The 125698-nt window shown below is 44.5% G+C and overlaps 3 protein-coding genes across 16 annotated transcripts; 1 reads left to right on the forward strand and 2 right to left on the reverse strand.

Moving 5' to 3' along the window:
- Positions 1 to 15697: 15697 nt before the first annotated feature.
- On the reverse strand, positions 15698 to 25200 carry PGLS (6-phosphogluconolactonase). The gene is made up of 5 exons (XM_053368949.1): positions 24864 to 25200; positions 24401 to 24508; positions 22967 to 23068; positions 17663 to 17803; positions 15698 to 16211 (listed from the first exon to the last, which is right to left on the reverse strand). Exons 1-5 carry the CDS (start codon positions 25155 to 25157, stop codon positions 16074 to 16076), a joined length of 783 nt encoding a protein of 260 aa, XP_053224924.1. The 5' UTR covers positions 25158 to 25200; the 3' UTR covers positions 15698 to 16073.
- A 1803-nt stretch (positions 25201 to 27003) lies between these two features.
- On the reverse strand, positions 27004 to 78475 carry SLC27A1 (solute carrier family 27 member 1). Of its 10 annotated transcripts, none has more exons than XM_053368809.1 (14): positions 78349 to 78475; positions 70811 to 70978; positions 59113 to 59507; positions 57582 to 57743; positions 57253 to 57285; positions 55543 to 55612; positions 54617 to 54708; positions 54364 to 54473; positions 51781 to 51990; positions 49134 to 49260; positions 42388 to 42525; positions 40045 to 40209; positions 36384 to 36530; positions 27004 to 28856 (listed from the first exon to the last, which is right to left on the reverse strand). In XM_053368809.1, exons 2-14 carry the CDS (start codon positions 70975 to 70977, stop codon positions 28699 to 28701), a joined length of 1974 nt encoding a protein of 657 aa, XP_053224784.1. In that variant the 5' UTR covers position 70978; positions 78349 to 78475; the 3' UTR covers positions 27004 to 28698. The 10 variants fall into 10 exon arrangements, with proteins under 10 accessions (XP_053224784.1, XP_053224793.1, XP_053224770.1 ...); XM_053368818.1 differs by having other exon boundaries at positions 78337 to 78471; XM_053368795.1 differs by lacking the exon at positions 78349 to 78475 and adding an exon at positions 77752 to 78038.
- NXNL1 (nucleoredoxin like 1) lies at positions 76725 to 95794 on the forward strand. 5 transcript variants are annotated; one of them, XM_053368986.1, is made up of 6 exons: positions 76725 to 76967; positions 90340 to 90668; positions 90947 to 91096; positions 91202 to 91428; positions 91828 to 92202; positions 93048 to 95794. In XM_053368986.1, the coding sequence occupies exons 5-6, from the start codon at positions 91877 to 91879 to the stop codon at positions 93343 to 93345; spliced, it is 624 nt and encodes a 207-aa protein (XP_053224961.1). In that variant the 5' UTR covers positions 76725 to 76967; positions 90340 to 90668; positions 90947 to 91096; positions 91202 to 91428; positions 91828 to 91876; the 3' UTR covers positions 93346 to 95794. The 5 variants fall into 5 exon arrangements, with proteins under 5 accessions (XP_053224961.1, XP_053224993.1, XP_053224976.1 ...); XM_053369018.1 differs by having other exon boundaries at positions 91202 to 91372; XM_053369001.1 differs by having other exon boundaries at positions 90340 to 90440.
- The last annotated feature ends 29904 nt before the right edge of the window (positions 95795 to 125698 follow it).

A 125698-nucleotide genomic window follows, 5' to 3' on the forward strand; every position in this document is an offset into this window, starting at 1 on the left:
TCCCGGGGGGATGTTTGAACACAACAGTCTCTTTGCTTAACCCAACTGAAAGCCTGCTTTATTCAGTCCCCATAGTGGTGATCCAGGTGTGTTTAAACACACACAACTACCAACAGCTGGAAAGTTTGCTACTGTTTGTCCCAGCAAATAGTGGGTGCTGTTTGTCCCTCTAAATAGTGTGGAAAGGCAGGGGGCTTGCCTTTGTGTGTTTACTTAGAAGTGCTACTCAGTTTTAAGTAGCTTTTGAGTGTGATGTCACTGTTCTATCACTAGTGATAGTTTAAACATTATTGCCATTGTTGGTTTGATGGTATAGTTTGTGTGGTTTGATTTCAGATGATGTTTGTACATTGCCTTGAAAGGTGATCACTGGATTTAATATTAAACCCATTAAGAATAAGAATTCAGTGGGGCTTACTCCCAAGTAAGTCTGCATAGGAGTGCTGCTGTGCAGCCCAATCCTATGCAAACCCATTCAGCAGTCCCACAGACTGCTCCAAGATAAGTGCACAGCGTTGCCTCTTCTTTAAGCCAACCTCCTTGGCTCTTGGTTCTGCTCTTTCTCAACAGCACTGGCAGCAAAGGTAGGTCTCTTGTTCAGAGTTCTCTCCCCAGTCCAACAGGTGACTCCCATGGTGCCACGGCTGCAGCCAGGTGGAAGGTCTGCTGGTGTAGATCAGGGATGCAGCACCTGTGGCCCTTCGGATCTGCTGGACTTCAAATCCTGCAGTGTGACAGCTTGGGGAGATAGAGAAGGTGAGTAGATTGACCAAAAAACCATCCCAGAACTGGGTTCCGGTGCATTCCACCAGGAAAAAAGCACGGACTATTTTTATGTTAAGACTTTAATAGTACAAGAAGCAATGTTGTTTGTTCGCATGGCAGCATCAACAGATAAAGGTTCTCCAGTGCATCAACACCTCCCTGAGGGCTTTGGCTCAGCTGGGTCAGGCCTCCGCCTTGCCTGGATGGAGGACAGTGGAGAAGTTTGCCCCCTGGACAAAGATAAGACTTCAGTGAGGGGCAGGAGGCAAGGGGAGGGCGCTGCCTCAGGGGCCAGGATCCACCGGGGAAGCAGATCCTGACAAGTCTTTCCTTCCCGCTTGTTCCTGATGCAGATCTTCCCTCAGCCCTTCTCCCCAGGCAGGGAGAGGGTGCCATCTTGGGGTCTGCCTCAGGTGCCCAGAGGTCTTGGGCTGCCCTCTTCTTCCCCTACATTTGCCTCTCGCTCAGTTCAGAAGGTGGTCTAGAAGGAAAGGGAAAAGGCTTTCCCCCTCTTCACTTGTGTTGCTGAAAGGAAAGGAGGAGGGCAGAAAAAGGGCCAGGAAAAGAAATTCTGTGACCTGTTTGCCCATCCTAAGACGGAGAAGCTTTGTACCTCAAAACAAATCACATTCCGGTATTGTGGAATATTGTGCCAAGAGAGATTCAGCAGCTGCTGCCCTCTGCTTCCATGCTGAAATGTTTTCTGTGCCGCCAGGTTTATGCAGGTGATTAGGAAGACATTTTTTTAAAAATGCTTTTTATTAATTTTATTACTTACTACAAACATACACAATAAAATCACCAAAATAATGACTACAAACAAAAGAAGATATAGAAATAAAAAAGCAAAAAGAGAGAAAAGAAAATAAGAAAAAAACATACCAAATACATACATGCAACCATAAATCTATCAGTCTTGCATATTGACTTATGTCACCATATTCTTTAATCTTCATTCCTTTTCTTCTCAAATAGACTTCCATCTTCCTCTAAACAGGTCTATTTTATCTATTTGTTAAACTGCTCCTATTATGCTTTCTTCATTTCTACTGTTTTCCACATACTATACTAATAATTCATACTGTGGTTTGCAAAAGTTAATCAAAGCAAATCCAAGTTTTTACTTGGGGACACTGGTTTTTCACATAATCTCTATATATTCCCCATTCCTTTTGGAATTTTTGGTTAGGTTGTCTCCTAATCGCATCTGTCATTGTTGCCAACTTGAGATACTCAAATAGCTTATCCTGCCATTCCTTTTTTGTTGGTACTTTTTCACTTTTCCAATGCCTAGCTATTAATATTCTACCTGCCGTTGTGGCATATAATAATATTCTCTTTTTTTCGTTTGGTATATCCGAGTCCAAAATACTCAACAAGAAAGCTTCTGGGTTTTTTTATATATATAAAGGTTTGCTTAAACATATTCTTCACAGTTCTTCAGAGGTCTAGAATATGGGAAGTCCGTTTGAAATTTAATAATTCGGATTGTAATTTGGTTTTTTTAATTTTTATTTAATTTGTTATTATTTTGAATTGGATTATGATTTGATTTGTTATAAATTGGAAGTTTAATGAAAAATTATTAAAACAAAACAAAACAATTTCTTCAGCTCCTCTTATATAATATCCCAAAAATCCCTTTTTTCCCTCTTTCAATCCCACCACACCTCCAGCAAGTGTTACGATCTCATTTTATACTTTTTGGAGTTTGCTGGGAGTTATATACCACCTGTAGAACATCTTCAAAAGATTTTCCTTTAGTGTACAACAGGCCGTGTATTTCCATGTTTTGTTCCACAATCTTTCCCATGCTGATAATTGGATGTTCCTACCAATATCTTTCGCCCACTTAATCATTATCTCTTTTACCTCCTCATCTTTCACCTCCCATTCTAAAAGGAGTCTATACATACTGGAAATTATTCTTTTCTTGTTTGGTATTAGATCGTTATCTATTTTTGATTCTTCCACTGCAAAACCTTTTTTGTTATCTATCCTAAATACCTCTACTGATTGATAATATTGTAGCCAACCCATCAGGTGATGTTTTATTTCCTCGTATTTTTTCACTTTCGGTTTGTAATCTTCTTCTTCCAAGAGGTCTTTATATGTAGCCCAATTAGGAACACGTCTTTCCAGACTCACCTTGAGCAGCTCAAAGAGGCTGGGACATTGCTGGAACAACTCTTGGGTTGGGGCAAATGGCTAAAATGTTTTACAAAGCTTTAAATGGTTCTAATTTGGGTTCTTCTGTTTTGTTTTTGACAGGTTGAGGTTGATTAAATGTTTTGTTGGGGTTGGCAGTTATTTTAAGTTGGGTATAATAAACTGCTTATTGTTGTTGTTGTTGTTATTGGTTTCTATTGATATATTGGTTTGTTTGTTGCCTGTACAGGATATTCTGTTTTTTAATGTTTGATGTTTTGTTGTATTTTTATATATGCTGTAAGCCGCCCAGAGTGGCTGGGGAAACTTCTTGTTGGTCTCTGATTTTAACATTTTATATAGTTTTTATTGTGTGATTTTACATGTAATTGTTGTACACTGCTGTCAGAGCCGCCCTAGGTCCCAGCTCACAAAGGACCAACGCTGCTTCGTTGTTAAATACAAAAGTCTTTATTGAAGTTCAGTTTCACTTCCACAGCCGCAGCGCGCAGCCCTACGTCTCAGGCTTTAGACCGCTGATGCTCCGTCTGAATCTCCTCCCCCTATACACCAGTTTAAGACCCTCGCCTTACTCCACCTTTTCCTCTGCTCTTTCCTCCTCTGGGTCCGCCTGCCCGCCGGGGTCTCGCCCTTTCTAGACTCATAGAATCATAGAATCATAGAGTTGGAAGAGACCACAAGGGCCATCGAGTCCAACCCCCTGCCAAGCAGGAAACACCATCAGAGCACTCCTGACATATGGTTGTCAAGCCTCTGCTTAAAGACCTCCAAAGAAGGAGACTCCACCACACTCCTTGGCAGCAAATTCCACTGTCGAACAGCTCTTACTGTCAGGAAGTTCTTCCTAATGTTTAGGTGGAATCTTCTTTCTTGTAGTTTGGATCCATTGCTCCGTGTCCGCTTCTCTGGAGCAGCAGAAAACAACCTTTCTCCCTCCTCTATGTGACATCCTTTTATATATTTGAACATGGCTATCATATCACCCCTTAACCTCCTCTTCTCCAGGCTAAACATGCCCAGCTCCCTTAGCCGTTCCTCATAAGGCATCGTTTCCAGGCCTTTGACCATTTTGGTTGCCCTCCTCTGGACACGTTCCAGTTTGTCAATGTCCTTCTTGAACTGTGGTGCCCAGAACTGGACACAGTACTCCAGGTGAGGTCTGACCAGAGCAGAATACAGTGGCACTATTACTTCCCTTGATCTAGATGCTATACTCCTATTGATGCAGCCCAGAATTGCATTGGCTTTTTTAGCTGCCGCGTCACACTGTTGGCTCATGTCAAGTTTGTGGTCAACCAAGACTCCTAGATCCTTTTCACATGTAGTGCTCTCAAGCCAGGTGTCACCCATCTTGTATTTGTGCCTCTCATTTTTTTTGCCCAAGTGCAATACTTTACATTTCTCCCTGTTAAAATTCATCTTGTTTGTTTTGGCCCAGTTCTCTAATCTGTCAAGGTCGTTTTGAAGTGTGTTCCTGTCCTCTGGGGTGTTAGCCACCCCTCCCAGTTTGGTGTCATCTGCAAATTTGATCAGGATGCCCTTGAGTCCATCATCCAAGTCGTTGATAAAGATGTTGAATAAGACCGGGCCCAAGACAGAACCCTGTGGCACCCCACTAGTCACTCTTCTCCAGGATGAAGAGGAACCATTGATGAGCACCCTTTGGGTTCGGTCAGTCAGCCAGTTACAAATCCACTGAGTGGTAGCATAGTCAAGACCGCATTTTACCAGCTTCTTTACAAGAATATCATGGGGCACCTTGTCAAATGCCTTGCTGAAATCAAGGTAGGCTACATCCACTGCGTTCCCTTCATCTACCAGGCTTGTAATTCTGTCAAAAAACGAGATCAGGTTAGTCTGACATGACTTATTTTTCAGAAATCCATGCTGACTATTGGTGATCACAGCATTCCTTTCCAGGTGCTCACAGACTGTTTGCTTAATGATCTGCTCCAGAATCTTCCCTGGTATTGATGTCAGACTGACTGGGCGGTAATTATTTGGGTCCTCTCTTTTCCCCTTTTTGAAAATAGGGACAACATTTGCCCTCCTCCAGTCTGCCGGGACTTCGCCTGTTCTCCAGGAATTCTCAAAGATGACTGCCAGTGGTTCTGAAATCACATCTGCCAGTTCTTTTAATACTCTTGGATGCAGTTCATCTGGCCCTGGAGACTTGAATACATCTAGACTAGCCAAGTATTCTTGTACTATCTCCTTAGTTATTCTGGGCTGTGTTTCCTCTGCTGAATCATTTGCTCCAAATTCTTCAGGTCGGGCATTGTTTTCTTTATCGGAGAAGACTGAGGCAAAGAAGGCATTGAGGAGTTCAGCCCTTTCTGTGTCCCCTGTTTGCATTTCACCATCTTCTCCTCTGAGTGACCCCACTGTTTCTTTGTTCTTCCTTTTGCTACGAACATACCCATAAAAGCCTTTTTTGTTGCTTTTAACCTCTCTAGCAAGCCTGAGTTCATTCTGTGCTTTAGCTTTTCTGACTTTGTGTCTACACGTGCTGGCTATTTGTTTGAATTCCTCTTTGGTGGTTTCCCCCCTTTTCCATTTTTTGTACACATCCTTTTTTAATCTTAACTCAGTTAAAAGTTCTTTAGATAGCCACCCTGGCTTCTTTAGGCACCTTCCATGTTTCCGTCTCATTGGTATTGCCTGAAGTTGTGCTTTTACTATCTCCCTCTTAACAAACTCCCAGCCATCATGAACTCCCTTTCCTTTTAGTATTACTGTCCATGGGATCTCACCCAGCACTTCCCTAAGTTTTATGAAGTCGGCTTTCTTAAAGTCGAGAAATTGAGTCCTAGTATGCTTGGCTGCTCCTTTCCGCTGTATAGTAAACTTCAGAAGAGCATGATCACTCGCGCCTAATGATCCTTCCACTTCTACCCCACTAACCAGGTCATCAACATTGGTTAGGACCAGATCTAAAATGGCTGTTCCTCTTGTAGCTTCTCCCACTTTCTGGACAATGAAGTTGTCTGCAAGGCCAGTGAGGAATCTGTTTGACCTTATGCTCTTGGCTGAGTTTGACATCCAACAAATATCCGGGTAATTGAAGTCCCCCATTACTACTATCTCCCTTCCTTTTGCATGCTTGGCCATCTGTTCCAGGAAGGCATCATCTATGTCCTCCGTTTGGCTTGGGGATCTATAGTAAACTCCCACAATGAGGTCCCTGTTATTCTTCTCTCCCTTAATTTTGACCCAAATGCTCTCACTTTGGCTTTGAGGTTCTAAATCTTGGATCTCTTCACAGGTATACACATCCCTGACATATAACGCCACTCCTCCTCCTTTCTTGTCTGGTCTGTTTCTCTGAAATAGATTGTATCCCTCCATTATTACATTCCAATCGTGGGACTTATCCCACCAGGTTTCAGTGATGCCTATTATGTCATATTTAGTTTGCTGTACCAAGAGCTCAAGCTCATCTTGTTTATTTCCCATACTTTGCGCATTAGTGTACAGACATTGAAGTCCATTAATCATTCCCCCGTGTCTCTTATTTAAGGATTTTTTCCTCCCACCACTAGGTCTGCGTGCTGTTTGCTCCATTCGGTCTATGACATTTGGATGATCATCTTCATCAATTGATAGACTCCTACCTTCAGGAGCACTGTCTCCCTCCCCCACATTAGTCAGTTTAAAGCCCTCCTGATGAGGTTTCTGAGATTTTTTGCAAAAACATTCCTACCAACCGTTGTGAGGTGCAGCCCATCGCTTGCCAGAAGTCCATCTTCAAGAAACTGCATTCCGTGATCTAAGAATCCAAACCGTTCCTGTTTACACCATTTGCGAAGCCAGTTGTTCACTTCCACTATTTTTCCCTCTCTCCCTGGGCCACGTCGTTCAACTGGGAGGACAGATGAGATGACAATTTGTGCATTTAATTGCTTCAATTTCCTGCCCAGAGCCTCGTAATCTCTTTTGATCTTCTGGAGGCTATTGCTTGCAGTGTCATTGGTTCCCACATGAACCAAGAGGAAGGGGTATTTGTCAGTGGGTTTTATGATTCCTTGCAGTCGTTCAGTTACATCTTGGATCTTAGCCCCGGGGAGACAACACACTTCCCGAGACATCTTGTCAGGCCCACAGATCACTGCTTCTGTTCCCCTCAGTAGGGAATCCCCTATCACCACTACACGCCTCCTCTTAGGTCTGGTCGGGGTTCTTCCGTGAGCTGTCCGTTCCAAGGTCGCCTGCACATTCCCTGAAGACTGCCTTTGCTGCTCGTCTTCATATACCTGATCGACTGTAATGAGGGAGAGATCCTCAAATGGAGTCTGCTCTTCGTCTTCCATGCTAGGGGAAAGGACCTCAAAGCGATTGCGTATTTCTAAACAATCAGAGCGAACCCTGGGCCTCCTACTTCTTTGAGTCACGTTTCTCCATATATCTGGCTCCTGTGTTGGTGAACTAGCCTCCTTCTCAGGGGAGTCCCCTGTCTCCTCCTTGGTGGAGACGGTGTGCTCTGTTGCTTCCAAGAAGAGCTCCAGCTCTCTAATTCTTTGGAGCGTAGCTACACGTTCCTCCAGTTGCTGGACTTTGTCTTTTACTCTTTGACTCTTCTGACGCTGATTCCCCTGAGCCTTCTCCCTCCCTCCAGCGGGCTTTAGGAGCTGGTTCCCCATCCGGGTCTCCTGCTGTCCCCTGCGCCTGCACATTTGAACTTGGCGCGCGCGCCCAGCCAGCAACTTTCCTCCTGACCATTTCACTGCTGCTGTCACTGCTTCCCCCTTCGGGGGGGGGCTAGCTGCAACTGACCTCCCCTCCATTCCCCCACTCTCCGATGGAGGCATGGTCAGCCCTGACTCATCTCCTCTCCCCGCTGGAGGAGACGCTGGTCCTGACACATGTGACTCTTCCCCCCCACTACGCTCTGGTGGGGAAACTGGTCCTGATCCCCCGCTGCTGCTTTGGGGTTCCCCGCTGGCTCCTTGTTTCTGGTGCGTCCCCCCTGGGACCCCCCTTGCCCTGACCATCGGCGCCCCCTTCTGGGAATCTTCTGATTCGCTGGAGAAGCTCATGGAATCTCTCGGGTCACTGTCATACTCCCCTACGCTGCCTTCGGATTCCTCCCCCTCGCTCTCCATTTCCTCTCTCCCCTGTGCTCCTGCTCCCGAACCCCTGACAACTGCTCTAATATTTTTTATGAATAGGTTAGCAGGAAACAAGCAACGGGCGCTCACCCCATCGCGGGGATTCGAACCACGACCTTCTGATCGGCAAGCCCTAGGCTCTGTGGTTTAACCCACAGTGCCACCTGCGTCCCTTTTTTATGAATAGCAGCATATAATTTTTTTTAAAATAAATGAGTAATATATACTAGGAGGGACGCGGATGGCACTGTGGGTTAAACCACAGAGCCTAGCGCTTGCCGATCAGAAGGTCGGTGGTTCGAATCCCCGCAACGGGGTAAGCTCCCATTGCTCCTGCCAACCTAGCAGTTTGAAAGCACGTCAAACTGCAAGTAGATAAATACTCCGGCGGGAAGGTAAACGGCGTTTCTGTGCACTGCTCTGGTTTGCCAGAAGCTGCTTAGTCATGCTGGCCACATGACCCAGAAGCTGTACGCTGGCTCCCTTGGCCAATAAAGCGAGATGAGCGCCACAACCCCAGAGTCAGCCACGACTGGACCTAATGGTCAGGGGTCCCTTTACCTAATATATACTAGAATGTCCTACAAGAGCTGCCTTCTCTCTCTCTTTTTGCTGTCGATATGCCTGTGCATTCAGCAGCAGCTGAGCTGGTCAACAATGAAGCAGCTGAAGCTAAATGTGGCAAAACTACAAGAAAGAAGATTCCACCTAAACATTAGGAAGAACTTCCTGACAGTAAGAGCTGTTCGACAGTGGAATTTGCTGCCAAGGAGTGTGGTGGAGTCTCCTTCTTTGGAGGTCTTTAAGCAGAGGCTTGACAACCATATGTCAGGAGTGCTCTGATGGTGTTTCCTGCTTGGCAGGGGGTTGGACTCGATGGCCCTTGTGGTCTCTTCCAACTCTATGATTCTATGATTCTATGAAAACAATGGAGAAAAGCTTTGCCAGAGCAGGAAGAGTAGGATAAAGGTAAAGGGGGCAAAGCAGGGGGAAAGTCTTGCACACTGTATCTCAGTTAACTGCATAACTCCGGGATTCATAGGATCATAGACTCACGGAATGGTAGAGTTGGAAGAGACCCTGAGGGTCATGTGGTCCAACCCCTGCAATGCAGGAATCTCAACTGAAGCAACCATGGCAAACGGCCATCTAGAACTTGTGTGATGCATGGAACTTGCACTTTCCTTTTGGCAGTAGCACCCTCCCTGTGGAACACCATCCCATCAGATGTCAAGGAGATACACTTTTAGAAGACATCTGAAGGCAGCCCTGTAGAGGGAAGCCTTTTAATGTGTAATGTTTATTATGCTTTTATATATGCTGTAACCCGCCCATAGTGGCTTGGGAAACCCAGTCAGATGGGCAGGGAATAATAATAATAATGAAAGCCACATTCAACAGTGGATTTCCCTACCCCCTTCTGAGTAAATAAGGGGAGAATTGCATTGTTGCACACATTGCATCCGTACTCTATGAAAAAATCCAAGAGCACCCCACACCTATCAACCTCTGCTTAAAAACCTCCAAGAAAGGAGAGTCCACAACCTCCCAAGGGAGACCGTTCCTCTGTCAAACAGCTCTTACTGTCAGAAAGTTAGCTGGAATCTCTTTTCTGGCAATTTGAAGCCATGGGTTCGAGTCCTACCCTCCAGCAGGAGCAAACAAGCTTGCTGCCTCTTCTATGGGACAGATTTCCCTGAAAAAAATTGAAGATGGCTCTCATATCTCCTCTCAGCCTCCTCTTTTCCAGACTAAACACACCAGCTTCTTCAACTATTTCTCATAAGGCTTGGATTGCAGATGCCTGATAATCTTGGTCACCCTTCTCTGCACAAATCTTAAATTGTGGGGTCCAGAACTGGACCCAGGTCTCCAGGTGTGGTCTGACCAGTTAGAATAGAGTGGGACCAGGACTTCCCTTTAACTGTGAAGTGGGCCTTTTTCTTTTGTATAAAAGTCTGGATTCTTAGGATTCTCTCTCTCACTTTACAATACTTTACATTTCTCCCTGTTAAAATTCATCTTGTTTGTTTTGGCCCAGTTCTCTAATCTGTCAAGGTCGTTTTGAAGTGTGATCCTGTCCTCTGGGGTGTTAGCCACCCCTCCCAGTTTGGTGTCATCTGCAAATTTGATCAGGATGCCCTTGAGTCCATCATCCAAGTCGTTGATAAAGATGTTGAATAAGACCGGGCCCAAGACAGAACCCTGTGGCACCCCACTAGTCACTCTTCTTGTCATCATTTTCTTTTTTGTTTCAAACACAAACTGGGTCATGTCTAGAAAGTGATGTTGGGGGATGAGTGTTCAGACCCCTGGGCTCTCACTTGTGGGGTGCCTCAGGGCTCCGTCCTCTCCCCCATGCTTTTCAACATTTATATGAAGATGCTGAGAGAGATCACCAGGGGGTTTGGCCTGGGTGTTCACCAGTATGCAGATGATACCCAGCTCTACCTCTCTTTTAAATCAGAACCAATGAAGGCAATGAATGTCCTGTGTCTGGAGGTGATTGAAGGATGGATGATGACTAATGGATTGAGGTTGAATCCTGACAAGACAGAAGTACTGTTTTTGGGGTTTCCGGTTACATCAATGAGTCAACGGTGGTTGTTCTTTGTAGCCCTCTGTGGGTTGTGAAGAAGTTCAGGCAGAGGAAGGAGAGAAATGAGGCATAAATCCTCTCAATGCTCCTCTGTGGGGTATGGGGAGTTCACTGCATCCTGCAGTGTCACACAATCTCGAAAGGCAGAGTGGGAGTGACCTGGGAGTGTGCCCCTGCCTATGGGCGAGCCTCCATTATCAACATGATTTGTGGATACCGTATTTTTCGCTCCATAAGACACACTTTTTTACTCTTAAAAAGTAAGGGGAAATGTCTGTGCGTCTTATGGAGCGAATGTGTGGTCCCTGGAGCCAAATTGCCGGAGTGTGGCACGCTCTTGGGCTGCTCTTTGGTGGTGGGGGGGCGCTCCTCTGCTGGCAGCCTCAGCTTCCCCCTGCAGCCCTGGGAAGCTTTGAAGCTTTGAAGCAGCGGGAGGGCTGTGCGCCCATGCCCCGCGCTCCTGGGCTGCTGAATGGGGGCGGTGGGGAGAGTTGTGCTTCTCTGCCGGCAGGCTCGGCTTCCCCCTGCAGCCCCAGGAATCTTTGAAGCAGCGGGAGGGCTGTGCGTCCATGCTGCTGAATGGGGGTGGGGGATGCTGCTCTGCCAGCAGCCTGCCGTTTCCCCTCAAGGTTTGTAGCAGCGGGAGTTCTTGGGGTTCACAGAAGACTAAAAGAGTATTCAAACCTTAAAGTCTCTCTTCATTTGTTAATGACAGTGATGATGGTTCTTAATGCCATTCTTAATGCCAATGCTTTTCCAACTGGCCCAGGCCCTCACTCTCCCAGCTACAAAAGGACTCCTGTGGCAGTGAGACCTTGGACCATCGGCTGTGGTGAGGACTGCAGGGCCTGCTCCCTTTCAAGGCCTTTCCAACTGGCCCAGGGGGCATGGCCCAGGCCCTCATTTGGAACAACCTTTTTGGGAAGTGTGGGAAGTTGTTCTGCTATTGTTCCCTGTTCCAAGTGGTTAATGTGTTTTAAAATGGCCTTAAGCAGTCGGTGGCATTTTAAATTTTTCTTTCTTTTTCTCCTCTTTTGCTTTGTTGGGGGTGGGTGGGTGGGATGGATATCTGGTTGGAGATTAATTTTAGTATAACTGTTCTGTTTTTGTTTTTTGATGGAACTCATTGTCTGGTAAAAGGAGAAATTGGACTTGGGTTGTGGATGCGGAGAAAGCCTTTGACAATATTTCTTGGAGCTTCATGAAGAAGAATCTTCAAGGGATGGGGGTAGGCCAAGGTTTTGAGAATGGTATAGGTGCAATTTATTCTGAACAAAAAGCAAAATTGATTGTAAATAATGTGGTTACTGAAGAATTTGCTATTGAAAAAGGGACACGACAGGGGTGCCTAATATCCCCATTACTTTTTATATCTGCCTAATATCCCCATTACTTTTTATATCTGTCTTGGAGGTTTTATTAAACATGATCAGAGGGGACCAGCTGGTTAAAGGGATTCAGGTCGGAGCTAAACAATATAAATTGAGAGCGTTTGCAGATGATCTAGTACTAACTTTACAAGAGCCAGACACTAGTACGAAAAGAGTTAATACAAGTATTTATAAGTATTTATACTTGTATTAGCTCTTGTATTTATATAATACAAGAGCTAATACAAGTATTTGGTCAAGTGGCAGGTTTTAAGTTGAACAAACAGAAAACGAAAGTATTGGATAAAAATCTAACAGTTGCTGAAAGAGAGAAGTTCCAGAGTGAAACTGGTTTAATGGTAGCAAAGAAGGTGAAATACCTGGGGATTAACTTGACATCTAAGAATATGAACTTATTTAAAGACAATTATGAGAAATGTTGGACAGAAGTTAAGAAAGATTTAGAAATATGGACAAATTTGAGACTTTCCTTGTTAGGCCGAATTGCTGTTATCAAAATGAATGTTTTGCCAAGAATGCTGTTTTTGTTTCAAGCTTTGCAGATTGTGGACAAAATGGATTGTTTTAAGAGGTGGCAGAAAGACATATCTAGATTTGTCTGGCAGGGCAAAAAGCCCAGAATAAAATTCAAGATACTAACTGACGCAAAAGAAAGAGGGGGGTTTGCCCTGCCGGACTTAAAATTGTATTATGAATCAGCGGCTTTTTGCTGGCTGAAAAACTGGCTGCTTCTTGAAAACACAGACATTTTGGATTTGGAAGGGTTCAATAATAGATTTGGCTGGCATGCATATATATGGTATGACAAGGTTAAAATCCATCAAGGCTTCAAAAACCATATTGTTAGGAAAGCATTATATAATGTTTGGATTCGGTATAAAGATTTGTTGGAAAACAAAACCCCTAGGTGGTTGTCACCAATGGAAGCTAAGGAAGTGAAAAAACTTAATATGGAATCAAAATGGCCAAAATACTGGGAAATTTTAGAACAAGAGGAGGGAAAAGTGAAACTACAGAGTTATGAGAAATTGAAGTCCAAAGTAAGAGACTGGCTTCATTATTACCAGATAAATGAAGTATTCAAACAGGACAGGAAAATTGGCTTTCAGGTGGAGAGGTCAAAATTAGAAACAGAATTGTTAGAACCCAATACTAAGAATTTGTCAAGAATGTACAACTTGCTGTTGAAATGGAATACACAGGATGAGATGGTTAAATCTGCTATGATTAAATGGGCACAAGATATTGGTCACAATATTATGTTTGCGGACTGGGAACAATTGTGGACCACCGGTATGAAATTTACGGCATGTAATGCCCTAAAAGAGAACATTATGAAAATGATCTATAGGTGGTACATGACCCCAGTCAAGCTTGCAAAAATTTATCACACGCCCAATAATAAATGTTGGAAATGTAAGGAAACTGAAGGTACTTTTTACCACCTTTGGTGGACATGCCCAAGGATCAAGGCTTTCTGGGAAATGATCTATAATGAAATTAAGAAGGTACTTAAGTGTACTTTTCAGAAGAAACCAGAGGCCTTCCTCCTGGGCATGGTAGGCCAATTGGTGTCAAGGAAAGATAGGACGTTCTTTATGTATGCTACAACAGCAGCAAGAGTTCTTTTAGCAAAGTATTGGAAGACACAAGAACTACCCACGCTGGAAGAGTGGCAGACGAAGGTGATTGACTATATGGGACTGGCTGAGATGACTGGCAGAATCCGCGACCAAGGGAGAGAGACGGTGGAAGAAGACTGGAAAAAATTTAAAGTTTATCTTAAGAACTGTTGTAAAATTAATGAGTGCTAAAATGTCATGGGTATTGTAAAACAGAATTGCAGCGACAAATAATTGGGTAAGAGAAAAAGGATCAATGAAATTGAATTATAAGTAATTGAAATTAGGGGTTGCTGAAAAAGCTTAAAACAGGGATGCAGAAAAGGGAGGTATGGGGAAGTCGTTGGAATAAGGTTTAAGGGAAAAAAAGGTTAAGAAATTATACGTGTTTTTACGTTTGTCTGTTAGTGTGTTATGTTGTGAATTGTTAGTTTTTGTGTGTTAATATATGTTGTAAAACCAACAAAAATTTATTAAAAAAAAAAAGAGAGAAATTGGACTTGGGGGGGCATGTTGGCTTCCCATGTGCACCAAGGGCCCTGGGAGGGAGCTCCCTTAGCCGTTCCTCATAAGGCATCGTTTCCAGGCCTTTGACCATTTTGGTTGCCCTCCTCTGGACACGTTCCAGTTTGTCAGTGTCCTTCTTGAACTGTGGTGCCCAGAACTGGACACAGTACTCCAGGTGAGGTCTGACCAGAGCAGAATACAGTGGCACTATTACTTCCCTTGATCTAGATGCTATACTCCTATTGATGCAGCCCAGAATTGCATTGGCTTTTTTAGCTGCCGCGTCACACTGTTGGCTCATGTCAAGTTTGTGGTCAACCAAGACTCCTAGATCCTTTTCACATGTACTGCTCTCAAGCCAGGTGTCACCCATCTTGTATTTGTGCCTCTCATTTTTTTTGCCCAAGTGCAATACTTTACATTTCTCCCTGTTAAAATTCATCTTGTTTGTTTTGGCCCAGTTCTCTAATCTGTCAAGGTCGTTTTGAAGTGTGATCCTGTCCTCTGGGGTGTTAGCCACCCCTCCCAGTTTGGTGTCATCTGCAAATTTGATCAGGATGCCCTTGAGTCCATCATCCAAGTCGTTGATAAAGATGTTGAATAAGACCGGGCCCAAGACAGAACCCTGTGGCACCCCACTAGTCACTCTTCTCCAGGATGAAGAGGAACCATTGATGAGCACCCTTTGGGTTCGGTCAGTCAGCCAGTTACAAATCCACTGAGTGGTAGCATAGTCAAAACCGCATTTTACCAGCTTCTTTACAAGAATATCATGGGGCACCTTGTCAAATGTTCAAACAGTGACTGGCCCAGAGGAACTTCATGGCTGATCAGGGATGTGAACCCAGGACTTCCAAGCAATGTACTTACCTGCTATTCCACCTGCTTCACTATTCTATGACTGACACTACAAAGACTGCTGTTCTCTGGGAGATGTAAATAATGGAGCAACAAAGCTGCCTGCCTTTTTTTGCTTTTTCTTTCCCTGGGGGTGTCACTGGGAGGCTAACATGATGAGCTCCTGTGCTTCAGAATTTACCTCCTTCCCCTCTTGTGCAGGCCATTGGGTTGCTCAGCCTCCTCCCACAGGGAAGGGCTATGGAACATCTTTTCCTTTGATAGCTGTAAGCAGCAGTGCCAGCCAAACGTGGACATGGCTTGCAGTCATCTGGCTGTGCTTTTCTGTTAACCTCTCAAGATGCTCCTGTACATTCTTTATCTCCGTTTAGAAGCTTGTAGACTTTAGATGTCACTGCAAAGCTTTGGTGAGTTGGCTCCGTTGCATTTCACGTCCTATCTACCTCTCCCTTCTACATCTTTTCAACTGAGTCTTGCCAGCCAAAGTTGACCCCAACTGCCCTGCAAATACACTGCGACCAAGGGCCATATAAATTCTGCTAGTACCCTGTATGTTAAATGTGCACTGACCCAACATCCATATATAATGAGTGCCAATGCAGAAGAGACTTCACTCTTGTCCCCATATTAAAGAAGAATCTCACAAGGAAGAAAGGAACACACAGTGCCAACATGGAGTGGCTGTACTTTACATCTTTAATTGTGCACTCACTTTACACCACATTAGACTGTTCACATGATAAAAGACTGTAACGCTGTTCCCTGCAACTCTGTTTACAACTAGTAGCTGGACCCAAGCGTCCCCCCACCCCCATTTCACACTTTGTCCTGGCTAAAGAAATAATTATATTGGTTACAGAGTGCTCCACAAATGTATCACTTCATTAATTTTTTTAAGAGGAGGAAAGAAGGGGGGGGGGGAAACAGTGTTAGTTTAGTGCCACTCCTGAGCGCTACGACCAGATGTGGAGACCGTGACCTGGAATGTTGGCAGGCTGGGCTCTACCCCACAACCTGCATTTGATTGGCTCTCCCCAACCTGAAACATGAGCTTCTACAAGATGGAGTGCTTCTCAAAGGGAATTGTCAACTCCTTTGCAGCTGGCTCATCCAGAAACCAATACAGCTTCCCAGTGTGGGGTTGGACCAGGGCAGCCGGCAGTGGGTTCTCTTCATCACCTTCCAAAATACGCTGTCCCAAAAAACAGGATGTTAGAAGCTAATCACTTGGAACTTAATGATTTGCACTGTACTCAAAATGTAGACGTTACAGAGATTTCCCTCACCACATCTCCAACAAAAGATAAGAATCGGAATTCAAACCCAAAACTGCATGATTAGCAGCCTTGATATCTACTGAATCAGACAAGCCTTTGGAAACCAGGTAGGTTGGTAGGGTGTAGCAGAGGCAGCAGTTTGAACAAAAGGGGTGTTTTTAAACGCTAAATGCTTCTGGAAAGATAGACACCCAGTGGCGAGGGCTGGACCTCCGGTTCTCTCCATAAGCTCCCTCGGCCCCAAAACTAACAGAAACAGAATTACACAAAATGAATCCAGCCTGCAGAAGTTGATGAATTTGAATAATCAGAGTGGGGAGAGAGAACATGAAATTGCGGGGCGAAGTATTATTTATTATTTTGTGAATCATTTCCCATGAAAACATCTTAAAGAGATTTACTTTTTTAAAAAAACCATTATAAAATAGAGAGCCATAGCTCAATAATGAAGCACGTGCTTTACATGCAGAAAAGCCCCTCCTTCCATTCCTGGCATCTCCTCGTCCAAATCCCTGGAGAGCTGCTGCAGCCGCTGTATGCTAAGGGTGGGAATCCTGCACCCATCCAGATGTTACTGGCCTCTCAAGTGCCACCAGTCCCAGGCAGCCTGGCTAAGGGTCAGGGATGGTGGGAGACAGTCCAGCAATGCCGGGAGGGCCGCCAGTTCCCTGCTGCAGGTGTGGACAATACTAACTTGATTACTCCTGTCAGGCCACATGCCAAGCTGGCTTAGAACACCTCTTTCAAGCATTTAATGAGGTTGAAGCTGTTCTCCTCTCCCAGACAAAAGCAGCTAACGCTGGAAGAAACAAGCCAGTGTTGCTTTAAGAAGAGGCTGCTGCCATGTGGCTCCACTGCTGCTTCTCTAGGAACCCAGAAAAAGCCGAGAGGTGTGTTCCCAACAGCCTCACCATCCTCATGCAATTGCTCTGTCAAGGATGATGTGTATTCTTTTCCTGGGGAATTCTAAGACAAGTAAATTCTAAAACACTCAACATGTTACATCTTTAGGAGGTTAATGTTTGATTCAGTCAAAAATCTGATTTAACTCTGAAACACTTCTGTTTAACTCCTCCACAGATAAACCAGGGCAGGAGAAGCTGAAGCTCTCCAGACCTTGTTGGGACTCCAAATCCCATCAACCCCAGCTGGAATGGCCAATGTCCAGGGATGCTAGAAGCTGTGATCCAAAAATGGACTCAGGACCACAGGTACCCCACCCCAGGTAAAAACCTACCAGTACTAAGTTTCCTAGCTCTTGGTATTCCTGACCCACCCCCCACAACAAATCCATTCTCTTCTTTCCCAGGGTGGAATCCAGCGCACCTCCAAACCTGTGAGAAAGAAGCCACAGGATGCATGTTACCTTAATCACGGCAGCCTTGCTGTCCCCAGTGGCCACAAACACCACGCTGCGAGCCGCGTTCAACACTGGGAGTGTCAGCGTAATGCGCTCCGGAGGTGGCTTTGGAGAATCGCTAATGGCAGCCACTATTTTCTCCCGCTCCTGCCACAGGAAAGAGGGAGGGAGGGGAGATTAGGGGTGTTCTGTCACAGCCCTGCCTACACCATATTGTGCCAAGCCCATAATTGAAAAGGATCTCCACAAAGCTATTCTCAGGCACATTACTGGCAATCTGTGGCATCAGCCAAGCACCTGTTCTGAAGAGCAAGCCTAGATATTTTAACTGGGCAGACACTGGTATTCAAGCCTCCATAGCATCCATGCAGAGCAACCAGTCTTGAGAGCCAGCCGGCCAGTCATCTTTAAAGAATGTGAAGAATGCATGCAAATTCATATCTTCACCCAGAAATGAAGCAAGGTGGCCGGGTACACAGAAAGGTTGAGTGAGATTTAAACACAAGTGCAAAAGAGGAAATTTGACATGACTATATATGTAGCCATAAGCACTTAACAGCAAATGGAAGTCCTGGGAGCACTCCAGACTTGAGAATGCCCTGGAATCTGGTTGCCCATGCACTTAGATGGAGCAACAATTGCAGCTAGGAATTGGGAATATTTGTCAACTTGGGAAAGGGGGGCTGGCACCTAAAAGATTGATACTGATTCCAGCTACGTTTGATACTTTCTTGCTTCTCCAAATACATGCTGTCTGAACAGACAGAAATGGGCACAGGAACAAAGGGAGAGGACAGCCAAAGGAGGGGAAGTGCTGCAACAACACTGGGTGGGTGGGTGTGTGGCACATCTGCAGAACAGGCTTAGATGGGGAGTGGCTTGCAGGCTTGATAAACTAAATGAGTGCATCCATAATCCCCCCCCCAAGAAATCTGCAAGGAAGTGCCCTGGGATGAGCAAGATGGTTTAAACAGCTAGGGGTTTGTTTAATATTGAATTTGGTGAAATGTTTCTGCATATTTTTGAGTCGTTCTTGTTGCAGAAGCTTCTGAAATACAGTGGTACCTCGCAAGACGAATGCCTCGCAAGACGAAAAACGCGCAAGACGAAAGAGTTTTCCGTTTTTTGAGTCATTCCGCAAGACGAATTTCCCCATGGGCTTGCTTCACGAGTTTGTTTCCTTTTTCTTAAAGCCGCTAATAGCCGCTAATAGCCGTGCTTCACAAGACGAAAAAACCGCAAGACGAAGAGACTTGCGGAACAGATTAATTTCGTCTTGCGAGGCACCACTGTACTCCAATTGGAAAAGGAGTTACTCAAGCATTTAACTGTTACATACAAGCAATCCTGTTTGACTCCTAAGCCTCTCAGGGATAGGGAACAGTATAAAACCCAATTAGAGATAAGAGATTTCTCACCCTTTACTCACATCAGCTTTACTTGCCTGAAGCAGCAGTGCTGTAAGCAGTAATATCAACATGCCCTAAATGGGGGAGACGCAAGCCCGGCCCCTGGAAGTGTAATGCTGACACCTCGTCAGACATTATTTCAGGGACATGCAAGGCTGGAACCTAACAGCTCTGGTACTTCTATCTCTGCTAGGCAAGTGATGCCATTTCCTTTTTTAAAACAGGGGTTTCAACAGAAGCAAAAGCAAAACACAGGAAGTGTTTAGAAACCATTTCATTCCATTTTGGAATGTTTCAACTGCCTATGGCTGCCGAAACATATTTTTGAGTTGACTATTTAATGTACTTCAACATTTACAAGGTACATTTAAAACCATATCCAAACTTGCTATTTTCTTACTTTCCCAAACTTCAAAAGGTCGGAAAACAAATGCATCTTTGATGAGATTTCTTTTTTAAAAAATAGATCAAGATTTTCACTGATACACACACTAGTACACAAACACTAGAACAGCAAGTTTGAACTAGACATTTAAGCAATTAAAACTTAAGCTGATTCAATGTTGGGGGCAATTTTAATCTGAGAGAGGCTGTGAGTTTGCACTGTTTAATTTCTAAAGTTATTTGGGTTCTTGTGTGTTATTGCAATAAGGAATGAAAATGAAAATATTATAGCTTTCCCTTCTAATAGCCGACAGGTAGCTCCATTTATTAAACTGAAAAGTCCCCTTGTGGTTTCTCCAACATCTCCAACAGCAACCTCTATTGACGTTTTGGTACAATACAAATGTATTTAAATTTAATTTAATATATTGATCAGTTAGGAGGCAGATGGTTAAATAACTCATCTTTAAATTGATTGATAGTCCCTAAAGATAAGTTTCAAAAAACTTCAAATATCCTAAGGGAATTGTTTGAGTAAAGGTAGTTGAATAAGAGGAAAAGGGGTGGAGTCAAGAGTCATCATCCGATGAAAGCAGATGATGCAAGGCAAAGAGAAAGGGGAGGAGAGCAAACACCTGGTCAAAATCTGAGATAACATAACAAGAAAGTGTCCAGAATATTCAGTTTAACCACCTGCCAGATCTGTTCCCCTGGCAATCAGTTTGTCATGCCTTGCAGCCACCTACAGTGGTGGTGGTGGGGAACCTACAGGGGTTGCGGGACCACCTCTCTCAGCTCCCATCTCCACTGGCCACAACCGCTGGAGCTGATGGGAGCTGGAGTCCTCCAACAACATCTGGAGGTTAACACAGAGCAGGAATGGGGAACCGAGGGACTAGGTGTCAAGTCACACCCCTCACCAGCCCAGCTCTGCACCCTCTTTGGGTGCTTTTGCCTGGCTAGAATGCCTACTTGAACCCTCATCATGTGTCTTGTGTTCCTGGATGGAGGACACAGAAAGAGGACTTCAACTCTATGAGAGCAAGCCTTTCTGCTTGTCTGATGGAACTATCTCCCCTCTCCTCCCCTTGTGTGCTGTTCTGGAGGTTCTCCTGCCTACCCCCCTTAACCAACTGGGGAGTGGGAGAGGAGAAGTGGGGAAAGTCCTTGTGCAGACTTCTGCTAGCGAGATTGGTTAACTAAATTTGGCCCAAAGTGCTTACTGCACAAAAGTAGCATGCACATTTATTACTCAGCCCCCTTTTGCTTCTGGCCCTGCCAAGCACTGTAAAGTTTCTCAGAAGGGAATGTAGTCCTTGGGCTCAAAAAGTATCCCCACACCTGACCTAGAAGCTCAGTGGTTAGCTAGCTCCTAGTGTGGGAGAGCATCACTCTCAAAGTTCCAGCTGCCCAGTGAATTCCCACTTGGCACTGCCAGAACAAAATCCAATTTAAATGTGTCAGGCAGACTGCCTTCAGGACAAAGCAAGACACCAGTAAGCCTTAATCCGATTCCCCTCAGCAGTTTAAAATAGCCAGCTAGATAGACAGCAGACCCTTCTACTTCCTCCTCCTTATTCAGACGCCGTGAGGCATGACCTCTGAAAGGAACATGGATCACACAGGGGTGGAGAACCCTTTTCAGGCTGAGTGTGACTCAACAAATGTGAATGCTGCTTTGGAAGAGGAGTCTAGCTTCTGCACTACTCACTCAGTCATGCACACCCCTCTATCCTGCACCCAGGCAAGCAAGAGGCAGGATCCTGTTCAAGGACACAAACATAAACTCAAGGAGGGGGCAAAGCAGGGCCAGTGAGGGGAGCAGCCTGGAGAGAGTTCCAAGGGCAGACAGAGAGACCTGGGGGGCTGCATTGGGTCCTGAGCCTGAGGCTCCCCAGACAAGAGAGGAGCAGTGCAGCAATAAACCTGCAGGCACATTCGGTTTCAAACTGGGTGAGGGACCACGTGTTGAGATTCTTGCATTGCAGGACCCTTGGGGTCCCCCCCCCCAATTCTGTGATTCTATGACAGGGGTCAGCAAACCTTTTCAACAGGGGGCCGGTCCACTGTCCCTCAGGCCTTGTGGGGGCCGGACTATATTTTGAGGGGGGGGGAACAATTTCCTATGCACGCTGCACATATTGTATTTGTAGTGCACAAAAAATAGGAAAAACAATACAATATTTAAAATGAAGAACGATTTTAATCCCGCTCTCCGTCCGTTTTCCATGGGGGGGTGTATATGTGTTTTGTGTGTTACAGAAACTTAGCCACCAGCTATTCACCCTCAACCACCTACCCCCCCAAAAAAAGTGGCACAAGCCAGCTCCCAAACAGGGAAGGGTACCCCTGCCCACAGAAAGAGTGCCTCCACACCACAAACAGTTTCCCTTCCATGGGGTTTTCCTACCACAGCTCATCATTCTTGGCACAGAGTGTGCCTCCTGACCATGGGAAGAGTGCCCTGCTGTGTGTGTGTGTGACAGAAACTTCCACCTACCCCCCTCCCCAAGAATATGGGTGCCACCTTGAATAAAATATTGGGAGAGGCAAGTAAGCCCCACCCTGTATAATTGATCGCATTGTGCTTTACACGTGCACACCAAAAGGCAACGTCCATCAACTTTTTTGGGGGGGTGGCTCCCTCAAAAAATTTTGGGGGCGGCTTGGTGGCGATAAAGGAACCTATGCCAAGAACAGAGACAGGCCAATCCACGGAATGGCAACAGTGCCCCTGTGCATGGCGAGAGCACCTCTGCAGCACTTGAGGCTACTACAAAGTGGGGTGGGGGTGGGGAACGATACCACTTGCCTCCTGATTCTGGCCAGCCAATCCCGGGCTCGAGGTGAGCCTATACCCACCCTCTCACGAAACTGGCAAGAGTGCCCCTGCCCATTGCAAGCGCGCCCAGTGCGCAACACCCACGCCTCCTGCTCTGCTCCGTCTCTGCTGTTGGAGATGAGGAAGCCGAACTTGTCAACACAGCGCTCGCCATTGGAGCTGCCGCGACGGCTGCCCAATGAGCTCTGTGAGTCCATCTCGCTCGTCACAGCCACCGCTGCTTCGTCTTTGGCAGCGTCGCTGTTTCGTCCTCTGCCTCAGCCAGGGGTGCAGAGCCCATGCCACTGGCCTGGGTGGCGGAGGCAGCCTCCCTGCCGCTGCCGCTTCCTTCCGCTCGGCTCTTGGCCATACGCGGCTGCCTCAGCGGGAAAGAATGGGCATTGCGCAGAGGTGTCCGTGGCTTCGGATTGGCTGCAGGAGCTTCCTGCAGCCAATCCAAAGCCATGCCAGCATCGCAGAAGTCAGTCCCCGCGCGGCGAGGCATCCATGGCTTCTTCTGAAGGAAATGCTGCACCGCACTGGCTTAGATCAGCACACGGAGACTGACTGAGCGGGCAGCAGAGTCCGCAGGCCAGATTTATGAGCCTGGTGGGCTTGATCCGGCCCCCGGGCCTTAGTTTGCCAACCCATGTTCTACATGATCAAAGTTCACTGCAGCTCCACACCCTGGCTCACCTGCAAGAGAGAATGATCCGGAAAGAGTGAGCAAGTGTGCCCATCTGGTCCCACTCCCAAGATCAAGAGGTCAAACACAGGCATATCCTCGCCTTGGAAGGCCTACACAGAATGGAAGAACACAAATTTATCAACCACATTTTCAGTACTGCCCTTCAATATACAATTATCACTGTGCTTTACAGAGCTTAAAATAAAAGTAAAAATGCAATGGAACAGCATCGCAATCCTAATGGCAGGAAAAAAGAAGAAGCCATGATAATATCATCAGAAGATGATAATAAGCCTGGGAAAAGGTATTTGACTGGCACCAAAATACCTTAGTGCCAGGCAGCCAATTCCTTGGTGTGTCCAAGTCAGGGACAGCCGACCTTCAAATGCATTAGAGGGAAGACCTTGCCTCCCACCAGCAATTTTCCAAAGTGCTTTCAGTCTTCAAGCTGTCAAGCTGTCAGGGGGGCCAAGGGAGGGGGGGGGAGACCCAATTCATTTAGCAAAGAGAGATGCATATTTCTGACTATTACTAGAAGATCCCTCTAGGCTTGATTCGAGCGTGGGAGAAACAAATAACTCCCTTGGCCAACACACACAGCCCTTGCAACCTTCGGTTTTGCTTGAATTGTACTGCAGCACTAGCCTCCCTTTTGAGGTCATCTTCTGCATCTTGTTGACTGACCTCAGTGTTGCATGAAGCGTCACTTTCCTGCCACCCCAAGATTTCTTAGAAAAAGGGTGTGGCTTTGAAATAGGGCCAAGGAGAAACTTGAAGTGAACAAGTTGATCACCAGGCTCCGCACACCACCCAATTAATCACAATCAATGTTACTGGCTCATCAAAAATTCCACTAGGTGGTCTGTGACTTTATTTGGTTGTTTTAATTTAGCGTTTCCAGATGACCCAACAAACTGTGTCTTCTGGGCACAATTCAAAAACTGAAATCAGTAAACTACAAATTCAATCAAAATATTAATCCATATATAAAAGTTGGACCAGGTCAAAATGAACAAAAAGGATAAAAAACCCATTCAACTGCATAAAAAACTCTCACACACATAATAAAAACAGAATTATAAACCAATAAGAAGAAAGCAAAATAGTTCTAAGAACTAAAAAGAATTGAATTTGAAAAGTGAGAAAAATAAGGTTTTCACCTAGCACCAAAAAAATCCTAACATAGGCACTAGGCATGGCTCTTTGGGGAGAGCATTCCAAAACTGGGGCGCCACCACTGAGAAGACCCTCAGCCCATTTAATGCAGAGCAGCAGAGCAGACTAGGAAGAGCTCTAGCCAGGAACTCAAAATTTAGGATGTTGAGTTAAGCAATGAATGGTAAATAAGCTAAGTTAAGCAATGAATGGTAAATTAACTCTCAACACACAAGGATTTTTTGTCCCAACATGGGACCTTGTCTGAAAAAAACACACAACTGTACCTCTTTCAGTTTTGCTGCATAATCTGCAGCGGCCTCTTCCACTGGTAGCGAAGGGTTGATAACAACAATTTGGTCCTCAGGTACAGCAATTTTAGAAAGGAGGTACGTCTGAAATAGGTAACCACAGGTCACATAACAACAAAACCATCTATGGTGGTTCTTTCCAACTTTTGTACTAGGTGATGAAAGCATCATATAAATTGCCTCTTTTTCCTCCCTTGTTGAAATTTAGATTGTAAGCCCCTCGGGGCAGGGGCTGGTTTCTTTTTAGCTTATATATATTATTCTGTAAAGTACATCAACGGCACTATATAATTAGTAAAAACAAGATGACTATTTCATTTCTATATCCCGGAGGGCCAGCCCGATCTGTTTGGGCCGGTGCGGCGAACCCCACAAGGCGGGGTCCGCTGCCCCCGGGACCCCGCCGCCCCCCGAAAGAGCCTCCCCCTCGGAGGGCCACCTGGTAGGCGCCGTAGTTGCTCTCGGGGTCGCTGAGCGGGACGCGGCGCTCGTCGGCGAAGGCCAGGAGCCAGCGGGCCGGGCAGGCGGCGGCGGCGGGCAGCTCCTGGGCCAGGACGCGCACCAGGCTGCCTCCGGCCAGGCCCAGCGAGAAGCGGCCGGCCGGCCCGCACTGCGCCTCGCGCTGCGCCACCAGCTGCGCCAGCGCCGAGCCCAGCTCCTGCGGGGAAGGGAACACCGAGACGTGCGGCGCCGAGGCCGCCGGGCCGCGCCGGGACGACGAGGAGCCGGGCATGGCGGGCGAGGCAGAGAGGGAGCCGGCGGGCGGAACGGAAGGGCCGCGCGGCGAGGGAGCCGGGGGGACCCATGGCGGCAGCGAGCGCGGCCGGGCGGAAGACCGGGAGGTAGCCGAGGGAGCACGGGCGGAAGAGGCGCCGGAAGGAAGCGCAGCGCAGCTCAGCGCAGCCAGACCCCGCCCAGGAGGCACCGGAAGTCCGGCGGCGACCTCGGAAGTCCTCGCTGCTCCGGACGGCCCTGCAGCGCCGTCCCGCGGCCGGAGGCGTATCTCTGGCTGCCCGCCTCGGCAACTGGCCCTCAGACTCAGCCGGGGGGCAAGCTGGAAGTCAGGAACTAGAAGCGATCAACGAAGCCACGTTTCCCACGTCCAGCAAGAGTCCCGCTGCAAGAGCAGCTTTGGCCTTTGCTCCTGCTTTTTGAGTGCCTTCCTCCTCAGCAAAGTCTGGAGGGCGTTGTGTTGGCTGCCTCTGTCCCATCAGGCACAGGGGAAGACCGTGTGATGGGAGTCCCACAAGTAGGTGGCTAAGGCACAGGTAAAGCCTGCTCCTTAGGAGGCCTCCTCCTCCTCTGCCTTTAACAGACCAAAACGCAGCAGGTGAAGAAATTAGTGTCCTATTTCTATACTGTCTTGTATTTCCCCCAAAAAGTGGTCCTGAAATGTAGATTGGTGGCAGCCACACATCTCTCATTAGTTAGATTCTAAATCTCAGGGACAGGGCTATTTATTGAAGATACAGGCGCAAATTAACATGAAATGAAACCTCCACCTTTTTAGCTAGAGGCATCTTGAAATTTTGTTTCTTGAGCGTGCATGCCTAGCTGCCTATGCTATTCTCCAACCCTTTAGAATAATCCCCCGCCCCTTTTAATGTAGAGACTGTCTTCCTACTTTGCTGCATGTCTCCTGCACAGGAGTTCATATCCAGTCCTCCACTAAAAATAATGCATGGCATAAAGTAGCTATTTTTATCTTCCCTGAATCTTCCAATGATTAGCTGTATTAGATGTCCTGAGGTTCTGGTTCAAGAGACACCTGCAGGAATGAATGTTAATGTGTGCAGAGGGCCCATAAATAATGGTCTTCTATCCTGCTATAGCCAATGAGGTCGAGTGTCTACAACAGGAGCAATTTCTTGTAGGGGAGGGAAGTATATGACCACAAAACAGCATGGAAGAAACTATCAGCACATGCCCTACCAGGGGACACTTTAGATGCTCAGAAAATGCATTATTACAACAAAAGGCACTGCCTTGAGGGAAGACACAAGAAGAGTAGAAAGTCCAACTTGCGAGACGTGCCTCGTCTCACAAAAGGATGAGGTAAGAGTTTGATTTGGAAGTAAAGTTCATTGGTTCCAATGAAGTTAAATTTCAAGGACTGAAGGATACTTAGGATCCTTTTTGGGTTTTCCTTCTGAAAACTTCTGATATAATAAAAAGTGAGGCATAACCATGGATCAGGTGTTTGTCTTAAGTACATCCTTTATATGGGTTGTATTCTTAGAACAAAGGGAACCTATTAACATAATTTACAGAATACATACTGCGTGCCTGCCCCCTCCAATATGCATACAGGCAACCCTAGTTACTAATCCAAATCAGACTTGCTTGTGATAACGGCTTATGCAGATATGATGAAGAGACACAGGAGATGATCCAATGCTAAGTGGTCTCCACCCACAAAAGTCTTTTTGCTTGACTAGCTACATCCATTGGTTTAATAAAGCCTGACAGAACAGAATTGAGGGCAACAAAGAGTGAAACTGGTCTCTGCATTTGACTGAAATGACATGCAGCTGCATACATCAAAGAGAGACAGAGACAAAAAAGAGCAAGACAAACTCTTAAGCTTTCTTCGTTTTTTATTTTCAAAACAAAGTTATACTTTGACAATAGTGACTCCATCTGAAAATGTAACTGTTAGTGCATGATTTCTGTTCAAACCATGAACTATATAGCCTTAAAAAAACCTATGTGCTTTTCTCCAAACAACAGGGCTCAGTTAGCTGTAGGTGCCTTTTTCTGAGGATTAATAACAAAGCTAAATTTATTACAAATGTTAACCTGCTCTGTCTGGCTCTGATGAAAGGCACATTCTGGGTCTAATAAAAAAGGGAAAGCACACATTCCACTGGTTTCAGAACCATTACTTTACAATGGCCCTACTAGTACTGTATGGTGCTCTATTATACAACCTAACACTGCACAGAAGTCTTTGTAAAATGGTTTTGTGCAAAGTTACATTTTTATGAAAGAGAAGAAGGGTTATTAAAGGGAAAAGGGCACAGAAAGAAGAGTACGGGAACATCCCAGTAAAATAATCAATTCCATAGAAGTTAACTAGGATATCCTTGGAATAGCTGCATTAGTGGTACAGGTCTTCCACAGCAACATAATCACAAGAAGGAATCACAGCAACTTTGAAGGTATGGTCACTCACAAGTCTCAGTATCCCTTCTGTCTTCCTTGTTTTAAATAAAATGCTTTGTGCCATCTACAGAAATTGCACTAGAAAAAACGGTAGAGTTAGTAATACCCACAGTTGTGTACTGATGGAAGGTGAATGTTAGGATTATGTTGCAACTTGCTTTGAGCAGCTGCCACACCTCCTACAGAGAGCAGTGTGGATCAGAGAAACGAAAACAAACGTTACCAGACTTTGTTCTCAGGATTATCACCCTGTTTTCCAAGATTCTGGATCAACGTCAAGTAATCTGAAATGTTGCAATGTTCAAAAGTGGACATGTAAACCAAAGCACAATGGCTTCCCCTACAAGGATACAAAGTATTTTATTAATCTTCTGTCATTGTGTGGAAGCTTTCAAGCACCACAATGGATTAGAAGGGTGTTTCCTGTGCATTTTTCAGCCCAAATTTGTTTTTGCTTTAATATAACATTTTTAATACCAACTTTGTTGTTACTTCATCAAATTAGTCATTTTATTTTTAAGATCAAAGTCTCTGCAGATAAAATGATATTGCATTTTGAAAGTCAGTCCATTAAAGTTCTACCTAAACATGGGTACATTTCAGAGTGATGACAACTGGAGGGACTATAAATGTGTAGATTAGGAAGCTGGAAATCCCAAAACAACTGAAGACGCTCCACAGCAATTGTGCTATTGCCTTAAGTAAGGAAAATCCAGCTGAGACACATGGCAGAAGGCAAGTCCACCAGTGCTATTGCAGGCTCAGTCACACCAACGTATTGAGGGCTTTAACAATGTAATAATGGGGACCATAAATCTGTCTTGCTTCACACAGTGTCTTAAAATGCAATGGTTACATAGAGGAAGGGGAAGAAAAACCATTCTAAAGACTGAACAGTAGAAAGGGGCCACCACCTTTGCTCAGGAAACAGTTAATGTGCTTTTTAAAAAGATGATGGCAACTTTACTCCCTGTGCCTTGCTAGTTTTTGTCCCTACTGCAGATGTTCTGAATGGAAACCTTGCTTCACTTGTTTAGCCAAGTTTGTTTCTCTAGCCAAGCAAAACCCTCCAGTGGCAAACTCTTCACTAGTGGCTTTTGCTGATGAAATCACAGAGACACTTTTCCAGCCTGGATCCTCTCAAATACGCACTCATCCACAGGTAGGTACTTGCCAAGTTTTACATCCAAGAAATATAATCGATCAGATGTCTGGTGTGGGTTGTAGCTTTCCCTTTGCAAACGTGTTTTCTGAATTTTGAAAGTGCCTGTTGGAAGAAAAGAAGTCAGAATAATGGTGGGAGGAGGACAAGGGCAGTGGCAAGAAACAGCTATACTGCAGATTGAAGGGAGACGATTGGCTGAAGGAATTGCCCTGCTCTCTTCTTCAAAGCAAGCATGTCATGGTCAGATGTGAACACAGCTCAAACTTCAGCTAGATTCAGGAGGAAGACTGGTTATTTCTGTGAGGCAAGTTGTTGGTATTGTTACCGTATTTTTCACCCCATAGGACGCACCTAATTTTTTTGGGGGGGGGAATAAAGAAAAAAAATTATCCCCCCCCCCAGGCATGGGGCAGGTGCAGGGGAAGCCCGAGCTTCCCCCGACCCCAGCCCCCAGAACAGCCTGCTATCCGCAAGCCTAGGGAGCCGCGCCAGTCTCCCCAGGCTTGCGGAGAGGTGCGCGAAGCCCAGGCGCGCTCTTCAGCATGCACCAGGCTTTGGAATGCAGGCAGCTCTGCGCCACCCTCCGGAGCCGGGCTCGGCTTCGCGCCGGCTCCGGAGGGTGGCGCAGAGCTGCAGGAAGCCCGGGAGCGCAGGCAGCTCTGCGCTACCCTCCGGAGCCCCGCGTGGCTTCGCGTCAGGATCCGGAGGGTGGCGCAGAGCTGCAGGAAGCCCTGGAGTGCAGGCAGCTTCGCGCCGGGCTCCGGAGGGTGGCGCAGAGCTGCAGGAAGCCCGGGAGCGCAGGCAGCTCTGCGCTACCCTCCAGAGCCCCGTGCGGCTTCGCGTCGGGCTCCAGAGGGTGGTGCAGAGCTGCAGGAAGCCCAGGAGCACAGGCAGCTCTGCGCTACCCTCCAGAGCCCCGTGCGGCTTCGCGTCGGGATCCGGAGGGTGGCGCAGAGCTACAGGAAGCCCGGGAAAGCCTGCATTCGCCCCATAGGACGCACACACATTTCCCCTTCATTTTTGGAGGGGAAAAAGTGTGTCCTATAGGGCGAAAAATACGGTATATGCGTTAGTCACAAAATACAAAAATAGCCTCTGGGCAATCTACAAAATAAATTCAAAGACACAGTTAAAAATATAGCAATCAATACACCAACAAAGCAACAACCTCAAGATGCTAACAATAACTAATAAGAAGGGTGAAAAGTTAGAGACAGAAATTACTAAAACGTAATAATTGTTACAATATAGAATACGGTGAATCGGTCATCTCGCCATTTTGGATGTTTCTAGATAGGAGCTTGATGTCACAAACAGGTGGTTTAGAAGAAGTTTTTTCTCTGTGCACAACTGGCATGCAACTGTGCACATGCTCCATTTTTTAGGCTTATATTTTTCATCGGTATTCTGCTGCTTCCCATCCCCATCAGTAGGTGGCCCTTGATGAAATGTTTCTGTGCTATGTTTTCTGGCCCCAACTCTCATCCACTCCTCCCCTGCCAACCACTACCTTCTCTGGTCTGGGCATGCACTCATGTTTGTCCATATATGTGCGCACACACTTAAGGAACTCTACAGGAAGTGTGCAAGAGTAAACATTACCAGCTCTTAAGTTATGCTTCAAAAGGTAAAAAGGTAAAGGACCCTTGGATGGTTAAGGCGACTCTGGGGTTGCGGCGCTCATCTCGCTTTCTGGCTGAGGGAGCCGGCGTTTGTCCACAGACAGCTTTCCAGGTCATGTGGTTGGCATGACTAAACTGCCACTGGCGCAACAGAACACCAAAACGCCATTTACTTTCCTGCTGCAGTGGTACCTATTCATCTACTTGCACTGGCATGCTTTCAAACTGCTAGGTTGGCAAGATCTGGGGCAGAGCAACGGGAGCTCACCCCATCACGCGGATTCAAACCACCGACCTTCCAACTGGCAAGCCCAAGAGGCTCAGTGATTCAGACCACAGCGCCACCAGCGTCCCCTGCTTCAAAATGGAAGGTTATGCTTGGGGTTGTGTGTGTGTGGCTGAGTACATCATTCATTTGCATTTGGGTTTTGTTTTAATACGGATATCTTGCACAAGGTTGATATTTAGCAATACCTAGAGTCTGAAAAAAGATAGAAATAAAAATGCTAATCTATGTATTGTAATTACAGTCTCCAAGTTAATCCCCTACATGTGTTGAGATGTTGAGAGAAAAGTTCCTTTGAACCATATTGGAATTTCAGCATTTGCTGCCAGCATGTGGCTATTGGTAGAAACGGGCAGAGGCATATTGGTTGAGCTGCCAGAGCAAATGACTATGTCAGGGCTTTCCAAACTTTTCATGTTGGTGGCACACTTTTTAGACAGACATCATTATGTGACACAGTAATTTGGTTTTACTAGCAAACCGGAGGTTAAACTAACACCTTTCTAGGCCCAGGAGGAGCACAGGGAATGTTTGTGCGACACACCTACACACTACAGCTGACACACACTTTGAAAAGCTCTGGGGCTAGGTTTTGCTCAGATGAGGAACAAAGTGTGGCAATAGAGACCATGACCAAAGCACATAGAGAGAGAGAGAGAGAGCGCTCACCAGCTTCCATACCAGTGGGTACAGGCTGACAGATTATTTTACTTAATGGGCTTTCTGTAGTAAGAGAACATCTGGCTGTGGTGAGGACTGCAGGGCCTGCTCCCTTCCAGGGCCTTCTCCAACTGGCCCAGGGGGCGTGGAACAAACTTTTGGGGAAGTGCGGGAAGTTGTTCTGCTATTGCTTTCCTATTCCAAGTGGTTTATGTGTTTTAAAATGTCCTCAAGCAGTCGGTGGCATTTTAAATTTTTATTTCTTTATTTCCCTTTTTTGCTTTGTTGGGGGTGGGTGGGTGGGATGGATATTTGGTTGGGGATTAATTTTAGTATAATTGTTCTGTTTTTGTTTTTTGTTGTTTTATTGGCTGTGTATAGTTTGTGTTTTGTTTTTAAGGGGCGGGATTAGGGCTGCCTGGGAGTGGGGTCCCAGCCAACACAATGGCTGGGACAAGTTCCACAGGGGGGGAGGCACTGGGACATCCGATCTCGGTGATCATGGGCAGGAGGAGGAGTTATGCTAAGACCAGACCGTGTCATTACCGAGGAGGCAGGTTTAGTCGTTGTTTGAAGACTATCCCTGCCTCCGGGTCTAGCGTTGTCCAGATGGATACTGGAATCAACAGGGGAAACCCACACGACCTGAAGGTGTTGCTGTGTAATGCCAGGTCAGTGATGAATAAAACCACTGCCATCCACGACCTGATTGTGGATGGTGGATTTGACCTGGCATGTGTGACAGAGACCTGGTTGGATGAAGCAGATGGGCCTGTCCTTGCCGCTGCTTGCCCACCAGGTTTCTCTTACGCATAGCAACCCAGGTCATGTGGGCAGGGAGGGGGGGTTGCAGTGATTTTTAGGAAGTCATTAGCTTGCATCAGGCGTCCTACTGGGAAGACCCAGTTTTCTGAGTGCATGTTCTGGAAGTTGGGCAATAGGGGCAGTACAGGATTCCTTTTGGTGTGCCGACCTCCCCGCTGCACCAAGGATTCCTTGTCCGAGCTGCTTCAGGTCATGGCAGATGTTTTCCTGGAGACACCTAGTTTGGTTGTCCTAGGGGATTTTAACATCCATGCCGACCACGACCTTACAAGGGGCCGCTCGGGACTTTGTGGAAAGCATGGCCTCCATGGGGCTGTCCCTGAATAAGTTTGGCCCAACTCATAGTCATGGACATTCCTTAGACCTGGTGTTCACCTCTAGTGACGTGGGTGATCTGACACTAAGTAAAAGTGAAACAAAAGAAGTGTCATGGTCAGATCACTTCCTGGTGCAACTGGACTTCTCCGCAACCCTTCTCCTCTGCAGGGAGGTGGAACCAATTCGGATGGTCTGCCCCCGCCAAGCTGTGGGGATGTTTTTACCAATGCTTTTATTAACTATGTTTTATTGTGGGATATATGGAGTTTTAGGGGAGAGGTGATAACTCTGGTGGGGAACACATTGTACTCCTTCTGGGGTAGTTTATTCCCCTTGGGTCCCCACCCTGCAGTCAGCTCTCACCTGTAACTCCTAGAAGCTGTCAGCAGGCAACAGCAAACACACTGGCTTCGACTGGCCGGCTAAATCAGGTGAGGGTAGCTGATGGGTCTGAAAAACTGAGGGGGGAAATCATATCTGCTGCCTTGTGGGACATATTTAGGAGAAGAGTAGGCAAAGGAGTAAACCCTACACAAATCCAGAGTCCCTAAGATGGCTTCTTGTACACCTCCTTCAGGCAACTCCTACAGTCAAGCTGGTGCCAAATATATTGCTCTGCTTTCCTTTGGACCACATCAGCCAGGCTGAGAGGGGGATGGAGCCCAGGACCTTCATACTGCCCAGGCTTGTGCCCCAGAAAGTTTCCAAAATAACGGAGGAGGCAACAGTTATGAGTCAATGTCTTTGCAGCCACAGCAGGCACTATGATTCTCTAGCAGTTTGACTTCACCCCTGGAGGCACACTCCATTGTCTCTTGATCCAATATCAACAATGCTTTATTGTACTTGTTATTCACATTGTTCTTTGGGGATTTCTATTACAGCTGATGCATTCTTATTTTAAATATGCAAGCTGCCTTAGAAGAATTATTCTGTTACACTCTCAGGGTGCCCATCCATGCATCATGGCAGGTATTTTGCTAGTTATCTGCAATCTGAAATGATTCATCTAAGTTACAGCTATTAATTCTGTCTCACTTCTAGGTTACAAATTCCCTTTATGTCCAGCTCTTCCTCCAAATTACAGAGAAGGTCACCCTTTCACCTTCTGGCAAGGTGCATAAACTGTCTGTTGCCAGTTGCTGTCTGCTTGCTAGAGAGGTTAAAAGCAACAAAAAAGGCTTTTATGGGTATGTTCGTAGCAAAAGGAAGAACAAAGAAACAGTGGGGTCACTCAGAGGAGAAGATGGTGAAATGCAAACAGGGGACACAGAAAGGGCTGAACTCCTCAATGTCTTCTTTGCCTCAGTCTTCTCTGATAAAGAAAACAATGCCCGACCTGAAGAATTTGGAGCAAATGATTCAGCAGACGAAACACAGCCCAGAATAACTAAGGAGATAGTACAAGAATACTTGGCTAGTTTAGATGTATTCAAGTCTCCAGGGCCAGATGAACTGCATCCAAGAGTATTAAAAGAACTGGCAGATGTGATCTCAGAACCACTGGCAGTCATATTTGAGAATTCCTGGAGAACAGGCGAAGTCCCGGCAGACTGGAGGAGGGCAAATGTTGTCCCTATTTTCAAAAAGGGGAAAAGAGAGGACCCAAATAATTACCGCCCAGTCAGTCTGACATCAATACCAGGGAAGATTCTGGAGCAGATCATTAAGCAAACAGTCTGTGAGCACCTAGAAAGGAATGCTGTGATCACCAATAGTCAGCATGGATATCTGAAAAAAAAGTCATGTCAGACTAACCTGATCTCGTTTTTTGACAGAATTACAAGCCTGGTAGATGAAGGGAACGCAGTAGATATAGCCTACCTTGATTTCAGCAAGGCATTTGACAAGGTGCCCCATGATATTCTTGTAAAGAAGCTGGTAAAATGTGGTCTTGACTATGCTACCACTCAGTGGATTTGTAACTGGCTGACTGACCGAACCCAAAGGGTGCTCATCAATGGTTCCTCTTCATCCTGGAGAAGAGTGACTAGTGGGGTGCCACAGGGTTCTGTCTTGGGCCCGGTCTTATTCAACATCTTTATCAACGACTTGGATGATGGACTCAAGGGCATCCTGACCAAATTTGCAGATGACACCAAACTGGGAGGGGTGGCTAACACCCCAGAGGACAGGATCACACTTCAAAACGACCTTGACAGATTAGAGAACTGGGCCAAAACAAACAAGATGAATTTTAACAGGGAGAAATGTAAAGTATTGCACTTGGGCAAAAAAAATGAGAGGCACAAATACAAGATGGGTGACACTTGGCTTGAGAGCAAGGATCTAGGAGTCTTGGTGGACCACAAACTTGACATGAGCCAACAGTGTGACGCTGCAGCTAAAAAAGCCAATGCAATTCTGGGCTGCATCAATAGGAGTATAGCATCTAGATCAAGGGAAGTAATAGTGCCACTGTATTCTGCTCTGGTCAGACCTCACCTAGAGTACTGTGTCCAGTTCTGGGCACCACAGTTCAAGAAGGACACTGACAAACTGGAACGTGTCCAGAGGAGGGCAACCAAAATGGTCAAAGGCCTGGAAACGATGCCTTATGAGGAACGGCTAAGGGAGCTGGGCATGTTTAGCCTGGAGAAGAGGAGGTTAAGGGGTGATATGATAGCCATGTTCAAATATATAAAAGGATGTCACATAGAGGAGGGAGAAAGGTTGTTTTCTGCTGCTCCAGAGAAGCGGACACGGACCAATGGTTCCAAACTACAAGAAAGAAGATTCCACCTAAACATTAGGAAGAACTTCCTGACAGTAAGAGCTGTTCGACAGTGGAATTTTCTGCCAAGGAGTCTCCTTCTTTGGAAGTCTTTAAGCAGAGGCTTGACAACCATATGTCAGGAGTGCTCTGATGGTGTTTCCTGCTTGGCAGGGGGTTGGACTCGATGGCCCTTGTGGTCTCTTCCAACTCTCTGATTCTATGAGTCTATGAGTATATTGAAGCAAAGGCAGCGGAGCAGAAGTCCATGGGTGAAATCTGGTGTAAATGTAAGTTAATGAGGTCAGTCTTAAATATTTCAAACAAAAAGCCACAAATCTTCCAGCCTGCTATGCCCAGTTAATAGTTACTATTTAGTTGTGAAAGATCAAGCAGAAACTCTTTCACATAATGATAGTTACCACTTGATACATTTAGTTCTCCATTACGCAATCTGCATCAAATGCTGGTTTTGTTCCTGTCATTTAAATCTGGCCGCAGCTCAGTTTGCTAGAAGAGGCAGAGTTTCTCACTTCTTCAAAGCAAAAACAGGATATTTTAAAGCCTGTGCCAATCGTAAAAAGGCTCTTAATTCCAACATAAGGGAGTGTAAGCAAGAATGCCAAGATGCTGAAGCAAACAGGCAGTTTCTTTGTGGGTGCAGACAATGAATTCTTTAGCAACAAACTTGACCAACAGCCTACTTGTTAATCTGAGCTGTTTGAAGAAACCTGCTTAGAACACATCCTGTTGCTCTCCAAAAAAAGAGAGAATTCTCTGGGGTTAGCTCAGCTGCTTCATGAAGAGAATGTGAGTGAGTTTTATGTGCTTGTGGGTCAATTTCCACAACCATTCTCCACTTTTTGGAAGATATCAGCATCAACAGTTACCATGCTTGATGGTCAGGAGTTCAGCAATCTCAAGCAGCTGTACAAACCACACAGGGCTAATGGTAGGAGAGAGAGAATGCCCATAGTGAGTTAATTTACCGCCAGGATGTTCTTATAAAACAAATCAATCTGCTTCCAGAACCTTTAGAGAAGAAGCAATTCCCACTTTGCTTCACCCTGCTCAGAGAAATGGAAGTAAGGATCAAGTGACTGGGTTGATATACCGAGACCAAATATTCCAGTATAGAGTCTGACAGCAAACAGGCAACCTGGGCCGGGTGCCAAGAGAGGATCTTGCTGCAAATGTGCCATTACCTGTAGTGTCAACCTGGGGCAAGAGCCGGAGGAAGATGGGTCGTGCATAAGGGGGCAGTACTTTCTGCATCTCTAGGTACAGCACGTTAGGGTTTAACTTGGCTTCAGGATCAGCAATGGCTGCCATTCCTGCCTTGCCTTCTACTCCTGAAATCAAAACAAAAAACACAGGAAGGGACACAATCTTACACCGCAAAGGAGCAATTAGACCCAACCTAGCAAAATCCACAGCTGGAATTCAAATCAGGTTTCACTCCTCCCTCCCACAAATAACTTCACAGCAAAGGATAAAAAACAGCCTAGCCAGAGAGGTTGCCTGCTGCCTTCCCATAGGAAAGAACTGTTACTTGCCCTGTGGCTGCACCAGGAATGTCATTCTAGTGCAGGCATGGCCAGACTTGGCCCTCCAGCTGTTTTGGGACTACAATTCCCATCATCCGTGACCACTGGTCCTGTTAGCTAGGGATGATGGGAGTTGTAGTCCCAAAACAGCTGGGGGGCCAAGTTTGGCCATGCCTACTCTAGCCTCTGTCTCTGGAGAGGGAGTTGTTGCTAGTTGCTCCCCTCCCTATGAACAAAAGGAACACCAGAGGAAAATGCCAATTCCAACTCACCAATTTGTTCCGGCAGCGTCAATCGCATCTTCCCCCCTTCCCTCATTTAACCTCTAGTTTTTTAGTTTGAAGATCCAAAGGTAGGGCTCATATCTCATTTTTAATTATGTACAGCTTTCTGCCTTGCATCAACATTGTATAGTGAATTTTAATTGCTGCGAGCCATTTTGGAGTCAGTGGAGGAAACAATATAATAAACTACACTAGTGGCCAAAATTGTGGAAACCTTTTGGAGAAAGTGTATTTCCAAGGTTTGATGGCTCATAACACCACTTGTTTTTGGAGTAATACCACAAAATTATATATCAATGGAAAGATAATTTAATGAAGAATGTAATGCAACAAAGTTTGTTCAGTTATCTGTATTCTATCAAAAGTTATGGGCAAATAACCAGAAAAAGGAGTGTTTAGAGGGCCAATCATGTGTCATCTTGTTTTGGCAATGATGGCTCATAACACCATTTTTTTTAGTAATACAGTGGTACCTTGGGTTACAGACACTTCAGATTACAGACGCTTCAGGTTACAGACTCCGCTAACCCAGAAATAGTACCTCGGGTTAAGAACTTTGCTTCAGGATGAGAACAGAAATTGCACAGCAGCGGGAGGCCCAATTAGCTAAAGTGGTACCTCAGGTTAAGAATAGTTTCAGGTTAAGAACGAACCTCCGGAACAAATTAAGTTCTTAACCTGAGGTACCACTGTACCATAAAATTATATATTAATGGAAAGATAATCTAATGAAGAATGGAATGCAATAACTTTTATGAAGGATTATTTATTACAACAGCAGTCATAAAGAAAAGAACATGAAACACATAGAAAAAAATTAATATACAAAAATTCTCCCCATGTCAGTTAATACTTAGTTGGGCAACCTTTAGCCTTCCCATGGAGTGAACCAAGTTTTTTAGTTCTGCAGCTATAGTAATGTGAAACCAAGATTGAATTATTGCCTCTTTTATTTGGGTTTTATTGCTGGGTTGCTTCTGACTAACAACTTTCTCCATAGATTTTTGATTGGGTTTTGGTCTGGGCTATGCATTTTTGGGCATTTACATTCCCATTAATGATGCAAATTCTGCCCACACGTTTTGCTGTCATACAACCCCAGATCGTAACACTAACTGGGTGTTTCACGGTAGGTGTAATACAAGTGGGATGTAAATCTTCTCCGATTTTCCTCTTCACGTATTTCATGCCATCACTATCAAGCAAGGAGATAGCCCTTGTTCCGCTGTCCAGTTAACATGGGTTTTAGCCCAGTTTAATCTTTTCAACCTTTGTTTGAGAGATAACAATGGCTTTTTCCTTGGAATTCTAGCATATAGACCATATTCCTGCAGTCTGCGCCAACAGTCCTTGCACTCAACTTCACATTATATTGCGCCATGTCATCTTGTATACACCCAGATTATTTTCTTCTGTCATTTAGCTGTTGTGCACCTTTTCCTGCCTTTACCAGTTTGATTTTGTAGTGACTGAGCCTTCTTATACCTCTTCAAAAATTTAGAAATGCCACTTTTGGTTAAGTTTCTACCAATTTTTCTTCTAATTTCTTCATAACTGTAACCTTGTTCACTTAATGATACTATTTTACATCACTTCCTGGGTGATCAGTCAACTTTGCACCATTTTTTTACGTTTTACAAGCTCACTAAATGAAAGAACAAAAAAAAAAACCAACCAACTTGATAGCAATCACATAATACACTGACAAATGTCCTCCTTATTTATGTTGTAATAAATAATCCTTCATAAAAGTTATTGCATTCCATTCTTCATTAAATTATCTTTCCATTGATATATAATTTTATGGTTTTACTCAAAGAAAAAGTGGTGTTATGAGCCAAGGTAACACCTAATTGGCCCTCCTTTTTCTGGTTATTTGGCCATAACCTTTGATAGAATACAGATAACTGAACACACGTTGTGGCATTCCATTCTTCATTAAATTATCTTTCTATTACTACAAAAACAAGTAGTGTTAGAGCCAATAAACCTCGGAAATACACTTTCTCCAAAACGTTTCCACAATATTGGCTACTAGTGTAGATAACTGAAAGGTCAGTAGACTTTCTGAATCAAAAGACAATTTCTGCCCTCTTGCTCACATTAACTCTTCACTCTGCTCCTTTCATTTCAGTCACCAGCTATTATTCAGTGACTCCGCATAAAGGATGTTTTGTTCTGCTCCAACAATCCATGCCAGAAATCTGGGCTATGCCACTAACAGTGACCAAGAGGAGTGCTTTGGCAGAAGGAAATAAGCCCAGTCTATAAGTCTTCCTCTCCTTTAACTAGAGGAAGACCTTTGTCATCACATTATTTTAATGGTCACTGTAGATTATCTGCTTTACCTCTGTTCAGGCAGATATCTCTGTTGTCAGTTTCAAAAGTCTCCTCACACTGCCCCACAGGGGCCTGGGACTTGTCTCTCCATTCCCAACAGCAAGGGCTGGCTGGCTGGCTGGGCTCCCTCACCCACTTGCTTGCTTACTCCAATGCCACCTCAGCTTCTGGCAACCAGCACTCCCTGACCAGCCCCAGAGGCATCATTTGCCTGCAGAGCTTGTATCCAGGGCTGCTGCAACAAACAGCTGTGCAAGCCTTTGGGAGCCAGAAATGCAAGAGGGTATCAGAGGAGGGAGGGAAGGAAAGAGGGACAGAGGCCAGTGTTGCCCAAGGCACCCCTGACCACCATTCAAGGCACCCCAGGATGCCACGGCAGACTGGTTGAAAACCACTGCACTAAAGACATTCTGATGATGTTTTTAGAGGATTACACTCTGATTGTTCATTTGTATTTACTTCCTCTCTAGTGGTGAATGTATCTCTGCTAGGTGAATCCTATTTCTGTATGATTTACTCTCCTTTCTCATCAGCTTGCTTGCAGGACCCCAATCTCAAAAGCAAATACTGATTTCTAACTATTCTGGGAAACTAAACAGCCAGATGGGCGGGGTATAAATAAAATTATTATTATTATTATTATGCCTACTCGCTGGTCCAAATTGCATTCCCTGCAATTGCATTGTTCCATTTACCTGGCACTTCAACTCCATAAACAGCAACATCTGTCTTGCTGAGGATGTGGCTCAGGATTCCTTCAACCTCTGTGGTAGAGACATTCTCCCCACGCCAACGGAACGTGTCCCCACTCCGGTCTTTGAAATACATGTAGCCAAGTTCATCCATCACTAGTACATCTCCTGGAATTAAAGAAACGACACTCAATACCCAAACAAACAGCAGAATTGCCTGCTTTTGGGGATCACTGGGTATCTACTACCTACTGCCCTGGAGGAAGGATCCCACAACAGCAAGGGAAGGAGGCAAGAACATCACATGCCTGCCCCTGTTCCAGGTGGCTGTTCCCTTCCTCTGCAGCAGGGATGAGAAATATGCAGCCTTTCAGTTATTGTTGGACTGCAGCTCCCATCCTTCTTGACAACTGGCCAAGCTGGCCAGGCTGATGGGAGTTGGGATCCCAACATCTGGAGGACACATTTCTCATCAATGCAGACCTGGCCTACCACTGTGAGAACGATCCTGATGCTTTTCTATGTTGACTTTCTTAATTGTAGTTTTAAATAATTATTTTACTGGTAAATTGCCTTGGAAGGATTTGTATCCTGCAAGACAGGCTAAAAATAATTGTGATTGGCTAATTATTGGTGAACGTACTTGTCTCTGCCTCTACAATTGGGGATCCAGTAACAGAAGACCAAAATAAAGTGACGTTGTTGCTCTCCAGCCGCTAATGGAATGACTCAAGAGCCAAACAAGCAGATAAAGGCTCAGAGGCTGGGCAAGAATGAATAATTCCCTATGGTAAAACTATTCCATCACAATAGATAACAAAATCAAACAAGAAGGCTTAGGACAAGAACCATAACCACTTGAAATCCCCTGCACATGGAGCAGTGCTCTATTGAAAAAAGACATAGAAAAGGCAATGAAGGCAACACATAGGCGTCCACCCCCCGATTATTTACTGTATTTTTCGCCCTATAGGACGCACTTTTTCCCCTCCAAAAATGAAGGGGAAATGTGTGTGCGTCCTATGGGGCGAATGCAGGCTTTCGCTGAAGCCTGGAGAGCGAGAGGGGTCGGTGCGCACCGACCCCTCTCGCTCTCCAGGCTTCAGGAGAGCCCCACCGCTGCGCCTCCCGCTGTCCCCCGACTTGGTTAGAAGGCTGGCAGGGGGGAGAAGCCCATCGCCTCCTCCCCATCGCCAGCCCCGCAAACTCGGGGGACAGCGGGAGAGGCGCAGCGCGCCTTTCCCGCTGTCCCCCGACTTGGTTAGAAGGCTGGCGGGGGGGAAAAGCCTGCTCCTCCCCGTCGCCAGCCCCGCAAACTCGAGGGACAGCGGGAGAGGCGCAGCGCGCCTTTCCCGCTGTCCCCCGACTTGGTTAGAAGGCTGGCGGGGGGGAGAAGCCTGCTCCTCCCCGTCGCCAGCCCCGCAAACTCGGGGGACAGCGGGAGAGGCGCAGCGCGCCTTTCCCGCTGTCCCCCGACTTGGTTAGAAGGCTGGCGGGGGGGGAGAAGCCTGCTCCTCCCCGTCGCCAGCCCCGCAAACTCGGGGGACAGCGGGAGAGGCGCAGCGCGCCTTTCCCGCTGTCCTCCGACTTGGTTAGAAGGCTGGCGGAGGGCTTCCCCCTCCTCCAGCCCCGCAAGCTCCCAGAGCGATGCCAGAGCTCGGGCTTCCCCCTCCTCCAGCCCCACAAGCTCCCAGAGCGATACCAAAGCTGCACACAGCTTCGGCATCGCTCTGGGTCCCGTTCTGGGGGCTGGGGGAGGGGGAAGCTCGGGCCTCCCCTGCCCCAGCCCCGCGCCTGGGGGGGGAAATAATTTTTTCCCCTTTATTCCCCCCCCCCCAAATCTAGATGCGTCCTATGGGCCGGTGCATCCTATAGGGCGAAAAATACTGTAAGTCTTTTTTTCTTTTTTTGTCTAAGCTTATATTGTACTTCCAGGTTATACTATAGTTAAGCCGTCTTCTCAATTCTGGTTAACAGAAAGGCAGGGTACACATCTTTTAGATAAATGTGATACACAGAGCAGTCTGACTTCGCACATCCATGCTTAGGAAGTGCTGCTTCCTAAAGCCAAGTCACATGAGAGCAGTGGCACTCCATTGCATGAGTCACTACTGGGAACCCATGGCATTTTTAACTATAGAAATTCAGTCAGATGTTCCTTCCTCCACTCAACTGCCAGTACAGGGCTGCTCCCAAGGAAAAAAATATCAAATATTTGAACCTGTCCTTAGAGGTAGAGTAACTGAGGGCAGGGTTTGCTGTGTTTAGCCTGAGCAAGATCAATCTTCTAGGCCACAACTAAATATCCCTAGCCACCAAAGAACAAGATGATGGCCTGAAGAGTACCTGAAAGGTAAGCCTGGTCCCCTTTCTGGAAGACATTGTAAGCAATCTTCTTGTTGGTCGCATTCTCATTGACATAGCCATCAAACCTACGCAAAGGATCCTCCTGGTTTATTCGACCCACAAGTAGTCCTGGTTCTCCTGAAAATAATAATTCCAGATGGAAAAAATAGAAATCAAGATACTTCTGCAAAGATTATTCCAAAGTAACCACTAGAAATGCAGCTGGATAGAATTTGTTTGCATCTGAAGTTTCCATGTTTCTGCCACAACATCCCAAGAAAAGTAGACTGATTTGTTCACAGCCCTATAAAACCAGACATCAAATGAGACATGTAGCCCAGTCTTACTCATGTATGAAGTTAGTGGGTCTCTACTCCCAGGTTAGGTGTGTAAAAGACTGCAGCCTGTGGAGGTCTGTTCTACAGATATTCCAACTATTTTATTATTTATTTATTTATTTATTACATTTATATGCCACCTTTTCCTCCAAGGAGCTCAAGGGGACGTACATGGTTCTCCTCTTCCCTAGTTCATCCTCACAACAACTCTGTGAGGTGTGTTAGGCTAAGAGATGGTGACTGGCCCAAGGGCACCCAGTGAGTTGGGATTTAAACCCTGGTCTCCCAGGTCATAGTCTAACACTCTAACCATTACACCATTTTGTGCATTTTCATCTCACAGTATTTTTGCCTGACAAAATTCATGCATGCTGCAGAGTGATACCATCATGCAACATTATGATACCATTAAAGAGAAGCACAAGAAAGAGAGAGAACCGGCTCACCTAGCTGCATACATCAACTTTGGTGCAAGGGAGTGAACAACTGGGGAAGGGAGGATGGCCAAGAAAAGGGAAAAAAGACAATCGTTCTTCATAAGTGACAATCACATGTGGTTCAGCTCCATAGTTAGCTTCAAATATAGGACCATACATTGAGTTGTCCTGTTAATCTACATCAGTTCAGGACAGCACATGTTCCTCACACAGATGCTGCTGGCAAAATATGTCTTTAATTCACATTTAGTTAAAATGGGTTAGTAGTACATGGGACAGTAGCAATGCAGTCAGACAGAGAGGCCCAGTTTATATGTTCATGAGGTAGCAATTCAGTTCCCTTGAGGAAGCCTGCATTTGCCTAGCTTCCATCTAATGTATACGTGGTTTCAGATCACTACACAATCAGTACATGGGCCCTAGTTATCTAAGGTGCCACAAAATCTCCAATCTGCTCTTGAAGTCATACTAACTGCAGGTTTGACTATGACAAAGAGCAAAAGCAAATTAGCAAGGACTCAGATCTAATGATTAGGAACAATGGCCCTATTGGGACAGCCAATTTGTCCCTTAAGACCTCACCCGCAGAAGCCATAGCAGTTAAAAGGAGGAATATGAAAGGAGAGTGGCCCACGTCCCAATTATTACTAGATGTGGATAAAGATGAGCCAACTTTGAAGAAATATGATGAAATCAAAAACCACTTGTCAGACTGGCTCCAATATTTTCAGTTAAATCAAAGACTGTATATAGATAAGAAAGAAGGTCTTGCAAAAGAAACATTCAAATTTGAAAAAGAGATAACCCACAATAAAGGAAAAAACATATCACGAATTTACGACGAATTTACGACTATTTATTAGAATGGGAAGTAAAAGAGGAACAAATTAAAGTAGTAATGGTAAGGTGGGTGCAGGATCTTGGATACAATATCTACATGGAACAATGGGAAAGATTATGGAGGCCAGATATTAAATTCACGGCATGCTACAACCTTAGGGCAAACACTATGACGATGCAATACAGATGGCACCACACCCCTAAAATGTATAAAGACAGGTCGCCAACATGCTGGAAATGCAAAAAGGACAGGGTCATATTTTCATATGTGGTGGAACTGTGGTTATTCATGAATTTTGGAATAACATCTATACAGTGGTACCTCAGGTTACAGACGCTTCAGGTTACAGACTCCGCTAACCCAGAAATAGTACCTTGAGTTAAGAACTTTGCTTCAGGATGAGAACAGAAATTGCGCAGCAGTGGCGCGGCAGCAGCGGGAAGCCCCATTAGCTAAAGTGGTGCTTCAGGTTAAGAACAGTTTCAGGTTAAGAAAGGACCTCCAGAACGAATTAAGTTCTTAACCCGAGGTACCACTGTAGTGAACTTTAAAAACTATTCAAATTTACATTTTAAAAAAGACCAGAAAACTTCCTATTAGGTATACTACCAATAGAATTTAAAAAAAATATAAGACCAGTCTATGTATGCAATCACGGCAGCCAGAATAATAGTGGCAAGAAACTGGAATGAAATCCCACCAACGATTACAGAGTAGCAGACTCTTATGATAGAATACCTGCAACTAGCAAAACTGATGGGAAGAATCAGAGGAGTGTCAAACCAGAAAGTATACAGAGAATGGAAAATATTCAAAGAATATCTAAAATTGCATTGTACAAACAATAAGATACTTGCTGAACTAGATTGATACTTGTAAGCAAAAAGTGTATTAGATATTATACTGGAATATGTGTGTGTGTGTGTGTGTGTGTGTGTGTAATGAAATAACAAATCTGTGCAAGAAAATACAGACAGTATAAGCAGTATAATAAGAATTATTGGAAGTTTTACATTTTAACCTGTTATTTCATTGTAATATAGTGTATTTTTTCTTTTCTTCCCCCCTTTTCTTCTATTTTTTTCTTTACTTGTATTGCTTTTTAATAATAATAATAATAATAAATTATTTATACCCTGCCCATCTGGTTGGGTTTCTCCAGCCACTTTGGGCGGCTTCCAACTGAATATTAAAAACAATACAGCATCAGACATTAAAAACTTCCCTAAACAGGGTGTCAGTACTGGTTGTTGTCCTCTTCAGATCACCACACAAACGCTTATTGTTCTTTTATAACTTTTTACTGTTTATTAACAAACAAACTTTTAAACGATCCTTATCTTTTAACTATTCTTCCTCAGAGTCACTTATTTCTCAGAAATAACTATTCTTCCTCAGAGTCACCTTCTGAGCTCTGCTTCTCCGTGACCAGCCACCTTCAAAATGGCGAAGGTGCCCTTTCCTTCGCTTTCCCGCTCTTTTTCCTACCCTCCTGGCTGGAGCTGGCTTGTATCTCCCCTCCTCCCAATCTGAGCTAGAACTGAACCCTGGCCTTTCCTGGGAACAGCCGGACCCTCCCTGTTCCTGTTGCTCTCTTCTGCTCCTCCCCCCCCCTTGGGGAATGCTTTCTCCCTCTGGGAAACTGGAAACTTCTACCTCTAACTCTTCCCCGACACAGTTGTCTTTTAAAAGTAAAATAGTTGTTTATTGCCTTGACATCTGCTGGGAGGGCGTTCCACAGGGCAGGCGCCACCACCGAGAAGGCCTCTGCCTGGTTCCCTGTAACCTTACTTCTCGCAATGAGGGAACCGCTAGAAGGCCCTCGGAGCTGGACCTCAGTGTCCGGGCAGAACGATGGGAGTGGAGACACTCCTTCAGGTATACTGGACTGTGGTCATTTAGGGCTTTAAAGGTCAGCACCAATTGTGCTCAGAAACGTACTGAGAGCCAATGAAGATCTCTCAGGACCGATGTTACATGGTCACGGCGGCCACTTCCAGTCACCAGTCTAGCTGCCGCATTCTGGATTAATTGCAGTTTCCGAGTCACCTTCAAAGGTAGCCCCACATAGAGCGCATTGCAGTAGTCCAAGCAGGAGATAACTAGAGCATGCACCACTTTTGCGAGACAGTCTGCGGGCAGGGAGGGTCTCATCCTGCATACCAGATGGAGCTGGTAGACAGCCGCCCTGGACACAGAATTAACCTGCGCCTCCATGGACAGCTGTAAGTTCAAAATGACTCCCAGGCTGCGCACCTGGTCATTCAGGGGCACAGTTACCCCATTCAGGACCAGGGAGTCCCACACACCCACCCGCCCCCTGTCCCCCAAAAACAGTACTTCTGTCTTGTCAGGATTCAACCTCAATCCATTAGCCGCCATCCATCCTCCAACCGCCTCCAGACACTCACACACTTTTGCTTCAAATTCGGTGATGACCTGTTCCTTCAAATCAGCGGCACAGCAATGGGCACCCGCATGGCCCCACAGTATGCCAACATCTTCATGGCAGATTTAGAACAACGTTTCCTAAACTCCTACCCACTCAAACCTCTCTTGTACCTGCGATACATTGACGATATTTTTATCATCTGGACACATGGTCAACAGACCCTGGACACCTTCCACCAGAAATTCAATGATTTTCACCCCACAATCAACCTAACAATGAATCAATCTATGCAAGAAATACATTTTTTGGACACTACTATAAAAATACAGGATGGGCACATAGACACCACCTTATACCGTAAACCAACTGACCGACAAACATATCTACATGCCTCTAGCTACCATCCCAAACATACCAAACAGTCCATTGTATATAGCCAGGCACTACGTTACAGCCGTATCTGTTCCAATTCTACAGACAGAGACTCTCACCTAAGAGATCTACAGCAAACCTTTTTAGAACTAAAATACCCAGCAGATGAAGTTAGACAACAGATCAACAGAGCCAGACTGATACCCAGAGAGAACTTGCTGCAAGACAGACCCAAAAAAGAAAATAACAGAACACCTCTAGTCATCACATACAGCTCCCAAGTTAAAACAGTACAACGCATCATCAGAGATCTACAACCTCTCCTGGACAATGACAGTTCTCTTTCTCAAGCTCTGGGAGGAAGACCTTTCATTGCCTACAGACAGCCACCCAATCTTAAACAACTCCTAACCCACAATAATACTACAACCAGACGTAACACGGACACTGGCACCAGAGCCTGCAATAAACCCAGATGCCAACTTTGCTGCCACATACACCCGGACAACACCATTACTGGCCCCAACAACATCACACATACCATCTCGGGACTATTTAATTGCTCATCGTCTAACATTGTATATGCCATCAAATGCCAACAGTGTCCCTCAGCTCTCTATATTGGACAAACAGGCCAAACCTTACGCCAAAGAATAAATGGACATAAATCGGACATCAAGAATCACAAGACAGAGAAACCAGTAGGAGAACACTTCAATCTCCCAGGACATTCTATACAAGATCTCAAAGTAGCTGTTTTACTACAAAGGAATTTCAGAAATAGACTGGAAAGAGAAGCTGCTGAATTGCAACTCATTACCAAACTTAAAACCATGGAGAGACCTGGTCTGAACAAAGACATTGGATTCTTATCTCATTATACATGACAAAGCCATTTTTCACCTTCTCACCCCTTGCTTTTTCCTGTAAGACCTACGTTAAGAGTCGTCAACAGGCTCATCACAGCTATCTGCCAATCACCCATTCCCACCACCCTTCTGAGTAATACCCCTCCCCACCTTCTCACTATATAGAAGGATCTGGCAACCTCTGTTTCAGTGTATCTGAAGAAGTGTGCATGCACACGAAAGCTCATACCTAGAACTAACTTAGTTGGTCTTTAAGGTGCTACTGGAAGGAAAAAAAATTTTGTTTTGTTTTGACTATGGCAGACCAACACGGCTACCTATCTGTAACTGACACTTTTGCTTTGTATGATTTGTTATTTATGTATATATGTCTATGTGGGAAATTAATAAAGATTTATTTTTTTTAATTGTCACTTAAGAAGCCGGGATATATACAAGTGCCAGGGACCCAAACGTAAGAGCTTCCAAACAGGATCTGAAGCTAGTTGACTTCCAGATTCTGGCTTTCTGGAAGCTAGTGACCATATTTTGCCAGTTCAGATGAAACAGGGAGCTGCGGTTCACCCTGTCTTCTTGATTTGTTCAGCAACCTGGGAAGAACAAATTAGCTGCAAAGGAGTTGCATCAGGTGTACAGAGCTTGTGCATATCATGGCTTATTAAGCCACAAACTGATCACCCAAACCAGATCAATATTTCACAGTATAAATTAAGACCAGTTAACCAATTACAACAAACAGAAGTACACCCATAAATAATTCAGCCTCAAACCACCGTTGGTTATGTACATGGAAACAATCATCAGTTGGCTGTCACTTTTTGGGATGGCTGCCAATCCTTGTCCTAAAAGATTCATTTGAATCTATCAACTCTGCTGCTTTATATCAGGAGTAGCTAAGCTATGGCCCTCCAACTCCCATCATCCCCACCTAGCATGGCCAGGGATGATTAAAGCTGTAGGCCAGCAACTTCTGGAGAGTCCCAGGTTCCGCTACCCCACTGTGTGTCTGTGCTTACCTTTCTTGTATGGCTATCTTTTTATCTACCCTCTTCTTTCTCTCTCTTCATCCTCCTACATTTCTCTTCAACTTCTTCTTCCCCTTTCAATTACCACCAGTTAACTTTTCAGCTCGTTGCTCTGTTCCAGGGTTCTATGCTCCTCCCTCCCTTCCCTTGCTCTGCATATTTATTTATTCAACTAATTTATATCCCACCCTTCCACCTTTTAGGTATTCAGTGTGTCTTACAAGCATGTTTAGATTAGCAGCAGTGAAGCCCTTCACAAGACCATGGACTCCTTCACCTGACACTTGATGTCTACTCTGCTTCTGGCCATCTTGCTCTCCCTGGTGAAGCAAAGAACAACCCTGCCCTAGAAGTGTCTGTCCACGATCCTCCCCACAATCAGCCCTGGGAGGTAACACCATTCAGGTCAGAAGATGGCTAGGGATGCTCCTAACACACAGCAATATCATATGGCAATCACAGTGACATTTACCTGGGCGGCAGGTGATGCATAGTCCATTCTCTTTCCTTATCAATTCCATGGTATCCTCATTTACTTTTACCAAGCGAATAGGATACACATTTGGCAAAATCCGGCTGTTGAAGCCACAGGCACCAACCTGACAAAAGATAAAGAAAAGTTTAAAAGACGATGGAGGCTACCCTGAGTCATTTGCCATGATTAACCAGCAAGCAACAGCCAGAGAGCTTCCAGTGTATACAGATCCCTGAAGAACGATCAGCTGAGGAGAACAGAAACAAACAAAAGGAAACAGGGGAGGAGGACCTGCTCAACCCCCCTATACTATAGCAAGTATCCTGGAGTGTGGTATTGCTAGGGATGTGGGGAAGAGAGAGATATGTCCCACCAGTTTGTTTGCTTTTAAATTGATAGTCTCCTTGCCTTATACAGGAATGTTTCAGGAAGAAAATTGTCTCTTTCCCTTTTCCCCTTTCCAGGACCTCCACTGCTATAATACACACTTTACATACGGTAATAAAATGTTCAGGTTCAAGCAATATCCTTAGTGCCTCACAAAATGTCCTTCCCCCAGTCCTGAAGCTTCTACTTCACCCAGCCCCCTCCATAGAACAGTCTAAGGTTCCTGTTCTAGGCTGGCAGGAACCCCAAGGAGGAACAGTCCTCTTAGGAAATTGGGATGCACCGCGACATTAAAAAGGTCAAGGTCAAGGACCCCTGACAGTTAAGTCCAGTCGCAGACGACTCTGGGGTTGCGGCGCTCATCTCGCTTTACTGGCAGAGGGAGCTGACATTTGTCCACAGACAGTTTTTCCGGGTCATTTGGCCAGCATGACTAAGCCGCTTCTGGTGAAACCAGAGCAGTGCATGGAAGCGCCGTTTACCTATTTATCTACTTGCACTTTTTGGCGTGCTTGAACTGCTAGGTTGGCAGGACCTGAGACCGAGCAACGGGCGCTCACCCCGTTGCGGGGATTCTGATCAACAAGCCCAAAAGGCTCAGTGGTTTAGACCACAGCGCCACCCACAATCTATAAATGAAAACTGAAAACTGGTAATAGTGTACATCAATGAGGATTTAATAGAGTGAAGTTGTTAATCTGGACCTGGTGGTTGTCAGGGAAGAGTTAGAGTTAGAAGTTTCCAGTTTTCCAGAGGGAGAATGTTTTCCCCAAGGGGGGGAGGAGAGCAGTGAATCTAATAGAAGAGAGCAAGAGGAACAACAGGGAGGGACCGGCTGTTCCCAGGAAAGGCCAGGGTTCAGTTCTAGCTCAGATTCGGAGGAGGGGAAATACAAGCCAGCTCCAGCCAGGAGGGTAGGAAAAAGAGCGGGAAAGCGAAGGAAAGGGCACCTTCGCCATTTTGAGAGTGGCTGGTCACCAAGAAGCAGAGCTCAGAAGGTATCTGAAATAAGTGACTCTGAGGAAGAATAGTTAAAGATAAGGAGCGTTTAAAAGTTTGTTTGTTAATACACAATAAAAAGTTATAAAAGAACAAGAAGCATTTGTGTGGTGATCTGAAGAGGACAACGACCAGTCCTGACAGTGGTAAGCAGAGCATATCAGTAAAATTGTCCTTTCTGACGTCAGTCTACAAACTGCTGTCACATCTAGCAATGACCTGCTGTGTGAAGGGATTTCCCCACTAATCCAGTCACTTCTTGGGTTACTTAAACCACTGCATATTCATCTTGCTGCATGGTTCACAGCAACTTGATATGACTTTGCATGTAGCCCTGTGCTAAAATGGGGCTGCATTTCTTCTGGCAGATGGTTGGAGCTACATAAAAAGTTGCAGCTGTTTGTGTATTGGGTGGGGAAGAGAGTTGCTTCCAATTAACACTCTTCAGAAATGGAGCTTGCACATGGAAGGGTCTGCAGAGATTAGGCTCTGTGAGCCTATGCCACAAGTGGGCTAGGCACTATCCAGCCCCAACGTAAGGGGGCAGGATCTTTTTTCTGTCAAGGGCCACCTTCCCTTGAGGGTCATTGTCAGGGACCACATGCTGTCAGTGCCTGAGGCCGAGGCCAGGGGAGGCCCTCCCCCTCTCTTCCCCTCCTCCTTCCTTTCCTCCCAATGGAGAGGGAGAGGGATGGATGGAAGGAGAGGGATGGATTACACTTGCCAGAGATCTGAATTAATCACATGCCTTCCCTGCCCCTCCTTCCACCACTTCCTCCATCTTGCGTTCCCCGCCCTCCATTTTTCTATTCACAGCTTCCTTCTCTCCCTCCAGGCACTCCACCCCGACCCCCACTTGACATCAGGCCATGTTGCCCACTCCCATCCTGCATGAGTAAGAATTGTTGTTCAGGCTGATTAACACAAACCAATATATATCACACATATATGCCTCACTGAGTCTGCTTCCTGCAGGGATCTCAGAAGGCCTTGAAAATCTCTCTTTCAAATGGCTTTCTAGGAGTCACTTTAATTAGACTGTGGCTACATAGAATTATGTTATCCTGACCTAGTTATTCTTTTGAGGAGATTGGTCCCCCCCCTAATATTATATTACCATTTCTTTGTTGTTGTTTTATGACTGTAAGCCAGTCTGGACAGGAATAGCCCAAAAAAGCAGCCTAAAACTATTTCAAAATAAAGAATAAATTACAGACGCCTCCCAAATATATATTGCCATGGCAGCCCTTTAACATACCTTTCCATCCAAATTAGCAATGCTACAGTTACACTCTGTAGCCCCATAAAATTCCCCAATCTGTTTAATTTGGAAGCGTTGGGTGAAGTCTTCCCATATGGTAGGCCTCAAACCATTTCCTATTGCCAGTCGCACTTGGTGGTGTTTCTCTGCCTCCCGCACCGGTTGGTTCAGCAGATACCTGCAGATCTCCCCAATATACTGGATAATCTAAGAAGAACAAGACAGACTAGATTTGAAAGATTACTAAACCCTTTAGAAAATTAGGTCAAAATGCAACATTTCCAGAACTTTTGAAGAGACAGAGGAAGGATATCTGTTTTTCTGATTATTTTCAGGAGAAAATGGGCATAAGTTTTTTCTGTATATAAAAAATATTTTTACTACTTTAAGTATGGGGGGGGGGGAATGTATTACGAGTCCATTCGTCCAGAAAATACTGCATGGTTGAATGACTGAAAGCTTTAATTGATTAGCTTTCATATAAACCACCCCAGACTCTGTGTTCATCATCTGAGGCCCTCTTCATGCGCCTCCTCCACAAGAGGTCCAGAGGTGGCAACACAAGAACAGGTCTCCGATGAAGTGGCTCCCCATTTGTGAAATACTCTCCCCAGGGAGGTTTGCCTGGCCCCTTCATTATATATTTTTAAGTGCCAGGAAAAACACTCTTCTTCAACCAGGCTTTTTGCTGATTAGTATCTGTGGGAGTATTGTTTTGCTGTTGTTGTTTTTACTTATTTTGACCCTGTATTTTATTCTATTTTTATTATTTAGAAAGGTGCCATGGCATTTACAAACCATGAGCTGCTGCTCTTTCTAAGAATACAAGGCATTCCCCTTCTTCTCTCACACATGAACAAATGACTCTTCTGAGACAGGTCCTGCTGCAATACGTCCATGTATCATAAGATGAAGGAATGCTTTTGTCTTCAGAGCAATATTTTAATTCATCTGAATATAAAATCTATTAATGAAAATGCGATTGACTAGTAAGATTTAGTAAAGTTATTCTAACCACTTGGCCTACAGTAAAACTAAGAGAATCAGAGGAGGAAGCATAAGTGTTGCTACATGTTCACATGCAAGGGCACATTCAAACCAAATCCATAGTAATGCAACCATATAATGCAAGATTGTCTTGGAAATAGCCACAAAAGTTACCTATTGCTCAGACACAATTCTGACACAGTACTACAAGGAAGTCAGACATTTCACCCGGTCCAGTGTTATGCCTGGTGGTGACCTTGGAATTCTATACGGTGGGGCACTCTACAAATACTTTTTATAAATCAATAAATATGCACAGCACTTCAAAGAATAAGTGAAGCCTAGCACTACAAGGAAATGCTAGGAGATGAGGTCAGCTTAAAGAATCAGTTCTTGATCAATGCAACAGGGGAGAGGAAAAATCAATCCAGCACTTTCCTTGATGAGTGTCACACAAGACACTGGCAGCAGCAAGAGTGTTAGAACTGGGATTAGCTTTCTCACTATGTAAGCCTCTCCGTGTTACCCAATATAGCTACACAGTCGTACCTCCGCTTACGTATCCTTCCGGTTACGTAAACTTCGGGATACGTAAGCGGCAAACCCAGAAGTATATTTCCGGGTTTTTGCCGAGCGTGCATGCGCGGAAGCAGTCTCTCCGGTTGCAAAAACCTCAGGATCCGGCCGGACATCTGGAATGGATCCCGTCAGCAACTGGAGGTACCACTGTATCTGGAATGGGAGGGCAAACGGTCAAGGGATTCCCTGCTGGAATCTTCCTTTGCAAGGAAATTCTGAAAGCAAGAAGCACATGAAGCTGCTAGCCAGGCACTGGCGTCAAATGCAGTTCTGGAAGACAAGGGCCAGCAGCTATGTATTTGACTTAATTCATTGCCACACCTCCAATAAAGGGACAAGAGACTGTCCATCTCTATTCATGAGGCAAAGTGAAGTGGCTGCCTCAGGTAGCAGATCCCCAAGTGCCATTAGGAGTGGCAGAGTGAGACAGAGAGTTCTGAACCACAGGACATAATCCACTGAGATGCAGGAAGGATGATAGTTGGACTTTCCACCACAGCCTCATCATGACTTGGGTGTGTAACTAATTCACTTTAGCACCTACAAACCACCAGGGTTTGAATGACCCCTGCCTGTCCATGGGCGTCTCTTGTCAAGAAAAACTAGCTTTAGCTATCCAACAGGCACCTGCAAAGGTTTTGGGTGGGTACAGATCACAATATTTGGATGGGAACCCTTCCTAATTATTTCTGCTCAGGAGAACCCAAGTACTCTGGATCACAGGAACATCCACAATGTTTAATGTGTCAATACCAATTGCCCTTCAGTGACTGAAACAGCTTTGGGATCTTATAAACCCAGCTGAAACAGGGATTTGCAAGGAACTAGTGCACACATATCATTTGGAGTACCCCATTTACCTCAAGGTAATTTCTGATTTCATTCCTGTTAAAGGGTCTTCTTGATCTTTTTGAGCTGGAGTTTTCTTTCCAAGCAGACCCTCCCCACAAATGCATTTGCTCCCACCTCCTACAAACTCTGGTGCCTACAAGCAGAGTTTGGGGCTCTCCTTACTGTGCACTTGTATTTCACACAGTCATCCCAGAAGCGACTGGCAGAAAATTTCTTCCTAATCACTACAGTCAGGCCATGGATCACACACTGGCCAGCACCCATGATATTCCCTAAGAGAAAGAGAGAAAGGTTGTCAGCATGGCGGGTTTGCCATGAACCTGGAGGACAGCATCATCTTTAAACAACAGAGTGCCCCCAGCAATGCCAGAGCAAGCCTCCATAACTAAAACAAGCAGCAGGAACTATGGCCTACCTGCTGAGTGATACAGTGGTAGACAGTTATAGATTATGTCATTGGGGGTCATTCTGTAGGCATAATAACCAAAAGCTGCTATTCGGTAATATCTGCAAGGAAACAAAAAGCATGTATGAATTTAGGTCACTTAATACTATCTAGCAGTAGCAAGAAGAAAGTAAGTATTTGATAAAAAGGACAATTTCAGCTCACATAAGCAGACTTTCTAAAGCAACAATACAAGAACATGCAGGCAATGTAACAAAGGAGACTATTTTCAGGATCCTATTTCTTGTTCACAGGTACATCTAAGGAAAAAGTTGCAGAAGGTACTAACCCCATGATGAAGGCTCCTGCATGATTTCTATCCATAAGATCCAAAATAGTCCCCCCCCCATACCCACACACTACAAGAGGAGAAATCAAATTCTCTCAGGTAGCCCTGTTTCCATAGATAACACTCTCAGTGTTTTATATTATTATGGAATTCATTTCCACCTGGCCCTCAGCGTTTCTTACTTTTTCTCTGTGAAGGAACTGCAGTCCATAATCAAACCAATGGCCTGGCTTGATATAACATAGCTTCCTACATTTGTATATGTGATTAGGCACAGAGTCACTATCCTAAGGGTGACTATGTATACAATGGGAAGTGGGGAGGAGATGCAACACACATCTGGTGCAATGGGCCCAACAATATCAGAAAGCTGCACAAGCTGCATTTCATTGCTCCTGCTGCCTCCTCTCAATTATTCAAAGACAGGAAGGAAATGTTATGCCTTCTTCCAAGAAGACAGCTGTAAAGACAAGTGTCTGGCAACCTACTGTCCAGTAGTGCTTCTTGGATATTTGTGTACATATTAAAAAATAATAATCACAAATTAAAAACTATACTGAACATTGGCAGACTAAGTTCCCAGGACAGTCACGTTGATGCTCCTCACCTGCTATGCACCACAATGGCAGCCTTGGGCATTCCAGTTGTGCCAGAGGTGTAGATGTAGAACAGCCGATCTAGGAAGAAAATACAGAAGTGGAGCATGAGTGAGACATTCAGCTTTTGTCTCCTTGATCCTTGCCCATCCTGGCTAATAAAAGTGAGCCAGGAAGGGCTGGGTGATGGGCACTACGGTGTGGTGAATGCTTCCCTCTGCGAGGCAGCCTTCCCAGACCTGCTGAAAGAGGCGGTCATTAAACCGCTTCTTAAAAAAACATCTTTAGACCTGGCCAGTATGGCCAACTATTGCCCAGTCTCAAATCTACCATTCCTGGGCAAGGTGATTGAGCGGGTGGTTGCTGAACAACTCCAAGCATGCCTGGAGGATGCAGACCATTTGGATCCCTTCCAATCGGGATTCAGGCCTCACCAAGGGATGATCTCCGGTGGGTTAGGGACAAAGGTGAGAGCTGTTTCCTACTTCTGCTGGATCTCTCAGCAGCCTTTGACACCATCAACCATAACATCCTTCTGGACCGTCTAGAGGGGCTGGGAGCTGGGGGCACTGTTATACATTGGTTCCGCTCCTTTCTCCTGGGCCGTGTCTAGAAAGTGGTGTTGGGGGATGAATGTTCAGACCCCTGGGCTCTCACTTGAGGGGTGCCTCAGGGTTCCGTCCCCTCCCCCATGCTTTTTAATATCTATATGAAGCCGCTGGGAGAGATCATCAGGGGGTTTGGGCTGGGTGTTTTTCAGTATGCAGATGACACCCAGCTCTACCTCTCTTTTAAATCAGAACCAGTGAAGGCAGTGAATATCCTGTGTGAGTGCCTGGAGGTGGCTGAAGGATGGATGGTGGCTAACAGAATGAGGTTGAATCCTGACAAGACAGAAGTTCTGTTTTGGGGGGATAGGGGGGCGGGCAGGTGTGTGGGACTCCCTGGTCCTGAATGGGGTAACTGTGCCCCTGATGGACCAGGTGCGCAGCCTGGGAGTCGTTTTGAACTCACAGCTGCCCATGGAGGCGCAGGTTAATTCTGTGCCCAGGGCAGCTGTCTACCAGCTCCACCTGGTACGCAGGCTGAGACCCTTCCTGCCCGCGGACTGTCTCGCCAGAGTGGTGCATGCTCTAGTTATCTCCTTGGACTACTGCAATGTGCTTTACGTGGGGCTACCTTTGAAGGTGACCCGGAAACTGCAATTAATCCAGAATGCGGCAGCTAGACTGGTGACTGGGAGTGGCTGCCTGGACCACATAACACCGGTCCTGAGAGATCTTCATTGGCTCCCAGTACGTTTCCGAGCACAATTCAAAGTGTTGGTGCTGACCTTTAAAGCCCTAAACGGCCTCGGTCCTGTATTCCTGAAGGAGCATCTCCACCCCCATCGTTCAGCCCGGACACTGAGATCCAGCGCCGAGGGCCTTCTGGCGGTTCCCTCATTGCGAGAAGTAAGGTTACAGGGAACCAGGCAGTGGGCCTTCTCGGTAGTGGCGCATGCCCTGTGGAACGCCCTCCCAGCATATGTCAAAGCAATAAACAACTATTTTACTTTTAAAAGATAACTGAAGGCAGCCCTCTTTAGGGAAGTTTTTAATGTCTGATGCTGTACTGTTTTTAACACTCGACTGGGAGCCGCCCCAAGTGGCTGGGGAAACTCAGCCAGATGGGCAGGGTATAAATAATAAATCATCATCATCATCATCATTATCATCTACCTTGGCAAACTACTTGTCTCCGAGACAGCTGTTCTGAAAAAAACAGAACAGAACAATAAGCAGAAGGGCTTCTGTGCCAGTAAAAGTGACCTGTGGTGGCCCACAGCCCAGTTTGCAAGATGCAGTTATGCTCGTTTGACCCAGCAAACAGCCCTGAGGTTATAAGCTTTCAATTTCCATGCCTTCCTGAAACTAGGACAGGTGCTGGCTGAGACATCTAGTAACATGATGAAAGGTCCCGTGAATCAGTGTCTGTCAGACGCTCCTGCTGGACTATGCAGGATAACCTGATTCATTAGGGAAAGGCGTGTGGTTGTATGGAAACATACCATCTAATCCTTTGGCTGGAACCTGAGCTGTAGGAGATGTTGATGCCTTAGCCAGAAGAGGGTCCAGGTGTTTGGTGCCTGGAGGAACCAATTCAGTTTTGAAGTCTCCAGAGCAGAACTTGACCATATTTTTCCCCAATGTCCCATTCACTTCAGATATTGCTGCAAAACATAGTCAGCCTTACAAGAAGCTCAAAACAGTAGGTACCCAAGGGCAAAGAGTTTTCAGAATCTAATTTTGAGAAGATGCCAAACTACAGCTTGTGGGAATTCTGTTTATGTCAAAAGAACAATAAACCCAAATGTAAATTTTCATGCCATGCTTACAATAATGATATTCAAATTATGCTAATTGCATGCAAGAAAAGATGCAGGCTTGCCTTCCCAACAGCAATTCCTTGGAACCACACCTAGCATGTTCTTGCTACCATTATCTAGGAATGGCACACACACACACACCTACTCCCTGCAACAAAGGCCACAGGCACACAAACCCACCTGCTGCAGATATACAGAAGATATACTAAAGTATTTGTATCCTGCCATTTGCACTAGAGATCTTTCTACTAATGCTGATGGGGGGTCTTTTAAAATTGCTACTTTCTGCAGCTTTTAAAGTGTAAAACCTCCCAAAACAATTTGCAGCATTCATAAACAATATAGCATCAATAAAGATTGATACAATACAACAGAAGAGCATTTTAAGAGCCCAATAAATGCATCAGTCAAACTAAACAACCTGTAAAAAGATTGGAAAGATATCAGAGATGGGACTAGGTGAGATTCCCTGAGGGGTGAAATCCAAAGACAAGGAACCACAACCAAAAATGCCTTTTTACAGGCATATTGCCTCATATGATGTAGGGACAACAGTAGAGATTCTTCTGGTGAGGATCTTAAAACCTAAACAGGCTTGTGTGGAAAGTTTTTGAGGTATCCTTTATATAAGCCATTTTATTCTAATAGTGTTTCTATATATGTACTGTTCTGGTTGTACACTGCCCTGTGTGTTTTAATGAATGGTGCATAGAAAATGTCAACATAATTAAAATATTAATGAATATAGTTGTGCTCCTCCTAGCAGAAGACTGAAGCTAAATGTCCATTTTGGGGGCCAGGTGGGTGATGGGTATGAAGTGGAGGATTAGGGTCTGAGAAGCCCCTTGACACCAATCTACCGTTCTGCCTCTACTTCCAGACCACACTGGCTTCTGCACAGTACACACAGAGGAGAGAGCAAGAGAAACCTGCTCCCACTTCTGGCACCAAGGAAATGATGGACATGTTAGCACTGCCTTGACATGACCCATTCCGTAACAGATCAACCAATTCAACCTTGGCAAATATTACTAAGAGCCAAATTACCACTGTGCAATTGAAGATCTTCAGTTGGACACCGGAGGAAGTGAGCAGCTTTCAAGTATTTCCTCCAGAGAAATCAATCTTCTCCCCCTCCTCACAAAACAAAAGTGTAGTTCCTCTGAGTAAAACAAGAAGTGCTTAAGGAGCAGCAAACCAAATGGAATCCCACCTGTTGACAGCTCTCCGCCAAAGATGATGGCTTTTGCCCCTGATGTTTTCACACAGTAAGTCAGAGAATCAAGACGCAAGTTGAAGTTGATGAGGGCTGCCTCGATGCCCACTTTGGCCATCCCTAGCCAGAAGCCTACAAACTCAGGTCGACTCTCCATAAAGATGGCAATGACATCACCAACTCGAAAGCCTTGCTGGTAGAAGAAGTTGGCCACAGCATTAGAATATTCATCCAGGTGCCGGAAAGTCCATTTCTCATCAGTAGCTTCATAGATAAAGGCCACTTTTTCTGGATGTCGGCGGACCACATCCTGGAATATCTTGGGGACATTGCTCTTGGCTTTCCGGTGCCAGTACAATTTATATTTAACCTGTATGAGCACTGACAGCCCCCTGCAACAAGGAAAATCTAGTTACAATAGCACTTAACACAATGCTCCCTGCTCAGAGGGAAAGGCAGCAATATACCAGAGTATCGTCTTGTCCAGATACTCATTCTTCAAGATACAGACTTCACTGATATTAACTTCATTTAAGGAGCTACTTATATTGTGCCTGACCCACAGTCAATTCCATGCCGAAATTACTTCATACAAAATAAATAAATAAATAAAATTTCTGCATCTAAGCAATCTAAATTCTACACCCAGCTAAGTATGCATTCACCCTCCTTACTTTGAGAACTTAATAATACAAGTTTGTTTTCACTATTTTGCACATTTTAGACTTTAATAGGCCTGTGGAGAGGGAGAGGCGAAGAGCTAGTCAGAGCATACAAACTTTCCCAACCAGTGAAAAATGTAGTCACACACCTCTCTGGCTTCTTGAGATTTCATCAAGTGTCATCCACGCATCTTCAATCACATCTTCAGTCATAAGGGCTAGAAATTTGTTTTTGTTTTTAAAAAGCCAGTATTTTTGAGGAAGCTGACTTTTATGTCCAATATCACGTTCTGGACTTGTTCTGCCCTCAGCTGCAGCATACAGACATAAATATCCTCAGTTCATCTAACCAAGTATATTTATGTCTTGACAGCTACTGGCACTTGATGCTTCAAAGGAAGCAACAATTTAAACTACTGTACTAGGAACTTGTGCCACAATCTACCCTCAATTAACAATTCCCAACACTCAAGATTTTCAAAGGCTGAACCCTTAGATATTATAGCTCCTGGTATCTTAGCTTATAAGCACCAATGGTTCAAAATTCTCTGCATGAAACAGAGTCTGTTGTCAATGCAGAAAGGCATTTGTCTATTGCAGGGATGCCCAAATGGTCGACCGCAATCGACAGGTCGATCTCCAGTTGATAGCAGTCGATCGCCGGCTCAATTTCCTCCGCGGGGGAAAAAGAACATCCAGCCCCGCCCCCTCTCTCTGTCCTTCATTTGCGCACAATTGCAAAAACAGAAGACGGAGTTTTTGCTGGCCGGTTTATTGTTTGGTTAGTGATTTATGGCATGCCCCCCCCCCCCACAAAAACAGAAGAGATTTTGGTTTCCCACCTAAAAAAAGCTCACCAACTTTGGGTCTCTCCCCCCCCCCCATGGGTAGATCACTGCCAGTTTTTTATTCTGGGAGTAGATCGCAGTCTCTTGGGAGTTGGACGTCCCTGTATTGAAATTAAAATCTGGTTCTAGCCAAAGTTGAGGAGGGGCACTCTACAAACCAAAAATGTTTGTATGTTGAATGTTAAGTATTTCTTACACAAGTACATACAAATAAAGTTGGTTTGTTTGTTTTTTCATTCACTGTGAGATAATGTATAGCTGCCTCTTTGCTGCTTCCTGTTTAACTCACATTTTGGAGTACTAAGAAGCAATGGTCTATGGTATCCCACCCTGCCTATTTAATGCCAAGTGTTACGTGGGAGATTTGGGAAACTCAGGAAAAAAATTCTACAACAACATCTTCCAGATAAATTGTTTCAAGTTTGGTTATCTTACTGTGAATTGTTTTAATGAAGTGTTGCATTTGGAGGTTAGGGGTTTAAAACAAAAGACTTCTAGTTCTGTGATAGCTGGGAATGTTTTTTATACCTTCGAATGGTTATACACCATAAGAGTTCAGAAGGTAACAATCTCCAGCTAATGGGAAGGAACAGAGAGCATTTGGAGCCAATATGTAGTTTTGAATTTGAAAAAAAAAAATATTTTGAGCTGTCAGGAGTGTCAACTTGCATAAAACATTGGGGAGGGGGGCCAAGTATGCCCTGCCCCATATATCTGATCACAAGACGCAGTGCACCCACACCATTTGAATGGCAATGCCCATCAACTTTGGGTGGGCCTGGCTGCCTTAAATATTTTAGGGAGGGCTAAAGAGTCCTCAGTCCCCGGGAGCTGGCTTTGCAATTTAAATGCTGTATTTTCAGGTTCAATTTGTGTCTGAAAGCAACAAGGAGCAAGCAAAATTAACTCGTTTGTAGAAGGGCTCTTAAAGATGACTCAAAGCAAGTTATATTGCATACACCCCATCCAGTCAAGGTTATGAGACATTAAGAATTATATTGACAAAAATTGGATAAAAGATGAACACCACCACTAGCAGCACAACCTTAGGGATATTTGCTTAGGAGTAAACCAACAGAGTTTAAAAGTAAGTATGAATAGGATTGTATTTTAAGACTGCTGCACAATGCATGCTTAATCAGAAGGTAACCCCTCCAAATTCAATGAAGCTCACTGCTTCATAATTGTACTCAGGACTGCTGTGTTAATTATCTGCTATCCTGACTTTTAGTCTATACCAGACACTGAAAGCAACTTTTTGGTGTGGGTAACTGACCTTTCTGGTTTTTTGGATAATTTAAAACATCTTCCATTGTACAGTGGTACCTTGGTTCTCGAACTTAATCCGCTTCAGGAGTCTGTTCGACTCCCGAAATAGTCTGAAAACTAAGGTGCGGCTTCCAATTGGCTGCAGGAGCTTCCTGCACTCAAGAGGAAGCTGCATCGGACATCCAGTATCCGAAAAACGTTCGCAAACTGGAACACTTACTTCCGGGTTTGCGGTCTTTGGGAGCCGATTTGTTCAACAACTAAGCCGTTTGAGAACCAAGGTACCACTGCAATGGACAATTATGATCAATTTTGAAGTAGGAATTCCTTTTAGACTCATCAGGAAGTTAATAAAAAGTGCCACAGCATCAAGACATGACTAACAGGGCTGCACTAAACACATTCTGTACCCAAAATGTCATTTGCTGTTGATCTAAGGAAGACTGCCCAGAGGATTAGACCGCCAATACAAATCAATACCATTAAAAAAAAAATCCTACACATCCCTCCTGAGTGAAGCAGGAGCCTTGAGGGACTGGGGAGAAGAGAGACTGGTTTAGTAATAGGCTGTTGGCATTTCACCAAACGAGGCTTGCCTGTCACAATGACCCTGCCCTCAGCTCTGCCAGGAAAGAAACAGAAGAGTCTTTGCAAGCTTTAGCTGCACTTTCCACATTCTTAAGGGGGCTTTATTCTCTCCTGTTATTTCTCACTTGCCATACAATGAGAGGAAGCAGAGATCCAGAGGACACTGAAAACCCCTGTAAGAAGTGAAGCAATCTTTGAGAATGCAGCAGCCCTAAATCCATTGACAACACAGGAATCTCAAGGATATATAATCTTGAAGAAAATAGATGTCAATTTCAATTACAGAGCAAGGCACACAGGAGAGCAGTATGGATCTAACACACAGTTTATATCTTCAACCAAGGAAGCTCATCTATGGTTGTTTAGATGATTCTTCTTGTTTCTGCCACTCTTGTGATTCTTTTGTACAGTGGTACCTCGGGTTACAGACGCTTCAGGTTACAGACTCCGCTAACCCAGAAATAGTACCTCGGGTTAAGAACTTTACTTCAGGATGAGAACAGAAATCGTGCAGCAGTGGCGCGGCAGCAGCAGGAGGCCCCAGTAGCCAAAGTGGTACCTCAGGTTAAGAACAGTTTCAGGTTAAGAACTGGGTTAAGTTCTTAACCCAAGGTACAACTGTATTTGTTCTTTTATATGGTTGCATTGGTGGTTTTTCATTTATATTATAGTACCCCACCCTGCAGTGGCGAGCAGATTGAAAATATTTTGAATAATAATAAAACAAAGATCAATAAACCCATATATACACATAAACTCCACACAGAATTCATGTTAATTTCTAGGTGTAAGTTATTTCCAAGTAGGAATTTGAATTTGGCTTTAAAATTATTTCCCCTTTCAAACTTTTAATTTATCTAATTTGTCTAATTTATCTAATTTGTCTAAAGATTTCAGACCTGCAAGGAAAGGAATTTTTAAAATACATCTGCTGACTTTAAAACTTGGGAACGGACTGCCTATGATAGAGAAGCCGATCAGAGGGAACTGTCAAATGGAGAATGGAGATAAAAGTTTGATTTAGCTCTGCAAAGGATACAGTAGCTGGGAAAGGAAAGTAACATTTTGGGACTAAAAATTTGATACTAAGAAACTGGGACTTTATTAGAACATTATTGGTCACAAAGTTGCAATAAGAAGCTGGATTTGAGACCCCTAGTGGCAACTACGTTGCAAAGACATTCTAGACTACAAGTATTGTTGTGGGAAAATTTTTACCCTACCAAAACAAATTCTTCAAGTGTGTGACTGACCTTGGGAGTGTATGTGAGTGTTATGGCAGATAAAGCAGAGTTGACACAGGAGAAAACTACCAGGTCCGGAAGACAATACAAAGTAGACACTACTAGAAGGCCTTCAACAGGGGGTGTAGTGGGCACAGCAGGAGCTGTTGCCCCACAGGCAAAATTAAAGGTTATGTCAACTGATGAACTGTTGGCCCAAGCATTGGGTAAAATTGATGCATCTTTGGAGAAATTGGCAAACAGAGTCGAAGAGACAAATAAACAAGTAGCAGAGGCTTGTGCAAAAATTGAAGCGAACACCGCAAGCATTAATTTGAATACCTCAAGTATCAATGAACTAGGGAAAAAGGTGAACTCTAATACGCAGTCTATTGAAAAATTATTGGAAGAATCGGCGTCAACCAGAAAACTGGCTGAAGAAGCCAAGGAAATTGCAACTGCTGCCCAGGAACAGATCCCACCGGTACATAAGAAATTTGAAGAGTATGATTTGATGCTGTCGATGATAGACCTTGAAAGAAAAGCGAGAAACTTAAGAATAAGAGGCGTGCCAGAAAGTGAGAAAGATAATTTGGCAGAATTTCTTACAAAAGAATTGACACAATTTTGGCAAAAGGACCTGGGGGAGGAAGAATTCACTATTGTGAGTGCTTTCAGACTTGGAAGAAGACAAGGAAAGAACAAAGCAAGAGACTGTCTGATAATTTTGAAAACTAAGGAAGAAAGAGACAAGATACTGAACTTACATTATCAAAGAACCTTGGAAATCGGGGACACTTATGTGGAAATCTTCAAAGATATACCTAAATATATCTTGGAGGTAAGGGCCCACTACAGAGACTTGGTTGCCTTGCTGAGGAAAAACAGAATAATTTTCAGGTGGGAATTCCCCCAAGGCCTATCTTTTAAATATAGAGGAAAGAAAATAAGAATAAGGACAGTGAACGACAAGGACAAGTTTTTGAAAGACCACGAAGAGGACCTGCAGAAGGAAGTGGACTCTGCTGAGGACGTATTGATGCCAGGACAAGGACTTTTGGAGATTGCAAATTTGATATCTGGACGTTCCGGCCCAAGGAGAGACAAGCCACCGACAGAAGAAGAACAACAACTTGGTGCAGTAGGAGGGAAAACTAATTAACCAATCATGTCTCTGCAACTTTTAAGCTGGAATTGTAATGGACTGAACTCCCCTAGAAAGAGAAAAGAGATCTTTCATATATTAAAGAAAGAACATTTGGACTTGATTTGTTTACAAGAGACTCATGTTATGAGGCTACACAGGAAAATATTGGTTAATAAAAGATTAGGGCAAGAATTTATTTCGTCTGATAAAGTTAAAAAAAGAGGAGTGGTGATTTACGCTAAGGAGAAATTTTCACCGAAATTTATCCTCAAAGATGAACAAGGAAGATATTTGGCTATTGAAATTCAGTTCCAAGGGGAGAAATTTTTGATAGTAGGTGTGTATGCACCAAATGAGGGGAAGTCGGAATTTTTCAAGAAGCTGCATGAGACTTTGATGGACTTTATGGACTATAATATAATTTTGATGGGGGACATGAATGGAGTTGTATCCACCAATATGGACAAGGCCCAAAAACAGGTAGTTACCAAAGATGGTAGACTACCAAAAACTTTTTTTTGAAATGACTGATAACATGGACTTGATCGATATTTGGAGAACTAAGAACCCCTTGGAGAGAGAAGGAACATTCTTCTCTGAAGCCAAGATGACATGGACCAGAATTGACCAAATTTGGATTACTAGAGGAATGGCTCCAAAGATAAAAAAAGTGGAAATCTGCCCCAAAACATGCTCCGACCATAACGCTGTAAAGATGGAGATGAAGTCAACAACAACCGGTACCTTCAGATGGAGGATGAATGACACCCTATTTAGAGATGAAGAAGTATACAACAAGGCCCAAAAGACTTTAAAAGACTATTTTGAATTAAATTTGCCAACAAGTGTGGAAAAAAGAGTAATCTGGGATGCAAGTAAAGAGGGTTTCTGATACAACAGAATGCATTAAAAAAGAGAAGGCAAAATGAGAAAAAAGATAAAATTTTGGAGAAAATTAAAGAAGGTGAGAAAAAATTGAGAGCCAAGCCGAAGTCACAAGAGATTCTGAGAGAAATAAAGATTTACCAAACACAATATATGGACTTGATGAATCAGGAAATAGAATGGAAAATTAAACAAATGAGACAGAAGACATTTGAATCGGCGGATAAATGTGGGAAATTATTGCCATGGCAATTGAAAAAAAGACAAAAATTAAATACAATTACAAATTTGGAAGTAGAAGGAAAAGACATAAACAATCCAAATGAGATAAGAAATTGTTTCCAGAAGTATTTTAAGCAATTATACGCACAAGGGCCACAGAATGAAAGGGACATTGATGGATTTTTGAAAACAAATGGATTACAAAAAATTTCACAGGAAAGTAAAGCATTGTTGAACTGTAAAATAACAGATCAGGAGATAGAAGGTGCCATCTTAAATATGCAATTGGGCAAATCTCCGGGACCGGATGGACTGACTTCCAGATACTATAGATCCTTGAAGGATTGGATAGTACAACCTCTGAAGGAAGTCTGCAATGAGATTTTGGAAGGGAAAAGGGCACCAGAATCGTGGAAAGAGGCCTACATTACACTTATACCGAAAACAGAGACTGAAAAGACTCAACTTAAAAACTACCGTCCCATATCCTTATTAAATGTGGATTACAAAATTTTTGCTGACATTTTGGCCAAGAGATTGAAAAGAGTATTGATTGAAGAGATACATAAGGACCAAGCGGGCTTTCTGCCGGGAAGACACATATCTGACAATTTGAGGAATGTAATTGACATCTTGGAAAAGCTAGATGTGGATATAAATACTAAAGCTGTTTTGATATTTGTGGACGCGGAGAAAGCCTTCGACAACATTTCTTGGAGTTTTATGAAAAAGAATTTACAGGGTATGGGGGTAGGCCAAGGTTTTGAAAATGGTATAGGTGCAATATATTCTGAACAAAAGGCCAAATTAATTGTAAATAATGTGGTTACGGAACAATTTAAGATTGAAAAAGGGACACGACAAGGATGCCCAATTTCCCCTTTACTTTTTATATCGGTCCTGGAGGTTTTGCTGAATATGATTAGAAGGGACCGGTTGGTTAAAGGTATACAGGTCGGAGTTAAACAGTATAAATTGAGAGCATTTGCAGATGATCTAGTTTTGACGTTACAGGAGCCAGAATCTAGTACTAAAAGAGTCTTAGAATTAATTCAAGAATTTGGTCAGGTGGCAGGATTTAAATTGAACAAGACCAAAACTAAGGTTTTAGAGAAAAATATGACATTGTTTGAAAAAGAGAAATTTCAGAATGAAACAGGTCTGTCTGTGGTGAGGAAGGTGAAATATCTGGGGATTAACATGACATCTAAAAATGGGAACTTATTTAAAAACAATTATGAGAAATGCTGGTCAGAAGTGAAAAAAGATCTCGAAATATGGTCAAATTTGAAGCTTTCCTTGATGGGTCGAATAGCAGCCATAAAGATGAATGTATTGCCTAAAATGTTGTTTTTGTTTCAAACATTACAAATTGTGGACAAGATGGAATGTTTTAAGAAGTGGCAGAAAGATATTTCTAAATTTGTCTGGCAGGGCAAGAAGCCTAGGATAAAATATAAGATTTTAACTGATGCAAAAGAAAGGGGTGGCTTCGCCCTGCCAGACTTCAGACTGTATTATGAGTCAGCAGCATTCTGCTGGTTGAAAGACTGGCTGCTTCTTGAAAACATGGACATTTTGGATTTAGAAGGTTTTAACAATGTCTTTGGATGGCATGCATATTTGTGGTATGACAAGGTTAAAGCTCACAAAGCATTTAAAAATCATATTGTTAGGAGATCTTTGTTTAATGTTTGGATTAGATATAAGGATTTATTGGAAAACAAAACCCCAAGGTGGTTGTCACCAATGGAAGCGAAAGCTCAGAAAAAACTCAATATGGAGGCCAGTTGGCCAAAATATTGGGAAATTTTGGAGCAAGAAGGAGATAGACTGAAACTGCAGAGTTTTGAGAAATTAAAAAACAAAGTCCGAGACTGGTTACATTATTTTCAGATAAGGGAGGCATACAATTTGGACAGGAAAATTGGCTTCCAGGTGGAAAAATCTAAATTAGAAACAGAAGTGCTAGAACCTAAAACTAAAATCATGTCAAAAATGTATAACTTGCTGCTGAAATGGAATACACAGGATGAAACGGTTAAGTCAGCTATGATTAAATGGGCACAAGATCTTGGACATAACATCATGTTTGCTGACTGGGAACAGTTATGGACCACAGGTATGAAATTTATGGCATGTAATGCCTTAAGAGAGAATATTATGAAAATGATATACACGTGGTACATAACCCCAGTCAAGCTCGCAAAAATATATCACTTGCCCGATAATAAATGCTGGAAATGTAAGGATGTTGAAGGTACATTCTTTCACCTTTGGTGGACGTGCCCAAAGATTAAGGCCTTCTGGGAAATGATTTATAATGAAATGAAAAAGGTACTTAAGTATACCTTCCTGAAAAAACCAGAGGCTTTCCTCTTGGGCATAGTCGGCCAATTGGTGCCAAAGAAGGACAGAACTTTTTTTATGTATGCTACAACGGCAGCAAGAATACTTATAGCAAAGCACTGGAAGACTCAAGATCTACCCACTCTGGAAGAATGGCAGATGAAGTTGATTGACTGTATGGGACTGGCAGAAATGACCGGCAGAATCCGCGACCAGGGAGAAAAGGCAGCAGAAGAAGATTGGAAGAAATTCAAGGATTATCTACAGAAATATTATAAAATTAATGAAATTTGAAAAGATGTTGGTTTGAACTTTGGTGGTCTCTAGCTGTTATGATAAAGATAATGGGGATTATAAACGTTTATGTTATTAAATTCAAAAAAAAAAAGAGTTGAATGGAAAATAAGGTTTTATTTTAAAAGGAATGTTAAGAGATTAGGATTTGCTGAATTAATAAGATGAATTAGAGAACAAGAAGGGGAGGTATGAGGAAGTCAATGAAACATGTGAATGAAAAACTGTTACTGAAACTGAATTGTTTTTTATATTTTTCTTTTTCTTTTTGTGTTTATATAAAATTGGAAAATCTAATAAATATTCATTTAAAAAAAAAATAATTTATCTAATTTGGATTCTGAAGCATACAAATGAGATTTATCTCCTTTTATTATCACAACAATAGCATGATGTACATTGGACCAAGAATTAGTACCTGGCCCATGGATGTAGCCAAGGGGGAGCTGCCCCCCTCCCCAGATCAAGTAAAGCAATATAAATACTTAACTTACTGATCAATCACATTGGCTCTGCCCCCCTTTCAAAAGTCCTGCGCCCCAACAAAGATCCTGGCTACGCCGATGACCGGGCCCCAAGCTTCATGGGTGAATAGAATTTCTCAACATTTCTCATTATGTGTAGTTTCAGAATTCTTCACATTAACACCATTTATGGTTTTGAGCAGACAAATAGGTAACAAAACTTTAAGCAACCTTCTCTCCCACCTGCTACCCACCACAAATTAGTTCTCCCTTCAAGGTCGCAGCCTCCTGTGGAGCATTTCCTTTCAAAATGGAATCAGAAAAATGATTTTCACAATGTTTAGTTCAGCCCCAAATCTACCTCTAACCACTCAGTTACAACAGCTGAGGAATGGAATTTTATCAATAATATTTTATCTGCTTTTAACTGTGTATTTCCATATCAACAGCTTAGAGTCTTAGGAAGTGAGAGCTGTCTCTTTCAGATGTACAGTGGTACCTCGGGTTACATACGCTTCAGGTTACAGACTCCAATGACCCAGAAATAGTACCTCGGGTTAAGAACTTTGCTTCAGGATGAGAACAGAAATCGCGCGGCGGCAGCAGGAGGCCCCATTAGCTAAAGTGGTGCTTCAGGTTAAGAACAGTTTCAGGTTAAGAACAGACCTCCGGAACAAACCAAGTTCTTAACCCGAGGTACCACTGTATACGAATGGTATGGTACTTTGCTTCTGAAGCAATCTAGCAAATGCTTCACACACTGTTTCATTTCACAGTAAGAGTATTTCCATTCATGTGGGTGACCCGTTCAACGTAGCTTTGTCCCCAGATAAACTAACCTTGGGTCGCTTTCCTCATAAGTACTGTACACAAGACTGAATAAACAGAAGATTTAGAATGTTGTACCTTGATCATCTTTGGATTTATCAGCAGCAATAAATCCAATTTAGCACAAGTTCCACTTCCACTAAAGTCCTTAGCACACTGAGCCAAATACAGGTCTATCGGGTGTGAGAACACCTTTATTATTTATGGCACAAGTGGCAAACCCTTTTCAGCCTGAGGGCCACACTGAGCGTCAGCCACCTGTCCAAGCAGCATTGGGCATGGACAAAGGATATGTGTGCGTACAGGCTCACTACAAATACAGCCAGTAGTAGCTAGCATGGCTGAGGCTGCATTGCTCTTCCACCTCTCCAACATCGTGTGTCACTGCTGATACCAAAAGGGAGAGAGCGGAAAAGACAAGGCAGCATGGAACTCAACATGGTTTTTGGCTCAGCAACACAGCTAATCTAATGCCCTGTGCAGAGCTTCCTGTGACTGCATCCAGCACAACACAACACAGGCAGCACACATGCACTCGCTACACAAGCACATTCACAACACACAGTTTTTTCACCATGTAACCACAAAGTACACTCATCCTTTTCTCTCATTCTCCACACTCATGTGCACACGCAGCATTGCCAACCCTCACCACCCCAGTGCTGGGATGAGAGTGTCTGGAAATGTTGTGTTTTATACTCTTAAAGATCAGGCTCCAATCTTTGTTCTATGGTGCTCAGTGCAAAGATCAGAAAGAAAAACCCTCTATGTGCACTTTTGTTTAATTTCCTGATCAGAGGGCTGGTGAGCCACTTCTCAAGGCATGAGGGGCCAGATCTGTGCCACAAGTTGGCCACCCCTGATTGATGTAAACAACAAACGAGCACATTACGATGCAAGAGGAAGTTGTACTTACAGGAGATCTCTCAAGGCTGTTTTAAAGATGATCCGGAGAAATGTCCAGCCACCAGTGCCAATGTAAATCCCCAGAGCAACTGCAATACTCCATGACCAGGCCAAGCCAAAAAAACGCATCAGGCCAAGAGAACCAAGTGAGGCAGTGCAAACGCCAATCATACGCATTCTAGAGAAAGAGATAGGCTGCAGTGTTAACCACTAAGTTCATTTGTTTTGCATCAACATTTTATTAAGTATGCAGTTGAGCAGTGTTAGAAACTCAAGATATATAAGCTAGACGCCAAATGGCTCCTTAAACCAGGATTAGCCAGGGGTCATTCCACGTCGGTTCAACATGGTCATGCCACCCACTTTCTCGGATTTTGATGAAACTTGGTGTACACCCTTCCCTTATGGCTGAAAGAAACCCCCTTAATTCCCCCCCCCATCTCAAACGGTTTTAATTTTATAGCACTTCAAAATTTCGTGAAATCTGTGTTTCTGTCCCTCTTGAGATCCTCGGCCTTGTGTGCATTTTATTGTTTTTCTCCATAACCAATGATCAGATCTCTTTGAATTTTTACACAGAGATCAATAACATGATGAGGATTTCAGGAAAAAATATACCAGCACTCAAAAGATCTTATAAATGCCTTTAAAAAATGTATAAATGTAGCTTTTCTGGTGGAAAAACTAGGTTTAGGAAACCTAAATTTTCAGCGTTAGGGCACGATGCAATCAAAAGTTTTTGATGGCGAAAATTATTGCAAAGTCATGCTCTTTCTCAACAAAGAATAAAATTTATGGTTCTCTTATGTCTTGTAACAAAACTTTACATTTTTGGGACATCGTGGGGGGGGGGGAATGGCTGCTGGGTACAACTTTCCTACAATCCATAGCTGTAAAAGAAAAAAATAATGAAACAAAGTTCATCTTAAAATCTAAAATAATATTGGCGATTACAGGGTTGTTGTTGTTTTTTCAAAAGTGCAGACTTGTTTTCAGTTTTGGGGTATTTAAAACTATGAAAATTGGCTATGCTATATCATGAAATCAATCTAAAAAAAAATCGGTCAGAAACTTTAAATGCTGACATGTAAGGAAATAAGACCTAGCAAGAAAAAGATTAAAAGTATGTAAAATTATGCATTATATTCAATTATGAGTACATCAAACCATTTTTTTTTTAGATTGCCACTGAACACTGCCTGGAAACTTTCTCTGATCCCGTATGTAGCACCTCTCAAAAGACTATAATGTTTCCTAGGTACAATTCAAGGTGCTGGGCTTGACTGAGAAACCTTGAAGACAAGGGAGATTGCCTCCTTCTCTTGTGAACGCCAAGATCAACAAATGGGTATTTAACAATGCCATCCACACACTATGTTCTGATGCAAGTAATGAACAGAAAGGCTGTCCGTTAACTGAAGCACAAGCCTGAGTATCATTCCAAAAAGTTACAAATACTCATTTCATTTTTTTACTTGGTGAAGGCTACGGTAGCCAAGGTGAGAACTTTCACACTGAATATACTTAAATCCATTTTTAGTCCTGAGTCTTCAAGCTTGGAGAAAGAACACATTTTATGAACGAGTGAATGAAAGCTTAATGAAGGATTTGAAACAGGATGAGCAAGTAAGTTACTTGGCGAATAGAAAGGAGCAACTTGTTCCAGAAGTAGGGAACGGCATGCTAGAAGGGTACAAAGACAGGAGTGGCAAAAGGGAACAAAGGAGAATCAGTGTTGTTTTTGCTACAAAGCTGCACACTCCAACACTTTCATTTAGCTGATTTTCTGTCTTGCACACTGTCTTGCAACACACACTCCTTTGACTAGACTCAAATACAATCCCATCATAACATAGTTAGCAACAGTCTGTCAGGGTGCAGGGTGCAAATGCTGCTTATGCACCAAGAAAACTGCATTATTTACCTAGTTAAATGACATAAAAAGTAAAAACAAAATCACCATGATAGGCAAGGAACATTATTTAGATAAGATAAAAGATTGTATCTCCTAAAGTCAGGAGCTAGATCCCAAGGCCTGTGAGGACACTTACTTGCTTGTCGTTAGTTACAATTTTCAACCTAATAATAAATATACTGCGTGTCAGTTGTGCACATTTATAATCTGTACCTGAAAATATAATCTTCCTAGGGTTCCTTCTTTAAGTACAGCTTCCTCAATGTGTTTTATACTAGGATCATGTGTTTGATACAGTCATGGATTCAGTTTAAAAAGATAACAGTTGTAGTCCTTGTTTTAGCCTGTTTCTATTAAATTCAGATTTCACTTTTTTTTCTTTTCTTTTAAAACAATCTTACATTAACTAAATAGCAATAATAATAATAATAATAATAATAATAATAATAAAAAATCTGGCTTCAAAAAACAACATCAATCATTCATCCCATTTCAGCTTCAAAATAAAATGCAACTCCCTAGCATTTTAGGGTAGATGAAATAGCAGCACTACTTACAGAGAGGATGACTAATGCCATATAGAGAATTTCAAAGACAGAGACTGGATCTTCTAACAAATCCAACTCTGATCAAAGCATCTGTTTGACATTTAAAGCCCTAACCAGATTTCAGCTCCTGCGTACTTGAAGGATTGCCTCTGCCATGGACTCTGATATCATCAGTGTCTATGGTGAGAGCATGATTACAGCTCACAAACACATGTTCATTGAGATTGGTGGGTATTTTGATATTTTCTACTGTTTAGACTGATTTTAATTTGGCAGAGCAATCCAAGCAATGGGGAAGCAAACTGATTCACGCCCACCAGCCATATGCTGGGACCACCTTTTCCTGGTTCCTGAAATTCATTCTGATTGTGCAGAAGAACTAATACAATTCTACAGGACATGTTGCTAGTGTGTGAAAACAGTCAAGACCCAAGGATTCCCAGGCATGCACCTCCAGATGGTGGAGATGTCAGGCACCCTCCTGGTGCCCAGGCATCTTCACTTGATTGCAGGTGGCCGATAGGCAAGTGCAAAATTTACCTGATGAATTTTCATCGCTGCTTATATAACAATCAGGGTGTACTTTAGTTCAAACAGAAGGGTAATTGGGTAATTTTAGACTCTGGACTTGACTGTCTTCCAATATCATGTCCAGCCTTTTTAGATGGTAGTGTGTATTATGTGCTTTGTTTACTTCAAAAAGTGATAAAGCTACTCCTGCTGTTTCAAGGTCCTTCTGCTCATTCTGCTAAGTAGGGCCAGAAACTTCTGCCCCAAGATACAGTCATACCTCGGGTTGAATGTGCTTCAGGTTGAGTGCTTTCGGGTTGCGCTCCGCGGCAACCCGGAAGTAATGGAGCACGTTACTTCTGGGTTTCACCACTCGCGCATGTGCAAATGCTCAAAATGACATCACACGCATGCGCGGAAGCGGCAAAACACGACCCATGCACGCGCAGACATGCCGCCGCATCTTACGTTCTGTTCAGGATGCGAACGGGGCTCCGGAACAGATCCCGTTCGCATCCTGAGGTACCACTGTACTGATAACTTGGACACGGAATACCATCCCGTTTTAACCAAACCGTTTTAACCTTAGCTTCCACTGTACATTTTTTAAAAGATGTTTCTAGTCTTGAAAGGTGGGGTGGTGAAACACTGCTGTGGAGTGCCACTGCAGCTTACAAGGACAGGGTCAGGCAGGAACAAGGAAAGGGCTGCAGGAATGCATGGGCAGGGCCAATCTTGCACTCTTGTCATTGCACCCATAAGCACTGACCTCACCTCACCTCTGCCCTGCCCCACCCTCCTGGTAAGCTGCAGCTACACCAGTCAGTGTCAAGAGGACAACTCAGTAGCACCCTCCCACCACACCGGCTGCTCCCGTCAAAACTGCAGTGGGCACTATATGCAGAATAGTTACATGCAAGACTCTTAAAACTCAAGGGCACAAGGCAGTCTTCCAATGGTTAGGAAACAAGGTTTTACTATCCCAAAAGGGTTCCCAGTGTTTTCTCGCATAGTTGCTATTCCTTCTTGCATCAACAATAAAATATAATATTCCCTTTCTTCTCTGGAATTCCACTTCTTGCCAAATTCTTTTAAAATTCCAGTCTTAGAAGCAAAAACTCACTACACCAATTTACAGTATTCAGGAAATGCAATTCATTCTGCAACTATAAAAGTTGTGTGTATCTGCTTTCTTGTTGCCCTGATCCCACAGAGAACTGTCACCACCATGCTCGAAGTTCAGCAGCAACCAGTGAATTCATGAATGGCATCTTGAAGCAGGTAACGCGTAACATTTTCTGTTGTAAGTCTCCTTATTCATTCATATATTTTTCTCCCCCTTGTTTCCAATTCCACAATGAGAGTATTGCTGAGTGCCACAAGGAAAGGTGTAACTTGGTTTTGCCCCCTGGATTTGGGGAGAATCTCCTGAACTACTCTAAGATCAAAGTCTTTCTGAGGAACAGAACCAGCCCCTTGAACTACTTCTAAAACAGCTACACCTATAGTTAAGATGTAAAAAGCCCTACCTTGGACCATTTGCCATCCTCTCTGTCCAAAGTAAGGACTAAAATGTCTGTGTTATCCTTACACAAAAGATCATCAGATCATTAAGCCTTTCCTCCTCCTGGATTGTGGATGACACCAGGATGACATCCTGCAAGCCAGTTTGCCAGCTCTTGGGATTCAAGAACTGCCTTTCCCTTCTTTTCACATCTGTGGTATGTTAACTCCCAAACCAAGTTTTCAGAAGCATGCCCCTACTCACAATCCAGGCTTTTTCTTTGAGAGTCTTGAAGGGGATGATGCCCTAAGGCATGTATGAAGTAGGACTAGAAGAGTGTGAGGAAGAGACTTCATGGCTTCATTTAAACGGCTGTCCAGGCACTTCTGGCAGCAGCCTCTGGCACACCTCAGTCCACCTCAGCTCTTATAGCTCTGCTAAGGATCTTCTTGACCCACTCAGTGAAATCAGGGTGCACTGAGGTCCCTCCAACCACCCTTACATTAGGGTTGGGGGTTTAAGGGAGTAAAACAACTCTACAAAGAAGTTCAATGTTTCATATATTTGATCCCTACAATTCATTCTACAAGCAGAATTTTTCTTGGCACTTTTTTTTTGGGGGGGGGTGTATACTGTACATACAGCCCTACACAGAGTTAATAAGGTTGTGCTTTGTACAGTCACTAGTCAAGAAGTCAATGTAATGTAGCAGCCAGATAGTTGGACACAGGCAGGGAAAACCCAAGATCATACTCCTCTGTAGTCATGAAGCTATGAGTGATACAGGGCCAGTCACAAACTCTTGACCCGGTTTATGTCATAGGGCTGTTACAAGGATAAAATAAGATAACCCCTATACACACCACGCTGAGCTCTTTATAGAAGGGGCAGGATAAAAATATAACACACAGGCCTATTGCTGTCAATAATCACACATGCCCTATTCATCTGGGTTGGTAAATCCATGTATTATTTCCTATTCCTCAATTTGGCAATCCATGTTTGATCTTTATTATATTAGAGTCTGACCACACTGGCTTCTGTATTCAAAGTTAATAATCAGTCTCCCACAGAGACTGGAATAAAATATTTAATTCCATGTACAAAAACTTCAACTTTAGAAACTAAATTTTAAGTGCCCTGTCAGAAAATTAACAATTCTGTGCAAAGAGAGATTAATTGGTAATAGGTTCAGATATACTTCTTCACGTAATGCACAGAAGAGGGTGGCATGAAAGCAAACACCAATAACAATGCCTGTTTCAGCTGGGCTGCCCCTTTCCCCCATAGGGCCACTTCATTTCTAGATAGAAGTTTATTTCATAGAATTGTAGAACTGGAAGGGACCACAAGGCTCATCTAAATCCAACCTCCTGCAGTGCAAGAATCTTTCACACAATGTGAGGCTCAACACTGTGACTATGGGGTTAAGAATCTCTTAAGAGTCTCATGCTCTCTCGACTGAGCAAGGAAAGTGGCTTCCCCATTTCATTTATTCACAAGAGAAGGCTAGAAATAAGCCCGCCCCCACTCTTTTTTCTGGACAGTTGGCAACATTAGGAAGAGGACTTAAAGATCTTGCCAGGTTTACTGTCGGCTTTGGGAATCCCTCAAAAAGAGTGTCTTGGGAATAGAGCTTCAGGAGACAGTGTTTGGTGGCATGTTATCTGTGGAAGGCAGTAACCTTAGGGTAAGAAAATGTTTTGACATGTTGAGATTCCTTTGCCAACTGCCAGCTTAGTCAAACTGTTTTAAGTTTTGGAAAGTCTGGTCAGGTATCTTCCTAGGTTGATGGCACCGAGGGTTGCCATGAGACTTAACTGTGTGTACTGATTTAACATAACTTATGGCTGCTTTAGCACAATGTGTGACAATATAAGCATGGTGAGCTTTCTCCCCACGCTCTTTTTATGTGATGAACTGGTGAGTGTGAATTTAGGACAAAGGTAACCACATCACCTGAAGGGATTTGAAGACTGGACTTCAGTGCCTTGCAGATTGTCTACTGAATTTGCAGGGATTCCTCTGTCTGCTCATCTCTTGTCAAAAACATTTTGGGTGGGTGGGTATGACTCTCCAAATTCCCTACATCACCTAACTGTCCTTAAGTTTCAAAAGCTTTTTCTGTTATCCTGCCTAAATCTGCTGTGTCTCAACTTGATTCTTGCCCTTCCCTTGTGACTCAGGTGAACAGCTCCATGTGATCTTTATTGCAGTCTAGATATTTGCCAACTGATATCATGTAGTGCTTTAATCTTCATTTCTCTAAGCTAAACAAGCACAGTTCCACCAACTTTTCCTTATGTCATAAATTCTGGACTCTTTGTTGTATCTAGTTGTATGCGTTGCTATCCAACATGCTCTCTGGATTTGTTTTTCTCCTCCTCTCCCCCTTTTAAAGTGTGGTGACTAAAAGCAGTTATGATACATCTGAGTCATAACCAGCACCAGTTTGGTTCTGTTGTAAATATTACCTTCTGGTAAAAACGTGCCTGCGTAGAAATATGAGCATCAGCTTGATTCCTGGTTGATCAGACCTGGAACAGGTGATTTTAGAAATATTTTTCATCTTTTTTCTGCAAGTATGGAAGATGAGCCTTCCTGGATTGAATCAAATGTCTATTTGGTCCAGCATTCTGATTCCCGCAGTGGTCAGACGGATTCTTCTGGCATATTATATGCATGCAATGGCATTTCCTGACATTCTCCTAGCACAGGACCTCTCAAAATGTTGGCTGGCTAGCTCCCTCTTGCCATCCTGTCTCGTCTTCTGTCTTTTCAGTGGCCATGGATGCATCGTGTGCCAGGGTTCATTTATACAGGCAGTTTTACAATACAGTAAAATGACATCCCTATGGGGCACCGGGATGGCACCCCACCCAGCCCGCGGGTCCGGGGGGGGGCTTCTCGCCAGGCTTCCTCCCGCGACCCTCCGAGCCCCATCTCTCGCGCCCCCCTCCCAGCCGCTCTCCCCCTCCGTTGCCAGGCAATGGCACGGCGCCCCCCGCCCCCTCAGGAACCGTGGCGAGGGCAGCGCCCCCGTCGTCAAGGCAACGCACCAGCTCCCGTACCTCGCGCCGCCACCGCCCACCGCTCGCTCGCGAGGCTTCTTCCACCTTCCGCCCGTCCGTCCGTCTCTCCGACGGCCGCTTTAGAGGAAGCGCCGCCCCTCGACTCCACCGGCGGGCCCGGGGGGCGGGGCCTGGAGGCAAAAGCCCCGCCCCGAGACATCGAGCCCGGGAGGCCTAGAGAAAACGGGGGAGGGCGGAAGGCGAGGATGCTGGGAAGGCGGCGGAACGGAAAGAGGGGGCGGGGTTCCTGCTCAGCTTTGGCAATGGGACGGACCGCTCGGGAATGTTGTGCAGCCTTCCTCGTCCTTCTGTCTCTCACACAAACGCAACTCTTTCGATAACTGACTGGGTGGTTTTGGTTGTTGTCCGTTGGCAGCAACTCGACAGACACCCCCCCCCCCCGAACTGACAGAAAGGGCTCTCTTCAGAAAACGGCCCGCTTCCCGCCCTGGCCTCTGCAGGCTTGCTCCAGAAATGTTGTCAGGGTTGCACTCAAGACTCCCAGTGAGTTGCAGGGGGTTGGACTAGATGACCGTTGGGGTCCCTTCCAACTCGACAGTTCTCTACACAGAATGCGACTCTTGCTTTTCTCTTACGTCTGCTCTCGTCTGAAGCCCTCTCTTCAACTGGAGGGCTGCAGTCAGCCGCTGGGCTACAGCCCCATCTCAGCTGGGCTGCAGCAGCACCTCTCTTAAATATCGGGGGGGGGGGGATAAGAAAGGCCTCCCTGGGCATTTATGGCAGGTCTGAAAAGGCTTAAAGCTACTAATCTAAAGAATTTCATGTCAACGCTTACATAAATTTGCTTACAACAAGAGAAATCCGTTTCAAGTTATATTGCTTACATTTTGGACATAGGTACTGTATTTGAACATGACTTTAATTAACTTCAGTAGGCCGCCTTATCCGATTCAAGTCTATGAAAGCAAAGTTCATAAGCCAGACTCCAGGCTATTAAACATCTAATGCAGGCCTATAGAAAGATCATAGTTGGTCATAACATTGCCGCCTGTTGGTACTTTTAATGGAGAATTCATATTTCAGGAGATGATTAGAAATTGTTTGAGCAAGCACCAGTCCCTGCTGCATATACAGGGGAAGGCAGCTTTTCTAAGTAGTAAAAAGTAAACAGAGTATGCATTCAAAATACAGGAGCAAGTAAGGGTTACTTCTCTCATAGAGAAGTAATGCAATTTGTTGATAATCCACAGTTAAGAAAAACAAATTTCTGTGTACAGTGGTACCTCGGGTTAAGTATTTAATTCGTTCCGGAGGTCCGTACTTAACCTGAAATTGTTATTAACCTGAAGCACCACTTTAGCTAATGGGGCCTCCCGCTGCCGCTGCGCCGCCAGAGCATGATTTCTGTTCTCATCCTGAAGCAAAGTTCATAACCTGAAGCACTATTTCTGGGTTAGCGGAGTATGTAACCTGAAGCATATGTAACCCGAGGTACCACTGTATTTCATATTTACAGGATTTTAACTCTGCTCCATAATCAAAGCGGCCCCCAGAGTGGTTTACATAGTCCAGGGACCAGAGGAGTCTGCTGGGAACTGATCTTCCAGCACAGAGAATCAAATGGCTGCTGCTAGATGATGAGGGAGCGAAGAACCCAGTGCAGCTGATAGGATCATAATGGGATCCCATGTGTGGATAAATTCTTCCCTCCTAGCAAACACAAGTGAATGCATATGGGATGTCTCATTTTATCCTCAATAACTGAGAAATGTTAAACAAATAATTTGTCCAAGGTCATCCTGTGCTCTTCAGCACTGAGCAGATATATAAACCCAACTCATCCCGGTATAGATTGGCAGTCGTGTCCATTTTCCAATTCTGACTTTAACAAAGCATTAATTTACTTAATAGTTAAGAGAAAATGATATTACTGCTGGATAATAATAATAATAATAATAATAATAATAAATTTTGATTTTGATTATAAAACGGGGCTCAGGGCAGCTAACAGCATATATATAAACATATATATAAAACATTGATTAAAATGCGACTTGAAAACAGCATAATCCATGATCCAAATAACTTAGACCCTCCAAGTGTCTCAATTTTCCAGGCACAGTCCTGGATTTACAGAAGCCATCACAGTTTCTGATTTGACCCCAGAATTTGGGGGGGGTATGCAGTGACTCCTGAGCCAAGGAGATAAGTAACTATACAACCTTTAAAATACATCTGAGGGCAGACCTGTACAGCAAAGTTTTTAAAAATGGTTTATTGTGTTTTTATGTATGTTGGAAGTCACCCACAGTGGGCAACCCAGTCAGATGAGTGGAGTATATTGTTGTTGAATAGGGCATCCTTATTTTCATTGGAGAAACGTTGGCGGGTATGTATAACTGTCATGGCTCACAGTGCAATAAAAACCATGGATCAGATCAGTCAAATTCATCATTTTGCCCCATAGTGAATGGCTGGTCTGTCCATAATTTGCCAAAATAAAGGTAGTTTTTTGGTGCCTGTAATACTGCACATAGGTTACTTAAATGCCATGACTTCTATGCTAATTGCTAATGTAGACTATTATTGGAGGCAAACTGATTATGCTGTCTTCCTCACTGATATCTGCAACTGATTTGTTTTCATGAAAATAGATGGGCATAGTACTTCAATAGGAGATTTATTGTCCAAATTATTTCTAATACAGGTAAAGAACTGATATAAGTAAAAAAACTGCTCCTTTTCCCTTATGGGGTACCCAAGAGCCCATATAGAGTCCTTTTGTAGGTTCTCTATCGGTAGGAGAAAATAACAGAGACCAACCAGAGAATATTGAGAAGAAAAGCAGCTAGTAAGCCTGATCTTTATTAACTGTTGCAACAGGGTGCTCCCCCACACGCAGGAGAGAGGAGGAGGACCCAGAACAAAGGTGTGTCCACCCTTATATAGACATTTTAAATTGCCCGCCCTGGAGTCCAAGACCACCCCCAGAAACATCATGCATACATCACAGAAAAGGTGGTCTACAACAGAAATCTGAGTGCGTTGTTTATCTCCTGTCTGGCAAGTTACCTGATTGCATTATCTGGATTTTGGCTACTCTTTTGTTATTATAACTACTTAATTCCTGAATCTAGGTCACAGGTCACAGGCTCACACCATGTTCATATCTTGAATGTGCCCTTAAGACAGGATTTGTGAGGAAAGAGACAATGGGGAGGTTTCCCACTTTGACCTTGCAGAGAATTATTTGAGGTCAATTTGTTCAGGACCTAATCTGTGGGGTTTCAGACATGTGGTTTATATATACAGTGGTACCTCTGGTTACGTACTTAATTCGTTCCGGAGGTCCATTCTTAACCTGAAACTGTTCTTAACATGAAGCACCACTTTAGCTAATGGGGCCTCCTGCTGCCACTGCACCGCTGCCGCCCAATTTCTGTTCTCATCCTGAAGCAAAGTTCTTAACCCGAGGTACTATTTCTGGGTTAGCAGAGTCTGTAACCTGAAGCGTATGTAACCCAAGGTACCACTGTACAGTTATGAACATTTAATTTTTTTATATATGACCTTAAAATTATTATAACAGAACTATTAGCTTTCTTGTGAAATACTCTAATTTTAAAGAAACTCTGTTCTAGTGGCAAGGCACTGAGACTCCAAAAACACTTATTATATGTATTTTCTTTTTCTTTTGTATTTTCTTTTGTTGTAAATAGGTATGTTTTCTAATTTGTGCTTAATAAAAATTATTTTTAAAAAAGCAAAACAAAACAAAAATGCTTATTATTTGGGGGAATAAAAAATAAGTGAGGAGAAGAAAGCCCAAGACATTTTCATAACCATAACATTTAAACATTTCACAAGCAGGAAACACTATTAAGTAGTGTTGCTTGAAGTTACTTCCTTTTATTATTACAAATAGAACTGTGGCATATGTAAAGAAGAGGAATATTCGTTGTGTGTTAAAAGTCACAATGTTCTAGAAGATGTAACAGCTATTCAAAATGAAGCGCCTCTGGTTAGTATTATTTTTTGAAGAAGCATTTGTTTTCAAAACCAGTGGGCAATGTAGATTTATTTGAGAGACATATTTTCTCTCATAAATTAATCAGTACAAATTGTTCAGCTGCAAAACCTTGATAGGACATTATGTTCAATTTCTCTTTCTATCATGATGGAAATTGTTGTGTACATGATGTTCCAGTGACCTTTCCTCTACTTCCAGATCAGCAGAATTACTCCTGAATCTGATAGTATTGTCTGAACCCTATTGTTAGAGAACTCACATGAACTGTTCGCTGGGGGAGGGTTTCCTGTAGTATCAAGTGAGTCAAGAGCTACACAGACAGAGAGAGAGTGTCATATTACAAGACACTAACAGGTTATTTAGTTTCTTGAATACAAATCACTTACCATAATATAATGTTACAAAGTGATTTACAAGAATAATGTACAAGAAGAAAATACAGTGATATAGTAATAAAATAATAATAATAATAAAGATAACACTAATAGTAAAAACATCCTTTCCAGCTATTCTTGAATTTGGTTCTGAGGATAACACACATTGTTGTATGGCAAGCAAATTCGCAATTATCTGGCATATTAAGAAATTCCCAGATTTTGATCCATTGTGTGACTCAGTTTCCCAATTCATGGCTAAGTGTGGATGAACAAGTGAGCATGTGGATATTCACAAAAAATAATCATCCACTTTCTTTCTACCCAGGTCCTGCTGCTGTTGCTGTGCTACTCGGAGCTAAGCAGTGTTTGACTTAGGGTTACTGTATATCCAATCCAGGGCTCATGGGTTGTTTGCCCGCCCCCCGGACAAACCACAAGTGGTAACCGAAGTACACACCTTGATTATGTGGGAGTAAGGCAACAATGCATGTGATAAGTTACCTGACCTGGAGGGGGGGCAGTGGCAGCAATAGACAGGAAGGCAACCTATTCTTCTCTCGCTGATTCCTTCTTGAGTAATGACTTGCTGTCATTAAAGTGTGTTTCCCTAGGCTTTACTTTCCTCCATCTTCAGTCAGTTGGTATCGGACCTTCCTTTGCTAACCTCATCCACATGTAAGCTTGTATTAATAATGGTTTTGTTTGCCAGGAAAAAAAACTTCAGGTTTTTTTATTCTTTCAACCAGCAGTTTTACCAAACTATTTACTTCTGTACTTTTTTATTATCAGGGTGACTGGGGCAACCCAGTTGAATGGGCAGGGTATAAATAATAAAATTATTATTATTATCATTATTATTAATATACTGATGCTTTTGAATTATGGTGCTGGAGGAGACTCTTGAGAGTCCCATGGACTCCAAGAAGATCAAACCTATCCATTCTGAAGGAAATCAGCCCTGAGTGCTCACTGGGAGGACAGATCCTGAAGCGTAGGCTCCAATACTTTGGCCACCTCATGAGAAGAGAAGACTCCCTGGAAAAAAACTCTGATGTGGGAAAGATTGAGGGCACAAGGAGAAGGGGACGACAGAGGATGAGATGGTTGGACAGTGTTCTCGAAGCTACTAATATGAGTTTGACCAAACTGCGGGAGGCAGTGGAAGACAGGAGTGCCTGGCGTGCTCTGGTCCATGGGGTCACAAAGAGTCGGACACAACTAAACAACAACTGCTCTTCATCTGAAGATCTCAGGTCTGTTCACAGCACATATATCACTTTAATGATATGTACACCAAACTCCAACAGGCTTCTAGAGCGCAGCAAACCATGAGCCTGAGTTTAGACATAATGCTAAGTCAAACCATGGCTTGCAGGGCCCCCAAAGCAAATGCAATTTTTGCTGTAAATGCTACATGCTCTTTCGTGCTTAGGTATTGTCAGGGAACTGCCATCAGTGCCGGAGGGAGAGAGCAAGCTCCAGAGGGATTCCAGAGAGCGTCCTGGGATGGGGAGAGGCAGCCCATCTTCTGGGGAAGAGAATCAGCGTAGCACCAGTGGAGAAGGGGGGCAGATGGGGGAATCGGCGAGGCGGTCCCATGACTCCTTGCCGGGGACCAGCGGGGAGAGTAAGGGTCCTCCGCTGCCTACGCCCTCCTTGCGCAGAAGGCTTCCGCGCAGGGAGAGTAGAAGGAGACTAGGCGTCAAAGAGCTTCTTTGCTGGAATAAGTTTAAGAAACGCCCACTGACGGATTCCGCCAGCGATTGAGACAGCCACGGGTGACTGACTGTCCGGACAGAAAATGTTCACTCAGGCAACCCAGCCAGGTGTTGGCACCGGCTTACGTACGAGCAACCCCTAGAACCATTACAGCAATCCGTCAGTTCCTGACATTGCTTGTACGCAGCCCCGGAGAGGCAGCACAATGAGCCAAACAGGGCTGGCCGGAGAGACAGAGCAAGAAGCCATGGTGCGAGGTCTGGTCGAGAGGAACCGAGACCTGGAGGCGCAAGTAGCTACCCTGTCTGCGCGGCTGGAGGAGAGACGGGCTCAGGATGCACAGGTCAGGGTCACCCTGATAGGGAGGAAGGTCCCGGGGCTGGTACACAAGTTTGGTGGAAAGCCCCAAGACTACAATGCTTTCCGAACGGAAATTCAGTACACTTTGGAATTGCAGAAAAATGACTTTGCGGATGACGGGGAGAGGGTGGCTTACATTGTGGGACATCTGCAGGATGGGGCGCGTGAATGGATCAGGCCCCTGATGGCGACGCAGAATGATGCATTGAAGGATCTTAAGAAATTCTACCAGGGAATGGACGCGATGTTCTCCAGCGAGGTTGAGCAAAGCGTGACACGGCGGGAGCTGATGGGGTGCAAGCAGGGGGGCCTGTCCGTCAGAAACTACTGGTCGCGTTTTGCGATGTTAGTCCACAAGCTCGGGTGGGATCTGGACTCTGAACCAATGCAAATGTTGTTTGAAGCGGGTTTGTCCCCTGAAGTGAAAGACAAGTTGTCCCGAGCGCCCCGCCCGCGGTCGATGGATGAACTCACAAAGACTGCGCTTGCGATCGGTGTACGCCAGGAAGCGCGGGCTCAGGAGAAGCGGGAGATAAGGGCGGAACGTTTCCATGACAACCGCATTCCGGAGATGCCGAGGGAATCTTCCCAGGCGGCGGAGCCGATGGAAATTGATGGAGCGCACACACGCGAAGTTTCAAATGCTGGTGAAGGTCGGAAAAGGGAGGGGAAGGAGTGGAAAACCACCAAGAGGTGTTTCCTCTGTCAACGACCGGGACATTTTGCAAAGGTCTGCCCTCAACGAAAAGCCTGGCAAGGCATGATGGGGGCTGCAGGCCACGACGAGAAGGGGGAGGAAGGGCCGGTGCAGGGAAACGACAACGCCTGGCTGCCAACCAGCAGGGGCAGCAGCCAGGCCAGCGACCAATAGAAGTGCCCCAGCCTGAGCCCCCCCAAGGCATCTATAGCCATAGAGGTGGTGCTAGAACTCCCAAATGGGCACCCCGTCAAAGTGGAGGGACTGCTAGATTCTGGCAGCTCGTGTAATTTCTTCAGCAGAGACTTCGCTCTGGAGCACCAATTCCACCTGTTACCACTAGATTTTCCCTTGCAGGTGACCACCATCAATGGCAGGGAACTCCTGGGAGGGGAAGTGACACACCAGACACCACCAATGCGAATAAGGGTCTCCAGGCACATGGAAACCATTGCCTTCCACGTGGCCACGCTGGCAGGACCCCCAATAATACTGGGAATGAGCTGGCTGGCAATAATGACCCAGTGGTGTCATGGCATCAGCGGTCGGTCACCTTTGGGTCAGCTTACTGCTTAGAACACTGTCTGGGAGGGAAGGAACCAAGAATGACTGTGGCCAGGGTGGCTGGGTTGGCCCTGGAGCAAAAAGGGGAGGTGCCACCACAATATGCTGATTTGAAGGAGGTCTTCAGCGAGCGGGAGGCAGATAGACTGCCCCCCCACAGGCCCTTTGACTGCCAAATCAACCTGCTTCCAGGGGCTCAGTTACCGGTGAGTAAGCTGTATGCCATGTCCGACCGGGAGATGCAGGAGTTGCGGCAGTTTATTGACAAGAACCTGAAGAGAGGTTTCATAAGGGAATCAAAGGCGGTGGGGGGCAGTCCGGTGTTCTTTGTGGACAAAAAAGAGACTAATCAGCCCAGATTAGTCGTGGATTACCGGGCACTAAACCTGGTGTCAGAACCCGTGACTTTCCCAATGCCCAGGATTGACGATATTTTGACACGTGTGAGGCAGGGGAAGATTTTTACCAAGCTGGACCTCAGGGGAGCATACAATTTGATTAGGATAAGGGAGGGGGACGAATGGAAAACGACCATGTTCACCCCTCCGGGGGCTTTTGAGTGCTTAGTCATGCCATTTGGATTACAATCGGGGTCTGCCTGCTTTCAAGCCTTCATGCACCATGTGTTGGGGCCCCTGCTGTACAAGAATTGCGTAGCCTTTTTGGATGACGTCTTAATCTATTCGGACAATGAAAAGCAACACGTCAGAGACGTCAGGGAGGTGCTACAGAGATTGAAGAAGCATCAGTTGTGGGTCAAGCTGGAAAAATGCCAATTCCACGCCAGGGAGGTCGAGTTCCTGGGGTACAGGTTGTCAGATAAAGGACTAGCTATGGACCCGGGCAAAGTGAAGGCAGTGCTGGAATGGAAAGCCCCCCAAAACAGAAAGGATGTGCAGAGGTTCCTAGGCTTCAGCAACTTCTACAGGACGTTCATAAAGAACTTCGCTCACTTGACAGCGCGCATAACGGATTGTCTTAGTAGCAAAAAGAAGTTTGCGTGGACAGAGGGTGCGCAGCAATCCTTTGAAAGACTGAAGAAGGCGTTTGCCTCGGAAGAGCAGCTCCTGCACGTGGATCCGGAGAAGCCCATGAGACTGGAGACGGACGCGTCTGACCGCGCCATTGGAGCAGTCCTTTTGCAGCCCGGGGCCAAGCAGAACTGGAGGCCGTGTGCCTTTTTCTCAAGGAAGCTGAGCAAGTCAGAGCAAAACTACACAGTGTATGACCGAGAACTGCTTGCAATCTATGCGGCATTTCGGCAATGGAGACATCTATTGATAGGGGCGCGGCACAAGATCCAGGTCCGAACTGACCACAAGAACTTGGAATACTGGCGGACCGTGTGAGTGCTCAACCAGAGACAGATCAGATGGTCCCAGGAGTTCGCCAAGTTTTCCTTCGAGATCCGATACGTGCCAGGAGAGGAAAACGTAAGGGCAGATGCTCTCTCCCGGAAACTGGAGTACATGGAAGGAGAGGGACCACCAGAGACCAGGCACGTGTTCCCCGAGGACCGGTGTGTGTGTGGGGGAGCGTTGGTTGGGAAACGAGAACTGGCAGGGCTCACCAGAGACGATGAGTTCGCTCAGACAAAAATCAGGGAACTCCAGGACGGAAAGGAAGACAATAGAGGGTTTGAGGAAAAGGAAGGGCTACTGTACTATAAGGGGGCGCGGTATGTACCGGGGGAGACTTTGAGGGGGAAGGTACTTAGACAACTCCACGACAACCCAACAGCTGGGCACTTTGGACAGCACAAGACCATGCTACTTGTCACCAGGCAGTTCTGGTGGCCAAAGGTGAGGGAAGACGTACAAGAATATGTACGAGGGTGCGACCGATGCCAGAGGGCTAAGGGGGAAAGGGCTGCCCCCGCGGGATTACTGGAACCCTTACCTACACCGGGAAAGCCCTGGGAGGTGGTGTCCATTGATTTTATGACAGATCTGCCCAAGTCAAGGGAAAAGACAGCGGTCATGGTAGTAGTCGATCTACTAACTAAAATGCGTCATTTCATAGCTTGCTCACATGCAGCAACGGCAGAGGAGACAGCCAGGCTGTTTGTGGATCACATTTTTAGACTGCATGGGGCTCCCTTGAGGGTAATCTCGGATCGCGGGAAACAATTTACTTCCCGGTTCTGGAGGAAGCTCATGAGCTTGCTACAGGTCGAGGTGAGTTTCTCGACGGCGAGACACCCAGAAACCAACGGACAAGCCGAAAGAGCGAAAGGTATACTCCAGCAATACCTATGCTGCTATGTCAGCGAGAGACAGAACGATTGGGTAGAGAAATTAGCTTTGGTTGAATTTGCGTACAGGCAGACAGGCACCATCAGGAGGGGGAGGCCATACAGGTGGGAGACCGGGTGTGGTTATCATCCCAAGGGTTGCCCCTAAAGGGAGGGTGCAAGAAGTTGCAGCCGAGGCAGCTGGGGCCTTTTGAGGTAATACAGCAGGTTAACCCAGTGGCATTTAAACTCAAGTTGCCTGACAGCATGAAGATACATCCGGTGTTCCATAGGTCCCTACTTTCACCTTACAGGGAGGGGCGGGAATTCCCGGGACGGGAGGGAGGGGTTACCACCCACCCGCGGGTAGAGGAGAGAGAACACTGTAACGAAGCCACGGAAATACTCGATTCAAGGTGGCGAGGTCGCCAGGTAGAGTACTTGGTAGCCTGGGAGGGGGAACCTAGGTCGGAAAACACGTGGGTCCCTGCTGAATCAACCGCTGACGGGTATCTGGTGGAAGAATTCCACAGTTTGTTCCCAGATAAGCCCAAACCATTAGCTAGATTTGGGAGGAAGAATTTGGACCCACAGACGACGAAGGGGACTTTGTGGGTTTTCCTGCCTCCGAAGAGGAGGGAGAGGAGGTGTCTGAGGGAGAAGAATCAGATTGGGAGGTTCAACCAGAGGGAAGAGATCCGAGCGGATGGGAGGCTGGTTTTGAATCCTCAGAAGATGATAGCTCCTTCAGGGGATTCCCCGGTTCATCGGCCGAGGAGAGAGAGGAGGTTGTATCGGAAAATCGCGCCAGGGGTGGGGTGGGGGGGTCCTGAGGAGGAGGTGGATGTCAGGGAACTGCCATCAGTGCCGGAGGGAGAGAGCAAGCTCCAGAGGGATTCCAGAGAGCGTCCCGGGATGGGGAGAGGCAGCCCATCTTCTGGGGAAGAAAATCAGCGTAGCACCAGTGGAGAAGGGGGGCAGATGGGGGAATCGGCAAGGCGGTCCCATGACTCCTTGCCGGGACCAGCGGGGAGAGTAAGGGTCCTCCGCTGCCTACGCCCTCCTTGCGCAGAAGGCTTCCGCGCAGGGAGAGTAGGAGGAGACTAGGCGTCAAAGAGCTTCTTTGCTGGAAGAAGTTTAAGAAACGCCCACTGACGGATTCCGCCAGCGATTGAGACAGCCACGGGTGACTGACTGTCCGGACAGAAAATGTTCACTCAGGCAACCCAGCCAGGTGTTGGCACCGGCTTACGCACGAGCAACCCCTAGAACCATTACAGGTATGATTTGGTTTAAAACAATGTATGAACCAAACCAGAGGGATTGTTGCAGAGCTCAGTGCAGTCTTCTATTCCCTTCTATGTTTTGCTATGAGATATTTTACTCTGCCCTTATATTTTGGTGTTTGGTTTGCTATTTATTATTTTTATGGATAATTTAGGTGTTTTGAGCTGCGCAGGGGGCTAATTTTTTTTACATGCTTCTTACACAATGTAGGAGAATATGTTTTTTGTTTTGAGACTTATTTTAGAGCAACAATGGAGGTCATCCTTTATGTTCCCACCAACATCTAAAGTGGGGCTTTGGTATTAGGTAGAGAGCCTTCTTTCTCTTTGTCTGCATTCAGTCTGTGAAGCTCCTTGCTTTGGAAGGCCCATGTTTCTCACTCCCCTGGTGACCTTCCACTGCCATGTGAAAACCTTTCTACTTTAGAAAGATGTTTGGGCTGTGGTAATCTGCTTTTATTTTTTCCCCTGATTGTATGTTTCGTTTGACACACACAGGGTGTTTCAATTTTTTGTTGTTCAGTCTTGAATTTTACCTGCCATATCATCTTTTATCTCAGTTTTTTTGTATTCTAATTTTATTAGCTTTAAGGGTTTTAGGCTGCCTTGGACATCTTATGGAAATGTGGAGTAGAAATAATTTAATTACTACATGTATTTGTTTGCCAACAAGTCACCATAGCTGTGCACACTTGTGAAAAAACAATATTATAGGATGACACAGAGAGCACAACCAAGTAACTCTTTTTCTTTTATTTCATCAGGATTATCACCTGCCCAGGAAGCTATCAGTACAACGAACAGATTTCTGGCAAGCAGTGCATGGGTCATATTATCTCCAAAGGTCTGCTTTAAGAAGATTAAGGTACTGGCTGTGGATTCTATTAATAGGGAGGGAGGTGAAATCCAGCATAAAAGGTCATGCATGTCAGTGATCCAAACTAGCAGCAAGGCAAGGCTAGTGTCACACTGAAATGTGAAGAGGAGGATCTCAGCTGCACAAGGAATGACAGAAGGAGGTTTCTAATGATACAAAACACTGAACAATGTAAGAACTCTGGCTTCTTATTCTGGGCATGGAGATGTCTTCAAGGTGAGAAAAATGGAACTGTATCACATTGATGTATACATATATATATATATTTCCATTTCAACAATCCAATCAAACCTCATCATATATTCCAAATTATACATATTATTTAATAATCAAACAGTCCAAATATTATGCCAAATTATAATTTTTCAGGGGGACTTCACCATGCTCCGAGGTCGGGGGTGGATCTGATCATCTCATACTTCTACTGCTTTTCATAATCTTTCCCGATAGTTCACATAAGTCATTCTGATGTTAATCCTCGTTATTTTCCACAGCCTCTGAGTTCTTCTGGCAAGCGAGATAGCTCAAAACAGTGTTTCTGTGTGATTTTTATGTCCAAGATTCCCCTCCACATTGATGTATTATTTGCTTAGAAGAAGACTGGAGTCCTCATCCTTGGGAGGACACTACGTGACACCTGGAAGGTACAACAGTCTGACTGTATCATTAACATGTACAGACTAGATTGCATTCCCAAGACTTTCTTAAGACCCCTCTAGACCTTTAATAATGGTTTTTTGTTCTTGTAGTTGTTGTCACTGCTGGAGTCTTGGCAAAGCCCCAGCCTGAACAGAAATGCCTTATTTCTCAAGATCTTTGTGGGAAAACCTAGTTCCAAATGGAATGATTTGCCAGAGGAGGTCTGTGTAGTGCTTTCCAAGTCACACCGATATCTATTGCTTGCCATGAAATGGTTTTTGGTAAGGGCAATAGCCATTTATTGCTCCTTGGCTAACCTCGCTAGCTGCCATCAGAGGTAGGTTAGACAGAAAGTGACCCTAAGTCTCCCATTTTGCTTCATAGCTGAGCAGGGATTTGAAGCTGGCCTTTTGTCAAGTCTGTCCAACATTCTGTTCATTGTGCTTAATTTTGGGGCCTCACAAATAATGGCAGAGCTGGGCAGTGGTAGAATGTGGGGAACCAAATAATTTGTTGCATTTTGTTTTTATTATGTGCAGATCTCTCGTTTTTTACACCACCTATATTTTTTATGCCTTCCCCACCTGTAGTCTGAAGTAGTACAGTCCGTTCTAACACTCCCTCACCCCACCCTGCATACTTGAATCAATAATTCAATAAAAATAAATTCTATGAATGCATGATGAAGCTAAAAAAAGAATAATTTCCCTGATACTGCCTTCTTGTTCCTTTTCAGTCTTAAAATTGGTGTATGGCACCATTAGCACAACAATCAGTCTAAAGCCATGGCTGCCATTTTTACCAACAAGACCCTGATTGTGAACAACAAGGACAAGGATAAGTTGGAGCTGGAACGTGAGCTAACCCGAGCATTGGAGAACAAGATTATGCTTCTGTATTTTGGCTCTGGTGAATGTCTTCGATGCCAAGAGTTTGCACCCATCCTGAAAGATTTTTTTGTGAGGCTCACAGATGAATTTTACGTGGAGAGAGCATCCCAGCTGGTCCTGGTCTTTGTCTCACTGGATGAGACTGAGGAGAAGCAAGACAAGTTTCTGAAGACCATGCCCAAGAGATGGTTGTTTTTGCCCTTCCAGGATGAATTCAGGAGGTAGGGATTCCAGTGCTTAGACAGCTTAGACAATGGCCAAATTCAAAGTGAGTCACCAGAGGCATATTTGCATAGTTTATGCATTGCCAGGGGTTGGGCTAGATGACCCTTGGGTCCCTTCCAACTCTAAGATTCTATGATTCTATGACCTTTGCCAGGAGCTGCTGCATAGTTGTGCAGCACACCCATGTGGTGAACTGTTGAATTGCAAGGGGTAGCTTCTCCTTCATGCCTTGGACTGAGTTTTCGGGAGGTGTGGATAGGCTGTGCAGATCAGGACGAGGTGGGGGGGAGTTGCTCAAGGACAACCGCTGGGCGGGACGCAGCAGAATAGGACCAACCACGTCAGAGTCCTGGAATACCAAAAGTCCTCAGGGGAGGAGGGTCCTCCCTAGGGAGCATCCCAATGGGGTGCCTTTCCGCACCCTGTTCCGTCTCCCTGAAGCTCCACCCTTGCCTCCTGACTTGGCTTCACCTTCAGAGTCACCAGGGCCACCGCCAGTCCACTTTCCCAAGAGGAGATCACTGCTCCCACTACTGAAGGTGGGAAAATGCATAACGTGATGATGTCACAATACTGAGTAAGTGATCCTATATGTTGCAGGGGAAAAGAACTTGACACAGAGGTTTTTGGTGGCATCCCCATGATATATAATGTGCAGATATGCTCAGAGTTAGTAGCTGGGCAAAGGAAATGAGCAATCATCATGCAAGCAATTCGGTTTTGAAACTAACTAACTAACTAACTAACTAACTAACTAACAAGCAAAACTCATTGTTTTCCAGACTTCAAACTTTTATTCAAAACCTTGGAGCTTCATCTCTCTTTCTGTATTAACTTCCAGGGAACTGGAATTGAGATTTTCTGTGACAAACCCCCCAGTGGTGGTGGTGTTGAAACCAAACGGAGAAGTCATTGCTACAAACGCAGTGGAGGAGATTAAGCAGGTGGGCCCTGCTTGCTTCAGGAACTGGCAGGAGGCAGCTGACCTGGTGGAGAGGAACTTCCTCCTGGCCCAGGACTTTGACAACGTGGCTCTGAGGAGCATCATGGATCCCATCCGCCGGCTCAAATACAAGCTTGCAAGCAACAAAAGCAGAAGGGGAAGCAAAGATGACAACGAAGAAGAAGTGTTCTCCTGACAGGACATTTCTTCCCATGGTAGCTTTGTTGTAGGTGAGCTTAACTCTTCCCAACCCATGGCCTGTGTGCAGGATAATGATTGTTACCTACAAGCACAGAAATTGTTACTGAGAACAGATTTCAGGCTTCTGAAAATCTAAGTGCCTTTTACTTTTCTATAAAAAAAAATTCTAGCCTTTATGACTGTGAAGATAGTCATGAAAGTGTGTGGACAATATCTTGTGAAAGCATAGAATGTGGGAGTCTGGTGGGTGAGGGTTGTTCATGCAGATTTTCAGTGGCTCCTGGGAACTGTGTCTAGCATTTGCCCCTTCCACTTGAATAGCAGAAGACGCCCATGTGGATTTGTTTGCTTGAATTTGCTACCCTCCCTTGACTGCAGCGTGCCAGGATGTGCATACATTCAATGCAACATATTAAATGTCAGTAAAACATCACTTAAAACCATAATTAAAGCAACATAGGGATTACAGTGCTACTGTGTAGAAGCAGCAGAACTACTCAGTCAAAAATGACTCAATTGCTCCCAAAAGCCTGGGCAAAGAGGTGTATCTTGACTCATCGGCAAAAGAAGTACAATGGTGGTGCCAGATGCACCTCCAAGGGGAGGGAGTCCCTAAATGGGCAGGGAACCGCAGAGAAAGCCTTCCTATGTGCCACTGCCCTGAGAGTTTTAAGGGGTGCCAGCTCCACCAGAAAAGCCTCCTCTGTTGATCTTACAGGTGCTTCTTCAGTTATCAGGGAAGCCAAATGATGTAGGGTTTTGTACATGAACATAAGCACCTTGAATTGGTATTGGATGCAAATAGGCAACCAGTGCAGGATTTGGGGGACAGGTGTTGCAGCTTCTGAACTGTCTTTTATTTATTTCCTAACATTTATATACCACTTAATTATAATAAAACTTTAATGATTCAAAGGCAGCACTACACAGAGCGCATTACAGTAGTCCAATACGGAAGTTATCAATGCATAAATTTAAAAAAATGCATGCAGATGTGCTTTTTTTTTGCTTACTATATACAGTAGTGTCTGCTTTCATATGGCTCTCCCTGTTCCATCACTGGAATATTCTGTTACAACTTGCTTTAGGCTCAGACAATAACTACTGTAAACCCAAATTAACATTCACTTGGTGCAAGGCCTTCTGTGTGGTAGCATTTTCCTTGTGGAACACATTCATACTAGAAACTTCAGGTTCTTCTTATCAATCTGTAAAAAACATACCATGGCTTTCAACAGGCATTGCTTTGTCAGGTTTTATTTTCTACTGTGTCATTGGTCGACTGCTGATTTTGTAGCTTTTGTCTTATTGTGGTGCTGTTTGAAATTACGATTCTCCTAAATGACTTTGAAGCTTAGTGGGTGGTATATAAACTTTAAAAATAAAAAATGATAGATAAGTGCACAAACAAAATACGGCATCACCAAAGAAGGCATAAAAAGGAGAAGGGAACATTTTCAAACATATACTGCTTATGAAAAGAGAAAGATTAGTGGTTTAGTTTTGCTTCTGAGCTTTAATTCCTCAGCAAATAGCAGGTGGAGTGTGGGGAGTATTCCTATTCCAAATGGGATCTGAGCAGAAGCAAAGTGCTAAAGCCCTGCTCACCCCCTGCCAGGGTTCTAATCTGACTTGGCCCCTTTCCATATGCTGGCTGTTAAAACCAAAGCAGCTATGCAAGGATGAAATATGTGGCAAACATCATGCTTTGTTTGGTCCCCTATAGTACACCAGTCTTGGCCCACCTGGTGCCCTCCAGTTGTAACCCGACCACACTTCCCATCATCCCTGACCATTGGCCCTGCGGGTTTGGGCTGATGGCAGTTGTAGACCAGAAAGTCTTCTGGGGGGTACCACGTTGGGAAAAGTATTGCTTGAGATGCATGGCGTCTGCCAACCTATGACTCCGCTCTGGCTTTCCTCTGATAGCTCATGGAAGAAGACATGTGATTTGCCATGGTGCTCTGTGTTGCACCACACACAGACATGCGCAGATCCTCTTTACAAGAATGTGTTTTCATTAATTTATTATGACCATTTCTCTCTTGCTTTCCTGAACCAGGTACAGGGGACACTAAGTTGTTTGCAACTGTTGGTTGGTAGAGAAAGAAGATGACTAAGGAGTGAGGGCATACTAAGAAGTGTATAAACTAAGAATGGTGTACTCACTAAATCTTTTTTAAAGGAACACTTTAAGAAGGGATGTAAGAAGGCATCATTTTCTATTTCGCCCTGTGTTTGTGACATGCAGTACTGAATCCATTCCACTGCAGTTCATCTTCCACCAAATACTATGGTAATCATCTCACTGTCTGTTGTGACAAAATTATGTAACTGTGCTTTGCATGCAGATGGTCCTGGGTTCAATCCCTGGCATCTCCAGGCAGGGCTGGGAGTGTCTTGAACCTTGGAGAACTGCTGTCAGTAAATGCATTCGACCCACAGCTGTGAGGCATTTGCGAGCTTTTTTGCAGAGAAAGTCCTGTTGCTCCGCCGTGACCTCCCTGCCAATTTAGATACAGTGACAGAACTGGAGGCCCTTTGACTGTCTTTGGGTCCAGTGTTAGACCATTTCGATCGGATACTCCCTGCTGATGTGGATAGACTCCTCCAAGCTGGTAGGCCCATCACCTGCCTCCTTGATCCGTGCCCGTCTTGGCTGATTAGGACGTGCCCAGATATTGCGCGGACCCCCCCTGGTTGAAATTATCAATTTGTCCCTTGGCACAGGGATATTCCCAGGGGAGCTGAAGGAAGCAATGGTGTGTCCGCTCTTAAATAAAACTTCAGTAGATCCTTTAAATCTATCCAATTACCGCCCAGTTTCAAATCTCCCATATCTGGGTAAGGTAATTGAGAAAACAGTTGCTGAATAGCTTGGTAGGTTTCTGGAGGAAACATCGGCTTTAGATCCATTTCAGTCTGGATTCCATCCTGGTTTTGGGACCGAGACGGCTCTGGTCGCCCTAACAGATGATCTCCGCAGACAACTGGATCGAGGCGGGTCGGGACTGCTAGTTCTCTTAGATTTGTCAGTAGCCTTTGACATGGTTGATCATGATCTTTTGGACCACCGCCTCGCCGATGGGGGGATACAGGGCATAGCCCGTAAATGGCTGTGCTCTTTTATCTCTGGTCGGGGACAGAGGGTGGCTCTAGGGAGGGAGATGTCATCACGTCACCCATTGGTGTGTGGAGTGCCGCAGGGCGGGCGCAATCCTCTCCCCGATGCTTTTTAACATCTTTATGTGCCCCCTTGCCCAGATTATCCAGAGCTTTGGACTGGGTTGTCACCAATATGCTGATGACACTCAGCTCTATCTGCTGATGGATGGCCATACCGACTCGATCCCTGACACACTGACCAGATGTTTGGCAGCTGTGGCTGGATGGTTTCGTGGGAGCCGATTGAAACTAAATCCTTTGAAGACAGAGGTCCTCTGGCTGGGTCGGGATGGTATGGGGATGAGGGACCAACTCCCTTCTCTTGTGGGGGCCCAATTAGTGCCAGCGCCTTCCGTTAAGAGTTTGGGTGTAATCCTTGATGCCTCCCTTTCCATGGAGGCGCAGGTTACAACAACAGCCAAGGTGACATTTTTCCACCTTCGCCGTATCAAGCAGTTGGTTCCTTACCTTTCCCGCCCCGACCTGGCCACAGTGATCCATGCGATGGTCACCTCCAGGCTTGACTACTGTAATTCGCTCTGCGCAGGGCTGCCCTTGAAGCTGTCCCAGAAACTCCAGCGGGTGCAGAATGCTGCAGCGAGGCTCCGCACAGGGTCTCTGCCATGGGAGCATATTCACCCAGTGCTTTTCCAGCTGCACTGGCTCCCAGTGGAGTACAGGGTCAGATTTAAGGTGCTGGTTTTGACCTTTAAAGCCCTTCACGGCCTAGGACCCACATACCTACGGGACTGCCTCTCCTGGTATGCCCTACGGAGGACCTTAAGGTCCATATTTAGCAACACCCTAGAGGTCCCGGGCCCTAAGGAACTTAGATTAGTTTCAACCAGAGCCAGGGCCTTCTCAGCACTGGCTCCAGCCTGGTGGAATGCTCTGTCTCTTGAGACCAGGGCCCTGCGGGATCTGATCTCTTTCCGCAGGGCCTGTAAGACAGAGTTGTTCCACCTGGCCTTTGGCTTAGAATCAGTTTGATTCCCTCCCCCTCTTCCTTTTTCCTTTCTCCTCCTATGAAGAGATTGCACCCTAATGTTTTAATGTTGTATCTTAATCTTTTAAATTGTATTTTAATCAACTTGTTTTTATTATTGGTTGTTAGCCGCCCTGAGCCCGGTCTTGGCTGGGGAGGGTGGGGTATAAATAAACATTTATTATTATTATTAAGATACACTAAGACCATGCTGGGTCTTAGTAATCACAGCATCCTTTTCTAAGTGCTCACAGACAGACTGTTGAATTATCTGTTTTAGGACCTTTCCCGGTATTGATTACTGACTCAGTAGTTACTTGAGTCTTCTTTTTCCCCCACCTTTTTGATGGGGACAAGATTTGCCCAACTCCAGTCCGCAGGTAACCTCACCTGTTCTCCAAGAATTCTCAAAGATTATAGATACTGAAAAGTAGCATTTGTATTATTAGTGTAGCTTTAAACACTGGCATTCATAATATTTTCTTAGTACCTGAGAATGTTCAAAGTGCTTTACATATATCCACAAAAATTATTACAACCTTGTAAGGCAAGCCAGTACTATTATCCCCATATTGGAGATACAGGGCCTAAAGCTGAAAGAGAGTAGATTGCTGATTTCAACTAGGGGATTACCTAATTCACAACTTCCATCTTGTCCTAGGCACTTCACTTTTTTCTCTGCCACATTAAATTTCTACTTGCTAGGCTGCTTTTAAAGGTACAGGAATAGGGCCTTGAGGGCTGGTGGGTGGAAATAGGCAACCCTATGCCATTACCCTCCGTTCGTTGAGAAGGCTCGTGTTCCACCTCTTGGGGCTTTGAATCAGACTCCCTAGAAAACATATACAAGGCCTTCAGGTAGGAAATGGTTAATAAAAGAGAGAAAGGTGGGAGGATTGCTTCCTCCTGTGTTGGGCAGAGACACTCCGGGAAGCCTCCAATGTCATCACTCCTGCAAATGGAATGTGGAAAATCTGCCCTGTCTGACACCCTGTAACCCAAATGGCTCATCCATGATTCCTCACAGACATGTGACATGTACCAACACTTCTGAGTCTGGCGTCCTTGGACCTGGTTTAAACAAAAGGAGACGCAGACTTCCGCTGGATGCATAAGACTCTCCTGGGGTACAGCTTTCAGGCAATGACTTTAGTACATCCTCTTGTGTGATGAGGCCAACAGCGAACGAGAATCCTTTCTCCTGACCTCATTCCTCAATCTAGGGCACACCTTAGCTCTAGAATCTGACAGAGCTCTCCAAGAAGAAAGAAAGGAAAACCATTTCGCTCCTGCCATTTTCAAGAGAGGAATGAATATCTGTCTCTGGGAAATGAAGGGCCTTCTCTGGTGCTGCGTGTGTGTTCCACAGAACTGTCAGACTGGACCTTTCATTTGAAGACTATGCCAAGGCATGATTCCATGACTATTCTAAGGCACCTGTGCCTTAACTGTTCCCAATCAATGCCTCTGGAACTCCCCTCCCAGTCATGACATCTTTGCAACAGCCCCACTTGAAGAACTCTGACTCACTGGGAGAACCGCTGAGCCCTTGGAAAAGAGCAGTCGTGTGCCTTCAGAATCTGAGGACAATTCACGGATGAAGACCATGGATGCCTAGGAAATAGTTGGGGGTCTTACAACAAATGCTGGGGGGTCTTACAACAAATGCTGAAGCCTGTGGGCTGTTCAAGGGAGGCACATGACAGGGGAATCTCTAGCACCGAAGGCAGTTGTGCTTGTGGTACTTGTCATCTGTGTCCAAGCTCTGAGGGATGAACATGAATAAGGCCAGGGACCACAATGATTCCACCTACCCTTGCAATGGCAGCCAGTCACCACTGGGCAATGGGCTCTTAGCCAGTGATTCAGGTTTCCTGAGTGCTGTTTGGGCTTCTGTGCAGACATCCACCTCTGGGGAAGGCATGGGATGTGTGACTTTCTGCCCCAACCAGCTGCTTCAGGTCACTACGCATCTCAGAGAAATGGACAAACAGTTCCAGCATTTCCGGGAACTTTTCCAGCAAGATGGCAAGTATTGGAAGCATTTTATTTATTTGTGAGTCATCTCACACTTCCTCCAAGTAACTTGGAAGGGCTAGGGAATTAGCTAAGCTTGGGAGGGGTGAATCTGCCTCCCTTCTCTGCCGTTTTCTGCATGTTTTTTTTACTTCTGGTTCTGTTCCATTTCTGCAATGAATCTTCAGACTTTGTTTTCAAACATTCATCTCAAAATACAATTTTTGAGGAATATATGGTTTTTTATTTTAAAAACTGTTACATTTAGTAGAGGCAATCTGTTAATTATTATTATGGTCATTTTTTCATATAGAATGGTTACCGACAAGCACATACAAAATGCAGTAAAAATAATGAATGTCCAAAATAAAAATAGAAAAATGAAATGAAAATACAGAGGGGAAGGGGAAACCAGGAGACAACTGAGAATGCAATGCCACATACAATTATCACATATAAGAAGAAAAAGGTGAATCAAATTAGTTCTCAATAAAGCCTCTCCACATAGTAATCTGTGGAGCAGGGGGTTTAGTGGGCTGTGTGGATCAATTAACATAGGAGAAAAGCTAAGTTGCATAAAAGTGGTCTATTTTTGATGAACCACTTAGGACTCTCTGCTTGTGTGTCAGGTGTTCTGACAGCGCAATGTCCCATTCACTAGCTACTCTTAGGAAGGAGGTGAGTCCGATTTCCAATGGGAAGCCACTGACATTCTGACTGCGGCAATAAGCATAAACTCAAGAGATTTGTGTGTGATGGATTGGTGAGTTGGCACCAGGCTCCAGGGACAGGTGTGCCAGGGCTGAGTCTGGGGACAGTGCCTGAGAAGTGACGGTGGAAACAGTGTGCAAAATTTGGGTCCAGAAACTGAACTATGCAGCAATCCCACTCAAAATGCATTTTTTTTGTATTTACATTGATTAGTCAGTCACCTATTAACCTTCCACTCTAGGGTAATACACATGGTAATACACATAAGGAAATATATCTTCAATGAGTACTTTCTCTCATATCTTTTATAAATTTAAACTTTTAGAAAATGCATTTTAACCGGTAGTGGCTGATGCAGTACAAGGCAATGGGAATGAATGAGGTTGCACACCCTGAAGATTTTAATATTTGGTCCTCACAATCAAGCTAAACACTATACCCATGGTCAGCATGCTGACTCTAGTTAATACTAATTTGTTTGTTTTTAAAGTCAAGCACAAGAATTATTCACACCCCTGAACATTTATCAGAATGCAAAAAGATGTGAGACTTCTGAATCATCTGTATTAATGTATAATAATGATTAATTAAAGTGGCTGTCCTGCCCTATTTCTGAAGGGTGGTAACCAGTTGTTAGAACACACTCTCAAGATATTCTCTTGAATAAAGTCTAGTTAAAACAGCTAAAAATTTAATTACACTGCAAGCCAATGCAAACTTAAGTGCAGTTAAGTCAATGAAAATCTATAGGCTTAAATGCACTTAACTGAGCGTTGGGTTGCGGTCAACTGCTGTATAACTCCCATCTTCTAATGCCTGAATCCTAGCCTAGGAATTCCAGGAATTAGTACTGCCAACTGTTGGTTATTTTTACTCTCTTGTGGCCACTGACACCCCATTGATTTAAATTAAGTTTGTTGGAAAGTAACCTTCTTTGGGATTGTGCCCCATGTTAATTAATGGGTCAAGGGTGTCATTTGAATCTTTCCCCTTAAGCAACAAAATATATTAAGGCAGTATTGGCAAAGATCACTACAAAAGTGTTTCCAGATTGATTGTTGAGCTTATGGTGGGACTCTAATGAGGGCAACCACTTACTGAAGGTATATTTAGCCAACTCCCAGAGGACAAGGTCCCTTCAGTCCCCCCATAAAATATTTGAGGGGGCTAGTCCTCCCCCCAAAGGGCATTGCCATTCAAATGGTGTTTGTGCGCCACATCTTGTGATCAGTTATGTGGGGCAGGGCTTACTGCCCCGCCCTCCCATATTTTATTCAGGTGGGAACCCCAGCCAGAACTGTTCAAGGCATGTTGAATTATTCCCAAATCAGTACAAGAGACAAGTGGTTCTTGTGGCACAAGTTTGCTGCTCGCCCCCCCCCCCCAACTCCTCTTCACAGAGTCATAATCTTTGTGCTGGGAGAAATCCAAAACATCATGTTCCCTGAGCGCTAGACTTTAACAGTGCAGTCCTATGCAGGTCTACTCAGAAGTAAGTCCTGTAATGGAACTTTCTCCCAGGTAAGAAGCAATTAAGTAAGTGATTGCAACCTCAGATCATTAACACTCAGGAAATGGTCATAAGACAGAAAAGCCTTGTCTAAATATGCAGGGGTGAAACTAGGCTTTATTTCACTCGGATCATAGGCCCAGTTTGGTACACACACCCGTGCACATTTGCATGCGCGCGCACACACACACACAGCGTGGAACCTCAATGGCGCCCCTCTGAAAGCTTCCGGCTATTCCTTACTCCTGTAACTACAGCACTGCCTGCTATCATAGGTTGCTGCCTCTATGCCTCATCAGAAGCTCCACAGTCAACCAGGAACTGCTTTAGTAACAATGCAATCTTTGCAACAAACATCATTATACTAAGCTGCAGCTGAACACCAGCAGCAACCGGCACGAGGGCCAGGCTAAACAGGACACCATTCACGCAACCAGCAATTGTCTGAATGACTTTTTCAAAGTGCATTGCAAGCATGATTCCCACCTCCCACCCCAATCCAAATCAGGACTCTGGTGTGAGCTTCAGCCCTTTGCTCCTGCTGCAGTTCTGATCCAGAGTGCATGAGAGTGAACAGGAGCTCACCTGCTTTTTTTTTTTATAAAATATTTATTGAGGTTTTACAAAAAACAAAAGTTTACAGAATAAAAAGAAAACATATAAGAAGAAAGAGATAAGAAAAAACATACAAAAATACATAAAAAATAAAAAATAAAAATACAAAATGCAAAAAGCGAATAAGTAAGAAAAAAATAAAAACAAATCCATTTTTTGTATCTTTAAACTCATTAGCTTGTTTCCTTGACCTCCTCACACCTCACCTTTTTGTATTCCCATTTACATAATCAAATCAGCAAATCCTTACCCTCTTTCATTTATCTTAACTCTATATCTTAACATATTATAACTCTATATTTTCATCCATTATCAATCCATTTTTGCATATTCTTATTAACTTTGTTGCTAGTACCCCCTATTCAATCCAATCATCATTTTAACATTCATTAATTTTACAGTGTTTCTGTAGATAGTCTTTAAATTTCTTCCAATCTTCTTCCACCAACTCTTCTCCCTGGTCTCGGATTCTGCCAGTCATTTCCGCCAGTTCCATATAGTCCATCACCTTCATCTGCCACTCTTCCAGGGTGGGTAAATCTTGTGTCTTCCAATACTTTGCAATCAGTATTCTTGCTGCTGTTGTTGCGTACATAAAAAAAGTTCTGTCCTTCTTTGGCACCAATTGGCCGACTATGCCCAGGAGAAAGGCCTCTGGTTTCTTCAGGAAGGTATATTTAAATACCTTTTTCATTTCATTATAGATCATCTCCCAGAAAGCCTTAATCTTTGGGCACGTCCACCAAAGGTGAAAGAATGTTCCTTCATTCTCTTTACATTTCCAACATTTGTTATCAGGCAAATGATATATTTTTGCAAGCTTGACTGGTGTCATGTACCACCTATATATCATTTTCATAATATTCTCTCTTAAGGCATTACATGCCAAAAATTTCATACCGGTGGTCCACAACTGTTCCCAGTCAGCAAACATAATGTTATAACCAATATCTTGTGCCCATTTAATCATTGCAGATTTAACAGTTTCATCCTGCGTGTTCCATTTTAACAGCAAGTTATACATTCTTGAAAGTATCTTAGTTTTGGGATCTAACAGTTCTGTTTCCAATTTTGATTTTTCCACCTGGAAGCCATTTTTTTTGTCCAAATTATAGGCCTCTCTTATTTGATAATAATGAAGCCAGTCTCGCATTTTATCTTTTAATTTCTCAAAACTCTGCAATTTCAATTTCTCTCCTTCTTGTTTCAATATTTCCCAATATTTCGGCCATTTGGCCTCCATATTGAACTTTTTCTGAGCCTTCGCTTCCATTGGTGACAGCCACCTTGGGGTTTTATTTTCCAATAAGTCTTTGTATCTTATCCAGACATTGAACAATGCTTTCCTGACAATATGGTTTTGAACAGGAGCTCACCTGCTGCTGCCCCAATGCAAATGGCAGGCATGGGTGAGTCAGTAGGTGCTTGATATAGTACATTGATACCCTAAATAGACATGGAGGGCCCTAGCTATTTCCGTGACATGATGAACTAATAATCCAACAATTTATGTATTTCTGCTTTGAAAGAGAAGTGCATTCTCGAATGCCTCCTTTGGTGAGGACCAATGCGGCTGGTGCTTGCCACATTGTGCAGCCTGTGAGAAAAGTCACCAGATGGCGCTCAGCAACAGCGAACCCTGTTTTCAGACTAACCAAATTTGCATCCTCTTCAACCAGCATCCTGTTAAGTTGGGCTGAACATCCAGAGCCAAGTTGAGCACAGCTTTAAAGTGTGGAGGCTGGATTACATCCACACTTCTTATATTTATCTGCAAAGGAAGATCATAGTTCAGTAGTAGAACCTCTGCTTAATGTGTCCAGAAGTCCAAACAGCCAGGTTTTTTGTTGTTGCTGGCATTTCTAGTTTAAAGACTAGATAGCAGGCTCAGATTCTGTCCTCCTGACCACAAACTTAAGCAATATCTGACCTTTGACCTCACCCATTCCTACTTTGTACACATAGTAGCTGCAAACCTTGTGTAATGCACATGGGGCTGCATTCTGACTTTGCATAAGACTGTGGCACCACTGACCAAGACCCCCATTTATTGCTAGGAAGATGTGGGGCCAGGAGGAAATGGCTGTGGAGATCCCATGATTTGCATGCCTATCTGTGGGCAGCCCCTATTTTGCATTGAGCTGCCTTTGGTTTGCCATTTCACAGTGTCCTGGTTGGATTATCTCTATGGCTATAATCCAATCCACATCTAGCTGAAAGTAAGACCCATTGACCACAATGCGGCATATTTCCGATGATTAGGCTGTGAGACTAGTTTCTCCTCCCCAACTATTCTCTCTTGGAAATATCCCAAGGCTGTTTTGTCTCCCATAATCTCTGGGTTTGGAAATGATTGAGGACCCCTTCGTCCTGGTTCCTTCCCCAACAATTGTCCCACTGCATTCATGTTATCTTGGCCAGCAGACATCCTCTTTGCCTTGATAAGAACTCACTCATTTAGTGTGACAGCTCCTCCATTGTGGAACTCCCTGCCTGTTGCTATTAAACAGACACCTGCACTTCATTCTCTTGGGTGCCTGCTGGAGGAATTCATTTTGGCAAGCCTACCCTGATGCCAGTGGCGTAGCGTGGGTTGTCAGCACCCGGGGCAAGGCAAGTAATTTGCGCCCCCTAACCCGTGGATTTGCGCCCCCTAACCCGTGGATTTGCGCCCCCTAACCCATGGATTTGCCCTAACCCCAGATGTTGCGCCCGGTGCGGCCGGCCCCCCCTGCACCCCCCACGCTACGCCACTGCCTGATGCTTAGAAATGCTGATGTGAATTTTAATATATTTTAGCATTTTAACTTTAGTACATTTTAAAGTATTATGTTTTTAAATTTATCTTTGAAGGTTTTTTCTTTTTTCTTTACCATTAAGCGGTATATAAATTTTATGTAATAAAATAAATGAATTAAATGTTTATTATTTATTAAGTTATGTTATGACAACCCAATAAAATCAGAGATAGAAATAATAATACACGTTTATCTGCTGTTATTTTGTTTGCAGGCGATGCCCTCTCAGACCCAATTGAGGTTAGACTGGCTGACTTGCTCCAGGCCACCTCATCATTTCTCAGCAAGTACCCAGCCTTGAATGGTTCTGCCATTCAGCCAGCCATTGCCTCTCTCATCACCTGTGTGAATGGTGAGTATCTAACCCCAGGTACTTTCAAGCCACCCTGAACAATGTTTCCAAAGACAATTTAAAAGATGGGGTAATGACATATAGAATATAAGAACACCTTATTTATCCAGAGGAGGGGAAATTTAGCAAGCATCACATATCATGGCTCAGTAATAAGAGGCGGTGTCTGCCACAGTTCCCTCTTCCACACTACCGTTATATATTTATGTGCTGCATTTCTCCCACACCCTTCAGGGGCCCTTCATGGTTCCCTACCCTATTTCAGCCTCAGCAGGCGGCAAGATTCACCCAGTCAACTGGGTGGCGGAGCAGGAATTTGAACCTGGGGCTCCTGCAATCCTAGTTTTGCATTCTAAGCACAGTGCCATCTTTTATTGAAGGTCTAGGAGACCTTTCCTTCTGGTTCCTGTCTGCCTTAATGGATGCTGCTCCCACAGTGGCGGAGACCATTAGCAAAGAATAAACAAGGATTATTTGAGGGTAATTGTCCTTGCAAGCTCCCCACAGGACCCGGGGCACTTCACCCATCGGTAAGCTCCCTACTCAGCCATTAATGAAGCAAAGGCACTTTATTGGAGTGAAATTAGGACTAATATACAGACACATGCTGGAATAGATGGGACAAAATCACAAACTGCTAAATTGGAACAGCTACAAAGCCGTTACGACTTGAATTGAAAAGACTTCCTTTGATGCAAAATACGGTATGTGGGGGGAGCCTTTACCCTTTCTTTATATATATCATGTTTGCTACATAAATGATTTGGCAACCCACCCATCCCTTGAATGCTAATAAACTGATAAAAGGCAAGAAGAGATAAAAGAGAACGGATTATATTTATGGATTACAATGAAAAATATAACTGAGAAAATGGAAATGGATTTAAAGCATCAAACTTTCACTGTACTGCTATGGGAGGACCTGGACTTTGAAGATTTGCCAAGGCTTTGGCGGGAAACCAGATCGTTATTGAGAGAGTTGACCGAGAAGGAGAAACCGGAGTCTTGTTAAAGCGTTGGCAGGACACCAGTTCATTCTCTATCTAGACTCAAACAATAACCAAAAAAAAGATGGTGTGTGTCTGCCTCATTTTCTGGGAACAAAGGGGGGGGGGAAGAGTGGAAGAACAGAAGTAGCGATGCTGTGCAGGACAGATAGAGAACAGGAAGAATGAAGAAACAACATGGATAAGATAAACATCACACACAGGAAATATTTGGGATATAGAACTCCTTTTGCAGGAGTTTTTCTTAATTAAATGTGTTAATTCAAATGGAAGACAAAAACTCTGTACCTAACTTCCAGCGAGGCAAAGTGGCGAGCACCATGGCGGCATGGAGCCCCTGAAGGCAGCCAGCATCAACTGCGCTGCCTGGCTGGCTCCCAGGCCACCAGGACTGCTGCCACCAATGCTGCCACCAGAGAGGAACCAGGGGCGCCCACTGTGTCAGCCAGGGGAGCTGCCAAGAACCCCCCCAGCGACTTTGGCCAAGCCGGAACCAAGAACACCTGGCCAACGGCCCAGCAGAGCTCTGGGGCCTGGAGGCCTCCGGAGCCAACATGGGGGGGGGGACAAGAAAAAAAAAGAAGCCCCAACCTCCCCAGCTTACTGCTGCCGCCACTGCCGCCAGCGCCAAAGGTAGAAAAGAGTACCAGGAGGGCCAGGGAGGCCACGAAGAATCGTGCGGCCAAGCCCAGGCCCAACCCGAGTCTACCTCCCCAGTGGCTAACACTCCAGGAGCAGACCGGGGCCCAGAGGGAGGCCGCGTGACGAAGGACACCCTGGAAGAAAAGAGAGCGCAGCACGGCCCCTCCCCCACGGGAAGAATATTTTTCATTATTATTCAAAACCTCCTCTCTCTTTTTTCGTTTCCTTTTTTGAGGGGGGGGCACTGCCACTACAACCATCTTTTATTATTTATTTATTTATTTATTTATTTATTTATTTATTTATCAAATCTTAATTCCCTCTCCTTAATTTTTTAAAAAATATTTCTTAATAATATGTTTTTTCTTTCCCTCCCACCCAAAAAAATTACTTCTTAAGAATTAAAATGGCGGCACCCAGAAGAACGCCCTGAACCAACACAGGCTACTCCCTAGGATTGCCGCTTCGCCTCAGGCTTGCTGTTCTTTTTTATTTATTTATTTTTAATTTTTTTGTTCTTTAATTTTTACTTTTCTTATTTTTATCTCTCATTTTTAAAAATTAAATAGAAAAAAAGAATAACATAAAAATCCCCTGTTTGTTAGGAGAGGAGTCCTCCCCCCCCCCGCCAATTCCATTACAGTGGTACAGTACCTCAGGTTAAGTACTTAATTCATGCCGGAGGTCCGTTTTTAACCTGAAACTGTTCTTAACCTGAAGCACCACTTTAGCTAATGGGGCTTCCCGCTGCTGCCGCGCCGCTGCTGCGCAATTTCTGTTCTCATCCTGAAGCAAAGTTCTTAACCTAAAGCTCTATTTCTGGGTTAGCAGAGTCTGTAACCTGAAGCATATGTAACCTGAAGCTTATGTAACCCGAGGTACCACTGTACTATCACCATCCTCTTTTAAAACAAAACTTTTTCTCCATATTGCTGTTATTGCTATTGTTATTTCCCCCTTCCTCCCCCTTTCCCCCTTTCTTCTTCTCTCCTTCCCCCATCCCGCATTTTTTCCTTTTTCTCTTTAAAGAGAATACCCCCCCCACAATTTTATTTTTTCCCTCTCAAAAGGGTTTTCTACATATATTTTTTTTACTTTTCTCATTTCATACACACACACACACACACAGACTACTATTAAGCACACCATCTCAACATCTTCAGATTTTTCTTTTCTTTTTCTTTCTTTTTTCTTTTTCTTTGTTTTTTGCTCTTTGTTTTTTGCTTTCAATTTCCTTCTTTGTTAACTCTTAAATCTCCTACCCCTCCATCCCCTTCCCTCCTCTCTCCTTTCTGTCCTCTCCTTCCCCCCAACAAATAATAATAATAACAATAATACAAATCACAGACCCACCCATTTTCAATGGTAACCCCCCCTTTTGTGGCCACCTACCTCATGCTATAACTTGGACCACCACTTCAATTTTTTATCATTACTATTATTTCCTCTCTCTTTTCCCTCCCTTTTTCTTTCTATCTCCTTTATTTCTTCTTTATATTTTACTCTAATTTCCCCTCCCTTCCCCATTCCTCCTCCTCCTCCTCCTTCTTTTACTCCAACCTATATACCTTCCAAGGACAAGAAGCTACAGTTAGAACTGGATATGGAACAACTGATTGGTTCAAAATTGGGAAAGGAGTACGACAAGGCTGTATATTGTCTCCCTGGTTATTTAACTTATATGCAGAATTCATCATGCGAAAGGCTGGGCTGGATGAATCCCTAGCCGGAATTAAGATTGCTGGAAGAAATATCAACAACCTCAGATATGCAGATGACACAACCTTGATGGCAGAAAGTGAGGAGGAATTAAAGAACCTTTTATTGAGGGTAAAAGAGGAGAGCGCAAAATATGGTCTGAAGCTCAACATCAAAAAAACGAAGATCATGGCTACTGGTCCCATCACCTCCTGGCAAATAGAAGGAGAAGAAATGGAGGCAGTGAGAGATTTTACTTTCTTGGGCTCCATGATCACTGCAGATGGTGACAACAGCCACGAAATTAAGAGACGCCTGCTTCTTGGGAGGAAAGCAATGATCAACCTAGACAGCATCTTAAAAAGTAGAGACATCACCTTGCCAACAAAGGTCCGTATAGTAAAAGCTATGGTTTTCCCAGTAGTGATGTATGGAAGTGAGAGCTGGACCATCAAGAAGGCTGATCGTCGAAGAATTGATGCTTTTGAATTATGGTGCTGGAGGAGACTCTTGAGAGTCCCATGGACTGCAAGAAGATCAAACCTATCCATTCTTAAGGAAATCAGCCCTGAGTGCTCACTGGAAGGACAGATCGTGAAGCTGAGGCTCCAATACTTTGGCCACCTCATGAGAAGAGAAGACTCCCTGGAAAAGACCCTGATGTTGGGAAAGATGGAGGGCACAAGGAGAAGGGGACGACAGAGGACGAGATGGTTGGATAGTGTCTTTGAAGCTACAAACATGAGTCTGACCAAACTGCGGGACGCAGTGGAAGACAGAAGTGCCTGGCGTGCTCTGGTCCATGGGGTCACGAAGAGTCGGACACGACTAAACGACTAAACAACAACAACAACAACAATATACCTTCCATAACCCGCCTGCAGAGGAAATCAGAAAATTCCAAGCAGGGCTGACAATGCCTACTTTAACCAATGAGGAACAGGAATTCATGGACAGTCCTATCACCCCAGAGGAAATAGATAAGGTCCTCAAAAACCTGAAGCCACACAGAAGGCCCAGATGGTTTTACAGCAGAATTCTATAGGAAATTCAGAGAACCCCTGCTGCCCTACATGACCTGCCTATTCAATGACATCATAAAAGGGGGGCCCATTCCTAAAACCTGGGCCTCCTTCAAGATAGTCTCTATCCCAAAACCACTGCCAGATGGGCGGGGTATAAATAAATAAATAAATTATTATTATTATTATTATTATTATTATTACTACTGAAAGACAGCCTCAAAGTAGAATCACACCGCCCAATCTCATTAATAAACCAAGACTACAAGATATTCACATCAATCTTGGCCAACCACCTAACAATTTTCCTACACAAGTTAATAGTCCCAGACCAGACTGGCTTCATCCCTGGTCGCAATATAACAGACCCCATCAGGAAACTACTGAATCTGATTGAACACAGCAAGGCAACTAAACTCACACTGACAATTATGTCCCTAGACATCCTGAAAGCTTTTGATTGCTTATAGTGGAAATACCTATTAATAGTACTAACTAACATGAAATTTGGTCCCAACTTTTTACAAACTCCCAAAAGAAATATATTCCTGAGCCTCATCAAAATGCAGGACTAACAGTATGGACTCTTAATACCATAGTAATCCAAAGAGGCACAAAACAAGGATATTCACTGTCTCTCTTCCTATTCATCCTGGCTCTGGAACCTCTAGCAATCCGAATTTGAGCAGCCACAGACATCAAGGGAGTGGAAATAAAAGGCAGAACCTATAAATTAGGGCTTTTTGCATACGACCTAATGGTCACAACACCAGACACCATAAACACAGCAACCTCCCTAATCAGAGAACTCAACACATTTGCAATGGTGTTGGGCATATGGGTAAATTTTGCAAAATCTGAAGCTATGTGCTTCAACACGCCCCCTCATACCCAAAAAGAATTTACCAATATCACCAAGATAAAACTTTGCCACACGAAGTTCAGATACCTAGGGGTACAAATAGCCAGAAACCTCAACAAATCATACCTCCACAACTACAACCCCTTGTGGTGACAAATCAACAAAGGTCTGAAGAGATGGAACAACACCAACTTCACTCTCTCAGACAAAATAACCATGATCAAAATGATCACCCAAAACTAACCTACCTATTCAAAACCCTCCCAATCTGGATTCCCCCAGCCCAACTTCACAAGTGGCAGAAGAAAACTACACTCACTTATCTTCCCACACAAAAAACCAAGAATAAGTCCCATATACCTGCACCTCCCCTCCTCTGAGGGAGGATGGGGAATCCCCAACATAGAAGCATATTCCATCGCCAGCCAAGTACGCCATAATCCTGTATATACTAGAAGATGAGATAAAACAATGGTTACACCTGGAGAGGGACACAATTGAAAATACCCGCACCACAGCATACCCATTCCTCCCAAATAAACTAAGGAAAATTCTCACAACACTAAACAGGTTCACATAGACCATGCTTAAAGCATGGAAAGAAGAAGTAGGTAAACTGTCCCCAACCCCATCCCCACTAATTCCCCTGGCACAAAACCCACTATTCCATTATTGCAACATAAAACCTCCAGATAAAAACCTGGCAAACCAAAGGCTTGCCATATCAACACAAGAAATACAAAACAAACTAGGGGACACCCAAGTGCCCTGGCTAACATTATATTACCAATTACATGCCCCTTTAAATAATTCAGTAGTAAAATCAGCAGCAACTAGGCCCTTGACAACCTTCGAAAACCTCCCCCTAACAACAAAGGGGCACAGCAAAGGGATAGTATCCACAATATACAAAATACTACTCCAAAATCCCACAAACCCCCTAGATGTAATCAAAAAACAATGGGAGGATGACATAGGCTATGAGATTAACCCCACCCAATGGACCAGAATGTGGTCTAAACCTCCCTTTAAATCCATATCAGCGAAAAGAAAAGAACTCACTCTGAAAAACACTTACAAGTGTTACCTAACACCATGGAAACTAAAGCTAATATGCCCAGGAACCTCACCAAAATGCTAGAGGATGCAGCTACACAGGCAGTTGGGAATGCCCTAAAATCCAACTCTTCTGGACATCAATCATACAAGAAATATGCAAAATAACTAAGCAAGTATTAGAAGTCACCCCAGAACTGGCCCTCCTAAACATCTTCCAAGACAATAATGCCTACTCACAACACAAAGAGCTCATAATTCACCTACTCTCAGCAGCCAGAAGCACTATAGCCAGACACTGGAGAGACCTGTCAGGAGTAAGCATAGACCAAAGGTATCAAATAGTATGGGAAACAGCCTTACTAGAAACACCAACCAACAAACTGAAACTGACACGGGGACAAATAGAAGAAGATGCCTTCACCCCCGTATGGTTCCCCTTTATCACATACGCAGCCCAACAAGACAATGATAAGAATCCACCGACATCATACAAATCAATCACACATCCCACTCACACACAAAAACAAAGTTCACCACAGCCAATCAAAAGCAATCAACCACACCCTAGGCCAACCCCAACTTCTCTCACCACCAAAGAAATACAAGCAAATAGTAAAGAGAACCCACACAAGTGATGCTGACACAAAACCCCACACATACAGAAGCATTGCCGCCTGACCCCACCTCCACTCACCATGCCCCCCTCCACCTCTTTCCCCCTTTTCTTCCTAATGTAACACTAATGTCTCACTAATGAAACTGATCTGTAGAAAATGTAACTTGAAAAAAGAAACATTGCACATACTTTTGTAAACCAAGAAATCTTTAATAAAAAAATATATATTTTAAAAAACAGAACTGTAGCTGCTGATGAAAGATTAAGATCAAGAATGAATGTAATTGGATTAATTAAGACTTGGAAGCAGGATGAAATAAAATCATCTCACCTTGAAATCTAGCATGCGGGAAGTCATACAAAATGTATAATTGGCTTTATAATTGATATATATTTGAATCTGAATTGTAATTTGACATTGATAAAATGTGGTTTATATTGGATTTTAATAATTGGAAATTAATAAAAATTATTTATATATAAATGGGTGGCCTTTTCTTCTTGTCACCATGACAGAGAATGGCTGACAAAACATGTGACCAATCTGCATTTAATTGAACTTATTGCTGATGTTGAATAACACGGATACAATATGTGAATATATGTACACAGCTGGGAGGAAAGTTACTCATAGGCATTTCTGCAAACTTTCAGATGAGTAGTCAAAACAGGGCTGGGGTCAAGATGCATCATAATTTTTCTCAGGATGTGAACTAAAGTAGTGTAAGAGAAGTGGACCAACAGGGTCACAAAACCAAAAGGATGGGAGAACAAATGCAGCTGATTGCAGGGGTGCAATCAGGAGACTCCTTCAAAAGGTCTCTGGGGGTCATCCCATGATGTATAGGGTTTTAAAATCCAACCAGGTCAAAATCAGCCAATGTGAAATCCTGGAGAACAAGTTAATTTATTGTGATGTAACTCCCTTTTCAGTTTCATTTATGTTCATTCACAAGCTTGTTCTGTCCTGTATCTGCATCAATCTGTGATTTTTTAAAAATCTGCAGGAAAATGCAAATTTAGAATCATGCATATATATATATATATATATATATATATATATATATGTATATATATATATAATATTGAACATATTTTCTCACAAAATGCACATTACTACAATTTTTATATGCATCTTGGTAAGTTTTTAAGCTGAACTACATTGCAAATGTCAAATGTCCTGATCTGTACATTGGTCTAGGAGGTGTGCGTCAAGTCAGTTCATATTGGAATTCACAAAATAATTAATTCTGCACCACCAACCTGGCATTAGAGTTGGTAAAGGTAAAGGTACCCCTGCCCGTACGGGCCAGTCTTGACAGACTCTAGGGTAGTGCACTCATCTCACTCTAGAGGCCGGGAGCCAGCGCTGTCCGCAGACACTTCCGGGTCACGTGGCCAGCGTGACAAGCTGCATCTGGCGAGCCAGCGCAGCATTCGGAAACGCCGTTTACCTTCCCGCTATAAAGCGGTACCTATTTATCTACTTGCACTTAAGGGTGCTTTCGAACTGCTAGGTGGGCAGGAGCTGGGACCGAACGACGGGAGCTCACCCCGCCGCGGGGATTCGAACCGCCGACCATGCGATCGGCAAGTCCTAGGCGCTGAGGTTTTACCCACAGCGCCACCCGCATCCCTTGGTAAAACCTGGTGCCAATTTCCTTCACCTTAATTTTAGTCAAGATGCCAGTGTTGCATTCTTTTGTGTCACTGGATTCTTAGCCCTTCCAACCACCAGAAGGCTTGCTGCCTTGTCTAAATGCAAATGAATGGAAGGGCTTCACTCTTTCACCATGTTACACAAGGTGCCAGATTCTTTGTACTGTAGATGTGATGGTGGCAGCTAGGGATCGCCTGGATTAAATTCGTTTGCAATCAAGTGTTGGGTTGATACTTACATCAGGGTTACTTGGGTTTCCCTAAACCTCTTTCCTGTTCTCCTTTTAAGCAAAAATCACATGTAGGGATGGAGGGGGAATCTCTTTTAAACTGATTTCAACAAGGAATTTGGTGATTTCAACCTGGTCAACATTTGCTTGCATCAGACTGCCTCTTGTATCAAGAACCTGTTTATATGTGAGCCACTCATGCATTGTTGGGTGTTTAGTTTTTTTTGGTTTTTGTTTTAAAGCATAATTAGGTACATAATTATGTACAGTATATAAATAATGATAATAATAATAATGATAATAATGATAATAATGATAATAATGATAATAATGATGATAATTATTATTATTATTATTATTATTATTATTATTATTACCCCGCCCTCCCCGGCTAGGACCAGGCTTCAGTTCTGTTACTGTATCCAAATGCCTCACAGCTGAGTCAAATTCGTATGTAAGTTTGCTGTCCCTCCAGGGACATTAAGGATCTAATTATACTAAAAAGTTGTGCCGGGCGAGAGCTAGCGGATGCAATGGAAGCTGAGAAGTAGGACTTCTTAGCAGCTTTCACTGCCATCTCATAGGCTTTCATAAGTGTCCTATAAGATGTTCTTGAGGCTCCGTCGTGAGCACGCCGCCATACTTGCTCTAGCCATCTCAGGTTCCACTTCATTTTCTGGAGCTCCTTGGTAAACCAAGGGGCCCCAGTTTCGGCAGGGTCACAGAGGGTGCCTGGGTGTGATCTCATTAATGGCCGCCAAGAGCCAGGTATTCCAGCCCTCAATGAGCTCATCTAATGAGCCACTGGGGGGCAGGGTCCCGCAAGGTCTGACGGAATCCATCAGGATCCAACAGCCTCCATGGGCGGGGCCAAATAGGCTCGCCAGCCAAGTGGGGGTGGGGGTGGGGAGTCAATCCTGGCTTTCAGAGTGTAGTGATCAGACCATGGCTTTCAGAGTGTAGTGATCAGACCACAGGGGAGGACATGCTCGCAATTATACCTACGCCAAAGATCAAATCCAGTGTGTGGCCTGCTTGATGTGTGGGGCCTGAAACAAACTGGGAGAGCCCTAGTGATGCCATGGAAGACACCAGGTCCAGAGCCTGTGATGAGGGGGCAGCATCTGCCTGGATGTTGAAGTCTCCCCAAACTAATAGGTTAGGGAACTCCAGGGCCCAGCCTGCCGCTACCTCCCGTAGGTCTGACAGGGTGGCTGCCAGTGCACTAGGTGGTCGGTACAGCAGCCAGACAGCCAGGCTCTCCTCAGTGCCCCACACCAGGCCAACATATTCAATGCCGGAGATCGATGGCGCTGGCAGAGCCCTGAAAGGGCAATCCCAGATTAACAGCACCACCCCTCCCTCCAGTCCGCAATTGGTGGAGGATGGAGAAACCTGGGCGTGCCATCTCGCACAAGACGACTGTTTCGCCTTTGCACACCCAGGTCTCCGTCACACAAGCCAGATCAGCCCCCTGCGAGATTAAGAAGTCTTGCAGGGTGGCAGTTTTATTCCCTATAGACCTGGCATTGCACAGCACCAGTGATGGAGGTGGGAAATCCCTGCTCAGCCTACCTTCGTCCCTTGAGATGGGGTGCAGATTGGAAGAGGTTCAAGCATATCTGTATCTTAAACCCCTTCACTTATAATATTTGCCCCCACCGCCATACCTCCCTCGTCCCTCAACAGTGGTGATCCCAAGCCCCATGCTGGCCTCCCTTGTTAATATCAGTGTTCTCCTTTCCCAACCCACTAATACCCTTACAATTTCGGCAACTCATATAATATGCATAAAAGAGTTGTATTTCTGTACTACATTTCTGCAGTTATGAGTATGTTAATATGTACACATTTTTATAGTTATACATATGCATTGTTGTATGTATCCCTTTAGGTATATGGTCAGTTTAAGAAACCTGGAGTGCATATGCATCTACTATTATGCATAGGATAATGTGTGTAATTATGCATATAAGGTAGGAGATTTAGCCTTATTTTTAGTGGAACTGGGGGAGGGGAACTTGCTCCTTGTTGAAATTAAGAAGTGAGGCAGAAACTGGGAGTGGGTGGGAAACCCATGTAAAGGAGCTCAACATCAAGATTTTAAGAAAATCCCTCTCTGGATCACCTGCTCCCTTGTTCACTTGGGAGGATTGCCGCCAAAGAAGTCAGTGGAGGCCAGCCCACACTGTCCTCTGGTGTGTTTTTTTGTTTTACAGTGGTACCTTGGGTTATAGACGCTTCAGGTTACAGACGCTTCAGGTTACAGACTCCGCTAACCCAGAAATAGTAGCTCAGGTTAAGAACTTTGCTTCAGGATGAGAACAGAAATCGCGCAGCAGCAGGCCCCATTAGCTAAAGTGGTTCTTCAGGTTAAGAACAGTTTCAGGTTAAGAAGGGTAGGGACTCAGGAGTTCTCTTCAGGGCTGGGAATAGACACCCTTCAGCTCCTTCCCCCTCTAAATCCTCTCCAGCCTAATTCTCATATTGATATTTGAAATATACTCAGAGTCCTGCAGTGATTTCATGCTCTTTATTGCAGCTTGTAAAACAGTGATTGAATTTCCCCCCAAACCGCAGACTTTTATATACATTATTTACCCAATGAGTCCTGTCTGATTAGCTTCCTCCTGGGGTCTGATTGGGCTGCTGCTGCAAGCCAATCAGTTGTTGCATTCTAGGACCCTACTTGCCTATTTTTCTAGGATCCAAGCTTAGGACATAACAATATTGTTGGGCGGCAGCCATTGAAACACCAGCCACATATAGGACTGTTATGGTACCCTTCCCCCACCTCAGCCTATTACTGATAGGTGTGCAAGTGAAAGCATGTGATCTTGACAGGGATGCAAGTTTACACCAAGATCCCGCACCCCATTTACATTCATTAGCCACATCCCCAAAGCCTGTAAAATGCCCTTCTCACCAATGCCTACATATGCCACTTTTCTCTGGCTCTCATAAGTGCCATCATGGAGTAAGAGCAGGAGTCTGTGTGTTTTAGATGACTTCATCAGCACAACTGCATGAAAATGATGGTGAAAATTGCTTACCCCTCCCCACAGGGAGCTGCCACACACAACTGGCTCCCCATGCAATCCTGACCCCACACAAATCAGCATCTCAGGAACTGTTGCACCACAAAGGAAATGTGAGAACTGGATCGCCATGAACATGGAATTAACATTCAGGGAATAAGGGCCAGCCTCAGCAGCTAGCACCCTCAAGCAGCACTGGAGCCCCTGCAGCAAGCAGCTGGAAGGAGGAAGCATTTGCCACGTTCATTTTCCCACAATGCCCTGGAGCATCTGGTACAGTGTCACAGCCGGGCTTTCTAGGAAATGTGAAATCATCACGAGCGATCCACCAGAGGAGGAGGAGGTCCGTTCTTGCCATGGTCCCTTCAGACCTCAAAGTAGCCCTGAATGGAGGCAGATTTAGGAGAGTGTGGCTGGTTCAGTCGCACTGAACATGGAGCCTCTGGAGTGCCGCAGGGGACTCCACAACTATGTTGTAGCATGGAAGGCAAGGGTGTGCGGGGGGCCACTAGGGGCGCATTGGAAGATGGCTGACAATACCATCTCTCCGTCTCACACGAGGCAATTAAGAGGCTAATATGGGAGTATGTAGCCTTCCTTGTTTCCCCAGGGAATGGGGGAAACACTGCCTTCACCTGCGGTTGCCATAAATCACCCCCGAGTTCGAAAGAAGAAGGGGGTGAGGGCACTAGGCGCACAGCACTCATGTGGGATGGCTCTCCCGACGCCGTCTCTGATTGCGCGACCTGGTTGCAGGAGCTCAAAATAACAATTAGAGAGAGCAGCAAATGCACATGTTTCGAGCGAAGAATGGGAGTTTAGACTGCTAATTGAAGTGACCTCTGTGAAGCTGAGCGACGGGCTGGATTCAACAGGAAAATATATCAAGAAGAAGATACATCAAAGGGTCGGTATGTCGGAACGGGACAGAAAGTGGGGGGGACTTTCCTTTTTTCTCTCTATGTGATTACCTAACAATCCCTCCCCAAGAAGTTACCGTTGCACAATTGACTATAAGCGGGATGATTAAGAAACTGTGTGGAAATGAATTACTAACCAAAGGCATGGTTTATGGAGATCTGGAAAAGAATCAAAGGCTTTTGGAATGGCGCAGTTATAAAAAGAGAGTCGCCATGTTGGCAGGCTTTGTTCCAGGATTGACGATTAAGAGGGGGAGGAGGCCTTGGCTTTGTTATTATATCGGACTCCTGGCAGAACCCCCTGAGAAGATCGAGAAGGGAGTGACAGGCCTGCGAAGATTAATGAGCAGACGTGAAGACTGTTTTTATGGAAGTGATGAAATGCGTCTGCTGTCTGAATATGACTCTTGGATGAATGGAAAAATCCACACAGGATTATAAAAATGCTTGTTTTCAACTCACTTGTGGAGATTATCAGAGGTCACAAAGTAAAGAAAGGAAAAATATACGAAAACAACAAGAAGAGATGAGCAAAACAACAAAGAAGGAATGGATAGAATTATGAACATTATTTGGACAGAATTGTGAACATCAAAGCAGCAGCAATAAGATGACCAGATCCCTTTCAGAGCTTGAAACATGGGTACCCCCAACAAAAATTTAAAATTTGGCTCTGTAATTTGGAATTAATGTGATTTGATTGGTTTGTTAATAAAAAAATTTTTTTTAAAAAAAAAGGAAGGCAAGGGTGTGTGTGAGAGAGATGTCAAATTTTGGCATCGCACAGGACACCACTGAAATTTGTGATCCCAAGGTCTACCACTTCCCTGAAACAGATTAGGGGCTTGTTAAGTTTATGGAAGGAGTGCCTTGCACTGAAAACATGCAGGAGGCGTGTAGTGGTGATAGGGGATTCCCTACTGAGGGGAACAGAAGCAGTGATCTGTGGGCCTGACAAGATGTCTCGGGAAGTGTGCTGTCTCCCCGGGGCTAAGATCCAAGATGTAACTGAACGACTGCAAGGAATCATAAAACCCACTGACAAATACCCCTTCCTCTTGGTTCATGTGGGAACCAATGACACTGCAAGCAATAGCCTCCAGAAGATCTAAAGAGACTACGAGGCTCTGGGCAGGAAATTGAAGCAATTAAATGCACAAATTGTCATCTCATCTGTCCTCCCAGTTGAACGACGTGGCCCAGGGAGAGAGGGAAAAATAGTGGAAGTGAACAGCTGGCTTCGCAAATGGTGTAAACAGGAACGGTTTGGATTCTTAGATCACGGACTGCAGTTTCTTGAAGATGGACTTCTGGCAAGCGATGGCCTGCACCTCACAACGGTTGGGAGGAATGTTTTTGCCAAAAATCTCAGAAACCTCATCAGGAGGGCTTTAAACTGACTAATGTGGGGGAGGGAGACAGTGCTCCTGAAGGTAGGAGTCTATCAATTGATGAAGATGATCATCCAAATGTCATAGACCAAATGGAGCAAACAGCACGCAGACCTAGTGGTGGGAGGAAAAAATCCTTAAATAAGAGACACAGGGGAATGATTAATGGACTTCAATGTCTGTACACTAATGCGCAAAGCATGGGAAATAAACAAGATGAGCTTGAGCTCTTGGTACAGCAAACTAAATATGACATAATAGGCATCGCTGAAACCTGGTGGGATAAGTCCCACGATTGGAATGTAATAATGGAGGGATACAATCTATTTCAGAGAAACAGACCAGACAAGAAAGGAGGAGGAGTGGCGTTATATGTCAGGGATGTGTATACCTGTGAAGAGATCCAAGATTTAGAACCTCAAAGCCAAAGTGAGAGCATTTGGGTCAAAATTAAGGGAGAGAAGAATAACAGGGACCTCATTGTGGGAGTTTACTATAGATCCCCCAAGCCAAACGGAGGACATAGATGATGCCTTCCTGGAACAGATGGCCAAGCATGCAAAAGGAAGGGAGATAGTAGTAATGGGGGACTTCAATTACCCGGATATTTGTTGGATGTCAAACTCAGCCAAGAGCATAAGGTCAAACAGATTCCTCACTGGCCTTGCAGACAACTTCATTGTCCAGAAAGTGGGAGAAGCAACAAGAGGAACAGCCATTTTAGATCTGGTCCTAACCAATGTTGATGACCTGGTTAGTGGGGTAGAAGTGGAAGGATCATTAGGCGCGAGTGATCATGCTCTTCTGAAGTTTACTATACAGTGGAAAGGAGCAGCCAAGCATACTAGGACTCAATTTCTTGACTTTAAGAAAGCCGACTTCATAAAACTTAGGGAAGTGCTGGGTGAGATCCCATGGACAGTAATACTAAAAGGAAAGGGAGTTCATGATGGCTGGGAGTTTGTTAAGAGGGAGATAGTAAAAGCACAACTTCAGGCAATACCAATGAGACGGAAACATGGAAGGTGCCTAAAGAAGCCAGGGTGGCTATCTAAAGAACTTTTAACTGAGCTAAGATTAAAAAAGGATGTGTACAAAAAATGGAAAGGGGGGGAAACCACCAAAGAGGAATTCAAACAAATAGCCAGCACGTGTAGACACAAAGTCAGAAAAGCTAAAGCACAGAATGAACTCAGGCTTGCTAGAGAGGTTAAAAGCAACAAAAAAGGCTTTTATGGGTATGTTCGTAGCAAAAGGAAGAACAAAGAAACAGTGGGGTCACTCAGAGGAGAAGATGGTGAAATGCAAACAGGGGACACAGAAAGGGCTGAACTCCTCAATGCCTTCTTTGCCTCAGTCTTCTCTGATAAAGAAAACAATGCCCGACCTGAAGAATTTGGAGCAAATGATTCAGCAGAGGAAACACAGCCCAGAATAACTAAGGAGATAGAAAAGAATACTTGGCTAGTTTAGATGTATTCAGGTCTCCAGGGCCAGATGAACTGCATCCAAGAGTATTAAAAGAACTGGCAGATGTGATCTCAGAACCACTGGCAGTCATCTTTGAGAATTCCTGGAAAACAGGCGAAGTCCCAGCAGACTGGAGGAGGGCAAATGTTGTCCCTATTTACAAAAAAGGAAAAAGAGAGGACCCAAATAATTACCACCCAGTCAGTCTGACATCAATACCAGGGAAGATTCTGGAGCAGATCATTAAGCAAACAGTCTGTGAGCACCTAGAAAGGAATGCTGTGAATCACCAATAGTCAGCATGGATTTCTGAAAAATAGGTCATGTCATACTAACCTGATCTCATTTTTTGACAGAATTACAAGCCTGGTGGATGAAAGGAATGCAGTGGATGTAGCCTACCTTGATTTCAGCAAGGCATTTGACAAGGTGCCCCATGATATTCTTGTAAAGAAGCTGGTAAAATGCGGTCTTGACTATGCTACCACTCAGTGGATTTGTAACTGGCTGACTGACCGAACCCAAAGGGTGCTCATCAATGGTTCCTCTTCATCCTGGAGAAGAGTGACTAGTGGGGTGCCACAGGGTTCTGTCTTGGGCCCGGTCTTATTCAACATCTTTATCAACGACTTGGATGATGGACTCAAGAGCATCCTGATCAAATTTGCAGATGACACCAAACTGGGAGGGGTGGCTAACACCCCGGAGGACAGGATCACACTTCAAAATGACCTTGACAGATTAGAGAACTGGGCCAAAACAAACAAGATGAATTTTAACAGGGAGAAATGTAAAGTATTGCACTTGGGCAAAAAAAATGAGAGGCACAAATACAAGATGGGTGACACCTGGCTTGAGAGCACTACATGTGAAAAGGATCTAGGAGTCTTGGTTGACCACAAACTTGACATGAGCCAACAGTGTGACGCGGCAGCTAAAAAAGCCAATGCAATTCTGGGCTGCATCAATAGGAGTATAGCATCTAGATCAAGGGAAGTAATAGTGCCACTGTATTCTGCTCTGGTCAGACCTCACCTGGAGTACTGTGTCCAGTTCTGGGCACCACAGTTCAAGAAGGACACTGACAAACTGGAACGTGTCCAGAGGAGGGCAACCAAAATGGTCAAAGGCCTGGAAACGATGCCTTATGAGGAACAGCTAAGGGAGCTGGGCATGTTTAGCCTGGAAAAGAGGAGGTTAAGGGGTGATATGATAGCCATGTTCAAATATATAAAAGAATGTCACATAGAGGAGGGAGAAAGGTTGTTTTCTGCTGCTCCAGAGAAGCGGACACAGAGCAATGGTTTCAAACTAGAAGAAAGAAGATTCCACCTAAACATTAGGAAGAACTTCCTGACAGTAAGAGCTGTTCGACATTGGAATTTGCTGCCAAGGAGTGTGGTGGAGTCTCCTTCTTTGGAGGTCTTTAAGCAGAGGCTTGACAACCATATGTCAGGAGTGCTCTGATGGTGTTTCCTGCTTGGCAGGGGGTTGGACTCGATGGCCCTTGTGGTCTCTTCCAACTCTATGATTCTATGATTCTAGGAAAGGCAGAAATGTTATGCCTTTAATAGCAAGCAAAAATCAACAGTTGAAAGTTTTCCCTGGCAGGGATGGTTGCAAATTGTTGTTGAGGAGTGCCAGGCAGCCAAAGTGAGCTGCTAGTGAAGTTCACAGTAAGAAGTGAGGAGTAGGAAAATACAGTTCCCAGTAACAGAGAGCAAGAAAGGAATGTGGACACTCATGTAGAGGACAAAAAAGATCTAGTTCACTCATGAAGTGAGAAAATGTCAAACTGAAGGTGCCCATCTCAAGGATGCCTATGAGGACCTACATACAGCAACAGTGTTTTGTGTTGTGTCGGCTCCTATTTGTTATGTGCAAATGGCTTTAGATACCTATTAGGTCCATCAATTACCATATAGCATATATTCAACAAAAAAACAGTGACAATTAGTTGTTGACAGCTGGACATATAAAGGGCCCCATTACCTTCAGTAGCTGAGGGCCTCATCAAACCTCAATCTGGCCCTGATCATAGCCATGCAGTATCCAGGGCTGCAGCAACTTTCCATGCAGAATGTGGTTTGTTCCCCCAACTCCACCCACCATATAATTTTTGGAGAAAAAGAACGCAAATGCTATGCAGATAAGCAGTCTGTTGGCAAATGGCCTTTGGGAGGGTTGCTATTGAGTTGTCTTCTGTGGCTTTGAGAATGCAGAAGTAGGGACAGAAAGTGCCATGACGTCCTCCTGACTCAGTCTTTTGCCACATCAGCCTGCAAATCTTTATATCTTCTGAGCATTTTATGTCTTGGGGTCAGTCTTGCCAAGATGCAGTATAGATACGTTGGCTTTGACAAACCCCAGGCGGAATCACTTTCACTTTTATCCCACAAGGTGATGTGATCATTGCACAGTGAAGTGCAAAGATGCTTGTAAAAGTCTGCTAAAATAACACCCTGGCCCTACAGTGACATTCATGTTTTCAATAAGTGTTGAAAGTTCAAAACCGGTTTGGAAAGAGAGTGAGAGAGGGCTCCTTGGGGAGTCCTGCAGTCCTGCCATCACACCATGAAGGCCCTAGAGCTGGTATTAATATAGAAGTAAGCATTTTCAAAATAATGCAAAATTCTGACCATGATGGCTGCACAGGTAGATGTGAAATAATGGACATAGGTGTGAAGTCTCATGTGTTTCAATGTTCTTTGCTTTTCACACATAATTTCTGGTACTTGTCCCTGGTAAATCAGTTCCTATTTTGACTTTTGGGGAGATAGGGAGATGCCCTCAAAGACAGGCTGAAGATGGGCACCCCAGCTCCCACAAAAAGGGAAAGGAGGTTGAAGGAGGTTTAAAGGGTAGGTTGATGTGTATGTTCTTGGATCCACATGTCCTTCCACAGTGGGGACATAGGTTTCCAGGTGGGAGTAGATCATGATGAGGATTTGCCAAACATTCCTTCCTCTTAGCACGTTTCTCCCTTTCGTCCTCAGTTCAAGGATCTTCAATGTCCATGACACCTTTGGTAAAGGCTGTTCTCCAGTTGGAGTGTTGGCAAGCCAGTGTTTCCCAATTGTCGGCTGTGGTCCACAGATGGACTCCATATTGCTTACTATATGCTGCCAAAGAATGCTAGACTAGGAGGATCTTGGGTTGATCCTTGGTCTGCACAAATATACAGAAACATAATAAAACATCAGACATTAAAACCTTCTCTATATAGGGCTGCCTTCAGATGTCTTCTAAAGGTTGTGAGGTTACTTATCTCCTTAACTGAGAAGGGAGGGTGCCACTACTGAGAAGGCCCTCTGCCTTTAACCTCACTTCTTGCAGTGAGGGAACCACCAGAAGGCCCTTGGAGCTGGACCTCAGAGATGGGAGTGGAAGCTCCTTCAGGTATGCAGGGCTTTAAAGGTGAGCACTTACACTTTGACTTGTGCTTGGAAACGTACTGGGAGCCACTCTCCTGCCCCGGCCCTGCTACCACGGTAAAGTCTACCTCCTTCCAAATCTGAGTTATTTAATCTGCAAAAAACTTCGCAAAGTCATTTCAGGAGATCTTGGGAGTCCTCACCAGAACCCAGTGGTGAAAAGGATCTGTTAGATTCCAGACTGCCTGAAAGAGTCTCCTGGTACTGTTTTCTGCAGATGCAATAGAGGCAGTGAAGAAGGTCCTCTTTGCCGTTGCTATCGCCACTTGGTAGGCTCGACGTTGAGCTCTAACCTATGTCTGGTCCGATTTAGAATGAGTTTTCTGCCACCGGCGCTCTAGCTGTCTCAGTGATTGTTTCATCGGCCTCAGTCCTGGAGAAAACCATGGGGCTGTCTGGGCTCCATGCAATCAGAGAGGGTGCTTTGGAGCCAGGCAGTCAATAGCCTTGGTTAACTCTACATTCCAGGGGGCCACCAGGGAATCAGCTGAAAGGCCATCAACATGGGATAAGAGCCATAAAGTGTCAGGGGTGGACCATTCAAATTAGTACCTTGTAGAATTGTTCATTAATTTTAAAATGCTAAAACCTGTACTAATACTAGCCCTTTTTATGTTCTGAAGCAAAAGTGCATATTCAGAATAGCTTTGGATTGGTTATGCTTTAAACAGTAAAAGAGCCTGAGTTGGCACTCTTCCTTTGCAAAGTGAAAACACAGAAATGAGCCCTGGGGATTCTATTATAAAGACCACCCAAAGTGAAGCTGACGCATCCCTGGTTTAACATTATGACAGCAGTCCTTCAACAGTTCCAGACCCAGAGCCCTAACCCTCACCCAAACAAGCATTTAGGGACCCACTTCATTTGCTTCCTTTGTACCTGAACAGTGGAACTGCTTTTTGCAACTCCATATATTATCAAGCCTTAGCTCCCATCAGCCCTGAATGGGGGTGGGGGCATAGATGCACCACTCCTGCAGTACAGAGTCCCATCCTGACATGGGCATAGCCAGTATTTTTATTAGGGGGGCATGACTTTTGTTAGGGGGGCAGAACTGACATGACTGGTCAGTTAGTTAAGTATTTCTATTGTTTTCCTTGATTGGGGGGGCAGCTACCCCCCATCCCCCCTTGCCCATGCATCCTGAC

This window comes from Podarcis raffonei, chromosome 2 (genome assembly GCF_027172205.1).
Source record: "Podarcis raffonei isolate rPodRaf1 chromosome 2, rPodRaf1.pri, whole genome shotgun sequence".
NCBI classification, from domain to species: Eukaryota; Metazoa; Chordata; class Lepidosauria; order Squamata; family Lacertidae; genus Podarcis; species Podarcis raffonei.

What these genes read in the sequence shown, in the direction of transcription:
- SLC27A1 (XM_053368795.1), bottom strand. Translation starts at nt 77,846, where the DNA reads ATGAAAAATATTTCTAAAATCACCTGTTCCAGGTCTGATCAACCAGGA. An exon ending in ACAGCCTTGAGAGATCTCCT is followed by an intron (nt 59,508 to 70,810) that starts GTAAGTACAACT and finishes TCCTTGTTGCAG; the next exon opens with GGGGCTGTCAGTGCTCATAC. An exon ending in GAGACAAGTAGTTTGCCAAG is followed by an intron (nt 55,613 to 57,252) that starts GTAGATGATAAT and finishes TTTTCTTCCTAG; the next exon opens with ATCGGCTGTTCTACATCTAC.
- PGLS (XM_053368949.1), bottom strand. Translation starts at nt 25,157, where the DNA reads ATGCCCGGCTCCTCGTCGTCCCGGCGCGGCCCGGCGGCCTCGGCGCCG. An exon ending in ATGCAGCAAAACTGAAAGAG is followed by an intron (nt 23,069 to 24,400) that starts GTACAGTTGTGT and finishes CATTCTGTGTAG; the next exon opens with GCCTTCCAAGGCGAGGATAT. An exon ending in CGGATCATTCTCTCTTGCAG is followed by an intron (nt 17,804 to 22,966) that starts GTGAGCCAGGGT and finishes TTCCTGTGGCAG; the next exon opens with GAGCGGGAGAAAATAGTGGC.
- NXNL1 (XM_053368986.1), top strand. Translation starts at nt 91,877, where the DNA reads ATGGCTGCCATTTTTACCAACAAGACCCTGATTGTGAACAACAAGGAC. An exon ending in TTCCAGGATGAATTCAGGAG is followed by an intron (nt 92,203 to 93,047) that starts GTAGGGATTCCA and finishes ATTAACTTCCAG; the next exon opens with GGAACTGGAATTGAGATTTT.